Raw genomic sequence first — 144,179 nt, 5'->3', positions numbered from 1 at the left:
GGTTTGATATGTTTTTGGATTTGGTTTGCTGTGGAGAGCTTATGGTCCTGCTTCTAGAAATTTTGTAAGAGTTTGACATTAGGCCCAGACAAGGAGTAGGTTTCAGGCAGGTATATGATAATGGGCCAGCACAGAGATGCAATTTCAGGAAACAAAATGATTTGGGGTAGAACAAAGAAGTAGGATTCAGGTAAGAATAAGACTTTGGACTGGGATAGGGAAGAAGGCTGAGCTACCTTGGTCATCCTGTTAAGCCCTTAGATTCAGTGATAATGGGATTTTGTTTATTGCCTTGCTTATCCATTGACTATTGTGTTTATTGTTGTCCTGTTGTTCCTTAATCTAGAACTGACTTTTTATTTGCATGTAATTAAAAAGATATAAAAATAGAGTGGTAAAAATAAACTTGGCTCAGCATCAGAACTGACTGGAATTATGCTTCAGTGTTGTCTAATTATCTTGTTTTCTTTTTAAGCTGTGTTCTGGCCCTGAAGAACCTATTGACTCCCCAAGCTGGCTCAGTCATTTTGTATTGAGTATTTTTCATTGATAGTCATCTGGGAAATTGGTCTTTTTTTTTTTTTTTTTTGGTGTGGGGTGTGGGGGCAGGGGATGTAGTATCCTCGTGTGGTTTAGGTATCAGAGAAATTGTGGTTTCATGCAATGAATTATGCAGTATTTCTTCTCTTTCTATTTCATGTAATAGTTTGAGGAGTGTTGGTATTAGTTCCTCATTGAAGGTCTGGTAGAATTCTGCATGAAAGCCACCAGACCCTGGGCTGTTGTTGTTGTTGCTGTTGTTATTGCTGTTGTTGTTGTTGTTGTTATTAGGTTTTTAATGACTTCTATTACCTTAGGTTATATGAACGTGTTCAGATAATTCATCTATATTTGATTTAACTTTGTACATGGTGTCTGTCTAGAAATTCATCCATTTCACCTAGATTTTCCAGTTTTCTTGAGTATAATATTTTGTAGTAGGATCTGAAGATTTTTTTCTATTTCCTCAGTTTCTGTTGTTATGTCTCTCTTTTCATTTCTGATTTTGTTAATTTGGAAACTGTTCCTGGGCCCTGTAGATAGGTTGGATATAGGTTTATCTACCTTGTTGGTCTTCTCAAAGAACCAGCTTTTGGTTTTGTTGGTTCTTTGTGTCATTCTCTTCGTTTCTATTTGGTTGATTCCTTCCCTGTGTTTTTCTACTTCCTGCTGTCTAATTCTCTTTGGTGTTTTTGCTTCTTTTTGTTCTAGAGCTATCAGGTATACTGTTAATTCGCTAGAGTAGGGTCTCTCCAATTTTTCACCAGGACAGAATGGTATGAATTTTTCTCTTAGCTTTCATTGTGTCCATAAATTTGAATATGCTGTGTCATTATTTTCATTAAATTGCAGGAAGTCTGTAATTTCTTTGTTTATTTCTTCCCAGACAAATTAGCATTGAGTTGAAAGTAATTCACTTACCATGGGTATATGTATTTTCTGTTGTTTTTGTTGTTATTGAATTGAGCCTTAATCTGTCATGATCTGATGGAATTCATGGCATTATATCAATTTTCTTTTACCAGTTGAGGCTTGCTTTGTGACTGATTATACGGTCAATTTTGGAGAGCGTACCATGAGACCCTGAGAACAAGGTATAGTCTTTTGTTCTAGGGTGAAATATTTTGTAGATTTTTTTAAATCCATGTGGTTCATAACCTTTATTAGTTCCTGTTTCTTTGTTTATTTTCTTTTTCATTATGTCTGAAATAACCTTCTCTCTGCTTCCTTGAGAAATGGAAAAAAAAATTCTGCCATTACTTTGAAATGATTCCAAAGATAATCAAGTTAGGGGAGCTATTTCATCTTAAATAATGTAAATGTTTGATGAAAATAAAAGATCAAAAAGAGAAATCTATTGAGCATCTTACTGCCTATCTAAATAAATTAAACATTACCTATATCCTTCAACTATGTCAGACACTTATGCAAATTTACATGAAATAACATGTACTTGTTATACTTGAGAGCCTCAGAACTTGTATCATAGTGTGGTTTTTTTTGTTTTGTTTTGTTTTGTTTTGTTTATTTTTCAGTTGGGGATTTGATGTTACATTTTAAAACTGTGTTTTTACACTTTAAATTAGCCTATATCTAGTAACAGTGATATGCAGTTTGGTGAAGGCTATAGAAACTTTATGTCTATGAAACTTAAAATTCTGTTGTTTTTATTATTTTGCAGATAGAGGAGGAAAATATGACAAATGAGTGAAATAGTATCCTGGATTTTCTGCATCTTGCCCTTATAATGCTCGATATGAATTTGTTAGAACCTAGAGTCGAAAAATGTTGGGTGATAAAATGATAGATAACTCTTGAAGAAGCTTCCATTAGGTTTCCATTGAAGGTTGTGTGATACTTTGCAATATTACTGCCCTTTAATGGATATCAACACATATACGTATAAATAACCAACACATGTTATTTATTTTTAAGTAGAACTGGTTCATAATATTTCTAAAATATTAATACCAACAATCCCCATATGCTTCATTATTTGTACCTTTGGCTTGCTCATGGAGACGTTAATACAAAACCACCAACTTACTATAACAATGTACATAGCACAGGGCTTTGATGGCACTTTCTTAAATATTGCCCATTTATAATTTAACTGTTAGCATCTAAAATGCTTAAATCTCATTTCTGAATATAACCTGAACAACAGACCTTGTCTTAACCTTTGATAAAAAGAACATTGAACAAAGACTCATAGATAAGTTTCAGGTCTAAATGTATCCATTGATATTTCCACTGTGTACTGTGTTAATCAAATTTCACTAAAGATGGATTAACCTTTCCTGTGTCACAAGCAGTTTGCTGATCAAACAAACATAATGTTCTAAGTGTGGAAGGCAACTCATTGAAGGAAAATATTTATTCAAAGGATTTAGGTACCTGATGATCCATCTATATTACGCTTGGGCACCTACACTAAGGATTATTCTCCTTATATAATTGCTTAGCTATGTTCATTGATGGTCTTTACACAACTTCTTTAAAGTGCATAAAATATAGTTGTTCATCACCTACAGGATAGAAAATGAGAATGCATTACAATCCAAGGAATGTTGTCCAGTTGGTAATACAACAGAAATAATAAACCTTAAAGATTTATTGATGAAATAGAATACTAAGTGAGGAAACACAATGTAGGAAAACAGTTGTCACATATTTGCTTACATTATGTTAAAACTATTTTTAAATATTTAGATACCAATGCTTGATTTGGATATTCCATAAAAAACAATAAATTTATAAGATTGAATGGGTGGTCATAGTCTTAAATGTAGGGGACACAGAAAGGAATAAAAGATACAATAGCTAATATTCGATCATGTAATATTATGTGTGATGAATGTTGGAAGCATAATCATTAAAGTTCTTTTAAAAGTGTTGTGTGCAAGTATGCTACTGATAACTTCCTAAAATGTATACATATATACCTACAAATAATTTAAATTGAGTATCATATAATAAAAGACATTTCCTTTATAATACATATCAAGCTAAAAAGCAAAATCTCATTACCATAAGTAGGCTACAGTTTTTAAGCTATTTGACACAGCACTAATATATAACCCTAATTATTTCAAGTTATTGACATTGCTCTTAGTTAACCTCTAAAACTTGTGAGTAAGACCCTGTCACTCTAGGTACTATTTACTTGATATATCAAACAAAGAGCAATCGAGTTGATATAGATATAGAAACATATTCTCTCCTTGCTAATTTTCATAATGATAACAAAAACTAATGAAAGAGAAAAGTAATCAAGAACCTTACTTAATTTTTGTGTGGCAACTATTATATGTCATCAGCTCTAAGGCATTGTGATCATCAAGAAAGATGAATAGAATGGATATTAAAGTCAAAAATTCAGAATTAATATAGAGACAGATTTTCTGGAAACAGGGTAGCTTTTGTATACCTGTGGCCCAATCAGTGTGAGAGTATGCACAAGTCATCAGAATTTCAACACATAAAAAGTCCCAGTATAGTGAAGCAATATGGACAGAAATTCCCACAGTAGCTGAAGATCTATGGGTAGTAGACATCTATTTGGAAAAAGACTGTCACTTTTTCAGATGGGTGCAACCAAAGCATTTTTGGTCACAGTTCAGTGAATGACCCCATATCTAATGACCTCAAAGAATAGCAAATAAACTCATGGTTGTTTTTTTTTTTCAGTTACTTTTGTTTTTGTAGAGAATCTGAAATTATGAGTTAATTTTTTAAAGAAAATGATCTTATTTTAACATAGAATTGAAGAGTTAGCATATAAAATTTTTAACTCTTCCTTATATATTTCCTATACACTAACATTTCAGAATATGGGGAGCCCTAACTGGAACAGTAAAAGTTTCAAACTTTCATTTGCCTTTCAATGCAACATATGAAATAGGCTTTAAAATCAAGTTTATTGTAAAGCTTTCATGAATGTGTGAATAACTGGGTTTCCATCTGCACCCCAGAGTTGACCATGTGCCCTAGCCCTCTGTGGCTGAACCCTGCCTGGTAAAAGGTTGTATACCAGAATTGCTGACCCACCTAAGCTCACTGGTGAGAACTCCACTATGGCTTAAATCTGGTCCAAGTGAGACCCATCTGGGGCCTAGTGGATTCAGGAACCACAGAGCAATCAGGGACATGATCCATCCAGTTTCTGTTTGTGCACTGGGGCTAAACCTGTGTCACAGTTCTCCACATCCCAATCCCTCCTCAAAGGAATTAAAGCAATTTTAAAGAATTACTATCTGCTGAGATATGGTTTCTCCCTGTCTCTTGCCTTTGTTCCTACACTTGATATCAAAGGTTTGGATTTCTTTTTTCCTCTGTTTTATGGATATTTATTTTTAACACCTTTTAATGTGTTTATTACTTAAAAATATTAAAGCGTTTCTCAATGTTTCTCACTTCTGTCCTTAAAACAATGTCATTTTCATCTATTTTGCCCTTCTGTGGAGATTAATATCACTTTATTATTATCCAAGATCAAAAAGTTTTATTGCAACCTTGATATTGGATATCACAGCCTTAGTAGGTATGATTTCTAGTTTTGACTTATTCAGTAATCATTAGTTAAAGGGATTCATGCAACATAGTATGTAAATCAGTTAACAAAAATTTGCAAATAGCCTTAATAATGATCGACAAGAATAGTGATGGGCTATTTCATGATAGGCTTAATGCTTTAGAGGAAACAGTTTATGAAAAATCAATTTCAAAACATTAAGGTCAGGTTCTAAATGCAACTCCATTCACTGTTGAGTTTGGTTTGTTTAATCCCCTGGTAATATAATAGGTCTGATCATGACTAGTAAAATTCAGTATCATTTAGAAGGGAGTTGGAATAATTTCAATTTCGCTTTGGATACAGATTTCCAATATCATAAAATCATGCATAGTAGTAGTTATACAATGGACTCTACTTGAATTGAGGATGTGTCTGCAGCTTTTGTCTTCGCTGTTCATAAATTTACTTCTTTGTCTTCCTAGACAATTTTGAGGAGAAATTGCAGTTGGTTTGTTCTTACTGGTTTTGTTCTTCATTCAGTCTGCATTAACCACATCATTTGCATTCCTAAATTAAAAACAAAAAGGGAGATTTTGTGTTTAGCATGGCCTTCTTAGGAGTGGAATAACCTAGTTCTCACCAGTGGAAAAGGACCAGCAGTGGATAGTTCTCCTAAATTTTCAATGCTTGTTGTGGATATAAGGCTTGTTTGTATAGTTTTATATATACATATATATATATATATATATATGTATGTATGTATGTATGTTTGTATTCCTCCTTTAAGGAATGCCCTCCTTCTTAACATAAATGACTCCATGAAAATCAAGGCCAGCATGAGTCTGTACGTTGAAGCTTTGACTAATATCTCAGCAAAATTGTAAAAGCTGAGACTTTAAGGAGAGCCCTTAAAGCTGTGGAAAACAACTCTGAAAAGATGAGTTGAAAAATACACAATTTCTCAACTATGCAAAAAATAAGGATGTGATATAAATTATATTAGTGCCTTTACATATCTAAAAAACAACAGAAGCTATACTGTGAACCAACTTGTCAGAAAGGTTAAGAAAATAATAAATAGATTTAGTATGTAGTGATCACAAGGGAACCCACCCAGATAAGCTTTCTGTGTATACTTAAAAAGTCAGGTAAATTCTTGAGTTCAAGATAAGCCTGGGACAGACAGACTTTAGGTTAAGACCAAAGCATGGTAGTGTACTGTCAGGGAAATGACACACATTTTTGTTCTGCTCTTTTTAGTGATTCCCCCCAAAACCAGACAGGAACCAATTTGATGCAACTCACAGCAGGGAATATTTTATTTGAGCTAGCTTGAGTCCCTCCCCCAACACATCCCTGTTACACAGCACAGTTTTATTGGAGGGGGAGGCCCAGAATGTCTATCAGGATAAGGCTTTATAGTAAACATCAAACAGGGAGTACATTTGCAAGCATCTAATTGGAAAGCTATTGTGACCCTTAACATAATGCTGGGAGTCATATCATAAACTTAATTTCTGCTCCCGTCTACATTGGTAGTTGTTAGGCAAGGGATGGACTTGTGACCTGGGGATGCATGCTTGTTGGGGGGAATAACCTGGAGGTGATGATATTGTTGAGGGTGTAACCAGGAGAAAGTGATATTATTGTGGATTAGCCAAGAGATTAGAGCTAGATTCTTGTTTTGTTGGGGGGGGGGCAGGTTGGAAACTAATGCTAGGTGCCAGCCTATTAGTTTACCTGAGTTTAAACTTAGGTTAAGTTCTCTAAAATGGAGTCTGAACTTAAAAGATTTGGCCTCTCAAAAGAAATATTAATTTCAAGGCAGGACTCCTGCCCCTGTCCACCCAGCTAGCTCATGGTGTATCTTTAACAAAGACAGACAGATCTCTGAACTATGTTGCAATGTTAAAATATATTGTGCTTGATGTCTCCTATGGACCAAGGGTCTGGGGTCATGGGATGCTGATTCATCGGATAACCAAAATGGACCCTGAAATAAATAACTGGATTAATGTGTAAAATAAAAGACTGGATTTACGATCTGCAAGAGATGAGCTACCAGAGCCTTTTATAGAACAGCAAGAGAGAACTGCTTAGAAACTGTATAAAACAGGAACTGGAGAGAGAAGTGCCTGGAAATAATCCAAAGAAAGCAGAATAGAGACAAAGCAGTCTGGAAAGCTGTCCATAGTTGAACATATGCTGTCAATTTAGATCCACCAGTTGACTTCACCTTGTTTGTTTCACTGCTCTCAAACACTTTCTCTTAGAATCCCTCTCTAAGTTGAAGCTGATCCTTGCTAAAGAATTACCATAAAATATTTATACTACTTTCTAGTAAGTCTTTAAAAAATCTCAATGCAAGGGAAAGTTTGAACTGACAATAAATTATGAATGTCTTTTCTCAACAAATCTCTGCGACTAAATTATAGTGGTACAACACTTGGATTCATTTTGCATGCCAACTTCAGCTCATGAATCTCAAAAATAGTATTCAGATATCCTGAAGGCACATATTAGTTCATCTTTGAAGTCCATCGCAGCAGAGTTCTTAGAGAGCTCTTGAGAGGATAGTCCTGTGATCTTCAGGAGAACATATAACACCTATTGAAAAAGAAAACAAGTGAATTTGTTCCCTCTATCATGGACATTCTCTTGATCTCAGTGACAAAAGGGACCTATAATTTTAGTCAACAGTTTAACGATGTAAAGGTTCTCAAATCATTTAGTGGTGTGTGTGTGTGTGTGTGTGTGTGTGTGTGTGTGTGTGTGTGTGTGTGTGTAAACAATCTCAAAACTTTGTTAACTCAGCTTATGAAGTCCTGCATATAATGCCTCACTATGTCATCTTAAACCCAATTTCACATTTCTAGATATCTTCTCAAGTGGACATCAATCAGGAAAGTGTTCATCTTTCAACATGCAAGGCCTCTCATGTTCTTGATCCTAAATCGCTGCAATTTCTGTATCAAGCCTAAAGGTATATAAGCAGCTGGTGAGAAGTTTAATCTCCCACAATATATATAGTTGTTGCAGGGCCTTCTTCATAACGTTAGGTGATTCTATAGAAAAGCATGGACTTGATACACATCTACCAGGATTAATGGCCTACTAGAAACTTTCATTAGAAACTCTTTCTTGTTTTCTATCATATACAGTCACCCTATAACCTTGACACCTAGAATTTTCTTTTTGTCTGTGTTGCCATAATGTCTAATACAACTGGGCTAGTATGATTCTTAATAAGTATGATCTGTTTTCTATCTCCCTTGGTTTTCCATTCTAACAAGGTTTCTCTAACTTTCCATTATCGTTTCTCTTTTCACATTTATTTTTTTATGAGTCTGATGATTTGTTTGTTCCACATTTATTCATTTGTTCTGTGCCACCCCAGGAAATCACTGAAACTAACAGTCATTTATATGTATTTAAACTATGTATAATACTACTAATAATCAGACTTCATTTTTGCGTGTGGGGCTGTTCTTTTTTAAAACTGTCTTATTTGTTTACATTTTAAATGATATACCCTTCCCTGTTACCCATCCACTATCCCTCCACTGCTTCCCCCCTCTCTTCCCTCATCTTAGCCTCTAAGAGGGTACTTTCTCACCCATTCACCTCACTTGCATCACCCTCCAATGGGGTATCAAGTCTTCTTCCCCTCCCACTGATAATACATAATGGCATCTTCAGCTTCATATGTATCTGGAGTCCTGGCTCCCTCCATGTATACTCTTTGGTTGGGTGTTTAGTCCCTGGGAGTTCTGGGTGATCTAGTTAGTTAATATTGTTCTACTTATGGGTTTGCAATCCCCTTCAGCTCCTTTAGTGCTTCCCCTATATCTTTCACTGGGGTCCCCAGGCACAGTCCAATGGTTGGCTGTGAGTATCTACATCTGTGTTTGTCAGGTGATGATAGAACCTGTCAGGGAACAGCCATAACAGGCTCCGGTCAGCAAGTGCTTCTTGACATCCGCAATAGTGTGGGGGTTTGGTGTTGGCAGATGGGATGAATCCCTAGGTAAGGTGGTCTCAGGATGACCTTTCTTTCAGTTTCTGTTCCATTTTTTTGTCCTGGTCCCTCCTTTGGATAGGAACATTTCTTTGTTAAAATTTTGAGATGCATGGGTTCCATCTCTCAACAGGGAGCCATATCTATCTAATGGAGGTAGTGTCTACAGGTTATATCACCCCTTTGTTTAATCTTTCTGCTAAAGTCATCAACATTGGCTCCTAGGAGCTTCTCCCTTCCCTCAAGTAAGGTACATTTTAGTGGCTACTGCCTGTTCCCCAAACCCCACTGATACATGTTTCTATTCAATTTCCTGACCCTGTGTACATTTCTCATTTTCCCTTCCAATACCTGTTTCTGTCCCCTTTTTTTTCCTTCCCCATCCTCTCTCCCTCTAAACTGCATATGGTTTATGGTTATTCTGAGATTTTGAGCTAAAATCCACTTATCAGTGAGTATATACCATATATGTTCTTTGGATTATGGGTTACCTCACTCCAGATATTTTCTAGTTCTATTTATTTGCCTGTGAATTTCATGATGTCACTCTTTTTAATAGTAGTACTCCATTATGTGAATGTACCACAATTTCTGTATCAATTCTTCTGTTAAGGGATATCTGGATTGTTTCCAGATTCTGGCTATTATAAGTAAGGGTGCTATAAACAGAATGGAACATTTGTTCTTGTTATATATTGGAGCAGCTTTTGGGTATATGCCTAGGAGTAGTATAGCTGAGAATTCAGGTAGAACTATTTCCAGTTTTCTAAGAAACTGCAAGGTAGATTTCCAAAGTGTTTTTACCAGCCTGCAGTCCCACCAGCAATAGAAGACTCTTCTTTCTCCACATCCTCTCCAGCATCTGCTGTTCCCTGAGTTTGTGATCTTAGTCATTCTGATTGGTTTGAGGTAGAATCTCAGTGTAATTTTAATTTGCATTTCCCTGAGAAGAAGGAATGTTGAAGATTTCTTTTTTCTTTTTTTATTAATCATTCCATTCATTTACATCTCAAATGATATCCCACTTCCAGGTTACACCTCAATCAAGCCTCCATCCCACATCCTCCCTCCCCCTCCCATTTGCCAGGATGAGAGGGTTCCTCCACCCACTTATACTCTCTTACCTCACCGCACCAGCATGCCCCTACACTGGTCCTACCCTCCAGTTTCTATCTGGCAAGTCTGTCGTCTGCTGCATATATATCTGGAGCCATAGATCCCTCCAGCTGCACTCCTTGGTTAGTGCTGTAGACACTGAGATAACTGGGTGGTCAGGCAAGCCTACAGTATTCCTCCAATGGTGATCTTACCCTCTTCTCCCCACCCCCCCGTCCTTCTGCCAGATCCCCCATCAGGTTTCCTAGTTCGGTCTGATGATTGGCTCCAAACAACCACATCTGCATTAGTCAGTTGCTGGCTGGACTTCCTCAAAAAACTGCCACACTAGGTTCTTGTCAGCAAGTGCCTTTTGACCATGGCAACATTGTTGGGTTTGCCTTCTGCAGATATGATGAATCCCCAGGTTGGGCAGTCCCTGGTTCGCTCTTCCTTCAATATCTGTTCCTTTTTTGTTCCTGCTTTTTCTTTGGACAGAAACATTTCTGTGTTAAAAACCTTGAGATGCATGGGTGGCTCCATTTCTCAACCAGGGGCCATACCTCTCTACTGGAGGAGGTCTCTAAGGTTCTATCTCTCCTTTCTCTGCACATTTCAGCTAAAGTCATTTCCCTTGGTTCCTGGGAGCCTAACATTTCCCTGATGCCTGGAACCCTCCAGTGGCTATCTCCAGTACCTAATCTACTATGTTACATATTTTTGTTTGATTTCCTGACAAATTTTACCTCTCTACAACTCCTCCAATTCTTGATGCTGCCATCCTTATTTCCTTCCCCTCCTTATTGCTTTCCCTGTACCCTCTCCCTCCAAAATTGTCCTACCCCCCCCTTCAATGCAGGACTGAAGCGTCTGCACACTTGTCTTCCTTACTTCTATGCTCCATATGATCTGTGGGTTGTATTATAGGCATTATGAGCTTTTGGGATAATATCCACTTAGTGAGTGCGTACAATGTGTAATCTTTTATGTCTGAGTTATCTCATTCCAGATGATATTTTCTATTTCCATCCATTTGCCTGCAAATTTCATGAAGTCATTGTATTTAATCTCTGCATAGTACTCCATTGTGTATATGTATCATTCCATTGTTTATATGTACCACATTGTCCGTATCCATTCTTCTGTTGAGGGGCATTGGGTTTTTTCAGCTTCTGGCTTCTACAAATAAGGCTGCTATGAATATAGTGGAACATGTGTCCTTGTTATGAGTTGGAGCATCTTTTGGGTATATACCCGAAGTGGTATAGCTGGATCCTCGAGCAGAACTACTTCTAATTTTCTCCGGAACTGCCAGACTGAATTCCAAAGTGGTTTTACCACATCATTGTCCAACCAGTAATAGAGAAGTGTTCCTCTTTCTCCATATCTTCACCAACATTTGCTATGCCCTATGATTTAGATCATAGCCATCATGACTTGGGTGAGTTGGAATCTCAGGGTCATTCATATTTGTATTTCCCTGATGAATAAAGGGGCTGAATATTTCTTTAAGTTCTTCTATGCCATTCAAGAATCCTCTGTTGAGAATTCTATATTTAGTTCTGTACTCCAATTTTTAATAGGGTTATTTGGTTCTCTGGCATTTACCTTCTTTTTCTTTTATTTGCTTGCTTTTCTTTTCTTCTCTTTTCTTTCTTTGTTTCTTTGTTTCTTTCTTTGTTTCTTCATTTCTTTGTTCCTTCCTTTCTTTGTTCCTTTCTTTGTTTCTTTCTTTCTTTCCTTCTTTCTTTCTAAGCTCCAGATTTTATTATCCTCCTGTTCCACCTTCCAACTGTTCTACATCCCATAACTCCTCCCCACCCCACCTGTGTCTCAATGAAGATGACCCTACTCCACCCACTCCACAAGAACCTTAAACTCACTGGGGCCTCAGTCTCTAGGGGGTAGTTGCATATTCTCTCACTGAACCCAAACCAAGCAGTTCTCTATTTAAGTGTTGGGGGGGCCTCATATCAGCTGGTGTATGCTTCCTGGTTGCTGACCCAGTGCCTGAGGGATGTTGCAGGTGCAGGTCAATTGAAACTGCTGTTCTTCCTATAGGTTTGCCCTCCTCCTCACCTTTCTCCAGCTTTTCCTTAATTCAAGCACAGGGGTCAGCAGGTTCTGTTCATTGGTTGGGTACAAATATCTGCTTCTTGGGTCTTTTGGAGGGTAGTCATGATAGAAACCTTTTTATGAGTGCTCCATAGCCACAGTAATGGTGTCTGCCTTGAGGCCTCCCCTTAAGCTAGATCCCACTTTGGACCTGTTGCTGCAACTTCTTTTCTTCAGGCTCTTCTCCATTTCCATCCCTGTAGTTCTTTCAGACAGGAACAATTATGAGTCAGAGTTATGACTGTGGGATAGCAACCCCATTCCTCACTTGATGCCCTGTCTTACTGCTGGGGCTGGGCTCTATAAGTTCCCTTTCCCCACAGTAGGGCATTGTATCCATGGACACCCTGTTGACTCCTGAGAGTCTCTCACCTCCAAGGTCTCTGATATATTCTGGAGGATCGTGCCAAACTTCTACCTCCCAATGTCACCCATTTCATTCTTGCTGCTGGCCCTCAGGGCTTCAACCCTTTTCCCCTCCTAATACCAGATCATGCATATCCCACTCCAACTCCTTTGTTTCCCTCCCCTTTTGTGGTTGCATTCCTCTCCCTCCCAAGTGGGTGTGAGGCATCCTAAATTGGACCCCTCAGCTTGCTGAACTTTTTGAGTTCTATGAACTGTATCTTGGGTAGTCTCTACTTTTTTGGCTAATATCCACCTATTAGTGAGAACATATTATGCATGCCCTTTTGGGTCTGAGTTACCTTACTCAGGATATTTTCTAGTTACATCCAGTTGGTTACAAAACTCAGGATGTCCTCGTTCTTTTTTTTTTTTTTAAGATTTATTTATTTTTATGTATGTGAGTACACTGTTGCTTTCTTGAGACACAACAGAAGAGGGCATCAGATCTCATTATAAATGGTTGTGAGCTACCATGTGATTGCTTGGAATTGAACACAGGACCTCTGGAAGAGCAGCCAGTGCTCTTAACTGCTGAGCCAGCTCTCCAGCCCAAGCCAGCTCTCCAGTCCATCCTCGTTCCTAATAGCTGAGTAGTATTCCATTGTGTAAATGGACCCAGGATCATATGTAGCAGAGGATGGCCTTGCTGGGCAGTCTTGGGAAGAAAGAGCCTTTGTCTTGTCAAACCTTGATACTACAATGTAGGGGAGTGTATGGGCTGGAAGTCAGGAGAGAGTGGGTGAGTAGGTGAAGAAGCACCCTCATAAAAGCAGGAGAGGGTGATGGGATAGCAGGTTTCTAGAGGGGAAACCAGGAAAGGGAGGTAAACAATTGAAATGTAAATTTAAACAATCCAATAGAAGAGTCTGCCTTCTTGAGTTCTTTATATTTTGGATATTAGCCCTTTATGGTATGTAGAGTAGGTAAATATCTTTTCCCAATCTATCGGTTGTGGTTTCTTCCTATTGATGATTCCTTTCTCTTTAATTTTCTGAGGTCCCATTTGTCATGTGTTGCTTTTTAAATCATAAATCATTGGTGATCTCTTAATGAATTCTTCCCGTACCCAACTATTTGAGGCTCTTTCCCACTTTCTCTTCTATTGGATTCAGCATACCTGTTTTATGTAGAGGTCCTTGATAGACTTGAACTTGAGCTTTGTACAAGGAGATAAGAATGAATCAACTTGCATCCTTCTACATGCAGACTGCCAGTTGAATCAGCACTATTTGTTTAAAATGTGGACTTTTAGTCACTGGATGATTTTGGTGTCTTTTTCAAAGACCAAGTGGCCATAGGTGTGAGTGTTTATCACTGGTTCTTCAATTCTATGTTTTTAAACTACCTCCACATCTCTATACAAATACCATGCAGTTTTTAATCACTATTGCTCTGTCGTACAGCTTGAGGTCAGGGATGGCAATTCCTTCAGAAGTTCTTTTAGTATTGAGAATTTTTTGTTGTTGTTAGCCTGTTTTCTTTTTCATTTATATTCCAGATGTATTTGAGAATTGTCCTTTCTATTTCTATGAAGAATTGATTTGGAATTTTGATGGGGATTGCATTGAATCTGTAGATTGCTTTTCGTATGATGGCCACTTTTACTATGTTCCATGCTGATCCATGAGAATGGGAGATTTTTCCATCTTCTGAGGTCTTCTTCAATTACTTTCTTTAGAGACTTGATGTTCTTTTCATAACAGTTTTTTACCTACAGGTTTAGATTCACACCAGGATATTTTATATTATTTGTGACTATTGTAAATGGTTCACTTTAATAATTTCTTTCTCAGATAATTTATCCTTTGAATAGAGGAAGGCTATTGATTTGTTTATGTTAATTTTATATGCAGCAATTTTATGAAGTTGTTGATAAACTTTAGGAAGTCTATGGTCGATTCTTTGGAGTCACTTATGTATACTATCATATGATGTGCAAATAGTGATATCTTGATTTCCTTCTTTCCAATTTGTATCCGTTGGATCTCTTTTTATTGGCTAACTGTTCTGGCTAGAACTTCCAGTAATATATTAAATGAATATGCCGCATCTTGTCCCTGATTTTAGTGGGATTGCTTCAAGTTTCTCTCCATTTAGTTTGATGTTGGCTATTGGTTTGCTCTACATTAAGTTAATTATGAACTTTGAATTCGTGATACCTCCAACACTTTTACCACGAAGTAGTGTTGTATTTTGTCGAATGCTTTTTTAGTATCTAATGAGATGATCATATGTTGTGGGCTTCTTTTTCCTTTATTTTTTCTATATTTGATTATGTTGATGGATTTCTGTGTATTGGATCATTTCTGCATCTCTGGGATGAAGTCAACTTGATCACAGCGAATGATTGTTTTGATGTGTTCTTTGCAAGAATTTTTTTCAGTATTTTTGCATCAAAATTCACAACTGAAATTTGTTGGAAGTTCTCTTTCTTTTTTGGGTCTTTATGTGGTTTACTTATCAGTGTAACAGTATCTCCATAGAACATATTAGGTAATGGTCTTTCTGTCTTTAGTTTGTGAAATAGTTTTTTTTATTAATTTGAGTATTTCTTATTTACATTTCGAATGTTATTCCCTTTCCCGGTTTCCGGACAAAAATCCCCCTAATCCCTCCCCCTCCCATTTGAGAAGAATTGGTATTAGATCTGCTTTGAAAGTCTGATAGAATTATGCACTAAAACCATGGGACTGTTTAGATGGTTTATCTGATCCTGATTTAACTTTGATACCTGGTATCTGTCTCAAAAATCACCCCTTTTATCTAGGTTTTCCAGTTTTGTTGTGTATAGGGTTATGTAGTAGGATCGTTTGATTTTTCAATTTCTTCAGTTTCTGCTGTTATGTCTCCCTATTCATTTATAAGTTTGTTTATTTTGATTCTGTCCCTATGCCCTCTGGTTATTCTGGATAAGTGTTTATATCTATCTTGATGATTTTCTCAAAGAAGAGAAAAGAAAAGAAAAGAAAAGAAAAGAAAAAAGGAAGGAAGAAAGAAAGAAAGAAAGGAAGGAAGGAAGGAAGAAAGAAAGAAAGAAAGAAAAGAAAAGAAAAGAAAAGAAAAGAAAAAAGAAAAGAGAAGAGAAAAGACAAGACTCCAGGTTTGCTTGATCTTTTTGTATATTTCTCTTTTTTCTGTTTGGTTGATTCCAGCCCTGAGTTTAATTATTTACAGTTGTCTACTACTCTTGGATGCATCTTCTGCTTTTTGTTCTAGAAATTTCAGGTATATTTTAAGTTCAGTGTATGCTCTCTCCAATTTCTTTATGGAGGCACTCCGATCTATAAGTTTTTCTTAGCACTGCTTTCACTGAGTCCTATACTTTTCAGTATGTTATGCACTCATTTTCATTAAACTCTAAAATGTCTTTAATTTCCTTCTTTATTTCTTCCCTGACCAAGTTATCATTGAATAGAGAGTTGTTCAGTTTCTGTATTGTTTGGGGCCAACCAGCCTGCTTATGACTTTCTTTGCCTGAGCTTTATGTTTTCCACCTCATGGGCCCTTGTTTCCAAATAACATACATGGGGGTTCTTGTTCCTCTTGGCCCATCCATTCCCACGTACTTCTCCAGGGTCTCCGTTGATGTCCCATGGGCTCGGACACAGTATATGTGGGCTTTCTGGTTTGTTGTTGTTTTTTATATTGTCATTGTTATTGAACACCAGCCTTAATCTGTGGTGATCTGGCAGGATACAGAGAACTATTTCACTCTTCTTGTATTGGTTGAGGCTTGCTATGTCTGATTATATAGTCAATTTTGAGAAGGGATCATGAGATGCTGAGAAGTTATAATCTTTTGTTTAAGGGTGAAATGTTCTGCAGATGTCTGTTAAATCCATTTGGGTCATAAATTCTGTTAGTTTCACAGTGTCTGTTTAGTTTCTGCTTAAATGATTTATCTATAGGTGAGAGTGCGGTGTTGAACTCTCCCAATACTATTATGTGAGGTACAATGGGTGCTTTGAGCTTCACACTTCTACCAATGATTGACTATACATTCAGAAGTAGGATCTCTATTGAAAGGCCTTCTTTAGGGAATGTAAATATTCCAATGTTTTCTAGTGCTGGTAGAAACAACGTTCAGGAAAGACTTAATGAAAGTTTTGAAAGCCAATTCAAAGCATTTCATTTGACAACATTTAAGCAGTCATATTACATATCAGAAGAGGTTAAGATCCTATTTTTTCCCCTTGCTCTGCTGATGTATACTGTTTATTTTCTCTTTTTTTCATTTTCTTTACTAGACCTTTTAATTTACATTTCAAATATTATACTCTTTCCTGGTTTTCCATCCATAAACACCCTATTCCATCTGCCTTCCCCCTACTTCTATGAGGGTGTTCTGCAACCCAAACGCTCATGCCTTCCCAGATCCCCACCCTGACATTCCTCTACACTAGAGGGAGATGGGTTCAGCTTTGGTAGGACCAAGTGCTTCTCCTCCATTCGTGCCCAATAAGACCATTCTCTGCTACATATGCAGCTGGAGCCATGGGTCTGATCATGTGCACTCTTTGGATAGTGGTTTAGGCCTTAGGAGCTCTGGTTGGTTGGTATTATTGTTCTTATACGGTTGCAAAACCCTTCAGCTCCTTCAAACTTTTCTCTAACTCCTTCAAAGGAGATACCATTCTCAGTTGAATCATTGGCTGTGAGCATTTGCCTTTGTATTTTTCATGCTTTGTCAGAGCCTCTCAGGAGACAGCTATAAGAGGCTCCTCTCACCACAAAATTTTGCATCAGCAATAGTGTCTATGTTTGGTGGCTGTATGTATATGGGCTGGATCCCCAGGTGGGGCAGGCTCTGAATGGCCATTCCTTCAGTCTCTGTTCCAAACAACCTACATATTGCCTCCTATGAATATTTGTGTTGCCACTTCTATTTTTTCTCCATCCTTATTAAATTGAGTATTTTGTTTTTACATTTCAATTGTTATTCCCTTTCCCAGTTTCCAGGCCAACATCCCCCTAACCCGTCCCCCTCAAATACTATATGGCTGTTCCCCTCCCCATCCTCCCCCCATTACCACCCTCACCTACAATGGGGGTTAAGTCTTGGCAGGAGAAAGGGCTTCCCCTTCCACTGATGCCCTTACTAGGCTATTCATTGCTACCTATGCAGTTGGAGCCCAGGATCAGTCCATGTATACACTTTGGTTAGTGTCTTAGTCCCTGGAAGCTCTGGTTGGTTGGTATTGTGGTTCATATGGGGTCTCATGCCCCTTCAAGTTCTTTCAGGCCTTTCTCTGAGTCCTTCAAGGGGGGTCCCATTTTCAGTTCCGTGGTTTGCTGCTGGCATTCGCCTATGTGTTTGCTGCATTATGGCTGTGTCTCTCAGGAGAGATATACATCCAGTTCATATCAACCTGCACCTCTTAGCTTCATCAATCTTATGTAGTTTTGTGGCTGTATATGTATGGGCCACATGTGTGGCACACTCTGAATGGGCATTCCTTCAGTCTCTTTTCTAAACTTTGCCACCCTATCACCCTCAAAGGGTATTCTCATTCCCCTTTTAAAGAAGGAGTTAAGCATCCACATTGTGGTCATTCTTCTTGAGTTTCATGTGTTCTGTGCATTTAGGGTAATTCAAGGATTTGGGCTAATATCCACCTAATAATGAGTGCACACAATGTGTGTTTTACTGTGATTGAGTTGCCTCACTAAGGATGACATTTTCCAATTCCATCCATTAGCATATGAATTTAATAAAATCATTGCTTTTGATAGCTGAGTAATATTCCATTGTGTAGATTTACCACATTTTCTGTATCCATTCCTCTCTTGAAGGGCATCTGGGTTCTTTCCAGCTTCTGGCTATTATAAATAAGGCTGCTATGAATAAAGTGGAGGATGTGTCTTTGTTACATGTTGGGGCATCTTTTGCATATATGTCCAAGAGAGGTATATCTGGGTCCTCAGGTACTTCAATGTCCAATTTTCTGAGAAACCTCCAGACTGATTTCCAAAATGGTTGTACCAGTCTGCAATCCCACCAGGATTTGAGGTGTGTTCCTCTTTCTCCACATCCTCGCCAGCATCTGCTGTCGAAGGAGTTTTTTATCTTAACCATTCTGACTGGTGTGAGGTTGCATCTCAGGGTTGTTTTGATTTGCATTTCCCTTATAACCAAAGATGTTGAATATTTCTTTAGGTGCTTCTCAACCACTCGGGATTCCTCAGCTGTGAATTCCTTGTTTAGCTCTGAACCCAGTTTTTAATAGGGTTATTTGTCTCCCTGCAGTCTACCTTCAGGAGTTCTTTGTATATTTTGGATATAAGCCCTCTATTAATTGTAGGATTGGTAAAGATCTTTTCCCAATCTCTTTGTTGCCATTTTGTCCTAACAACAGTGCCCTTTGCCTTACAGAAGCTTTGTAGTTTTATTAGATCCCATTTCTTGATTCTTGATCTTAGAGCATAAGCCACTGGTGTTTTGTTCAGGAAATTTTCTCCAGTGTCCATGTGTTCCACTTATTCTTCTGTTAGTTTGAGTGTATCTGATTTGATGTGGAGGTCCTTGATCCACTTGGACTTAAGCTTTGTACAGGGAGATAAGAATGGATCAATCTGCATTCTTCTACATGTTGACCTCCAGTTGAACCAGCACTATTTGCTGAAAATGCTATCTTTTTTCCATTGGATGGTTTTGGCTCCTTTGTCAAAAATCAAGTGACTATAGGTGTGTGGGTTCATTTTTGAGACTTCTATTCCACTGGTCTATCTGCCTGTCAATGTACCAATACCATACAGTTTTTATCACTATTGCTCTGTAATACTGCTTGAGTTCAGGAATAGTGATTCCCCCAGAAGTCCTTTTATTGCTGAGGATAGTTTTAGCTATCCTGGCTTTTTTGTTATTCCAGATGAATTTGCAAATTGTTTTGTCTAACTCTAGGAAGAATTGGATTGGAATTTTGATGGGGATTGCATTAAATCTGTAGATTAGTTTTGGTAAAATGGCCATTTTTACTATATTCACCCTGCCAATCCATGAGCATGGGAGATCTTTCCATCTTCTGAGATCTTCTTCAATTTCTTTCTTCAGAGGCTTGAAGTTCTTATCATACAGATCTTTAACTTGGATGGTTGAAGTCACACTGAGGTATTTTACATTACTTGGGACTATTATGAAGGGTGTCATTCCCTAATTTCTTTTTTGGCTTGTTTCTATTTTGTATAGAGGAAGGGTACTGATTTGTTTGGCTTAATTTTATACCCAGCCACTTTGCTGAAGGTGTTTATCAGGTTTAGTAGTTCTCTAGTGGAACTTTTGGGATCACTTAAATATACTATCATATCATCTTCAAATAGTGATACTTTGACTTCTTCCTTTCCAATCTATAACCCTTTGATCTTTTTCTGTTGTCTGATTGCTCTGTCTAGGACTTCGAGAAATATATTTAATAAGTACTGAGAGAGTGGGCAGCCATGTCCAATCCCTGATTTTAGTGGGATTGCTTCAAGTTTCTTTCCATTTAATTTAATATTAGTTACTGGTTTGCTGTATATGGCTTTTACTATGTTTAGGTATTGGCCCTGAATTCCTGTTCTTTCCAGGACATTTATCATGAAGGAGTGATGAATTTTGTCAAATTCTTCCTCAGTACCTAGTGAAATGATCATGTGCTTCTTATCTTTAAGTTTGTTTATATAGTGGATTACATTGATGGTTTTCCATATATTAAACCATCCCTGCATCCCTGGAATGAAGCCTATTTGATCATGATGAATGATTGTTTTGATGTGCACTTGAATTCAGTCTGCAAGAATTTTATTGAGTATTTTTGCATTGATATTCATAAGGGAAATTGGTCTGAAGTTCTCTTTCTTTGTTTGGGTTTTGTGTGGTAATTGTGCCTTCATTAGAGGTATTCGGTAGTGCTCCATCTGTTTCAATTTTGTAGAATAGTTTGGAAAGTATTGGTATGAGGACTTATATTGACTATTCCTATTTCTGTAGGAGTTATGGACTTATTTGAATGGTTTATGTGTTCCTGATGTTACTTTGGTACCTGGTATCTGTCTAGGAAATTGCACATTTCCTCGAGATTTTCAAGTTTTGTTGAATATAGGCTTTGTAGTAGGATCTGATAATTTTTTGAATTTCCTCTGATTTGTTTTTATGTGTGCCTTTTCATTTCTGATTTTGTTAACTTGGACACACTCTCTGTGTCCTCTGGTTAGTCTGGGCTAAGGATTTATCTATTTTGTTGATTTTCTCAAAGAACCAGCTTTTGGGTTCTGTTGATTCTTTGTATGGTCCTTTTTGTTTCTACTTGGTTGATTTCGGCTCCGAGTTTGATTATTTCCTGCCTTCTACTCCTCCTGAGTGTATTTGCTTCTTTTTTTCTAGAGCTTTTAGGTGTGCTATCAAGCTGCTGATATATTCTCTCTCCTGTTTCATTCTGCAGGCACTCAGAGCTATGAGATTTCCTCTTAACATAGTTTTCATTGTGTCCCATAAGTTTCGGTATGTTGTGCCTTCATTTTCATTAAATTATAAGAAGTCTTTAATTTCTTTCTTTATATCTTCCTTGACAAAGTTATCGTTGAGTAGAGCATTGTTCAACTTCCATGTGAATGTGGGCATTCTTTCCTTATTGTTTGTGAAGAGCAGCTTTAGACCATGGTAGTCTTATAGGGCACATGAGATTATTTCTATGTTTCTGTATCTCTTGAGGCCTGTTCTTGACTGATTATATGGTCAATTTTGGAGAAAGTACCATGAGGTGGTGAGAAGAAGATATCCTTTTGTTTTAGAATAGAATGTTCTATAAATATCTGTTAATTACATTTAGTTCATGACTTCTCTTAGTCTGTCTATGTCTCTGTTTAATTTCTGTTTCCATGATCTGTCTATTGATGAGAGTGGGATGTTGAAATCTCCTACTATTATTGTGTGAGGTGCAATGTGTGTTTTGAGCTTTAGTAAGGTTTCCTTTATGTATGTAGGTACCCTTTTATTTGGAGCATAGATATTTAGGATTGAGAGTTTATCTTGGTGAATTTTTCCTTTGATGACTATGAAGTGTCCTTCCTTATCATTTTTGATAACTTTTGGTTGAAAATCAATTTTATTCGATATAGAATGTCTATTCCAGCTTGCTTCTTCAGACCATTTCCTTGGAAATTTGTTTTCCAGCCTTTTACTCTGAGGTAGTGTCTGTCTTTGTCTCTGAGGTGTGTTTCCTGTAGGCAGCAAAATGTTGGGTCTTCATTGCATATCCAGTTTGGTAATCTGTGTCTTTTTATTGGGAGATTGAATCCATTGATGTTGAGAGATATTAAGGAAGAGTAATTGTTGTTTCCTGTTTTATACTTAAGCATCCACACTTTGCTTGTCCTTCTTAAGCTTCATTTGGCCTGTGGATTGTGGCTTGGGTAATCTGAGATTTTGGGCTATTATTCACTTATCAGTTAGTGCATAACATATGTGCTTTTGTGATTGGGTTACCTCACACAGGATATTTTCTAGTTCCATCCATTTGCCTATGAATTTCATGAAGTTATTGTTTTTATAATTTTGTATTTGTTTTAATAGTACCATTGTGTAGATGTACCATATTTTCTGTATCCATTCTTCTGTTGAAGAATATCTGAGTTCATCCCAGCTTTTACCTATTATAAATAAGGCTGCTATGAACATGGTTCCTTTTATATACTGGACTATCTTTTGGGTATATGCCCAGTAGTGGTATAGCTTGGTCCTCAGGTAGTACTGTCCAATTTTCTGAGCAGTACCAGCTTGCAATGCCACCAACAATGGGGAAACTTTTTCTCTTTTTCCATATCCTTACCAGCATCTGTTGTCACCTGAGATTTCATCTTAGCCATTCTGTCTGATACAAGGTTGTATCTCAGGTTTGATTTGTATTTCCCTGATGACTAAGGATATTGAATATTTCTTTAGGTACTTGTCAGCCATTCAATATTTCTCAGCTGAGAATTCTTTGTTTAGCTTTGCATCCCATATTTTAATTGGATTATTTGATTCTCTGGAGTCTAATATCTTATGCTGTTTGTATATACTGGATATTAGCCCTCTATGGAATAAAAGACTGTTAATGATATTTTTCCAATTTGTTGGTTGCTGTTATGCCCTAATGACAGTGTCCTTTGCCTTACAGAAGCTTTGCAGTTTTATGAGGTCCCATTTCTCAATTCTTGATCTTAGAGCATAAGCCATTGGTGTTTTGTTCAGGAAATGTTCCTCAGTGCACATGTGATCGAGACTCTTCCCCAATTTTTCTTCTATTAGTTTGAGTGTATCTGGTTTGATGTGGAGGTCCTTGATCCACTTGGACTTAAGCTTTGTACAGGGTGATAAGAATGGATTGATTTGCGTTCTTCGACATGCTGATCTCCAGTTGAACCAGGACCATTTGGTGAAAATGCTGTCTTTTTTCCACTGGCTGGTTTTAGCTCCTTTGTCAAAGTCAAGTGATCAAAGGTGTATAGGTTCATTTGTGGATCTTGAAACCTATTCCATTGATCTACATGACTCTCTCTGTACCAAAACCATACAGTTTTGTTTTGTTTATTTTTTATCACTATTGCTCTGTAATTCAGCTTCAGTTCAGGGAAGGTGATTCCCACAGAAGTTCTTTTATTGTGAAGGGTAGTTTCTATATGCTGGGATTTTTTTGTTATTCCAAATTAATTTGCATATTGCTTTTTCTAATTATTTGAAAAAATGATTTGGAATTTTGATGGTGATTGCACTTAATCTATAGATTTTTTTGGCAGGATGTCCACTTTTTCAATAGTAATCCTGCTAATACTTAACATGGGAGAGCTTTCCATCTTCTGTGCTCTTCTTCAATTTCTTTCTTCAGTGACTTTAAGTTTTTGTCATACTTATCTTTCACTTGTTTGGTTAGAGACACACTGAAGTATTTTATATTATCTATAACTACTTTGTAAGGTGTTATTTACCTAATTTCTTTCTGAGCCTGTTTGTCCTTTGAGTAGAGGAAGGCTACTGATTTGTTTGACTTAACTTTATACCCAGCACTGGGCTGAAGCTGTTTATCAGGCTAAGTTGTTCTGTGGTGGAACTTTTGGGATCACTTAAGTATTCTATAATAGCATCTGCAAATATTGATATTTCAACTTCTTCCCTTCCAATTTGTATTCCTTTGACCTCCTTTTGTTGTCTAATTTCTCTGGCTAGGACTTGGAGTACTATATTGAATAAGTAGGTAGAGAGTGGGCAACATTCTGTAGTCACTGATTTTAGTGGGATTGCTTCCAGTTTCTCTCCATTTAGTTTGAGGTTAGCTATCGATTTGCTGTATATTATTTTACTATATTTAAGTATGGGCCTTGAATTCTTGATATTTCCAAGCCTTTTAATGTGAAGGGATGTTGAATATATCCAATGCTTTATGAGCATTTAATGTTATAATGATGTGTTTTTTTACTTTGAATTTGTTCTTATAGTGGAATACATTGATGGATTTTCATATATTAAAAAATCCATGCAACCCTGGGATGAAGCCTACTTCATCATGATGGATGATCATTTTGAGGTGTTCTTGGATTCGGTTTGTAAGAATTTTATTGAGTTTTTTTTTTTTTTGTGTTGATATTCATAAGGGAAATTGGTCTAAAGTTCTTGTTCTTTGTTCGGTCTTTGTGGGGTTACATATAAGCATAATTGTGACTCAATAGATGGAATTGGTTAGTGTTCTTTCTGTTTCTATTTTGTGTAATAGTTTGGACCATATTAGTATGAGGTCTTCTATTAAGTTCTGATAGATTTCTACAGTAAACCCTTCTGGTTCTGGGCATTTTTTTGGTTGGGAGACTTCTAATAACTGCTTCTACTCAATGATAACTTGGTCAAGGAAGAAATAAAGAAGAAATTAAAGACTTTTCAGAATTTAGTGACAATGAAAGCACAACATACCCAAACTTATGGAACTCAATAAAAGCAGTGCTAAGAGGAAAACTCATAGTTCTGAGTAATTCCAAAAAGAAATTGGCAAGAGCATACATTAGTGTCTTCACAGCATACCTAAAATCTCTAGAACAAAAAGAAGCAAATATATCCAAGAGGAGTAGACAGCAGGAAATAATCAAACTCATGGCTGAAATCAACTAAGTAGAAACAAAACAAACTATATAAAGAATCGATAAAACCAGAAGCTGGTTCTTCGAGAAAATCAACAAGATAGATAAATCTGTATCCAGACTAACCAGAGAGAACATAAAGAATATCCAAATTAACAAAATCAGAATTGAAAAAGGAGACATAACAACAGTATCTGAGAAAATTCAAAAAGTCATCAGATTCTACTACAAAAGCCTATATTCAACAAAAGTGGAAAATCTGAATGAAATAGACAATTTTCTAGACAGGTACCAGGTACCAAAGTTAAATCAGGATCACATAAACTATCTAAACACTTTCATAACTGTGGGATTGCAGGCAGTGAAAGGTACCATTATTCCTGGTCAAGACAAGTTGAATCCATGGGATACCCTAAAAGGGATGGCAGGTGCATTCCCTTTCAGCTCAGAGCCTCACTCACTGCAGCCCCCCACAAACTCCTATATAGAGGATTGAGACAGACCAGTCACATAGAGCAGTAACCTAAACCCCTCCCAAACAGGTGAGGCTATGACCACAGGTTACATAGGCTCAAAACAGATCAGTCATAGAGACAGGACCATGCCCCTGAATACGTAGATGTGGTCTTCCCTGGCTCTAAGGCCAAACCAATAGGAATTAACTGCTGTCAGACACTGACCCATTTGAAAAACGATTTAACTGTCATGTTCAGATTAAAGGTGTGCAAGAAATATTCCATTATCTCGGTACTTCTGTCTTAAGAGCTGTAACACCTCTACTTGGAGAAGAGATCTTCTCTCCCCAAAATCACTGCTAGAAGCTTCCCTTCACCCCTTGAAGGCTAGTCATTCTCCTGCTGGCTCAGCCGGGGCCAAGCAACTAAGGTGAAGTAGGACCAGCAGTGGAGGTGGTGGAAGCAGTCTCCTCTCCCCACCTAAGTTCTCTCCTCTTTTCCTGAACACACACAGCTAACTGGGTGAGAGATCTCCAGGCAAGATCACTCTGGCACCAGAGCACTATACATAACTACCAAATAGTTGATTCTTATGCAAGTATAGGAGAAAAGATTGTGGGACCAAAGGGGCTTGGAATTCAATATTAAGAACAACAGTGTTAACTCACGTGAACCCTTGAACCTCTCAGAATCTGAACTACCAATTAATGAACATGCACGTGCTGAACCTAGTCCTCCCAGTATATGTAGAGGATGTGAAGCATAGATTTCATGTAGGTCCCAAACAATTGGCACAGTGACTATTACAAAATATGTCTTTCTAGCTGGGCTTCTATATTTCTTTAGCCTCAATGGTAGAGAAAGCACCTAGCCTTGGAGAGACTAAATATCAGGGTGGGAGGACAAACATTTGTGTGCCAACCAGCTCAGAGGAGAAGGGGCAGTGGATGGGGAAAACATTATTGGAGGAGATGACCAGGAGTTGGACAGTGAATTGGTGGTATAGAGAATAAGTAAAATAATAATAAAATTAAATTTAAAAATAAGTCCATAATCATGAAAACTGTGGCACCTTGTAATATTAAATACTTTATTGATCATATTTACATATACGCTGATTCATGCTTTGAGGTAATTCCTAATCATGATCCCTAGTGTTAATGATTTTGACAGTTGAAAGAAAATGTATGTAACAATCACAATGTATATAAATTCACAATGAATCAATGAGTAACAAATTTTTCTAGTATGATAGGCCACTGTACCATCAACAACATTGTAATGAGATTTGATTCTCAGAAAACTCAAACCAGCTGGATGTTTTTGTTCATGAAATCATGATAACAAAGCAAGACATTCCTAGGGGGAAATCAGAATGTAATTAATCAGAATGTCAAAGGAGAATGTAATTAATTAATATAATATTCAAAATATTTCTACATAGAACAGGTCCTTATTGATGAACTCGCCACAGCTTAACTCCTGAACTTTCAGAAATACCAGTGGCGCATTAAGCATTTTTATATCACTGAAGACATATATTCATAAATATAAAATTCTAATACTAAGCATTACTTTCAGTGGGTTATGATACAAATTTGCTCTATCTGTAGATACTAATTCTCTGTACCTATATTATGGTAAACCTTAAATTACATAGAGCCTTCAAATCATTTCCTCAATTTCCAGATAATAATTCCTCATTACATTCATTGCCAAAAAGTTGATATAAATCAAAATCTATTAAAAGAACTTAAGTTTTCTACCTATATCTCCTAATAAAGTAATCTCACATTGCTGAAAAAATATTATTCTGGAAAATGATGATGAAAAATTTAAATCTAATTAAACATTTTTGAAAGTGCCACATAAGAATAATAGTCTAGTTTTATAAATAATACCAGTGACTTAAGGACCCAATTTCAGCAGAGGATTCTATTAATATTCTTTGTAAGTATCCCTTTTTACCAAGCACAGTTTCAAAATCCCCTGGACCAATGACATCATATTCAAAGCATTTTTGTATATACATGGTTTCACTTCTGGGATCCTCGTAAAGAACAATGCTGCTCCTAGTGGGAAATAAGAAGTCAATTAAAGGCAAGGGAGAAGGAAATGAAATGAAGTTATTATAAATGTATAATATATAATATATAAATACATAAATGTATGATATTTTATAAAATTAATTGAAGTAGTTTATATATAAATATATTTATAATAAACATGTGCATATATGTTATAAACCATGTAACATAACATTTTGTAAATATGGGTACCCCTCATTCAGCCCCTGTCAGGTCACCCTAATCTTCCTCAATAACCCAAGTCCTCATCCTTTCTTATTTCTCTCCTTATAAACCACTAATGTCTAAAAAATAAAATAAATCCTAATAGTAAAATAGAATGAGATAAAAACCCACAACCAGAAAAGAAAATATCAAAACAACCAGCAAAATGAAATATCCAAAGGAAAAGCTCTAAAAAAACATATAAACACAGTGACAAGCCTATTCTTACACAAAGAGATCCCTTAGAAACTCAAAAGAGTAAATCTCAAGAGATAAGCAAAATAAACTCTTGATAGATAAGCACATCTGTTAAGTAAGAAAAGACATACAGGCAAACATGAAACAATAATACTCCCAAACTGTCACTGAATTGGCTTTCTTTTGGCCTACTAATTCTGTGAAGAACTTGAATTTAAATGTGTTTTTATGAATCATGACTATTTTGGAGTAAACTAATTTTCCTTTTCTAAGCAGTTGTCAATAGAGGATATCTTCTTGTTTAGTGAAGAAATGGACATTGGTTTGTGTCTATTTCCTGTACTCAGCAAGCACAGTCTGAATACATACTCTCAGTATCTGTGAAAGCATACTTACAAAATATTTTCTAAGTCAGCATTGGGAGATTGATTGTACAATTCCTTGAAGAAATTTACCTGTAGGATATGAAATATATGTTTGAGAATATAGTTTCTAATAACCCTGCTAACTAAGGGTTTTATGTAGAAAATAATGCATCTCCATACAAGACACTGACATTTTAGATTCTATTTCATGAATAACTTTTTTTGTATGCCAAGTTTAATACAAGCAAAATGATTTGAAACAAAAGAATGTACTTCCTGCTTACTTTCTCTATAATTTCTCAAAAATAAAATTCAGAATGTCCCTTGCAACGCAAAAGTAAAAATATGACTAAAAGACATGATGAAATGGAAATTAGTCTTGGCAAGAGAAATCAGGATTATATTCCTGAGCCACTGCCACCATATTCATGACTACAATGTCTAGTTCTCCATAGAGATTCACTTCTGCTCTTTATATTCCCACACTTCCAATACCTATAGGTCCTTGTTGATCACAAATCCTAGAATAATCTTTGACCCTGCACAGATAAGACCTTAGTATGTAGTCCATTTTCACCCAGGAATTGTACAATACTCTGATGAAGACCTACATACACACAGAGTAAAATTATTACAAATGAATGTATTCTTTTCTTCCTGATCACATAAAATTTCAATCCCATGTATAGGTTTCTTGAGAAAAGTGAGATTACAAATTTATATCATGATAAAACTTTGAAATCATACTGACACCTTAAAAAGTGTTCCGTTTGGTTGAATGTCCGAGTGACATGGATCACACCTGAGACTCTGGGATTTAGTGCCAGCAAGGATCCTGCTGTTCAGACCATTGTCCCCTCTTCAAAATTTTTATTCACCAAATGCTCTCGACAAAATTCACAAATTTTCAATATGTTAAGTTACTTTGAAAAAATTCCTTTCAAAATATTTTGTGTCACTACCATATAAGTTTAATGAACATAATAATTCAAATTTTCTATATGATGAAATTTTTGATGAAGAAATTGCTGCATTCTTGGTCCTTGAACCACAACACATTTTCTTTTTCAAGCAGAAATATTTAAAAAAAGTTAGTTCTAATCTTTTGTTCTCAATGGCAAATATCACATAGCATAGAAACTCTCAGTGTCAAATCAGTAGAGCTGCTTAAAAGTATAAATATTTAGAGTATTTGATAAATATTGAGAACATTGATTCAACTTTCAGAGTTTCCAGCTAAAAGACATGGTGACCCTTAATCAACTGGAAATCCAATCCCGTAGGATCCTACATTTTTTTCTGTCCTCCTGGACTATTGCATGGAAACTATGGACATATATGCATGCAAATAAAACATATACAAATATTTTTGAAATTATATAATAATAGTGAAATGTTAATCCACTTTTACCTCAAGTTCTTTCTGTGGAAGTGAAAGTCTTAGCCAATGGTGATTGTACCACTACTGCCAGTTGCTGTTTCACCAATTTGTGAAACTGAGGTCACAAATTGTCTAGCTATCCTTTTTTACATGTTTGCCTTCTTACTTGAAAAATGTAAGATGATCTTTCAAGAGATTTATCATTAAGCTTAACATAAATTATATATTTAGACAAAATAAATATTAACACCTATGCCCCAGACCCTTGATATTCTGTGCCTTTTGTGCAATCTTCAGGATGGTTTATGATACAAACTGGATGTGAAGGGTGATTCTTATGAATTACTTTAATGCCATCTTTCTTTTCCTCAGTACTTACAAACCATAAAGCTACATCTTGCCCACAAAACAAAGTCAAATATTATAAGGAAAATCATTAATTCCAAAGTATAAGATTCAGACACTCCTGTTGATGTGGAATGAAGAACATTCCATGTGCATAATATCATATCAGAGATATAGGAAACTGTGCAGATTTCATCACTGTGTACGATCAGATATAGTACCATCCACAGTAGGTAAAATTCCGTGTACTCTGTGGTGTCTGACACAAGGAAAACATCAATAAATCCCATCAATTCCAGAACAACTTATTAGGGCCAAGTCTAGATTCTCGAGAGTTGTGTTAAAGAGATTGATAATCTCTGGGATTGATACAGAAATTTTTTCACTTATTAAAGTGATGAAATGTGAGCTCCTTCAACACAGTGTACTAATTTATACAATATATATATTTATTTATTTTGCAACCAGATATTTTACTAATATCCACTTCTAACCATGAATCTTGTTGTAAATAAGTTTACCAATACTCTGATGAAACACCATGATGAAAAACAACTTGTGAAAGAGATAATTTATTTGAGTGACATAACAGAAGTGCTAGGTTATGGAGGAAAGGAAAGGTACAACCTTGACAGAAAACTGAAGGCAGCATATTATGCAACAGGTCATGAAAAAGTACTTCTCACTGTCTTACTCCTATGGATTTATTTAGCCATATATATTATATAACTCAGGACAAGAAAAGGGCAGGTGGAACCAAGCTCAATATAGGGCTTTCCTTACAAAAACAAATTTACAAAAAAGAAATTCCATACATGCTAGCTTGGGTCAAACAGGCATAAACCAGTAATTACAGATCATGAATACTGTTCTGAATATTGATGCTATTAGAAACATTTGCTTGTACACATTCCTATTGTTATTTTCTCTTCAGACTTAATTGATTTACAATAATTGTATCAGTACCAAAGAGAGTCATATATCAGTTATAACTATTATTGCACAATTTATAGCATACTATCATGGAATCTTCCTTTTAATGCAAATTCTAAATTTTGTTACATTTACATGGTTAACAAAGGAAACTACTATATACCTAAGGATGACCGTGAATTTCAGACCATCTTCTCTCTCTTGCCTGAATGTTGGAATTATAGGTGGGTTTCACCACGCTCTGCTTCATCTGGTGCTAGGAATGAAACCCAGGCCCTTGTGCATACCAGACAAGCTTTTACTAACTGTGCTATGTAACTGCCCTGTTTGTTTTTTCTAATAAATCTCATTTAAACCACAAAATAATTGGCCAGTATAAACTGGACTGAATGGATTTAAAGAAACAGGGAGGATTGAAGGAAGGGAGAGGTGGGAGAAAGGGAGAAAAGGAGAAAGAAAATTCAAGGTCAGGTGAGTAGGAAGCAGGGTATAATCTGAAAGAGGGTGTGAATATGATCGAAAGACACTGTATGGAATATTGCATAGTAAAGTTTATAATTAAAAAGTCCTCTGTTGGAAGGCATCTGGAGTGGCTAGGCAGGGAGTGGTGTATGCATGGGATGGGGGGCACTCTCACAGAAGAAGGGGGAGGGGGCTGGTACAGTGGATTTATGGACAGGAAACTGGGAAAAAGGATAACATTTGAAATGTAAATAAATAAAAATCATCCAAAAATTAGTTTCCCAAAGGAAAAAAAAAAAACAAAGCAAACTCTAAGATATACTCTCCCCATTATGTCTTCATCTAGCATAGCAAATTTAAAGTAAAAGATAGAGCAAATACATTCCCTACTTTAATAATATCTAGATGAATTTTTCATGAAGACAGACAAGAAAATCCAAATAATTAAGTTCACAATCAAAAAAACTGTGGCACCTTATAACATTACAAGGCTTTATTGATTATAGATAAATACATCTCAAGATTTATTTGACTTGAATTTTGATTATGATTTCCAAAAATATTAATTTTTTTCTGTTGTGTAAAAATGTGTTTGAAAATCACAATTTTAAAGTTCAAACTCACTCAGTACCTAAGAAATTCTAATAATGTAGACATTAGACTGTCAAAGACAGTAAAACAAGACTTTTTTAGATAACTCAAGTTAGTTTGATGCTTACATTTTGGGGATTGTGGGAAAATGCAAGCTGCCCCTAGTAGAAAATCAGAAAGCAATTACAGGCAATGGAGAAAGATATTAATTGAGATACTATTCAAAAGTATTTCTGTAAGGTGGCCTTATAGAGGAAGTTGCCCCAGGTTGACTCTTGAAATTTAGGACAAACCAGTGCATCACCAAGACCCTTTTGTGTTATGCATTATGAATGAATGTATAATGATAATACTAAGCATTAATTTTGGTTTAGCAATATAGGTAATTGCTCCTGTTTAGATACTGATACACTGTAGCTAGATTATGGCAAAGCTCAGGCTAAATAGAATGCTCAAAAAGTTTTCTCATTTTTCAGAGAATTTTCCATCAGTTATTGCCACAACATGAATTTGAACCCGAATCTCTCCAAAGAAATTATTCTTTTCATCCTGTATATCAAAATGGAGAAAATCAATTTTCTCACTCTGTTGAAAATTGCTGTCCTTGAAATGATGAAATTGTGAAATTTAATTAAATTTCTTTTAAAATCCATTTAAGTAGAATACATGATTTTTAAGTATAATACCAGTGTATTAGAGATACAATTTCAGCAAAAGATTCCCTCACTAAGCTTTCTACAAATTCCTTTTTACCCCAAACATTATTCCAGATAACATGGGCCATGAATATCAGATTTAAAGTATATATCATCATACAATACAATATAACATAATGTTGTACAATATAACATACTTTGATAATCGGTCTTCTCCATTTGCACTAAAATACTTGCAATGTCCCACAACCCCACAAGTCCACTGCATATTTTATTTGTTATTATAAAATGATCAGGAGTCTAAAGAATAATGGATAATGGATAAAATAACATAAGACAAAATAAAAATACTTACAACCAGAATAAAAGATGAAAACTATGATAAAATATATCTAAACCAAAAGACAAGAAACATATTTAGGTAGAGTGACAAACATAGTCCTACACACAGAAATCCCATAGCAAACCAAAAATGGATATCATGATAAAAAGTGAACTATCTGTAAGGGAAGAAAAGGTATACAGAGAAAAATTTATGAGGCAAAATCTCTGCAACAATGGCACCAAGTTAGCTTGGATTTTGCTATCAATAGCTGTGTATGCCATTGCACTCACTGTGTTTTATATAAAGAGTGACGCTGTATTAGTGCAAACTAATTTTTTCTTTGTGAGCGGTTATCAATTGGAATAATATTATGTGTAATGAACAGGTATGTGTGCACTTATGGTATCAGGACTAGAAGAACAGGTGGCTCAGAGGAATGCATTCTAAGTAAATGTTGCATGGTATCTATGAATTCATACTTACAACAACTTTCATAACTAAATGTTGAAATTTTTTAACAGTATTTCCATCAGTTTTAAAAATTCACCTGCAAAATATAAAATGATTGTCTTAGAACATAGCTTTGAACAATCCTGCTATCTAAGGCTTTAACATAGAAAAACAAAACATCACAATATTAAAAGCTAACATTTTAATTTGCATTCCATATCTATGATTTGTCAATTTAACATGAGCAAACTGATTTGAATCAAATGCTAAGAAAAAGAGTCCTTCTTACTTTCTTTCCATATCACTTCTCATAAACAAAATTCAGAATACCCCCTCAATTAGAGAAATGAAAACAGGATTAAAAGACATAAGGAAGAGGAAGTTTGTCCTAGGACTACGTAAGAGGATTATATTCCTGAGCCATTACTGTTACTTTGAACACTACAGGATCTAGTCAGGCAGATAAATGAACTAAAGTTCTTTCCTTTGCCATACTTCCCACAATCCAAGGTTCTTGTTGATCACAAACACCAGAATAATCTTTGATACTTCAGAGGCAACACCTTAGTCATGCAATCCATTCCCTGAGTCTTGTACTTCAAGGTATTTTTTACTTTATCCCATGTTATTGTCAGACTTCAAACAAAAATTTAAACACCAATATTAGTTCTAATCTTTTGATCAATGGCAAATATAAAATGACATAGACACTGTCACTGTCAGAGAAATGGGTATTTAAAATTAAAAATTTAAATCTGGAGTAATGGATCAGTATTAAGAGCACTGATTCATCTTTCAGAATTCCCAGCTAACAGACATCATGGATGTTATCCACATGTAATTCCACACCCACAGGATCCAACATCTTTTTTCGTATGCAGTGGTTAACATAAACATATATGCATATAATACGCCCATAAACATGAAAAATTTATGAAAATACATAGCAATAATGTTAGATTAATCCATGTTATCTTAGTTGTCACAGTAGAACTTAAACTTGAGATACTGGCAGCTGCTTCACTGCTCCTATTCCTTCCTTCACTCTATTTGTGAAACTGGAGTCTTTAGATGGTCACCCATTTCTCTGAAATTTTCTTTTGGTCTTGTATCAAAGACTCTGGTGGTGCACAGTAGAGCCAAAAATCCCCATGGGAAAGTTATCTATAGACTATAGAGTTTATAAACCTTTTCCATATGAGGAGCTCTTCTTCTAATCAAAAGGAATTATTGATCAAATGTCTAAAAGCATTATTCAAAATCTGTGGCATGAAACTAACCAAAATGAAAGACCACTTCCTTTTGATAAAATGTCTTTGAGATAACCTCCTGGATCATGGCATATGACACTTATAACCTCAAAACACAGTTGCATATTGCTTAACTTGCCCACTACTAAGAAAACCGGGAAGATAATCCCCCTCAATGCATCCTGATTATCATAATGGCCATCTGTCAATGTGTGGACCACTGTAAAGAGGACACAGAGAAGGCATTTTCTTCCCTACTCTAATAAGTCTAATGATGACTGAAGACTGCTTTTTAGTAGACCTTGAAGTACTTTTGAAAAGGCTCTTCCCAGTAAAAAAAAAAGGAAAAATATTGATGACAAATGAAACTCAGCTCAACAATACCTGTCACCTCATTTCTTAAGGCCTGACAGCACAAAGCTATAACATGTGAATTTCAAGAATTATGGACAGGATTTTTGCATTGTGTGATAACACAGCTGATCTAAAACTAGTTTTTCTTTTCATTGATTTTCATTTTGTTATTTCACTCTATTTCTGGAAATAAGTCATAATCAACTGTCCCTTCATGGGAAACAAATTTGATGGAGCTAAATTTTTAGTTCAAAACTAAACACACTGAAGACTTAACACACTAAGTCATTGTCGTTTAAATTTCCAAAGGTATTAGTAATTCATTATAAAAATCATAGTTTACTGGCAGATTCAGACACAGATATCTTAAAATAATGTGTGATAAATAAAGTGAAATTTGACTACTTGGGGATAACAAATTGCTCCTAAAATAGAAAGAGAAAACCTTTGACATATATAGTATATAACATAGGTGTGCAGAAATTTACAGCTGAATTAAACCAGTCTATGTATCATCAATGTATGTTAACCTCAGAATTAAAGTGAAAAAATTGTGATGTTTTGGAAACAGAGTATGTTCTTTCATCAGTAAGTGAAAAGCTGTGGATTCCTACAACGTTAATGAAGTTTAGATTTAACCAGGGCAGATTTTCTGAAAATCTTAGCTGCTGACATGAAAAAAAGACTCTTTCTGACCTTAATCTTAAAACTAAAATGACCCTAAAATTAAAATGTCAACACCTCATCCTAAACTTCCTTTAAAATGTCATTCAGGTATAATTTCTGATTACAGGTTCATGTGCTAGAACCTCAAAGATAAACACTATAGATGGATTTTGGCCACTTTGGATATTGGGAACATATCCCATTGTGCTGCCTACATTTTGTAGGCCTTCACAGCCAAGATTAAATTAGAAGAGGCTTGCCTTGAATGTTTAAAACAGAGACACAGGAAAGGCAAGTACCCTTAGGGGACCAACTTCACCAGAATTGCCACCGCACCTAACAGTCTGTCCCTGATGCTGAAGGGGCTTCTGTTGGAAAACAGATAGTCATTAACTAGTCACTAACATTAAAGATGGAAAATGACTGCACTCTTTAAACTTAAAACAGGGCAAGCCCTATGCCTCAAAGTAAGAAGAAAAATGGTTCCAATAGAGGCTTTGTGGTTGTCTAGCATCTCAGAATTTTCTCAATGAAAGATAACAATTCATATAGGTAACAAACCACTTAAACAAACTTCACCATATGCACTCTTCCAGCAACCTATGGAATATTTTTGTGTTTTCTATTAAAAAAAGAGGTGTGTGTGTGTGTGTGTGTGTGTGTGTGTGTGTGTGTGTGTTTGTGTGTGTGTGTGTATTGCTACAAGACTTAGAGCAATTAATAAAACAATTCAAGTTTGAGTGTCTCTAAATGTACCCCTTTTCTCTGCCATTACTGCCAATGGGCCTCACTTTTGAATAGACATTAAGGCCTGCTTTGTCTCTATCTCTCACAACACCAAGGTATGCCAATGCTTCACATTCTCAATACCCCCAATTAACCACTCTGGGCAGACCTCACAATATCAATGGACAGTTCTTCCCTATGGGATGGCAAATAGTCCCACCACTTGCCAAGACGCTGTTGCCATAGCATTAAGGTTCTGCTTAAACAATGTTATCCAAAATTATCATTATATGGATAACATCTTGGTGTGGAGATGACCTTCTATCTCTACCTCCCGGTATTTAAAATATCACTCCTCACAAAGCTGATTCTCTTCATCACATTTTTGGGAACAGAAATTTCCCTCTCCTCATTATGCACACTTAACATACCTTTTCTTGACTCAAATCTTAACTATTACTTATTCTAAAGCTTTCTGGGAAACCTTAATTGGATTCTACCATAGATTTCCCTCCTCATGAGACCAAACATCTTCTCTTTGTTCTCATAAAATAATATAAAACTTCCTTTTTTTCCAGGAGTGCCATGTTCTGAGATAGTCGACGCGTTCACAATCAATGAACCTTTAAAAGAGATAGGACTTGCTATGTATGATCCCACAATGCCTGTACAGGTTTTTAATTTTAATTCATCCCATTCTTTCTTGAGAGTGCTTTAACAGCTCAAGGGGATAACTTGAATGGCTCCATACCCCAGTATTTGCTGCATCTAGAATTTGAATTGAGGCTGATAAAATCACTATAATTGTTAGAAATGACATGGTAGAGCTCTGAAACCTTGGGTAGATGGAAAGAACCATACATTTTTGTCTTCTTTTTCTGATATTAACCATTTAAATGCAATGGCTACTCAGAAATAACTCTTGCTTTGTTATGAGACTAATAGAATTTCTGGGACAAATTAATAATCTTTTCCCTAAGAAAGGTTGGGGTTTTGTCCTACTTTTGTTGTAGTGGCTGCCTACTCCCCATCCCTACTAGCAACTTGAAAAAGCCCATCACAAAGGTCACCTCACTACTTACTGATGGTGTAAAGAGAAGATCCTTAATTTTTAAGGATTCAAAATATTGACAATTATAACAATTTAAACTATTTAGTGTCATAAACAATCACCACTACAAAGAGATACAATGAGAATGGAAATTCTCATTTCCATTAGGAGAAATGTTGAAATTTAACTATCTCCTTGCAGTACTTTAGTTAAATTTAAGAGACAACAATATAATGTTTTTTCTTTCCTCTGTATCTATACAATTTAGTTGATTTCATTTGTGATATTCATAGTTACTGAGATTCAGGTGCGCATAGTTCCTGATTTCAAATGCATTTGAGAAAGGAAGAGAGTGGTATATAGCTGTCACTTTGACATATGCCTCCATCCAATACCAGTTACTCTCAAGAAAACATTTAAGGAACTAATCATGTCCCACAGTTCCCTGCTCCCAAATCTCATGGGGGAGAGAGCTAAACACCCAGAATTACGGGCCATCCTGAGACTGCAGAACAGACTGCCACTTTTACCCACATTTGCCCAAATCCCTGGGAAAAGAGGAAACTGCATAGTGCCTCTGGACACAGGAATATAGGAGCAGGCAGTGGCAGGTACCTGTGCTTCTGCTCTGTACCCAGAACTGAACTGAATCAAACAGCTGCCTACACCCAAATAGGGGAGAGGGATGGACCCTCAGAAGTGTGGACACTCCTGAGAAAACAGAGGAAACTAACCTCTGCACACATTACTGACCCAACAGGAAATCACCTAGTGCCATCTGTACCACCTGGGCACATGGACCTAGGAGCAGTTACGGGCAGGACACTTCTGATTCCTCCCTGTGCCAAGAGCTGAAAGACAGTCACCAGGAAAACCTACACAGCTGAGAGCAGAACACTCTGTTCCCAGAACCAGCTAAAAGAAAATAGGAAAACAGGTCTACAGGAGTGCTGACATAGAAGCTTACAGGAGGGTCAAGCTACTTTCAAAAACAGTAAGACAAGATAATGCCAGAGACAAACTGATGACAAGAGGGAAGCCCAGGAACCTAAGCAACAGAAACCAAGACTAAATGACATCATCAGAGTCCAGTTCGCCCACAAAAGCAAATACTGGATATCCAAACAAACCAGAAAAGCAAGACTTGGATTTAAAATCACAGCTCATGATGATGATACAAGACTTAAAGAAGAACATAAATAAACTCCCTTAAAGGAATACAGGACAACACAGGTAAACAAGTAGAAGCCCTTAAGGAGAAAACACAAAAATCCCTTCAAGAATTATAGGAAAACACAGCCAAACAGGTAAAGGAATTGAAGAAAACCATCCAGGATTTAAAAATGTAAACAGAATAAAGAAAGCACAAAGAGAGACAAACCTGGAGATTGAAAACCAAGGGAAGAGATCAGGGCTATAGATGCAAACATCATTAACATAATGCAAGAGATAGAAGAGAATATGTCAGGGCAGAAGATACCACAGAAAACATCAACACAAGATCAAGGGTAATGTAAAATGCAAAAAGCTCCTAGCCCAAAATATCCAGAAAATCCAGGACACAATGAGAAGATAAAACCTAAGGATAATAGGTACAGAAGAAAGTGCAGACTCCCAAATGAAAGGGTCAATAAATATCTTCAAAAAATTATAGAAGAAAGCTTCCCTAACCTAAAGAAAGAGGTGACCATAAACCTGTAAGAAGACTACAGGGTCTGGGTATACAAGGAAGTCAAACAAATTACTAGACTTCCTGTACTCAAAGGATAAACAGACTGATAAAGAAATTAAGGAAATGACAGCCTTCACTAAAGTCCAAAATAATATAAAATACCTCAGTGTGAATTTAACCAAGCAAGTGAAAGATAGGTATGTCAAGAACTTCAACTCTCTGAAGAAATAAATTGAAGAAGATCTCAGAAGATGGAAAGACCTGCCACGTTCATGGAGTGGTAGGATTAATATAGTAAAAGTGGGCATTTTCCCAAAAACAATCTACAGATTCAATGCAATCCGCATAAAAATTCCAATTCAATTCTTTATACAGTTAGAAAAAGAAATTTGCAAATTCATTTAGAATAACAAAAAACCCAGGATAATAAAAACTATACTCAACAATAAAAGAACATCTAGGGTAATCACCATCCCTGACCTCAAGAAGTATTACAGAGCAACAGTGATAAAAATTGTATGCTATTGCTACAGAGACAGGCAGGTAGATCAGTGGAACAGAATTGAAGAACAAGAAATGAACCCACACACCTATGGTCGCTTGATTTTTGACAAAGGAGCCAAAACCATCAAATGGAAAAAAAGATAGCATTTTCAGCAAATGGTGCTGGTTCAACTGGAGGTCAACATGTAGAAGAATGCAGATCGATCCATGCTCAGCACCCTGTACAAAGCTTAAGTCCAAGTGGATCAAGGAACTCCACATCAAACCAGATACACTCAAACTAATAGAAGAAAAAGTTGGGAAGAATCTCGAACACATGGGCACTGGAGAAAATTTCCTGAACAAAACAACAATGGCTTATGCTCTAAGATCAAGAATCGAAAAATGGGATCACATAAAACTGCAAAGCTTCTGTAAGGCAAAGGACACTGTGGTTAGGACAAAATGGCAACCAACAGATTGGGAAAAGATCTTTACAATCCTACAACAGATAGAGGGCTTCTATCCAAAATATACAAAGAACTCAAAAAGTTAGACCACAGGGAGACAAATAACCCTATTAAAAATGGGGTTCAGATGGGTTGGGGATTTAGCTCAGTGGCAGAGCGCTTGCCTAGCAAGCGCAAGGCCCTGGGTTCGGTCCCCAGCTCCAAAAAATAGAAAAGAAAAAAATGGGGTTCAGAGCTAAACAAAGAATTCACAGTTGAGGAATGCCATATGGCTGAGAAACACCTAAAGAAATGTTCAACATCTTTAGTCATAAGGGAAATGCAAATCAAAACAACCCTGAGATTCCACCTCACACCAGTGAGAATGGCTAGGATCAAAAACTCAGCCCTGATGTCTCTCGACAGAGGAATGGATACAGAAAATGTGGTACATTTACACAATGGTGTTCTATTCAGCTATTAAAAACAATGACTTCATGAAATTCACAGGCAAATGAATGGAACTAGAAAATATCATCCTGAATGATATAACCCAATCACAAAAAAAAAGACATATAGTATGTGCTCACTGATAAGTGGATATTGGCCCAAAAGCTCAGATTACCAAAGATACCGTCCACGGACCCCATGAAGCTCAAGAAGGACCAAATTGCTGATGCTTCAGTACTTCTTAGAATGGGAAACAAAAATATTTATAAGTGGAATCATGGAGACAAAGTTTGAAGCAGAGTCTGAAGTAAAGGCAATCAAGGGACTGCCCCATCTGGGGATCTAGCTCATATACACACAATCACCCAACCCAGGCAATATTGCTGATGCCAAGAAGTGAATGCTGACAAGATCCTGATAGAGCTGTCTCCTGAGTAGCTCTGCCAAAGCAAGATAAATACAAAGGTACACACTCACAGTCAACCATTGAACTGAGAGTGGGGTCCCCATTGGTGGAGTTGGAGAAAGGAATGAAGGAGCTGATGTGGTTTGCAACCCCATAAGAACAATATCAACCAACCCGAGCTCCCAGGGACTAAACCATGGGCACATCGACAGACCCATGTTTCAGGCAGCATATGCAGCAGAGGATGGCCTTGTTAGGCAACAATGGGAGGAGAAGCCTTTGGTCCTGCCAGGATTTGAACACCGCCACCCCCAGTGTAGCTGAATGTCAAGGCATTGAGGCAGAAAAGTTGTGTGGATGGGTGGGGAACAGCATCCTAGAAGAAGGGGGAGGGAGCTATCATAGGGAAGCTATGGAAGGCAAACCAGGAAAGCTAATAACAATTGAAATGTTAATAAAAATATCTCATAAAAAGAAATTAAAGATCTCAGAAATCTAAAATATAACCAATGCTAATGAACCCATGATTTTTATGATAAAACTGTCCATTCTATTAAAGCAGTCTTACAGATTCTATGCAAGCCTCTTCAAAGCAACAATACAATTACTCATAGATCCTGAAAAAAACAAGTTCTAACTCATGTGGATATATAAAAGTTCTGGGTCAATAAATTTTCGTGAATAATAAAATAACTGATGTCTAAATAACCTTCTCAGATATCAAATTGTACTAGAGAATCAGAATATTTCTTATAGTCCTTCACACTAACATGGACCTCATAAATCAAAAGCCTACAAAAGAAATATAATAAAAATCTAAAAATGTCATGGAAAACCTGTGTAAATAGGAAATTTCCATGGGAATTACCTCTAATCAAGTGTCCACATAAAATGTACCAACATGAAAGAAATAATATTCAAGGTTCAATGATAAAATTTATATTATAACACACACTATTGCAAAATGAGTTCAATATTCCTTTGGCTGTCACAACTCACTATGCTAGTCATGTGGAAGAAAAGTTTATAGCTCAATTACTAGAGAAAAAAAGGACTTGGCTATTAGTATGATAAAGCATACAACTCTGATACACTTTCAGAATACCTTGTAAATGCAGCTTAGTAAACAACAATTTTTTGCAATAGGCAGCAAAAGTCTTCAACAGGGGTATGGAGTAGTGATCCTCTCTTATACTGAGTAATCTTCATGCCAAATACTTATCTATCAATAGACTTGATTTTCATCACAATAAATTACCTGAATCTTCTATATTGGCATTTCAGACTACCATCTTTGGTTTGATTTGTTCTGATTTCTTCTTGCCTAGGAACTGTGAGTGGCCAATTTGAACATTTATGCTTTCAGATACCAGGCTTTGACAATTAATGCTAAGTAACAAATGTGGTTCTATGTAGCTCACTGCTGTAGAGGTACAAAAGAATGAAAATGAAAGAAGTAGCTAGGAATCTATTATTCTATTTCACACACTGAAGTTGTTTACATTTCTTTTTTTCCACCATGACTGACTATAAACTCTTACCAAATTCAGTTATAAGGCTGTACATCTTTTTGTTATTTTATTCAGAGACTGGAAAAGAGAAAATGGGCTTACTAAGCTGTGGTAAAATTAGAACCTTATAAAATTATTTTCCAACAATTTAACGCTTGAAATTATACAATTTAGAAAATGAAGAGGAAAAATCGGAAAATAGTTCAACTTTTCTTTTGTTATCTTATTGGTTATTTTATTTATTTACATCTCAAATGTTATCCCCCTTCTCAGTTTCCCTTCCATAAGTCTTCCTATTCCCTCTTCCTCCCCCTGCCTCTATTTGTACTTTTCCACGTTTTTTTTTTTGTGAACACATGAGGGAATTGTCTTTGTAATCATCACATAATCTCTATTCTCTTCAGATATTCTATTCTCCTTCCTTTCTTCTTAAGTATTTCATAGAAAAATATTATTATGCATCATTTTAAAATTAATCAAAATAAAATTTATTTTATTTGTATCCTATCCAAGGAGTATCATTTACCAAAAATAACAATGAATCTTTCTAGCAGGAAACAAGTAATAATAGGGATGATGTGTGCCTAGCCTTAGAGACAAGGTATTCTTTACAACTGGAGAAGATTCCTTAATCCCTACCAACCAAGGGTTTCTTTACATTCTAACTCTGGAAATAGAAAATGGTGAATAAACCTGATAATCCAGAAAGAACTGAGAAAAGCATTATTATAAATAATTTTCAGAAATATAATTTGAAAGCTTAAAAAAAGAATTACTTGCATACTAAATTCTTTCTTTTTTTGAAGCAAACTGTAATCTGTCTTAAAATTTTTAGGTGAATGACTTAATGAATTTACTCAAGACATAAACAACATATTAGTAAAACTAAGTCAAGAACCAAGAGTGAATTCAGGGAAAGTGCAGTTTGTCATCCACAGCCTTGTCACCTGAATAAGTTCAGAATCAAATTTTGTACAAAACATTACTTCATTTCTCATCCAAGAAAGTATATCTCTTTTTTTTCACCTTTATTAAATTGGGTATTTCTTCTTTACATTTCAATTGTTATTCCCTTTCCCAGGTTCCAGGCCAACATCCCTTAACCCCTCCCATTCACCTTCTCTATGGGTGTTCCCCTCCCCATCCTCCCCCCATTACCGACCTCCCTCCAACAATCACATTCACTGGGGATTCAGTCTGGGCAAGACCAAGACTTCCCCTTCCACTGGTGCCTTACTAGGCTATTCATTGCTACCTATGAGGTTGGAGCCCAGTCAGTCCATGTACAGTCTTTGGGTAGTGGCTTAGTCCCTGGAAGCTCTGGTTGGTTGGCATTGTTGTTCATTTGGGGTCTCAGTCCCTTCAAGCTCTTTCTGTCCTTTCACTGATTCCTTTAATGGGGCTCCCGTTCTCAGTTCAGTGGCTTGCTGCTGGCATTCGCCTATGTATTTGACATATTCTGGCAGTGTTGCTCAGGAGAGATCTACATCCAGTACCTGTTGCACTACTTTGCTTCATCCATCTTATCTAGCTTGGTGGCTGTGTATGTATGGGCCACATGTGGGACAGGCTGGGAATGGGTGTTCTTTCTGCCTCTGTTCTAAACTTTGCCTCCCTATTCCCTCCCACGGATATTCTTACTCCTATTTTAAAATAGGAGTGAAGCATTCACATTTTGGTCATCCTTCTTGAGTTTAATATGTTCTGTGCATCTAGGGTAATTCAAGCATTTGGGCTAATACCCACCTAACAATGAGTGCATACCATGTGCATTATTCTGTGATGGGCTTACCTCATGTAGGATATTTTCCAGTTCCATCCATTTGCCTATTAATTTCATAAAGTCATTGTTTTTGAGAGCGGAGTAGTATTCCTTTGTGTAGATGTACCACATTTGCTGTATCCATTCCTCTGTTGAAGGGCATCTGGGTTCTTTCCAGCTTCTGGACATTATAAATAATGCTGCTATGAACATAGTGGAGCATGTGTCTTTGTTGTATGGTGGGGCATCTTTTGGGTATATGCCCAAGAGAGGTATAGCTGGATCCTCAGGCAGTTCAATGTCCAGTTTTCTGAGAAACCTCCAGACTGATTTCCAGAATGGTTGAACCAGTCTGCAATCCCACCAACAATGGAGGAGTGTTCCTCTTTCTCCACATCCTCACCAGCATCTGGTGTTGCTGGAGTTTTTTATCTTAGCCATTGTGACTTGTGTGAGGTGGAGTCTCAGGGTTGTTTTGATTTGCATTTCCCTTATGACTAAAGATGTTGAACATTTCTTTAGGTGCTTCTCAGCCATTCAGCATTCCTCAGCTGTGAATTCTTTGTATAGATCTGAACCCCATTTTTAATAGGGTTATTTGTCTCCCTGCAGTCTAACTTCATGAGTTCTTTGTATATTTTGTATATAAGCCCGCTATAAGTTGGAGGATGGTAGAGATCTTTTCCCAATCTGTTGACTGCTGTTTTCTCCTCACAACAATGTCCTTTGACTTATAAAAGCTTTGTAGGTTTAGGAGATCCCATTTGTCGATTCTTAATCTTAGAGTGTAAGCCATTGGTGTTTCATTCAGGAAATTTTGTCCAGTGCCCATGTTTCGAGATTCTTCCCCAGTTTTTCTTCTATTACTTTGAAAATATCTGGTTTGATGCAGAGGGCCTTGATCCACTTGGACTTAAGATTTGTACAGGGTGATAACAATGGATCGATCTGCATTCTTCTACATGCTGATCTCCAGTTGAACCAGCACCATTTGCTGAAAATGCTATCTTTTTTCCATTGGATGGTTTTGGCTCCTTTGTCAACAATCAAGTGACCATAGTTGTGTGGGTTCATTTGGGGCCCTTCAATTCTATTCCACTGGTCTATCTGACTGTGTCTGTACCAATACCACATAGTTTTTATCACTTTTGCTCTGTAATAATGCTTGAGTTCAAGGATAGTGATTCCCCCAGAAGTCCTTTTATTGTTGAGGATAGTTTTAGCTATCCTGGGTTCTTTTCCAGATGAATTTGCAAATTGTTCTGTCCAACTCTTTGAACACTTGGATTGGTATTTTGATGGGGTTTGCATTGAATATGTAAATAGCTTTTGGTAAAATGGCCATTTTTACTATATTAATCCTGCCAATCCATGAGCATGGGAGATCTTTCACTCTTCTGATATACTCTTCAATTTCTTTCTTCAGAGGCTTGAACTTTTTATCATACAGATCTTTCACATGATTGTTTAAAGTCACACCGAGGTATTTTGTATTATTTGGGAGCATTATGAAAGGTGTTGTTTCCCTAATTTCTTTCTTGGCTTATTTCTCTTTTGGGTAGAGGAAGGTTACTGATTTATTTGAGTTAATTTTATACCGAGCCACTTTGCTGAAGTATTTATCAGGTTTAGTAGTTCTATGGTGGAACTTTTGGTATCACTTAAATATATCATATCATCTATAAACAGTGATATTTTGACTTCTTCCTTTCTAATCTGTACCTTTTGATCTCCTTTTGTTGTCTGATTGCTCCGGCTAGGACTTCAAGAACTATATTGAATAAGTAGGGAGAGAGTGGGCAGCCTTGTCTAGTCCCTGATTTTAGTGGGATTGCTTCAAGTCTCTCTCCATTTAGTTTAATATTAGCTACAGGTTTTCTGTATATGACTTTTACTATGTTTAGGTATGGGCCTTGAATTTCTGTTCCTTCCAGGACTTTTATCATGAAGGGGCGTTGAATTTTGTCAAATGCTTTGTCAGCATCTAATGAAATGATCATGTGTTTTTTATCTTCCAGTTTCTTCATATAGTGGATTACATTGATGGTTTTCCATATATTAAACCATCCCTGCATATTGGGGATGAAGCCTACTTGATCATAGTGGCTGATTGTTTTGATATGGTCTTAGATTCAGTTTGCAAGAATTTTATTGAGTATTTTTGCATCAACATTCATAAGGTAAATTGGTCTGAAGTTCTCTTTGCTGGGTCTTTGTGTGGTTTAGGTATAAAAGTAATTGTAGCTTCATAGAAGGAATTCTGAAGCGTTCCATCTATTTCAATTTTGTGAAATAATTTGGACAGTATTGGTATTATGTCTTCTATGACGGTCTGATAGAATTCTGCACTGAACCCATCTTGACCTGGGCTCTTTTTTGGTTGGGAGACTTTTAATGAAAGCTTCTATTCCTTTAGGAATTATGGGGTTGTTTAAATGGTTTATCTGTTCCTCATTTAACTTTGGTACCCAGTATCTGTCTAAGAAATTGTCCATTTCCTTCAGATTTTCAAGTTTTGTTGAATATAGGCTTTTGCAGTAGGATCTGATAATTGTTTGAATTTCCTCTGACTCTGTTGTTATGTCTCCGTTTTCATTTCTGATTTTGTTAATGTGGACACACTCTCTGTGTCCTCTTGTTAGTCTGGCTAAGGGTTTATCTATGTTATTTATTTTCTGAAAAAAAAACAGCTTTTGGTTATTTTGATTCTTTGTGTGGTCCTTTTTGTTTCTACTTGGTTGATTTCAGCTCTGAGTTTGATTATTTCCTGTCTTCTACTCCTTCTGGGTGTATTTGCTTCTTTTTGTTCTAGAGCTTTTAGGTGTGCTGTCAAGCTGGTGAAATATGCTCTCTCCAGTTTCTTTCTGCAAGCACTCAGAGCTATGCATTTTCCTCTTAGCACAGCTTGCATTTTGTCCCATAAGTTTGTGTATGTTGTACCTTTATTTTCATTAAATTCTAAGAAGCCTTTAATTTCTTTCTTTATTTCTTCCTTGACCAGGTTATCATTGAGTAGAGCATTGTTCAACTTCCATGTATATGTGGGCATTCTTCCCTTATTGTTATTGAAGACCAGCTTTAGCCTGTGGTAGTCTGATAGGACACATGGGATTATTTCTATCTTTATGTATCTATTGAGGCCTGTTTTATGACCAATTATATGGTCAATTTTGGAGAAAGTACCATGAGGTGGTAAGAAGAATGTATATCCTTTTGCTTTAGGATGGAATGTTCTAGAAATATGTGTTAAGTCCATTTGGTTCATGACTTCCCTTAGTCTGTCTATGTCTCTGTTTAATTTCTGTTTCCATGACCTCTCCATTGATGAGAGTGGGGTGTTGAAATCTCCTACTATTATTGTGTGAGGTGCAATGTGTGTTTTGAGCTTTAGTAAAGTTTCTTTTACGTATGTAGGTGCCCTTGTATTTGGAGCATAGATATTTAGGATTAAGAGTTAATCTTGGTGGATTTTTCATTGATGAATATGAAGTGTCCTTCCTTATGTTTTTTGATGACTTTTACTGGAAAACCGATTTTATTCGATATTAGAATGGCTACTCAAGCTTGCTTCTTCAGATCATTTGATTGGAAAGCTGTTGTCCAGCCTTTCACTCTGAGGTATTGTCTGTCTTTGTCTCTGAGGTGTGTTTCCTATAGGCAGCAAAATGCAGGGTCCTCATTGCATATCCTGTTTGTTAATCTATGTCTTTTTTTTGAGGAGTTGAGACCATTGATGTTGAGAGATACTAAGGAATAGTGATTATTGCTTCCTGTTATATTCATATTTGGATGTGAGGTTATGTTTGTGTGCTTTTCTTCTCTTTGTTTTGTTGCCAAGACGATTATTTTCTTGCTTTTTCTAGGGTGTACCTTGCCTCCTTATGTTGGGCTTTACCATTTATTATCCTTTGTAGCGCTGGATTTGTAGAAAGATATTGTGTAAATTTAGTTTTGTCATGGAATCTTGTTTTCTCCATCTAAGTTAATTGAGATTTTTGCAGGATACAGTAACCTGGGCTGGCATTTGTGTTCTCTTAGGGTCTGTATGACATCTGTCCAGGATCTTCTGGCTTTTATAGTCTCTGGTGAGAAGTCTGGTGTGATTTTGATATGTCTGCCTTTATATGTTACTTGACCTTTTTCCCATACTACTTTTAATATTCTTTCTTTATTTTGTGCATTTGGTGTTTTGACTATTACATGATGGGAGGAGTTTCTTTTCTGGTCCAATCTATTTGGAGTTCTGTAGGCTTCTAGTATGTTTATGGGCATGTCCTTCTTTAGGTTAGGCAAGTTTTCTTCTATAATTTTGTTGAAGATATTTACTGGTCCTTTCACCTGGGAATCTTCACTCTCTCATCCTTAGGTTTGATCTTCTCATTGAGTCCTGGATTTCCTGTATGTTTTGGACCAGTAGCTTTTTCCATTTTACATTATCTTTGACAGTTGTGCCAATGATTTCTATGGAATCTTCTGCTCCTGAGATTTTCTCTTCTATCTCTTGTATTCTGTTGGTGATGCTTGTATTTACGGCTCCTTGTCTCTTTGGTTTTCTACATCCAGGGTTGTTTCCCTGTGTTCTTTCTTCATTGCTTCTATTTCCATTTTTAATTCCTTCAACTGTTTGATTGTGTTTTCCTGGAATTCTTTCAGGAATTTTTGTGATTCCTCTCTATAGACTTCTACTTGTTTATTTATGTTTTCCTGCATTTCTCTAAGGGAGTTCTTCATGTCTTTCTTGAAGTCCTCCAGCATCATGGTCAAATGTGATTTTAAATCTAGATCTTGCTTTTCTGGTGTATTTGGATATTCAGTGTTTGCTTTGGTGGGAGAATTGGGCTCAGATGATGCCATGTAGTCTTGGTTTCTGTTGCTTGGGTTCCTGCACTTGCCTTTTACCATCAGATTGTCTCTGGTGTTACTTTGTTCTGCTATTTCTGGTGGCTAGACCGTCCTATAGGCCTGTGTGTCAGGAGTGCTGTAGACCTGTTTTCCTGTTTTCTTTCAGCCAGTTATGGGGACAGAGTGTTCTGCTTTTGAGCGTATGGTCTTTCCTGTGTACTGGTCTTCAGCTGTTCCTGTGGGTCTGTGTCCTGAGTCGACCAGGCAGGTAACTTGGAGCAGAAAAGTTGGTCTTACCTGTGGTCCTGTGGCTCAAGTTGCTTGTGGGGGACTGCTTTTGAGCTCTTCGTGAGGGCAGAAGGGCCTCTACTGCATTTTTGGGGAGCCCCTGTGCACTAGGGTCCCAAATGGTGTTAGGTGTTTTCCTCTGGAGTCAGAAATGTGGGCAGAGTGTAGTCTCTTCTGTCTTCCCAGGCGTGTCTGCCCCTCTAAAGGTTTAGCTCTCCCTCCCACAGGATTTGGATGCAGAGAACTGTTGATCAGGTCCCTTCAGGTCCGGGCAGTGTCTGGACTGCGGGGGGTCTGCAGCTCCCAAGGGATCTATTTTCTAAGCCCACATTGTTATTTCTTAAGTAAACATTTTCTTTGTTTCTGTGACAAAATTTACTCCCCTAACTTTTGACTGTTAGCATTTTTCTTTATAGGATTCTAATGGCAATTAAGTTAGCTTAGATATTTTCTAATAAATAGTTTAAATTGGTTTTGAAAGTAAAATGACAAAGTGTAGTAAGCTATTTACATGCTATCTAAAAAGAACTATCTACTATTTTGTCTCATATACACTAATGATTGCTATGCAACATTTTTTTTATTAACTTGAGTACTTCTTATTTACATTTTAAATATTATTCACTTTCCCGGTTTCTGGGCAAACGTCCCCCTAGCCCCTCCTCCTCTATATGGGTGTTCCCCTCCCCATCAGCCCCCCATTACCGCCCTCCCACCAACAATTACGTCCGCTCGGGGTTCAGTCTTGGCAGGACCAAGGGCTTCCCCTTCCACTGTTGCTCTTACTAGGCTATTCATTGCTAACTATGAGGTTGGAGCCCAGGGTCAGTATATGTATAGACTTTGGGTAGGGGCTTAGTCCCTGGAAGCTCTGGTTGGTTGGCATTGTTGTTCATATGGGGTCTCAAACCCCTTCAAGCTCTTTCAGTCCTTTCTCTGATTCCTTCAACTGGGGTCCCGTTCTCAGTTCAGTGGTTTGCTCCTGGCATTCGCCTATGTATTTGCCGTATTCTGGCTGTGTCTCTCAGGAGAGATTTACATCTGGTTCCTGTTGGCCTGCACTTCTTTGCTTCATCCATCTTGTCTAATTGGGTAGCTGTATATGTATGGGTCACATGTGGGGCAGGCTCTGAATGGGTGTTCCTTCTGCCTGTTTTAATGTTTGCCTCCCTATTTCCTGCCAAGGGTATTCTTGTTCCCCTTTTAAAGAAGGAGTGAAGCATTCACATTTTGATCATCCGTCTTGAGTTTCATTTGTTCTGTGCATCTAGGGCAATTCAAGCATTTGGGCTAATAGCCACTTATCAATGAGTGCATACCGTGTGTGTTTTTCTGTGATTGGGTTACCTCACTCTGGATGATATTTTCCAGTTCCAACCATTTGTCTATGAATTTCATAAAGTCATTGTTTTTGATAGCTGAGTAATATTCCATTGCATAGTTGTACCACATTTTCTGTATCCATTCCTCTGCTGAAGGGGATCTGGGTTCTTTCCAGCTTCTGGCTTTTATAAATAAGGCTGCTATGAACATAGTGGAGCATGTGTCTTTTTTATATGTTGGGGCATCTTTTGGGTATATGCCCAAGAAAGGTATAGCTGGATACTCAGGCAATTCAATGTCCAATTATCTGAGGAACCTCCAGACTGATTTCCAGAATGGTTGTACCAGTCTGCAATCCACCAACAATGGAGGAGTGTTCATCTTTCTCCACATCCTCGCCAGCATTTGCTGTCACCTGAATTTTTGATCTTAACCATTCTCACAAATGTGAGGTGAAATCTCAGGGTTGTTTTGATTTGCATTTCCCTTATGACTAAAGATGTTGAACATTTCTTTAGGTGTTTCTCAGCCATTCAACATTCCTCAGCTGTGAATTCTTTGTTTACCTCTGATCTCCATTTTTAATAGGGTTATTTGACCTCCTGCGGTCTAACTTCTTGAGTTCTTTGTATATTTTGGATATAAGCCCTCTATCTGTTGTAGGATTGGTAAAGATCTTTTCCCAATATGTTGGTTGCCATTTTCTCCTAACCACAGTGTCCTTTGCTTTACAGAAGCTTTGCAGTTTTATGAGATCCCATTTGTAGATCTGGATCTTAGAGCATAAACCATTGGTGTTTTGTACAGGAAATTTTCTCCAGTGCCCATGTGCTCAAGTTGCTTCCCCACTTTTTCTTCTATTAGTTTGAGTGTATCTGGTTTGATGTGGAGGTCCTTGATCCACTTAGACTTAAGATTTGTACAGGGTGATAAGCATGGATCGATCAGTATTCTTCTACATGTTGACCTCCAGTTGAACCAACACCAAGTGCTGAAAATGCTATCTTTTTTCCATTGGATGGTTTTGGTTCCTTTGTCAAAAATCAAGTGACCATAGTGTGTGAGTTCATTTCTGAGTCTTCAATTCTATTCCATTGTTCTATCTGTCTATCTCTGTACCAATACCATGCAGTTTTTATCACTATTGCTCTGTAATATAGCTTGAGTTCAGAGATAGTGATTTCCCCTGAAGTCCTTTTATTGTTGAGGATAGTTTTAACTATCCTGGGTTTTTTGTTATTCCAGATGAATTTGTAAATTGTTCTGTCTAACTCTTTGAAGAATTGGATTGGTATTTTGATGGGGATTGCATTGAATCTATAGATTGCTTTTGGTAAAATGGCCATTTTTTACTATATTAATCCTGCCAATCCATGAGCATGGGAGATCTTTCCATCTTCTGAGGTCTTCTTCAATTTCTTTCTTCAGAGGCTTGAAGTTCTTATTGTAGAGAACTTTTACTTGCTTGGTTAAAGTAACTCTGTGGTTCTTTATATGATTTCGGACTATTATGAAGGGTATCGTTTCCCTAATTTCTTTCTTGGCTTGTTTCTCTTTTGTGTAGAAGAAGGCTACTGATTTATTTGAGTTAATTTTATACCCAGCCACTTCCCTGAAGTTGTTTATCAGCTTTAGTAGTTTTCTGGTGGAACTTTTAGGATCCCTTAAATATACTATCATATCATCTGCAAATAGTGATATTTTGACTTCTTCTTTACCAATCTGTATCCCCTTGATTTCCTTTTGTTGTCTGATTGCTCTGGCTAGACCTTCAAAAACTATATTGAATAAGTAGGGAGAGAGTGAGCAGCCTTGTCTAGTCCCTGATTTTAGTGGGATTGCTTCAAGTTTCTCTCCATTTAGTTTAATGTTAGCAACTGGTTTGCTGTATATGGCTTTTACTATGTTTAGGAATGGGCCTTGAATTCCTATTCTTTCCAAGACTTTTATTATGAAGAGGTGTTGAATTTTTTCAAATGCTTTTTCAGCATCTAATGAAATGATCATTTAGTTTTGTTCTTTCAGTTTGTTTATATAATGGATCACGTTGATGGTTTTCCTTATATTAAACCATCCCTGCATGCCTGGGATGGAGCCTACTTGATCATGGTGGATGATTGTTTTGATGTGTTCTTGGATTCGGTTTGCCAGAATTTCATTGAGTATTTTTGCATCGATATTCATAAGGGAAATTGGTCTGAAGTTCTCTTTCTTTGTTGGGTGTTTGTGTGGTTTAGGTATAAGCGTAATTGTGGCTTCATAGAAGGAATTCGGTAGTGCTCCATCTGTTTCAATTTTGTGGAATATTTTGGATAGTATTGGCATGAGGTCTTCTATGAAGGTCTGATAGAATTCTGCACTAAAACCATCTGGACCTGGGCTCTTTTTGGTTGGGAGACCTTTAATGACTGCTTCTATTTCCTTAGGAGTTATGGGGTTGTTTAAATGGTTTATCTGTTCCTGATTTAGCTTCGGTACCGGGTATCTGTCTAGGAAATTGTCCATTTCCTCCAGATTTTCCAGTTTTGTTGAATATAGGTTTTTTAGTAGGATCTGATGATTTCTTGAATTTCCTCTGTGTCTGTAGTTATGTCTCCCTTTTCAATTCTGATTTTGTTAACTTGGACACACTCTCCGTGTCCTCTCGTTAGTCTGGCTAAGGGTTTATCTATCTTGTTGATTTTCTCAAAGAACCAACTTTTGGTTCTGTTGATTCTTTTTATGCTCCTTTTTGTTTCTTCTTGGTTGATTTCAGCTCTGAGTTTGATTATTTCCTGCATTCTACTCCTCCTGGATGTATTTGCTTCTTTTTGTTCTAGAGCTTTTAGGTGTGCTGTGAAGCTGTTGACATATGGTCTCTCCTGTTTCTTTCTGCAGGCAGTCAGACCTATGCGTTTTCCTCTTACCATAGCTTTCATTGTGTCACATAAGTTTGGTTATGTTGTACGTTTATTTTCATTAAATTCTAAGAAGTCTTTAATTTCTTTCCTTATTTCTTCCAGGTTATCGTTGAGTAGAGCATTGTTCAGCTTCCACGTATATGTGGGTGTTCTTCCCTTATTGTTATTGAAGACCAGCTTTAGGCCGTGGTGGTCTGATAGGACGCATGGGATTATTTCTATCTTTCTATATTTGTTGAGGCCTGTTTTTTGACCAATTATATGGTCAATTTTGGAGAAAGTACCATGAGGTGCTGAGAAGAATGTATATCCTTTTGCTTTAGGATAGAATGTTCTATAAATATCTGTTAAGTTCATTTGGTTCATGATTTCTCTTAGTCTGTCTATGTCTGTTTCATTTCTGTTTCCATGATCTGTCCTTAACTTTTTTGATGATGTTTGGTTGAAAATCAATTTTTTTCAATATTAGAATGGCTACTCCAGCTTGCCTCTTCAGACCATTTGATTGGAAAGTTGTTTTCCAGCCTTTTACTCTGAGGTAGTGTGTGTCTTTATCTCTGAGGTGTGTTTCCTGTAGTCAGCAAAATGCTGGGCCCTCATTACATGTCCAGTTTGTTGATCTGTGTCCTTTTATTGGGGAATTGAGTGCAATAATGTGGAGAGATTTTAAGGAATACTCATTGTTGCTTCTTGTTATATTTGTGTTTTGAGGTGAGATTATGTTTGTGTGCTTGTCTTCTCTTTGTTTTGTTGCAAAACAATTAGTTTCTGCTTTTTCTAAGGTGTAGCTTGCCTCCTTGTATTGGGCTTTACTATTTTTCATCCTTTTTAGGGCTAGATTTGTAGAAAGATAGTGTGCAAATTTGGTTTTGTCATGGAATATCTTGGTTTCTCCATCTATGTTAATTGAGAGTTTTGCAGGATACAGTAACCTGGGCTGGCATTTGTGTTCTCTTAGGGTCTGTATGACATCTTTCCAGGATCTTCTGGCTTTCATAGTCTCTGGCGAAAAGTCTGGTGTGATTCTGATAAGTCTGCCTTTATATGTTACTTGACCTTTTTCCCTTACTGCTTTTAATATTCTTTCTTTATTTTGTGCGTTTGGTGTTTTGAGTATTATGTGTCAGGAGGTGTTTCTTTTCTGGTCCAATCTATTTGGAGTTCTGTAGGCTTCTTGTATACCTATGGGTATCACTTTTTTTAGGTTAGGGAAGTTTTCTTCTATGATTTTGTTGAAGATATTGACTGGTCCTTTGAGCTGGGAGTCTTCACTCTCTTCTATACCTATTATCCTTAGGTTTGATCTTCTCAATGAGTCCTGGATTTCCTGTATGTTTTGGACCAGTAGCTTTTTCTGCTTTACATTATCTTTGACTGTTGAGTCGATGATTTCTATGGAATCTTCTGCTCCTGAGATTCTCTCTTCTATCTCTTGTATTCTGTTGGTGATGCTTCTATCTACGGCTCTTTTTCTCTTCCTTTGGTTTTCTATATCCAAGGCTGTTTCCATTTGTTCTTTCTTGATTGATTCTATTTCCATTTTTAATTCCTTCAATTGTTTGATTGTGTTTTCCTGGAATTCTTTCAGGGATTTTTGTGATTCCTCTCTATAAGTTTCTACTTGTTTATTTATGTTTTCCTGGAATTCTTTCAGGGATTTTTGTGATTCCTCTCTAAAGGCTTCTACTTGTTTATTTATGTTTTCCTGCATTTCTCTAAGGGAGTTCTTCATGTCTTTCTTGAAGTCCTCCAGCATCATGATCAAATATGATTTTGAAACTAGATCTTGCTTTTCTGGTGTGTTTGGATATTCCGTGTTTGCTTTGGTGGGAGAATTGGGCTCCGATGATGCCATGTAGTCTTGGTTTCTGTTGCTTGGGTTCCTGCGCTTGCCTCTTGCCATCAGATTATCTCTAGTGTTACTTTGTTCTGCTATTTCTGACAGTGGGTAGACTGTCCTATAAGCCTGTGTGTCAGGAGTGCTGTAGACCTGCTTTCCTGTTTTCTTTCAGCCAGTTATGGGGACAGAGTGTTCTGCTTTCTAGCCTGTAGTTTTTCCTATCTACAGGTCTTCAGCTGTTCCTGTGGGCCTGTGTCTTGAGTTCACCAGGCAGGTCACTTGGAGCTGGAAGGTTTGTCTTACCTGTGGTCCTGAGGCTCAAGTTTGCTCATGAGGTGTTGCTTATGAGCTCTCCAAGGCAGCAGCAACCAGGAAGATCTGCACCGCCCTTTCCGGGAGCTTCCATGCACCAGGGTTCCAGATGGTGTTTGGTGTTTTCCTCTGGAGTCAGAGATGTGGGCCGAGTGTATACTCTTCTGGTTTCCCAGGCGTGTCTGCCTCTCTGAAGGTTTAGCTCTCCTTCCCACAGGATTTGGGTGCAGAGAACTGTTTATCCGGTCGTTCCCTTCAGGTTCCAGCAGTGTCTCAGATGCAGCGGATTTCCTGCTCCTGTGCCCTTATCCAAGGGAACCCAGAGGCTGTATACAGTTTCCTCTTGGGCCAGGGATGTGGGCAGGGGTGGGCAGTGTTGGTGGTCTCTTCCGCTCTGCAGTCTCAGGAGTGCCCACCTGTCTCAGCGGTGAGCTCTCTCTCCCTCCTGTATTTCTTTAAGGAGATCTTTATGTCTTTCTTGAAGTCCTCCAGCATCATGGTCAAATGTGATTTTAAATCTAGATCTTGCTTTCCTGGTGTGTTTGGATATTCAGTGTTTGCTTTTGTCAGAGAATTGGGTCCAACGATGCCATGTAGTCTTGGTTTCTGTTGCTTAGGTTCCTACTCTTGCCTCTAGCCATCAAGTTGTCTCTAGTGTTACCTTGTTCTGCTATTTCTGACAGTGGCTAGACCATCCTATAGGCCTTGTGTGTCAGGAGTGCTGTACACCTGTTTTCCTGTTTTCTTTCACTCAGTTATGGGAACAGAGTGTTCTGCTTTCAGGCATGTAGTCATTCCTGTCTGATGGTTTTCAGTTGTTCCTATGGGCGTGTGTCCTGAGTCCACCAGGCAGGTCACTTGGAGCAGAAAAGTTGGTCTTACACCTGGTCTCGGGCCTGAAGTTATTCCTCAGGGCTGGGTTACATCTCTCTGTGAGGGCCTGCCCCACCTTCTTCCACGTCCCTGTGCACAGGGGGCCCAAATGGTGCAAAGCAGTTTCCTCTAGAGTCAGAAACGTGGACAGAAAGTAATCTCCTCTGGCTTCCCAGGTGTGTCTGCCCGTCTGGAATTCTAGCTCTCCCTCCCACAGTATTTGTGTGCAGGGAGCTGTTTGACCAGGTCCCTTCAGATCAGGGTGCAGTCTAGACCGTAGGGCTCCTGCAGCTTGAATTCCCCTATCCTCCTCTTCCCAGTGGCCCTATACAGTTTCCTCTTGGGCCAGTGATGTGAGCAAAGATGGGCAGAAATGGCAGTGTCTCCTGTCCTGCAGTCTCAGGGATACCCACACTTTTGGGCAATGAGCTCTCTCCCCCATGGGGTATGGGAGCAGGGAGCTGTATGCTGTTTTGTGCTGTAGACCTGTTTTCCTGTTTTCTTTCAGCCAGTTATGGGGACAGAGTGTTCTGCTTTCGGGCGTGTAGTTTTTCCTCTCTACAGGTCTTCAGCTGTTCCTGTGGGCCTGTGTCTTGAGTTCACCAGGCAGGTTTCTTGCAGGGGAAAAGTTGGTCCTACCTGTGGTTCCAAGGCTCAAGTTTGCTCGTGGGGTACTGCCTAAGTCCTCTCCGCGGCAGCAGTAACCGGGAAGATCTGCGCTGCTCTTTGTGGGAGCCTCCGTGCACCAGGGTTCCAGATGACATTTGGTGTTTTCCTCTGGCGTCTGGATGTGCACAGAGTGCAGTCTCTTCTGGATTCCCAGGCGTGTCCGCGTCTCTGAAGGTTTAGTTCTCCCTCCCACGGGATTTGGGTGCAGAGAACTGTTTATCCGGTCTGTTTCCTTCAGGTTCTGGCGGTGTCTCAGGCGCAGGGGTCCTGCCGCTCCCGGGCCCTCCCCTACGGGAACCCAGAGGCCTTATACAGTTGCCTCTTGGGCCAGGGATGTGGGCAGGGGTGGGCAGTGTTGGTGGTCTCCTCCGTTCTGCAGCCTCAGGAGTGCCCACCTGATCAGGTGGTGAGGTCTCTCTCCCACCGGGTTTGGGAGCAGAGAGCTGCTGCCTAGTTGTCTTATTTCTATTCTGAAACAATATATCATTTTAATTTTATATTTGCTGTAGTATTGTATTGTAATCGAAAAATTTCAGTCTATGCTGATGAATGTTATGTTTTGAAATTATGCGTTATTGGCAGTCTCTCCTGCCCTGCAGTCTCAGGAGTGCCCACACATCTAGGTGATGACCTCTCTTTCCCACGGGGTTTTGGGACAGGCAGTTTTGGGCTGGGGTCAATGAGGTTCAGGCTCCAGCTAGAAACCAAAAGTGTCCAGTCCCAGAGGAATTTTGCCTTTGTGTGTCCTGAGTCCACCAGGCAGGTCACTTGGAAAACTAAGAAAAGTTGGTATTACCTCTGGTCTTGGGCCTGTAGTCGCTTCTTGGGGCTGGGTTTCAGCTTTCTGTGAGGGCAGCAACCAGAAGGGCCTGCCCCACCTTCTCCTGGGTCCCTGAGCACAGGGTTCCCAGATGGCGCTAGGCATTTTCCTTGAGAGTCAGAAATGTGGGCAGAGAGTAGTTTCCTCTGGCTTCCCATGTTTGTCTGCCCCTCTGAAGGTCTAGCTTTCCCTCTCACGTAATTTGTTTGACTGGGTCCCTTCAGATCCAGGCACAGTCTGGATGGCAGGGCTCCTGCAATTTGAGTGCCCCCACAGATGCCTTTCAACAGAGGAATGGATACAGAAAATGTAGTATATCAACACAATGGAATACTTCACAGGTATCAGAAACAATAACTTCATGAAATTCATAAGCAAATGGATTGAACTAGAAAATATCATCCTGAGTGAGGTAACCCAGTCACAAAAAACACACATGGTATATACTCACTGATAAGTGGATATTAGCCCAAAAGCTCAAATTACCCAAGATATAATCCACAGACCACATGAAGCTCAAAAAGAAGAATGATAAAAGTTTGGATCCTTCAGTCCTTTTAAAGAGAGAACAAAAGTATTCAGGAGGAGATATGGAGACAAAGTTTGGATCAGAGACTTAAGGAATGGCCATTCAGAGCCTCCCCCACCTGGGGATCCTTTTCAAACTGATGCTAAGAAGTGCAACCTGACAAGGAGCCTGATATAGCTGTCTCCTGAGAGACTTAGCCAGATTGTGAGAAAAACAGAGGTGAATGCTAGCAGCATTTAACCATTGAACTGAGAATGGTGTCCCCGTTGGAAGAGTTAGAGAAAGGATTGAAGGAGTTGAAGGGGCTTGCAACTCCATAAGAATAACAATACCAAAAAAACAGAGCTCCCAGGGGTGAAACCACTATGAAAAGTGTACACATGGATAGACCCATGGCTCTAGCTGCATATGTAGAGGAGGATGGCCTTGTTGGGCACCAATGGGAAGAGAAGCTCTTGGTCCTGCATAGGCTGGACCCCCTATTGTAGGGGAATGTCAAGATGGTGAGTCAGAAAGGGAAGGGTTGGAGAGGGAGAACAAAAAAATTAAGAAAAAAAGATTTCATTTTCATGAAGGGTAGGAGTAAAGACAGTGAAAGGTTTTTTCATACTCATCAGAGGATAAATCTTCAGAGGTAAAATCTCAATTCTGAACATCTATTTCCCAAACACAGGAGCATCTTCATTTGTAAAATAAACATTGCTAAAGTTTATATTGTGCATCTATCCTCACATTAATATTGGGAGACTGCAACGCCCATTCTTAACTATTGATAGGACTTCCAGAAAATAGTAAGCAGAGAATAATGAAAGTATAAGATCTAATGAGTCATATGGACCTAATAGACATCTATAAAATATTTCACTCAAACACAAAAGAATACATCTTCTCAGCACCATATGGATCCTTTTCAAAAATTGACTATGTATTCAGTCACAAAACAAGCCTCAACAGATACAAGAAAATTGATATAATGCCTTCTACCGTACCTGACCACCATGGATTAAAGCTGGATGTCAACAAAAATAGAAACACTGGAAACCATACAAACTCATAGAAATTGATCAATATTCTATTGAATAATCTCTTTTTCAGTAAAGAAAAAAGAAAGAAATAAAGAAATTAAGCACTCTAGAATTCAATGAAAATGAAAGCACAATATACCAAAACTTAAGGAACAACGTGAAAAGTATTTTAAGAGGAGACTTCATACCACTAAGTGTCACCATAAAGGAATTAGTACTTTCTCTTTCCTTCAATTTAAAATCTATCTGAAAGTTCTAGTGAAAATAAAGAAGAAAACACACCAAAGAAAAGTAGAAGAAAGGACATAATCAAAATCAAGGCAGATGTAAATCAATTAGACACAAAGAAAACAATACATAGAATCAACAAAACCTAAAACTGGTTCTTTGAGGAAATCAACAATAAAAAAAAAAAAACTTAGACATACTGAATGTGAATGAAGATTGAGAAACAGTATCCAAATCTAAACTTCCAGAAATGAAAAGTAAGATGCAACTATAGACAACAAAGAAATTCAAAGAATCAATAAGTTTTACTTCAAAATATGTTACTCCTCAAAATTGAAATGTATTGCTAAAATGAATTTCTTTTTTTTTTTTTTGGTTCTTTTTTTCGGAGCTGGGGACCGAACCCAGGGCCTTGCGCTTCCTAGGTAAGCGCTCTACCACTGAGCTAAATCCCCAGCCCTAAAATGAATTTCTTATACATATATCACTGACAAAGGTTAAATAAAGATCAAGTAGTCCATTTAAACAACCATATAACCCCTAAATTGATATAGGTAGTTATCAAAATTCTTCCAACCAAAAAGTGTCCAGGGACAGAATGTTTTAGCACAGAATTCTACCTGATGTCCAAAAAAGGGTTAATATCTATACTCCTTAAACTATTTGACAAAATAGAAACAGAAGGAACACTACCAAATAAATTATATGAATACACAGTCTCATTGATACCAAAACATCACAAAAAACAACAAAGAATGAGAATTTTGGACCAATTTCTCTTAGGATCATTTATTAAAAAAAAGTAAAATAATCACAAGCTGAATGCAGAAACACATCAATACATCATCTATCTTATTCCAGTAGATTTCATTCAAGACATGAAGGGATGATTCAATATGTGGAAATCCATTGTTATAATTCAGTATATAAAAACTGAAAAAAGTCACATGATTATATCATTAGATGCTGAAAAATATCGGGAAAATGCCATCATTTCTTAATGTTAAAAGTCTTAGATCAAGAATGGTCACTTGATTTTTGACAAAGGAGCCAAAACCATCCAATGGAAAAAAGATAGCATTTTCAGCAAATGGTGCTGGTTCAACTGGAGGTCAACATGTAGAAGAATGCAGATCGATCCATGCTTATCACCCTGTACAAAGCTTAAGTCCAAGTGGATCAAGGACCTCCACATCAAAGCAGACACACTCAAACTAATAGAAGAAAAACTAGGGAAGCATCTGGAACACATGGGCACTGGAAAAAATTTCCTGAACAAAACAACAATGGCTTACGCTCTAAGATCAAGAATCGACAAATGGGATCTCATAAAACTGCAAAGCTTCTGTAAGGCAAAGGACACTGTGGTTAGGACAAAACGGCAACCAACAGATTGGGAAAAGATCTTTACCAATCCTACAACAGATAGAGGCCTTATATCCAAAATATACAAAGAACTCAAGAAGTTAGACCGCAGGGAAACAAATAACCCTATTAAAAAATGGGGCTCAGAGCTAAACAAAGAATTCACAGCTGAGGAATGCCGAATGGCGGAGAAACACCTAAAGAAATGTTCAACATCTTTAGTCATAAGGGAAATGCAAATCAAAACAACCCTGAGATTTCACCTCACACCAGTGAGAATGGCTAAGATCAAAAACTCAGGGGACAACAGATGCTGGCGAGGATGTGGAGAAAGAGGAACACTCCTCCATTGTTGGTGGGATTGCGAACTGGTACAACCATTCTGGAAATCAGTCTGGAGGATCCTCAGAAAATTGGACATTGAACTGCCTGAGGATCCAGCTATACCTCTCTTGGGCATATACCCAAAAGATGCCCCAACATAAAAAAGACACGTGCTCCACTATGTTCATTGCAGCCTTATTTATAATAGCCAGAAGCTGGAAAGAACCCAGATGCCTTTCAACAGAGGAATGGATACAGAAAATATGGTACATCTACACAATGGAATATTACTCAGCTATCAAAAACAACGACTTTATGAAATTCGTAGGCAAATGGTTGGAACTGGAAAATATCATCCTGAGTGAGCTAACCCAAACACAGAAAGACATACATGGTATGCACTCACTGATAAGTGGCTATTAGCCCAAATGCTTGAATTACCCTAGATCCCTAGAACAAATGAAACTCAAGACAGATGATCAAAATGTGAATGCTTCACTCCTTCTTTAAAAGGGGAACAAGAATACCCTTGGCAGGGAATAGAGAGGCAAAGATTAAAACAGACACAGAAGGAACACCATTCAGAGCCTGCCCCACATGTGGCCCATACATATACAGCCATCCAATTAGACAAGATGAATGCAGCAAAGAAGTGCAGGCCGACAGGAGCCGGATGTAGATCGCTCCTGAGAGACACAGCCAGAATACAGCAAATACAGGGGCGAATGCCAGCAGCAAACGACTGAACTGAGAACGGGACCCCTGTTGAAGGAATCAGAGAAAGAACTCGAAGAGCTTGAAGGAGCTCGATACCCCTTATGAACAACAATGCCAATCAACCAGAGCTTCCAGGGACTAAGCCACTACCTAAAGACTATACATGGACTGACCCTGGACTCTGACCTCATAGGTAGCAATGAATATTCTAGTAAGATCACCAGTGGAAGGGGAAGCCCTTGGTCCTGCTAAGACTGAACCCCCAGTGAACGTGATTGTTGGGGGGAGGGCAGTAATCGCGGGAGGGTGGGGAGGGGAACACCCATAAAGAAGGGGAGGGGGAGGGATTAGGGGGATGTTTGCCTGGAAACCGGGAAAGGGAATAACATTCGAAATGTAAATAAGAAACACTCAAGTTAATAAAAAAAAACAAAAAAAAACAAAAAAAAGAAGTACAAATTTCATATATAAATATAATAAAAATATATACAGCATGCCAATAGCCAACATCAATTTAATTGAACAAGATAATGCTGTCCACTCTCTCACTATCTGTTCAGTATAACATGTGAGGTTCTAGCTACAGCAGTAAGACTACCAAAGGATATCAAGTGGATAAAAAATGGGAGACTAAGAAGTCAAAGTATTGCTATTTGTGAATGATATGATACTACACATAAATGATCCCAAAATTCTGACAAGAGCTGATGAATCTGTTTAGGAAAGTGGCTGAATACAAAATTAACTAAAAACTCATTAGTCCTCCTGTACAAAAATGATAAATTGACCAAAATAATTTGGAAAAAGCATTGATTACAGTAGCCACAGATAATATAAAGTATCTCAGTACAAGTATAATCAAGAAATTGAAATATCAATTTGACAAGAACTTGAAGTGGATGAAGAAAAATTGAGGAAGATATCACATGATGGAAACATCTCCTATACTGAATCAGTACTATGAACAAAGTGGAAATGGTCATCTTACCAAAGGATATCTCTAGATTCAATGCAATTCTGATGAAATTTGCAACACAATTATTTACATACCTTGAAAGATAAATTCTCAAAATTATATGGAATATCAAAATAACTAGAATAGGATAAACAATTCTGAACAATTTAAACCCGTCTAGAGAAATCACCATGACTGGCCTCAAGCTTTACTATAAAGTAAGAGTAATAAAAAACTGCATGATATTGGCATAGAAACAGAGTGGTTGATCAAAGGAATTGATTTGAAGCTTCCAAAATAAACCTACACACCTACAGACACTTGATTTTGACAAAGAAGGAAAAACAATAAAATGGAAAAACGAAAGCATTTTGAACAAGTGTTGATGGTCAAACTAGATGTCAGCATGAAGAAGAACACAAAGAAATACATATATATATATATATACATATATATATATATGTATATATATATATACATATATATATATATGTATATATATATCACCTTGCATAAAACTCAAAAATCCAAGTGGATCAAAAATCTCAACAGAAAATCAGATACACTAAATCTAATAAAACAGATAATGGAGGATATTCTTAAACGTGTTGCTATAGGGGAAAACATCCTGAACATAACACCAATAGGTCAGACAGTAAGATCAACAATTGATGAATGAGAACTCATGATACTGGAAAATTTCTGTAAGACAAAGGACATTATCCATAGAAAAAGACATTGTAAAGATTGAGAAAATTATTCTCACACCTTACATCTTGACAGTGGACTACTATCCAAAATACCTCATGAAACTGAAAAGTTTCTGTAAGTCAAAGAACACTGTCAATAAGAAGTAACAGAAGCCTACAGATTGAAAAAGTTTCTGCACCAACCATACATCTAATAGAGAACTAACATAAAAAGTTATAAAGCCCTCAAGAAGTTAGACACTAGCAATCCAAACAACACAAAAAACGAGGTACAAGGCTAAACACAAAGTTCTCAAGTGAGAAATCTCAAATGACTGAGAAGCATTTAAAGAAGTGTTTCTATGTCCTTTGTCATCATGGCAGTGCAAATCCAGAACAGCCCTAAGATTTATCTCATATCTGTCCAGATGGCAAAGATCAAAAACTCAAGTGATGCCACATGCTTGCAAGAATATGGAAAAGGAGGAACACTCCTCTATTGCTGGTGAGATTGCAAACTGGAGTCACCCCTCTAGAGATCATTTTGGTGGCTTATCAGAAATCTGAATAGTTTTACTCAAGAACCATATAGAATCACTCTTTTGTGTATTCCAAAAGTTTTTCACCATAGCTCATAGACATTTGCTCAAATATGTTCACGTCAGACTATTTTTAAAACCCAGAATCACAAAAAAATTCTATATGTCCTTCAACTAAAGAATCTACAAAGAAAATGGGTTACATCTACACAATGTACTGCTATTCAGCTATTATATAAGGGACTTTATGAATTTTTCATGAAAGCTGTTCAGATTTGAGAATATCATTCTTAATGGTATAACCCAGACCTGGAAAAATTGTATAGTATGTGCTTATGCATAAGCGCATGTTAACCGTAAAGGACAGGACAACGTTGCCCTGACACAGACCCAAAGAAACTGTGTAAAATGAAAATGCATAGAAGATGCATTAATTTCATTCAGAAAGGAGGAACTAAATATTCATGAGAGGTAGATGGACTGAGGAAAATGAGTAGGAAAGGAGATAAATGGGGTACAGGGGTGGTAATCATGTGAAGGGAGAATGCTCAGAGTGAGAATGGAAATCTGCAAGTGGGGAATCTTGCTCTTTGCCTGAGTCAGGAGAGAAAAACAGGAACATATGTGGTGACAATAGCCTAGATAGTCTGACAGAGCAGAATATGGAGACTAAAATGACTATCACCTATAACCAGGTAGGAATTCCAGAGGAGGGAAGGGATATCAATCTACCCACAAATACTACCACCACAAAATTTGCCTTGCTTACAAATTATGTAGGGATGAAGGTGGAGCACAGACTGAGGGAACAGCCTTACAATGACTGCCCCTATTTGAGATACACCTCATGAAAGAGAGCCAACCCCTGAGACTATTAATAATACTTTGATGTGTTTGCAGACATGAATCTAGCACAACTGTCTGCTGAGAGGCTTCATCCTGCAGTGAATGGAGACAATTACAGAAACCACTAGATAAGTATCAGGTGGAACAGGTGAAGTCTTGTGGAAGTGTAGATGATAGAAGTGGAAATAGAGGAAATCAGGATGTAAATTGAATGAAATAAAATAAAATAGTAATGTTTCCGGTTTCTGCCTGTGCCCTGAGCTGACCTGTTCCCATGCCTCTCTGTTCCCAAATTACGGGGGTAGAGAGCTGGACTCTCAGAAGTGTGGCCAATCCTGAAAGCTCAGGGAAGACCATCACTTCTGCTCTCTCAGAAGTATGGACAAACCTGACAGCTCAGGGAAGACCACTACTTCTGCTCACTTGCTGGCCCAAGAGGAACTTGCCTGGAGCCTTCAGAACACATAAACCCAGGAGCAGTCTGGGACAGAACCCTTCCAGTTTCTATCAGCACCTGAATTTGACCCATTCCCACACCTCTTCATACCCAAATCTCATGGAGGAGAGAGCTGAACTCTCAGAAGTGTGGAAAATCCTGAGAGTTCGGGTAAACTATCACTTCTGCTCACATTCCTGACCCCAGAGGACACAGGAATATAAGAGAACTCTGGGGCAGGACTCTTGCGGTTTCTGCCTGTTCTCAGAGTTGGCCCTGTCCCACAGCTCTCTGTACCCAGATCCCACTGGGATAAAGCCAGTCTCCAGGAGTGCTGACAAAGGCTTACAAGAGGGTCAAGCCGCTGTCATAGAAAGCAAGAACAGCTAATACCATAGTCAACCAGATGGCAAAACGCAAGCACAGGAACCTAAGCAATAGAAACAAAGACTAATTAGCATCATCAGAGCCCAGTTCTCCCACTAAAGCAAATACTGGATATCCCAACACACTGGAAAAGTAAGATTTGGATTTAAAATTACATATCACAATGATGTTAGAGGACTTTAAGAAGAATATATATCTTTAAGAAATACAGGACACCAAAGGTAAAAAGTAGAAGCCTTTGAAGAGGAAAGACAAAAGTCCCTTAAAGAATTACATTAAAACCACAACCAAACAGGCGAAGGAATGAAAAAAAAATATCCAGGATCTAAAAAATGGAAATAGCAACAATAAAGAAATCACAAAGGGAGATAACCCTGGGAATAAAATACCTAAGAAAGAGATCAGGAATCAAGCATCGCCAACAGAATAAAAGAGATAGTAGAGATAACCTCAGGGGCAGAAGATACCATAGAAAATTGACACAATCATCAAAGAAAATGTAAAACGCAAAAATCTTAGACAATTTCACCGAAAAAGAAAATAAAGATTAGGGCTAGTGTTCTGTCTGTAGCGTATGAAAATGATTACCTGTACTGTCCTCATAAAATTTACCACAGCAACGGGAGTCCCAGCCAATTTTACAAGATGTATAACTGTACAAGCTGGATTTACCTTAACAGGCTAATCCTCCAAATTATCAGATTCTCCTGCATCCCAAATTATCAACATGAAGCTGATTTTTCTCTAATCAATTGTACTATTCTCTATCATTTCAAAACCTAAATAACTAAATGAAATATTTTTTGTATCACATATATACTTGGTTCAATGATTAGTGATTTCACTTCAATGTTGTTCTATGGGGAGTTTTATGTAAATTAATACCTAATATTTGTGTATAAATCATTTGGGTTCCTGAAATATGTTTTATGTCCCCTGCAACTTGCACTTCATATTCTGGAGGTGAAATCAATGTGGAAAGAAAAAATGGGAAAAAATCAATCCCACTCAAATTAAGATAAAAATGTTATAATGTATGGGATACAGGGAAACCTCAGGAACTCAGCTGTCATGCATCTGGTAATAATCCTGGAATGAGGCTCATCATACACAGATTCCACATCACAAATTGCAGGTCCTTATATATCATTGAAATCAATTGAACCCTGAACTAGGTAGGACAAGGCTCATATAATGTATCAGAGTCTCAGTACCTTCAATACCATAATGTTTAGATGTTAAATGCAGTAATTTCCCCTTACTATTTAGTAACTCCAAAAGGCAATTGGTTTGCTTACGCCTTAGGACTCTCTATATTGGTCCCTTTATCCTCACATTAACTTCTGACTTTTGCTTTTTGTACGTCTATTATTGCCTTAGGTATACTATTATTTTGGATAATGAGGCTGGATACACCTGGGATTTTTACACCAATCCCAAATAGCCAGAGCAGCTTCAATACTAATGTCCTTCCTAATGGGCAAGGTCTGCCAAAATAAGAGCAGCAACATTTATTAAAGGAGTTCGATGTTTCAATTTTTTTAAGCCAACAAACTGCTAATAATCTCTGATATAAAAGCTTGTTAAATTAGTCCTCTGGCCTCAGAAAACTATTGAGTCAATGATTTATCTCACTTAATCAACTCAAAAGGCATAATTTTGAGTCCCCCTGCATGCACTATGTTGTCCCATCTTTGTAGGCTATTCCATATTGTTGCTGTAATATGCCTGTCAGTCATTGACACAGAAAAATAACTCGTCTTAGAGTAGGATTATGCTGGCAACATCCCCTGTTACTTTTTTTAATGTTCTGAGGTTTATTATTCTTACAAAATCCCACGAAGTTTTATGTAGGACCTATCAAATTAAAGGTTAATATGAACTGTTGTGTTTAAAATGGCTTGAGTCAGAGCTGACAACTGGCAGCCACATCCTGTGTATGAGCTCATTGTGGTTGTTGTGTTTTTCATTCTATAAGTGGACAGAAAAAATATTTAATGCTTCAGCTTGGAAATTTTTGAGCTGTGATGCTGATTTGATCAGTATTAGAGTGTGTGTTCAATTAACTATCTCTGTTTGACCAAAATCAGTGTCCTTGTGATTTATGGAGCAACCCTCAGATCACAACCGTTTCTAATGTCTTTTGCTTTCTTTTAATTTTAGAGTATTAATCAAAAAATTCATTCACCACATTTTTGTTGTCAGTTTCGTTTCTATGTCAGTGGGAAAAATGGGAATAACTTGATGTTGGGATTGAGTTCACCTGAAAAAGGCGAAACTGGAGCTACATTATATTACATAATATATGGTACAAGTCAGGTGACTGACATTAAAATTAATAAAAAATAATGCAAATTTTTGATCTTCTTATATAGTTACTGGTAGTAAATGACTATGCACAGATATTTTTAATCTAAATAGTTATTGAACAAATTGTTTGTATGAAAAATTTTCTTCATGATAGAATATCATTGTGGTATACATATAGCAAATAATGAGAATTTGGAATATTAAATTTGGTAGAATAATATGTAACAGAGTACTGACTGAACAAGCAACCTCCCCTCTGCTGAAACTGGATCTTTGGCTTTGTATATCCTACCCTTTCTTCTAACATTGATCTATCAAATGAATTTAAATATCTTTCAATTTTTCATAATAAAATATTTTTATATGTGAATGCTTCACTCCTTCTTTAAATGAGGAAAAAGAATACCCTTGGCAGGGAAGGGAGAGGCAAAGATTAAAACAGAGACTGAAGGAACACCCATTCAGAGCCTGCCCCACATGTGGCCCATACATATACAGCCACCCAATTAGACAAGATGGATGAAGCAAAGAAGTGCAGACCGACAGGAGCCGGATGTAGATCGCTCCTGAGAGACACAGCCAGAATACAGCAAATATAGAGGCGAATGCCAGCAGCAAACCACTGAACTGAGAATAGGTCCCCTATTGAAGGAATCAGAAAAAGAACTGGAAGAGCTTGAAGGGGCTCGAGACCCCAAAAGTACAACAATGCCAAGCAACCAGAGCTTCCAGGGACTAAGCCACTACCTAAAGACTATACATGGACTGACCCTGGACTCTGACCCCATAGGTAGCAATGAATATCCTAGTAAGAGCACCAGTGGAAGGGGAAGCCCTGGGTCCTGCTAAGACTGAACCCACAGTGAACTAGTCTATGGGGGGAGGGCGGCAATGGGGGGAGGGTTGGGAGGGGAACACCCATAAGGAAGGGGAGGGGGAGGGGGATGTTTGCCCGGAAACCGGGAAAGGGAATAACACTCGAAATGTATATAAGAAATACTCAAGTTAATAAAAAAAATAAATAAAATATTTTTATACATTATGACCATTTGGAAATAGCTATTTTCTACAATTTGTAAAAGATAAATTTAAAAAAAATAAAATTTTTGGAGACATTGTCAAGTCAGTTTTATGGCAATTAACGTAAAGGAGTGGAATTTAATGCATTATTGAAATAGGGTCTGAGGTTAAAGGTAGTCCAAGACTACTCATACTCCTCCATACTGATCATCCATGAACTCATAAGTAATGAACAATGTTTACAGTGAGAATTAAAATTGATATAACACAATTATGTCCATCACAGGGGTGTTCAAGCAGAACGAAATAGGCTTGGCCAATTTATTAGTTTCTCTAAAGATTTAGTCATAAATCTCTGCTTTCTTATCAATAAGCACCTGGGAGTGCTAAGAGACTGTGCCATGAGATCTTAACAATTTTTAACTTACCTAATTTTCAATAACTTTTAATTATACAATAGTTTGTTATATTTTATTTACAGTAACAGAGGGAGCTGCATGTGGAGCTGTATGGATTCTTTTGGAACTTACCTGTGATATAAAAAATGCTGTATTTAGACATGAGAGATTAAGCATTGAGTGGCACTTATGATCAAAATGTTAAGATGAATAAATACTTTTGAGCCCTTCCACCTGACCCTTTCTGCTGGGACGAACCACTAATTAGTATGCTCTCTGGAAGAGGCTATATCCTGAGGCATACCAGAGGACTCACTCCACTCAGAACATTTGGTAAGTGCCCACCCAAAGTCCCACAGCTGCCACTGGGAGCCCAGTGGACTCAGGGACCCACCAGCCCCCAACCCCTGCCCCATCCTCCAAATACTACACCCCTTCCACCTGGTCATTTCTGCTGGGACAGACTGCTCCCTAGTCTGCTCCCTGAAAGAGGCCCACTGGAGGATCCACTACACTCAGGGCATTTGACAACAAGCTATTATGCTTCTCAGAAGATACCATATCCCCAGGCATATCAAAATTGGGTAGACCCAGAGCATTTGATAGCATATCCTGAGGCATTCCAGGAGATCTGCTGCATGCAGGGCATCTGACACCACAGCTAGAGACATCCCAGGAGATCTAGTGCACCCAGGACTCCACAGCTTGAAGACATCCCTGGAGAACCTCTGTACACAGGGCAACTGGGCAATCTACACCACAGTCTGAAGAAAACCCAGGGAATCTGTGATATGCAGGGAAACTGACCCAAAAGACTGAAAACCACATCAGAGTTCTGCTGCAAACAGGCAAACAGAAACCACAGTCCATAACACCCTCCCACCCCCCAGAGAACAGCTTCCCACAGGACAACAGTTTGACTGCTCATCTGAAGACCCAATGGTCTAAAGTCCTCTCAGGAGATCTACTGCAGCTAGGGCAACAAATTAGAAGCTTTTCTGACCCTCTGAACACCCTCCAGTAGGAAGGCCATACAGGAGATCGACTATAGCCAGATCAGCAGGCCCACAGTTAGACCTATAGCAACCCAAGGACAAAAGAGGCAGATTTCAGATGCAATCACCCAGACCAGCAAAAAACAGAGGTAACCAGATGGCAAGAGGCAACTTCAAGGCCATAAGCAACAGCAGCCAATATATGTGGGTAGACAAATAAACAGGTGAAGGGATTTCATAAAGCTGTCCAAGACGTAAAAGTGAAAGTAGAAACAATAAAGAAAAAGCAAATGAAGGCAAACCTAGAAATGGAAAAATCTAGGAGAGAGGTAAGGAATTGCAGATGTAAGTATCACCAACAGAACACAAGAGACAGAAGAGGGAATCTTGGATGCAGAAGATATCATAGAAGAGATTGACATAACTATCAAAGAAATTCAAAACATAAAAATTTCCTAATCCAAAACATCTAAGAACTAAAGGACACAATGAAAGACCAAATCTAAGAATAAAAGGAGTAGAGGAGAATGAACATTCCCAGTTCAAAGGACCAGAAACCATCTTCAACATAATCATAGATGAAAATTTTCTAAAGAAAGAGATGGCCGGGGTTGGGGATTTAGCTCAGTGATAGAGTGCTTGCCTAGGAAGCGCAAGGCCCTGGGTTCGGTCCCCAGCTCCGAAAAAAAAAAAAAAGAACCAAAAAGAAAAAAAAGAAAAAAAGAAAGAGATGGCCATAAAACTACAAGAATCCTATAGAACATGCAATAAATTAGACCAGAAAAATTCTTGCATCACATAATAATCAAAACACTAAACCCACAGAACAACAACAACAAAAAATATATTAAAAGCTGCAAGGGAAAGGGGCCAAGTAGTATACAAAGGTGTACCTATTAGACACTAGACTTCTCAACAGATGCTAAGAAAGCCAGAAGAGACTTGTCAGAGTTCATGCAGACTCAAAAAGAACACAAATTCCAGCCCAGTCTACTACACCCAACAAAAATCTCAATAAAGATAGATGGAGAAACAAAAATATTCCAGAACAAAAGCAAATTCAAACATTATCTATCTACCAATCCAGCCTCATAGAGGATCCTAAAAGGAAAATGCTAACACAAGGAACATACCTACACCAAAGAAAAGACAAGATATTAAATATCTCACAAAGAAGCCAAAAGGAGAGAGGCACAAGCACATAGAGCCACCTACAAAAACAAATATCGCAAGAGCCAACATTCATCTATCTTTAATACCTCTCAATATTAATGGACACAACTCACCTATAAAAAATAAAAGCTAACAGATTGGATACATGAAGTTGATCCAGCATTTTGCTATGTACAAGATACACACTTCAATAAGAAAGACAGAAATTGCCTCAGAGGAAAAGGATGGAAAATTATCTTCCAGGCAAATGATCTCAAGAAATAAGCTGAAGGTACAATCCTAATATACAAAAAAATAGACATTCAAACGCAAGTTATCAAGCACGATGTGGAAGGACACTTAATATTCATTAAAGGGAAAAGTCTACCAAGAAAAAGTCTCAATACTGAACATCTATGTCTCAAATGCAAGGGCACTGACATTCATAAAAGAAACTTTACTAAAGCTCAAAACATATATTGAACCACACAGAGATAGTGGAAGACTTCAACACCTCACTCACCAGTATACAGGTCTTTGAAACAAAATCTAGATAGAGACACTGTGAAACTAATAGAAGTTATGAACCAAATGGATTTAACAGATATCTACAAAATATTTCACCCTAAAACAAAAGAATATACCTTCTTTTCAGCACCTCATGGTACTTTCTCCAAAACTGACCATATAATTGTTCATAAAACAACACTCAACCAATACAAGAAGATTTAAATAATCCCATGCATCCTATCAGACCACCATGATCTAAAGTTGGTCTACAATAACAGCAAAAGCAACAGAAACCGCACATACATGTGGGAACTGAACAACTCTCTACTCAGTGATAATTTTGTCAGGGATGAAATAAAGAAAGAAATTAAATACTTCCTGGAATTTAATGAAAGTGTTGACACATCATACCCTGACTAATGGGACAAAATGAAGGCAATACTAAGTGGAAAATTCATAGCACTAAATGCACTGATAAGAAAACTGGAAGAAACTAACACTGGGAACTTAGCAGCACACCTGAGAGCTCTAGAACAACAACAACAAAAGAGGGAAAGTCACCCAAGAAGAGTAGACAGCAAGAAATAGTCAAATTCAGGACTGAAATCAACCAAATAGAAACAAAGAGACCGATAGGAAGAATCAGCAAAATCAAAATTGCTTCTGTGAAAGAATCAACAAAATAGATAAACCCCTAGAGAAACTATCTAAAGGGTCAAAGGCAGTATCCAAATTATCAAAATCAAAAATGAAAAAGGAGACATAACAATGGAAATGGAGGAAAATTGTTTAAAAAGCATCAGATCCTACTACAAAATCCTATAATCAACAAAACTGGAAAATCTAGATGAAATGAGTGGTTTTCTAGAAAGGAACAACATACCAAAGTTAAATCAAGACTAGGTGAACTTTCTAAACAGGCCCATATCCCATAATGAAACAGAAGTCATTAAAAACATCCCAACTTAGGATGATATTTTCCAGTTCCGACCATCAGAGCTTCCAGGGACTAAGCCACTACCTAAAGACTATACATGGACTGACCGTGGACTCTGACCCCATAAGTAACAATGAATATCCTAGTAAGAGCACCAGTGGAAGGGGAAGCCCTGGGTCCTGCTAAGACTGAACCCCCAGTGAACTAGATTGTTGGGGGGAGGGCGGCAATGGGGGGAGGATGGGGAGGGGAACACCCATAAGGAAGGGGAGGGGGAGAGATTAGGGGGATGTTTGCCCGGATACTGGGAAAGGGAATAACACTCGAAATGTATATAAGAAATACTCAAGTTAATAAAAAAAAAAAGAAAAGAAAAGAAAACATCCCAACTAAAACAAGACCAGGACCAGATGGACTTAGTTCAGAATTCTACCAGAACTTCAAGGAAGACCTGAAACCAATATTCCTCAAACTATTCCTCAAAATATTAGGAACACAACCTAATTTATTCTATGAAGCCACAATCATTCTGATACCTAAAAGAGATTGGTTCAATGGATGATTTTCTAGACAGATACATGTACCAAAATTAAATCAAGAGTAAATTAATCTTCTAAGCAAGCCATTATCCCATGAGGAAAGAGAAAATAGAGAACACCTAAGATACAGTCCATAGAATTTGTAAAGGTCACAAGCTGATGGGCCCAAGTGAGGATGCCTCAGTACCACTTGGGAGGGAGAAAAATAAAATTGACTTTCAATCAAAAATTATTTAAAAAGACAAAGAAGGACACTTCATATTCATTAAAGGAAAAATCCACCAAGATCAACTATCAATCCTGAATACCTATTCTTCAAATGTGTGAGTACCTACATTCATAAAAAAAAAAAAAACTTTTATTTATCCTCAAGTCATACATTGCAGCACACATAATAATAGTAGGAGACTTCAACAACCACTCTCATCAATGGACAAATTATGGAGAAAGAAACAAAACAGAGACACGAAGAAACTAACAAAAGTTATGAAGCAAAAGGATTTAACAGGTATCAATAGAATATTTCATCCTAAAACAAAAGAATACACCTTTTTCTCAGCATCTCATGGCACCGTCTCAAAACTGACCATATAATTGGACATAAAACACACCTCAAAAGATAAAGGAAAACAGAAATAATCCCATGCATCCTATGAGATTACCATGGACTAAGGCTGTTCTTCAATAGCAACAAAAACAACAGAAAGCACATATACACATGGAAGTTGAACAACTCTCTACTCAATGGTAACTTGGTCAAGGAAGAAAGAAAGAAAGAAATTAAAGACATTTTAGAACTAATGAAAATTAAGGCACAACATACCCAAACTTATAGTATACAGTGAAAGAAGTGTTCAGAGGAAAGCTCATAGCTTCCAAAAAGAAACTATAGAGAGCATGCATTAGCAGGTTGACAGCACAACTAAAAGGTCTAGAACAAAAAGAAGCAAACACACAAAAAAGAGGAGTAGAAGGCAAGAAATAATCAAATTCAGGGCTGAAATCAACCAAGTTGAAGCAAAAAGAACTACAGAAAGAAGCAACAAAAACAGGAGCTGGTGCTTTGAGAAAACCAAAAAATAGATAAATCCTTAGCCAGACTAACCAGGGGCAAAGAGAGTGCATCAAAATTAACAAAATGAGAAATGAAAAGAGAGACATAACAAAAGAAACCTAGGAAACACAAAAAAATGATCAGATCCTACTGCAATAGACTATACTCAAAAAACATTGAAAGTTTGGGTGAAATGGACAATTTTATAGACATATACCAGGTACCAAAGTTAAATCAGAATCACATGAACCATCTAAAAAATCCCATAACTCCTAAAGAAATTAATAGCCATTAAAAGTCTCCCACCATAAATATCCCAGGACCTGAATGGTTTAGTGCAGAATTCTATGCTATGTTCATAGGAGATCCTACACCAATAATGTTCAAACTATTCTGAAAAATAAAAATAGAAGTAACAATACACAATTCCTTCTATGAAGCCACAATTACACTAATCCCTAAACCAAACAAAGGCTCAACAAAGTAAGAAAAGTTCAGACAAATTTCCCTTATGAATACTGATGTAAAATACTCAATAAAATTCTCACAAAACAAATCCAAGTATACATCAAAATGATCATACATCATGAACAAGTAGACTTCATTTTAGAAATGCAAAAATGGTACAATATACAGAAACCCATCAATAAATTCACTATGTAAAAAAAAACTAAAAGGAAGCACACACACACACACACACACACACACACACACACACACACAATCATCCCAGTAGATGCTGAAAAAGTGTTTGACAAAATACAACACACCTTCATGTTAAAAGTCTTGGAAAGATCAGGAATTCAAGACCAATACTATATAGTATACCAGTAGTCAACATCAAACTAAATGGAAAGAAATTGAAGCAATCCCACTAAATTTGGAGATTAGACAAGGCTGCCTACTTTCTCTATACTTATTCAATATAATACTTGAATTCATAGTCAAAGAAATAAGACAACAAAAGGAGCAAAAATTGATACCACATGGAATGGAAGAAGGCAAAATATCACTATTTGCAGATGATATGGTAGTACACTTAAGTAACCCCAAAAGTTTCACCAGAGAAATACTGGATGGATATAAAATTAAATCATAAATCGGTAGCCTTCCTCTATTCAAAGGAAAAATAAGCTGAAAAAGAAATTAGAGCATTGACACCATTAACTATAGTCACAAATAATAGAAAAAACCTCAGCGTGACTCTAACAAAGCATGTGAAAGAATTTTATGACAAGAAATTCAAGTCTCTGAACAAAAAATTTGAAGATCTCAGAAAATGGAAAGATTCCCCATGCTTATGGATTGGCAGGATTAATATTGTATTTGCCAAAAGCCAAATACAGATTCAATGCAATGACCATCAAAATTCCAGCTCAAATCTTCATAGAGTTAGAAAGAGTGATTTGCAAATTCATTTGGAAAGGCAAAAATCACAGGACAGCAAAAACTATTCTCAATAATAAAATATCTTCTGGGTGAATCACCATCCCTGACATAGCAATATTATAGAGGAATAGTGATCAAAACTCTATAGTATTGGTAGAGAGATAGACAGGTAGATCAGTGGAATAGAATTGAAAATCCCAAAATGAAGCCCTACACCTATGGTCACTTGATCTTAGTCAAAGAACCTGAAATAATACAGTGGAAAAATGGGTAGCATTTTCAACAAATGGTACTGGTTCATTTGGAGTTCAGCATGTAGAAGAATGCATATCAACACATACTTATTGCCCTGTACAAAGCTTAAGTCCAAGTGGATCAATGACCTCCACATAAAACTAGATACTCTTAAACTAATAGAAGAAAAAGTGGGGAAGAGCCTTGAACAAATGGGCACTGGGGAAATTTTCCTGAGCAGAACACCAATGGCTTATGGTCTAAGGCCAAAAATCAACAAATGGGACCTCATAAAATTGCTAACATTCTTTAATGCAAAGGAAATTGTCATTAGGACAAAATGGCAACAAACATATTGGGGAAAGGCCTATACCAATCCTTCATCTGATAAAGGGCCAATATCCAATATATGCAAAGAACTCAAAAAGTTAGATTACAGAGAATGATATAACCCTTTTAAAAGTGGGGTATAAAGTGACAAGGAGATTTTTTTTTAACTGAGGAATATCGAATTGCTGAGAAGAACCCAAACAAACATACACTATCCTTAGTTATCAGGGAAACACAACTGAAAACAACCTGAGGTTCCACCTCACACCAGTCAGAATGGCTTAGATAAAAAAAAAACTCCATAAAAGATATGGAAAAGGCAAAAAGCTCCTAACCCAAAACATCAAGGAAATTCAGAACTCAATGAGAAGATCAAACCTAAGGATAATAGATATAAAAGAGAGTGAAGACTCCCACCTGTAAAGAGACAGTAAATATCAGCAACAAATTTAAGAAGAAACTTCCCTAACCTAAAGAAAGTGATACCCATACACATAAAAAAAGCCTACAGACCTCCAAATAGATTGGACCAGAAAATGATAGTCAAAAACCAAAGGCACAAAACAAAGAAACAATATTAAAAGTAGTAAGGGGAAAAGGTCAAGTAACATATAAAAGCAGAACTATCAGAGTTAAACTGGACTTTTTACCTGAGACTATGAAATACAGAAGATCCTGGGCAAATGTTATACAGATTGTAAGAGAACACAAATGACCGCCTAGGCTACTATATACAGCAAAATTCTCAATTAACATACATGGAGAAATAAAATTATTCCATGACAAAACCAAATTTACGTAATATCTTGTACAAATCCAGTGTGACAAAGGATAACAGATGAAAAACGCAACACAAGGAAGGAAACAACACCATAGAAAAACAACAAAGTAATCTCCTCACCAAAAATAAAAATAGAAACAAAAACAGAGAACCACACAAACATAATTAACCCCTAAGAACAAAAATAACAGAAAACAACAATCATTATTCCTTAATATCTCTTAACATCAATGGTCTCAATTCCCCAATAAAAAGACATAAACTAACATACTCGATACATAAAGAGGACCCAGAATTTTGCTGTATACAGAGAACACACCTCAGTAACAAAGACAGACACTATCTCAGAGTCAAAGGCTGGAAATCACTTTTCAAAGCAAATGGTGTCAAGCAAAAAGGTAGAGTAGCCATTCAAATATTAAATAAAATCCACTTTCAACCAAAAGTTACCAGAAAAAGGTAAAGAAATACACTTCATATTCATCAAAGGAAAAATCCCCAAAGATGAACTCTCAATCATGAATATCTATGCTCCAAATGCAAGAGTATCTACATTCATAAAGAAACTTTACTAAAGCTGAAAGCACACATCACACCTCATATAATAATAGTAGTAGATTTCAAAACACACTCTATTCAATGGAAGATCTTGGAAACAGAAAATAAACAGAGACATAGAGAAACCAACAGAAGTTATGAAGCAAAAGTATTTAACAGATGTTGGTGGAAGAGTTCATTCTAAAACAAAAGAATGTACCTTGTTCTTAGCACCTCATGGTACCTTCTCCAAAACTGACCATATAATTGCCCACAAAACATGCCTCAATTGATACAAGAAGAATGAAATTATCCCATGCATCCTATCAGATCACCATGGAATAAGACCGGTCTTCAGTAACAACAAAAACAACAGAAAGTGCACATACACATGGAATTTGAACAATGGTCTACTCAATGATAATATGCTCAAGGAAGAAATAAAGAAGTTAAAGACTTCTTTAATTTTAACAAAAATGAAGGCACTGCATAAAGAAACTTATGGGACACAAAAGCAGTGCTAAGAGGAAAACTCATAGATCTGTTCGCCTCCAAAAAGAAACTGGGGAGACCACATATTAACAGATTTGCAGCACACTTCATAAAAGACCTCATACAGAGGACGAAACTATTCTGCAAAATAGAAACAGAAGGAGTGCTACCCAATTCCTTCCATGAATCTACAATTATGCTCATACCTAAACCACATGAAGACCCAACAAAGAAATAGAATGTCAGACCAAATTCCCTTATGAATATCAACGCAAATATACTCAGTATAATTCTGACAAACTGAATCCAAGAACATATCAAAATGATAATACATCATGATCATGTAAGCTTCATCCCAGGGATGCAAGGATGGTTCAAATATGAAAATCCATCAATGTAATCCAGTATGTAAAAAAACTCAAAGAAAAAAAAACACACATGATCATCTCATTAGATGCTGAGAAAGCATTTGTCAAAATTCAAGACCCCTTCATGTTAAAAGTCTTGGAAAGATCATGAATTCATGGCCCATATCTAAAAATAGTAATAGGAATATACAGCAAATGAGTGGCCAATATCAAATTAAATGGAGAAGCAATCCCATTAAAATTGGGGACTAGACAAGGCTGCCCACTTCCTATTTATTCAATATAGTACTCAAAGTCCTAGCCAGAGCAATCAGACAACAAAAGTAGGTCAAAGGGATACAAATTTGAAATAAAGAAATCAAAATACCACTATTTCCAGATGATAAGATAGTATATTTAAGTGACCCCAAAAATTCCACCAGAAAATGTCTAAACCTGATAAACAACTTCAACAAAGTGGCTCAATAAAAAATTACCTCAAACACATCGGTAGCCATCCACTCCTCAAAGGATAAACAGGATGAGAAAGAAATTAGGAAATGACACCCTTCAAAATAGTCACAAATAATACAAAATACCTTGGTTTGACTCTAACCAAGCAAGTGAAAGATCTATATGACAAGAATTTTAAGTCTCAGAAGAAAGAAATTGAAAAAGATCTCAGAAGATGGAAAGACCTCCCATGCTCCTGGTTTGGAAGGATTAATATAGTAAAAATGGCCATTGTGCCAAAAGCAATCTACACATTAAATTTAATCTCCATCAAAATTCTAATCAATTCTTCATAGAGTTAGAAGGGGGAACAAACTTATTTGGATTAACAGAAAAAACAGAATATCAAAAATTATCCTCAAAAATAAAAGAACTTCTAGGGAAATCAACATTCCTGACCTCAAGCATTATTACAAAGCAATAGTGATAAAAACTGTATGGTATTGGTATAGAGACAGGCATGTAGATCAGTGGAATAGAATTGAAGACCCAGAAATGAACCACCACACCTATGGTCACTTGATCTTGATCAAAGGAGCTAAAACAATACAGTGGAAAAGTGGGTATCATTTTCAACAAATGGTGTTGGTTCAATTGGAGTTCAGCATGTAGAAGAATGCATACCAACGCATACTTATTGCCCTGTACAAAGCTTAAGTACAAGTGAATCAATGGCCTTCACATAAAACCAGATACACTTAAACTAATAGAAGAAAAAGTGGGGAAGAGCCTTGAACACCTGGGCACTGGGGAAAATTTCCAGATCAAAACAGTAATGGCATATGCTCTAAGATCAAGAGTCAACAAATGGGACCTCATAAAACTGCAAAGTTTCTGTAAGGCAAAGGACAATGTCATTAGGACAAAACAGCAACCAACATATTTGAAAAAAATCTTTGCCAATCCTACATCTGATAGAAGGCTAATATCCAAAATATATAAGGAACTCAAGAAGTTAGACTCCAGAGAGCCAAATAACCCTAATAAAAATGAGGTACAGAGCTAAACAAAGAATTCTCAGCTGAGGAATATCCAATGGCTGAGAAGTAGCTAAAGAAATTTTCAATATTCATAGTCATCATGGAAATGTGAATCAAAACAACCCTGAAATTTCACCTCACATGAGTCAGAATGCCTAAGATCAAAAACTCATGTGACAACAGATGCTGGTGAGGATGTGGAGAAAGAAGATCACTCCTCCATTGTTGGTAGGATGGCAAGCTGGTACAACCACTCTGGAAATCAGTCTGGAGGTTCCTCAGAAAAGTGGATATTGCACTACCTGAGGACTGAGTTATACAGTCCTGGGAACACACACACACACACACACACACACACACACACACACACACACACATATATCCATCAAAACTAGACAATGTTGATGAAGGCAAGAAGTGCATGCTGACAGGAGCCTGATATAGCTGTCTCCTGAGTTGCTCAGCCAGAATATGTCAAATACACAGGCAAATGCTAGCAGCACACTATTGAACTGAGAATGGGTTCCCCATTGGAGGAGTTAGAGATAGGATAGAAGGAGCTGACGGGGTTTGCAACCCCACAAGAACAGCAATACTGACCAAGAGCTCTCAGGGACTAAACCACTAACCAAAGACTAAACATGGACAGACTCATGGTTCCAGCTACATATGTAGCAGAGGATGGCCTTGTTTGTCACCAATGGGAAAAGAAGCCCTCGGTCCTACCAAGACTGAACCCCACCCTCCAGTGTAGGAGAATTTTAGGGCAGGGAGCCTGGAAGAGGGAGTGGTTGGGGAGGGGTAACACCTTTATAGAAGACAGTAGAGGGGGATTAGTTAAAGGGCTTATGGACAGGAAACCAGAAAAGGGAATAATATTTGAAATGTAAATAAAAATGTGAAAAAACTCTTTGAGAAGTAAAAAAAAAATAAAATAAAAACTCAGATGACAATACATGTTGGTGAGGATGTGAGGAAAGGGGAACACTCCTCCATTGGTGGGATTGCAAGTGGGTACAACCACTCTGGAAATCAGTCTGGTTGTTCCTCAGAAAATTGGACATAATGTTACCTGAGGACACAGCTATACCACTCCTGGGCATATACCAAAATGATAACCTATAACATGCTTCACTATGTTCATAGCAGCATTATTTATAATAGTCAGAACCTGGAAAGAACCTCGATGCCCTTCAACAGAGAAATGGATACAGAAAATGTTGTACATTTAAACAATGGAGTACTACTTAACTATTAAAAACGATGGTTTCACTAAATTCTTAAGCAAATGGATGGAACTAGAAAATATTATCTTCAGTGAGGTAACCCATTCACAAAGAAAACGCACATTGTGTGCACACACTGATAAGTGGATAATAGCCTAAAAGCTCCAACTACCCAATATACAATCCACAGACTACACGAATCTCAAGAAGAACAATCAAAGTTTCAAAGAGAGCTGAGAAAACATTCCCTATTACAGGAAGTAGAGAAAGGATTGAAGGGGCTGAAGGGACTAGTAACCCCATAAGAACAACAATACCAACCAACCAGAGTACCCAGGGACTAAATCACCATCCAAAGAGTACACAGGGACAGATATATGTCTCTAGCTGCATATGTAGCAGAGGATGGCTTTTTTGGCACCAGAGGAAGGAGAAGCCCTTGCTCCTGCCAAGGCTGGAGGCCCAGTGTAAAGGAATGTCAGGGCAGGGAGATTGGAAAGGATGGGTTGTTGGGAGGAGTAAAGGGGATAACATTTTAAATGTAAGTTAAAAATATCCCCCAAAATATACCTGATAAAGAAAAGAAATATGATTCTAACTTTTCAATGCAGCTGTCTATTGTTCATAGTTCTTTAGCTACTGCTGGAACTTTGTGTCCATGACATTTTGATATACTGAGTATTTTTGTGATTTGAGCTTGCGAAAACTTGTACATGATTTCACACTGATGAAAGCTGAGATGTACAGACGTCTTCAAGAAATTTCTGTTTTCTATATTCATGCTGAGGCTCTGGCTGTTCTTCTTAATGATCATAAAGACTTAGGGGTAATGGCATAGGTTCTATTAAATTTATACCACACTAAAATTAAGTAAGTTAATTGGTTTCTTTTCTCTTTCATTAATGAGCATTACACCCTCTATCATTATGAAAAAGTCAGTATTGATCAAGTTTTCATATCAATTCCAACCAAAATTTTCCACATTCTATGCCCCATTATCTTGAGCAGCAGGGTCTAACACAAGTTCTAGAGGTTAACTAAAGGGATTAGCAATAAGTTGTAAACTTTTAATGTCTATATTGCCAAGTGACCAATATATTAAAAAAAATGGTGCTCCATTTCTAGTAATGAGGCTTTTGCTTGTTAGTCTGATATGTCTATTAATGACATTGTCTCCTTGTCATTGACTATTCGATTTAAAATATTTTCATATATGTTTGTGTATATTGTTTAGGAAATTTCACTGTTGTATGTTCATATGCATATTTTCCAAAGATATTTAATGATACTTATGCTTTCCACTAATCTTTCTACCATACAATCTTCTCTTCATCCAATCTTACATGATGCAATATTCACTGTTGCATTTTTTTTACTACTTTCTATCTCCCTTCCATTGAAGATCACCATCACCCATACCCCTTATCACATTTACAGAATTCTATTGGTTATACAAATCAAACTCTCATAACAAAACTTTCAAAGCTATTATTCACATTTGTAAAGCTATATGTAAGAATTGTCCACCTCACTTTGTGTTTCCTCACTTTCAATGACTGTTTCACACTTTTTCTATTTATATGTAAGTCTTATTATTTCTGTTTTATTAATAATTAGATAATATTCCTACTGTCATTGTACGTTTTCATTTTTTTCTTTTTTCTGGTGATAGAAATTTTTCATCTGCATTTTGAGGGAAGTAGAAATGAAAGCCAATGAACGTTAATGAGCAAGTATCTCTACAAGATGTAGATTTCTTTATGTAAGCATCCCAAAAAGTTCTATATATGGATTATGCGATAAGTAACATTAGAAAAAGTAGTTCCTGGAATAAGGGATCCTACCAGAGGACCTGCTGGAAGGATCCTGCACCATGGCAAGTGACACTCCAAAAGATACTAGAAACTTGTCCCCTTGAGGGAAGAGGAGGTGCACATCCAGACTCCACAAGATGGCAAGAAATGTAAACAGTTTCTTTCTCAGTACTGATATGTCAGATCTATTCCTGTTTGTGGGTATGTGAGAAAACCACTGTAATGCATACAGCACTTCAGTGAGGAAGAGGATCTTCTTCTCACACGCAACCACCTCACTTCAGCAGGATTCAAAGTCCCCAGGGTGCACCATCAATGTGTGAAGAACCATGAGCCTTGCTCCCAAAGAATCATGCTCCCAGATATGAATGAGGTCCTGAACAAGTTTCTTAGCCCAATAATAACATGGATTAAAGTTTTCCAAGACTCCATAGGAAATGAAATTTGGAGTTTAGTTAAAAACACAACAGATACATTTAATAGAGAAATAAAATTCTTATGAGTATCACCTTAGAGACCCAAGAATCCCCAAGCATTGGAGACATCTGGCTTATTCCTGAGATAGAAACTATCACAGAAGGTTGCACCCTGAACTATTTACATTGTGTAACAGAAACCAGAAAGTTGGTCTGAAGGTGTTTGTTTTTTCTTTTTCCCAAAGTCTTTACAAAAGAGTCTTTCCATGGTTCAAAAGTAAAACAAACTGTTTTCATTCCCAGCCAATAGGGACCTGAAATCTACTAAGAGGACTTAGGTCAGGCACCCAATACAACTAGAAACTCCAAGGACAACCTGGCTGCCTTACTGTCTTCCTTTAGGAGGATGGATGCATGAGGCTGACTGTTGGAAGTCTCTCTCCTGAGAACTCTGCATGGACCCAGAGTACCAAGAGTGTGAGAGAAGAGGAAGAGCAAGAGAGAGAGGAAAGGAAAGGGAAGGAGAGGAAAGGAGAGGAAAGTAGAGGAAAGGAAAGGAAAGGAGTGGAAAGGAAAGGAAAGGAAAGGAAAGGAAAGGAAAGGGAAGGAAAGGAAAGGAAAGGAAAGGAAAGGAAAGGAAGAGTTTTCCTCAATAGCTCATGGTAAGGCAGATGGGTCCAGTTTCATAAAACCCCCATTCTACAGTCCAGACACAGCCCACAAAACACCAGCGAACACACTCAACAGGAACTATGGGAGACAAAAAAAAAAAGAGTGACAGCAGAGAACTTGCCTACAAACATTTAGTTTAAAAAAAAGAAAACCTTCCCAATACTGGAACTCCTAACCTAGGAGTTGTGACTGGAGAGCAGGACAGTGGGAAACCCAACAGGAGGAGGCAAGGACAATGAGGACTACATAGGCTCATGTCAATGCCTGTGACGCACTTAAGAAAACCTGGGCAGTAATCCTTAAGGGAACTTGAAGAACCTTCAAGGACTCTGATCTCCCAGTTGTCCAATTTAAGAATCTTTTTGCTTTCTGCTATATCCTTCTCTGCCACTCCTGCAGAATCAGCTATGTGGAATGGGGTTTCAGAGGCTGCCAGCACTTTCCTGGGCCTCCCCTTTACTCCTCTGGTGTGCTGTCTCCTCTTTGTCACTATCCTCTTTGTCACTATCAGCAATGTCATCCTAATGATTTGATTACCAGTTTGTTTCATTCACAAGTAAGTGTTTGGAATTACAAATAAAAAAATAACTTCTCACCAACAGTTGATGTAACAGGGTTAACATGCTTGGAATATCATGTTTTCTCAATACAAGTAGTACAGATCACAGTGGAAAGGAAAATGGATGCAGTTAGAATTGGAGAAAAATTAAATCAATTTGTTTTTATTACATATTAAAATATGATCAGATGTCTTGATTATATTTATAAAACAGATTTAAGCATTTTGTGTGCCAACAAATAAATTCTAAATGTGAAATAATTAAAGAAGAAGACATGGTAGCCTTGTGCTATGTACAATATGATGGAAACTGAGTGTTATTGTATTAGTGTCTCCATAAAATGTTCAAAGTGATTAACTGTCACCACAAACAGTGTTCTATGACACTAAAATAAGAGAAACATAAAGAAAATTTTCTTAAAATTCTTCAGTAATGAAAACCCATGAAAATAGCATAGAAACTGCACAAGCATACCTCTTCCAATTTATACTGAAATTATCTTCTATTTTAATTTCTTAAAATAAAACTTTGAGCATGGTAATGGAAGAGGCTGAAAGTTCTAGAACATTGGTTCACTCATGTATCACCTTCTATTAGTCTATCAACCAAATAAGGGTTATGAGGAAATTGTATCAAATGTACGATTGGTAATGATCCTTTCCCAATCTGATGGTTGCCGTTTAGTCCTAATGTCAGTGTCCTTTGCCTTACAGAAGCTTTGCAGTTTTATGAGGTCCCATTTGTCGTTTCTTGATCTTAGAGCATAAGCCATTGGTGTTTTATTCAGGAAATTTTACCCAGTGCTCATGTGTTGGAGGCTATTCACCACTTTTTCTTCTATTAGTTTGACTGTATGTGGTTTTATTTGAAGGTTCTTGATTGTCTTGATCTTAAGCTTTGTACAGAGTGATAAGAATGGTTCAATTTGCATTCTTCTACATGCTGACCTCCAGTTGAATCAGCACCATTTGTTGAAAATGCTATCTGTCTTCCATTGGATGCTTTTAGCTCCTTTGTCAAAGATCAAGAGACCATAGGTGTGTGAATTCATTTCTGGGTCTTCAATTCTGTTCCACATATCTATCTGCCTGTCTCTGAAGCAATAAAATACAGTTTTTATGACTATTGTTCTGTAATACTGCTTGAAGTCAGGGATGGTTATTCCACCAGAAGTTCTTTTATTGTTGAATATAGCTTTTGCTATCCTGGGTTTTTTGTTATTCCAAATGAATTTGCAAATTGCTCTTCTATATCGATAAAGAATTAAGTAGGAATTTTGATAGGGATTGCACTGAATCTGTAGATTGCTTTTGGCCAAATGACCATCTTTACTATATTAATCCTGCCAATTCATGAGCATGGAAGATCTTTCTATCAGAACTCAAGAAATTAGAACCCAGAGAGCCAAATAACCCTATTAAATATGGGGTATAGAGCTAAACAAAATATTCTCAGCTAAGGATAATGGAATGCCCAAAAAGCACCTAAAGAAATGTTCAACATCCCTAGTCATCAGGGAAATGCAAGTGAAAATCCTGAAATTTCACCTCACACCAGTCACAGAGGCTAAGATATAAAACTCACGTGACAGCAGATGCTGGCAAGGATGTGCTTGGTGGGATTGCAAACTGGTACAACCACCCTGTAAATCAGTCTGGAGGTTCCTCAGAAAATCACACATTCCACTACCTGAGGATCCAGCTATATCTCTCTTGGGCCTATATCCAAAAGATGCTCCAACATACAGCAAAGAAATATGGTACACTATGTTCATAGCAGCCTTATTCATAATAGCCAGAAGCTGGAAAGAACCCAAATGCCCTTCAACAGAGGAATGGATGTAAAAAAAATGGTACATCTACACAATGGAGTACTACTTAGCTATCAAAAACAATGACTTCATGAAATTCATAGGCAAATGGAATGAACTAGAAAATGTCATCCTGAGTGAGGTTACTCATTCACAGAAAAAACACACTTGGTATGCACTCATTGATAAGTGGATATTAGCCAAAAAGCTTGAATTACCCAAGATACAATCCACAGACCACAGGAAGCTCAAGACGGATGACCAAAATGCAGATGTTCTCACTCCTTAAGAGTGGAAAAAATATCCATAGGAGGGGATATGGAAGCCACGTTTAGAGCAGCCACTCAAGTAATGGCCATTTACAGCCTGACCTATATGTGTCCCGTATATATACAGCTACCAAAACTAGGTAAGGTTGATGAAGCTAAAAAAATGCATGCTGAAAGGGACCGGATATAGATCTCTCCTGAGAGACACATCCAGAGCATGTCCAATACAGAGGTCAATGCTAGCAGCAAATCATTGAACTGAGAACAGGAACCCCATTTAGGGGAATTAGAGGAAGGATTGAAAGAGCTATAGGGGCTTGCAACCCCCTAAGGACACCAATGCCAACCAACCAGAGCTTCCAGTGACTAAACCACTACCGAAAGACTATACATGGACAGACCCAGGGCTCCAACTGCATATGTAACCGAGAATACCCTTGTTGGGACACCAGTGGAAGGGGAAGCACTTGGTCCTGCCACGGTTGGACTCCCAGTGCAGGAGAATATGAGGGGAGGGTAATAAGGGGGATGTATATGGGGAATACCCATATGAGGGAGTGGGATGGGAGGGAATGGGAGTTTATGGTCAGGAAACCAGGAAGGGGAATAATATTCAAAATGTAAGTAAAGAAATATATCTAATAAAAAATTTTAAAAAATGATGTTATTTCACTGATTTTAAGAACAAAAAAATACTTTTGTAAAAAGAAAATAATGAAATTGCAGTTTTCATAGACCTGGTGCTTTCATAATCTTCACTGACTACCATGCCTCAGCTACCAGATAAAGGAAGTTCTAAAACCAAAAATTATACATATGGTAGTCATCAAATCCTTACCAGAATAAGTCACATTGTAATATAAGTCCTGAGGCTGCCATATGAGGTAGGTATAATGTGTGGTGTAAAAAGTATCATACTAGGCTATATTGTCTGGCTGAGTAGCTGGAGGCTTGTTAGAAGAAAGAGTAGTAAGATTATTTTGGATAGTAAGTAAGAATTTACTATATGTTTTGTCATTTAACGTTCAAAAACTATTTACACTATTTAGGAGAAAGGATCTAACCCAACTTTATTGCTATTAGATTCATATTAAAAAACTGATAATCAAAATTGAGGGAAGTAATTTTTCAAAGAAAAAAATAGATAGCTTATAAAGAAATAAAGATGTTCTTAGAGACAAAATATTTGTTTAGGTGAAGTCTCAGAAAAAGATTGAAAACCTAACATGAAATGGGAATTTTACTTTAAAAATGTCTTCCTTCCCTTTTGTCTTTAAACATGATTTAAATATTTATGGAGAAATCTCTTTCATAAGAATAACAGTTCACATCACCAAATGTCTTACATTTTATCTATTACAAGGATTATTTAAAATCAAAGTGATAACTGATGAATTTTACATTTATGGAATTATGCTGCATTAAAGGATGTGAGTTATGTTTCAGTCAAATACTAACATTACTTAAATATGATATGTTTTTTATGAAAAGAAGTAAGCATTTGTATTGATTATAGTAACTGAAATATTTTAGCTAAAATCGATTTGAGATTAATGTCCAGTGTCCTGGAGGACATTAATCATAACAAAATTTTATATAAACAAAGGGAAAATTACATTGATTATCATGGTGTGGAGTTATGGTATGATGATGTTGATAATATTGACTTATTATACATGTACTCAATACACGGCAATGATAAAAGAAAGAAGATAGACTCACAAACAAAACTCCACCTCTAACAACACAAATAAAAGGAAACAACAATCACTATTCCTTAATATCTCTTCACATCAATGGACACAATTTCCCAATTTTTAAAAAATAATAGACTAACAGACAGGATACTTAAACATGATGCAGTATTGTACTACAAAAATGAAACGCTCCTCAATGACAAAGAAAAACACTACCTCAGAGTAAAAGGCTGGAAGAAAAGTTTCCAAGCAAATGGTTCCAGGGAACAAGCTAGATTAGCTATTCTAATATTGAATAAAATCAACTTTCAACCAAAATTTATCAAGAAAGATAAGAAGGACACTTCATACTCATCAAAGAAACAATCTAACAAGATGAACTATCAATTCTGCACATCTACACTCCAAATGCAAGGACAACCACATTCATAAAGGAAACTTTACTAAATGTCAAAGCATATATTGCACCACACACAGTAATAGTAGGAGACTTCAACATCCCACTCTCATCTATGGACAGACCAGGGAAACAGAAGCTAAACAAAGAAAGAGTGAAACTAATGGAAGTTATGAACCAAATAGATTTAACAGATATCTATAGAACATTTAATCCTAAAACAAAAGAATATACCTACTTCTCAGTACCTCATGCTACCTTCTCTAAAACTGACCATATAGTTGGTAAAAAAAATAGGCCTCAACTGATACAAGATAATAGATAATCCCATACATCATATTAGATCACCACCAATTAAGGGTAGTCTTCAATAACAACAAAAACAACAGAAAGCACACATACACAGGGAAACTGAACAATGCTCTACTTAATGACAACTTGGTAAAGGAATAAATCAAGAAATTAAAGACTTTTTAGAATTTAATGAAAATGAAGGCACAACATACCCAAACTTGTGGGGAACAGGGAAAGCAGTGCTAAGAATAAAACTCATAGCTCAGAGTGCCTACAAAAAGAAATTGGAGAGATCAAAAAGTAGCAGGTTGACAGTACACCTGAAAGCTCAAGAACAAAAAGAAGCAAATATACACAAGAAAAGTGGATGCCAGGAAATAATTAAATTCAGAGCCGAAATCAACCAAATAAGAAACAAAAAGTAGTATACTATGAATCAACAAAGCCAGTAGTTGATTCGTTGAGAAAATAAACAAGATATATAACCCTTATCCAGATTGACAGGAGGACACAGAGACAGTATTCAAATTAACAAAACCAGAAATGAAAAGGGAGGTATAACAACAGAAACAGAGGAAATTCGAAAAATTATCAGATACTATTACAAAAACCTATACTCAACAAAACTAGAAAATGTGGATGAAATAGACAATTTTCTAAACAGAATAAATGTACCAAAGTTAAATCAGGATCAGATAATCTAAACAGTCCCATAATACCTAAAGAATTAGAAGCAGTCAATCTCCTTGCAAGGAAACCAAAAGAAGAGAGATACAAACATAATTGCAAAGATAATAGAAAGCAACAATCACTATTCCTTAATATCAATGGACTCAGTTCCCCAATAAAAATACATAAATAAGCAGACTGGGTATGTAAAGAGAACCCAGCATTTTGGTGCATACAGAAAACACTCCTCAGACATAAAGACAGACACTACCTCAGAGTCAAATGCTGAAAAACAACTTGGTCCAAGCAAATGGTCGGAAGAAACAAGTTGGAGTAGCCATTCTAATAGCAAATAAAATTGACTTTCAAGCAAAAGTCATCAAAAAAGATAAGGAAGGACAGTTCATATACGTCAAAGAAAAAAAATCCACCAAGATGAACTCTCAGTCCTAAATATCTATGCTCTAAATGCAAGGACACCTACATTCATAAAAGAAATATTAATAAAGCTCAGAGCACACATTGTACCTCACACAATAATAGTAGGAGACTTCAACACCCTACTCAGTGGACATGATCAGTGGACAGATCATGGAAACAGAAGCTAAACAGAGACATAGAGAAACTAACAGAAGTTATGAACAAAATGGATTTAACAGATATTTATAGAACATTTCATCTTAAAACAAAAGAATTTACCTTTTCACAGCACCTTATTGTACCTTCTACAAAATGGATCATATAATCGGTCATAAAATTGGTCTCAACTGATACAAGACGATTGAAATAATTCCATGCATCCTATCAAATCACCACAGAATAAGGTTGTTCTTCAGTATAAAAAAACAACAAAAAACAAAAACAAACAAACAAAAAACACAGAAACCCCACAGATACATGGAAGTTGAACAGCACTCTACTCAATGATAACTTGGTCAAGGAAGAAATAAAGACAGAAATTAAAGACATTTTAGCATTTAATGAAAATGAAGGCACAGCCTACCAAAAACTTATCAGAAACAATGCACAAAGTACTAAGAGAAAAATTCATAGCTCTGAGTGCCTCCAAAATAAAACTGGAGAGGTCATACAATAGCAGCTTGACAGCACACCTAAAGTTCTAGAAACAAAAGAAGCAGATATACCCAACAGGAGTGTAAGGCAAGAAATAATCAAACTAAGGGCTAAAATCAACCAAGTTGAAACAAAAAGAAACACAAGAAACAACAAAACTAGAAGCTGATTCTTTGAAATAATAAACAACATAGATAAACCGTAAGTCAGATTAACAAGAGGGCACAGAAAGAGTATCCAAATAAACAAAATCAGAATAAAAATGGAGGTATTACAACAGAATCTGAGGAAATACAAAAAATTATTTGAATCTACTAAAAAAGCCTATGTTAAACAAAACTGGAAAATCTGGAGGAAATGGAAAATTTTCTAAACAAATACCAGGTATGAAAGTTAAATCAGGATCAGATACATAATCTAAACATCCCATAACTCCTAAAGAAATAGAAGCAGTTATTAAAAGTCTCCCCCACCAAAAAGAGCTTAGGACCAAATGGGTTTAGTACAGAATTCTATCAGACTTTCATAGAAGGCCTCATACCAATACTGTCCAAACTGTTGCATAAAATAGAAACAGAAGGAGCACTACCCAATTCTTTCTATGAAGCCACAATTACACTTATACATAAACCACACAAAGACCCAACAAAGAAAGAGTATGTCAGACCATTTTTCCCTTATGAATATCACTGTAAAAGTACTCAATAAAATACTTGCAAACTGAATCCAAGAACACACAAAAAATGACCTGATCATTTCATTCGATGCTGAGAAACCATTTGACAACATTCAACACCCATTATACTAAAAGACTTGAAAAGGCCAGGAATTCGAGGCCCATACATAAACACAGCAAGAGAAATGTACAGCAAAAAACCAGGAGCCAACATCAAACTAAATGGAGAGAAATTTGAGGCAATCCCACTAAAATCAGGGACTAGAAAAGGCTGCCCTCTCTCCCTACTTATTCAATATAGTACTCGAAGTCCTAGTCAGAACAATCTGACAATGAAAGGTGCTCAAATGGATATAAATTGGAAGGGAAGAATTCAAAATAGCACTATTTTCACATGACAAGATAATATATTTAAGTGACTCCATATTTGCCCAGTGAACTTCTAAGCTAGATAAACAACTTCAGCAAATTGGCTGGGTATAAAATTACCATAAACAAATTAGTAGCCTTCTGATAGTCAAAGAATAAACCGACTGAAAAAGAAATTAGAAAAATGACACCCTTCACAATAGTAAAAAAAAAAAAAAAAAAAAAAAAACATCAGATACCTTGGTGTGACTCTAACCAAGCACTGAACAATTTGTATGACAAGAATTTCAAACCTGTGAAGAAAGAAATTGAAGAAGACCTCAGAAGATGTAAAGAACTCCCATGCTCATGAATTGGCAGGATTACTATAGTAAAAATGCCAAGAGCATTTTACAGATTAAATTAAATCATGTCGAAATTCCAGTCAATTCTTCATAGAGTTAGAAAGAGCAATTTGCAAATTCATTTTGAATACCATAAAATCCAGGATTGCAACAACTATCCTAAACAATAAAAGTGCTTCTGGGGGAATCACCATTCCTGACCTCAACCAGTATCGCAGAGCAATAGTGAAAACCTGTATGGTTTTTGTACAGAGAATGGCACATAGATGAGGGCAATAAAATTAAAATACCAGAAATGGACCCACACACCTATGGTCACTTGGTCTTTGACAAAGGAGCTAAAGCCACCCAATGGAAAAAAGATAGCATTTTCAACAAATGATGCTGGTTAAACTAGAGGATAGCATGTAGAAGAATGCAAATTGAACCATTCTTATCACGCTGTACAAAGCTTAAGATCAAGACAATGAAGAACCTTCAAATAAAACCACATACACTCAAACTAATAGAAGAAAAAGTGGTGAAAAGCCTCGAACACATGAGCACTGGGTAAAATTTCCTGAATACAACACCAATGGCTTATGCTCTAAGATCAAGAAACGACAAATGGGACCTCATAAAACTGCAAAGATTTATGTAAGGCAAAGGACACTGTCATTAGGACAAAATGGCAACCAAGAAATTGAGAAAAGATATTTACCAATCCTGCATCTGACAGAGGGCTAATATCCAAAATATACAAAGAACTCAAGAAGTTAGACTCCAGAGAGCCAAATAGCCTACTAAAAATGGGATACAGACCTAAATAAAGAATTCTCAGATAAGGAATACCAAATGGCTGAGAAATACCTAAAGAAATATCCAACATCCTTAGTCATCAGGGAAATGAAATTAAAACAACCCAGTGATTCCATCTGACACCAGTCAGAATGGCTAAGATCAAAAACTCAGGTGACAACAGATGCTGGCAATGATGTGGAGAAAGAGGAACTCTCCTCCATTGTTGGTGGGATTGCAAACTTGTACTACCAATCTGGAAATCATTCTGGAGGTTCCTGAGAAAATAAGACATTGCACTAACCAAGGACCCAGCTATACGTCTTCTGCACAAGCACCCAAAAGATGCTCCAACATACAATAAAGACACATAGTCCACTATGTTCATAGCAGCCATATTTATAATAGCCAGAAGCTGGAAAGAATTCAGATGCCCTTCGAGAGAGGAATGGATTCATAAAATCTGGTACATCTACACAATGGAGAACTACTCAGCTATCAAAAGCACTAACTTCATGAAATTCATAGGCAAATGGAATGAACTAGAAAATATCATCCTGAGTGAGGTAACTCAATCACAGTAAAACACACATGGTATGCACTCAATGATAAGTGGATATTAGATCAAAAGCTCAAATTACCCATGATGCAATCCATAGACCACATGAAGCTCAAGAAGAAGGATGACCAAAGTACAGATGCTTCTTCAAAAGGGAAAAAATATTCATAGGAGGGGATATGGAGGCAAAGTTTGGAGCAGGGACTGAAGTAATGGCCATTCAGAGACTGCCCCACATGAATATACAGCCCATATGTATACAGCCCCCAAAATTAGATAATATTGATGAAGCTAACAAGTGAATTCTGACAGGATCCCTGATATAGATGTCTCCTGAGAGACACAGCCAGAGCATGTCAAATACAGATGAGAATTCTAGCAGCAAACCATTTAACTGAGAATGGGGTCCCTGTTAGAGGAATTAGAGAAAGGATTGAAGAAGCTTGCAATTCCATAAGAACAACAAAAACAACCAATCAGAGCTCCAAGGGACTAAACTACTACACAAGGACTATAAACGTATAGACCTATGGCTCCAGCTGCATATATAGCAGATGATGCCCTTGTTTGGCACCAATGGAAGGAGAAGCCCTTGGTCCTGACAAAGCTGGAACCCCCAGTGTAGGGCTAAGTTGGAGGGAGTGAGAAGGAGGTTATTGGGGAGGGGGAACACCCTTATAGAAGAAGTTGTAGGGGTATGGGATATCGGGCTTATGTTCAGAAAACCGGGAAAAGGAATAATATTTGAAATGTAAATAAAAATATCCAAAACATAATACAAAAAAAACAAAAAATATAAAGCAAAAGAAAATATTCATTATACTTCCTGGGACATAAAGTAAACCACAAGCCTCTCTTTTACTCGCCAACAATTATTTCTTAAATGAAAACTTTGTGTTCTTTATGTTAGTAGTTTCATCTCTGTTTCTTCATGACATAAAAATAAAAATATAAGACTTCTTCTATCTCACATAGGGAACATCAGGAAACACAAGAGCCATAGATTCTTCAGAAGACCATATATAATATCAATTTGTTAGCTGAAATACTTAATTAATATTACCACAACAAGGAGGTTATTAGTATTTTCTTCAGTCAGATAATAATATAAATAAAATACGTATATTTAAGAGAAAAATTCTCCTAAACAATCAAAGCCCAGGACCAGACAGGTTTATTGCTGACTTCTATCAGACCTGCAAAGAAGAATTAATAGCAATACTCTACAAACAATTCAACAAATTAGAAACAGAAGGAACAATACCCAGTTCCTTCCATGAAGACATAATCACACTTATAACTAAACCACACACAGAACCAACAACGAAAGAGAACTTCAGACCAGTTTCCCTTATGAATATCAATTCAAAAATAATAAATTCTTGCAAAATTAATCCAAGTTCACATGAAAATGATCATCCATCATGATCAAGAAGGCTTCATACCAAGGATGCAGGGATGATTCAATACACGAAAATCCATCAACATAATCCACTATGTAAACAAACTCAAAGAGAAAAAACATATAATCCTCTCATTGGATGCTGAGAAAGCATTTGACAAAATTCTACACCCCTTCATGATAAAAGTATTGTAAAGATCAGGAATTCAAGACCCATACCTAAACATAGTAAAACCAATATACAACAAACCAGTAGACCACATTAAACTAAACGAAAAGAAACTTGAAAGAATCCCATTAAGACCAGGGACTGCACAAGTCTGTTCTCTCTCTCTCTCTCTCTCTCTCTCTCTCTCTCTCTCTCTCTCTCTCTCTCTCTCTCTTTAATATAATAGTCAAAGTTCTAACCAGAGCAATCAGACAACAAAAGGAGGTCAAAGGGACACAAATTGGAAAGGAAGAAGTCAAAATATCACTATTTGTTGATGATATGATAGTATACTTAAGTATACTATCCAAAAATTCTCCCAAAAATTCCACCAGACAAGTTCTAAACCTGATAAACAACTTCAGTAATGCGGCTGAATATAAAATTACTTCAAACAAATCAGTAACCTTCCTCTACTCAAAGGATAAACAGGATGAGAAAGAAATTAGGGAAATGACACCCTTCACAACTGTTGGGCCCAAACCCTACCCCTGTGGTATGAGTGGCTCTGCTAGCTTGTTGCTCAAGGCTGTAGCACACAATTTAGCAGCTGTGGTTTAAATGGAAAAACAACAAAGTCCCGAGTTATTTCCCTGTTCTTGTTTTTTTTTTTTTTTTTTTTTTTTTTTTTTTTTTTTTTTTATCCTGAGAATGTAAACTTGTTTTCCCACTGTGCTTCCAGGGTTTTTCACAATAGTCACAAATAATAATAAAAAAAATTTTGGCATAACTCTAACCAAGCTAGTGAAAGATCTATATGACAAGAACTTCAAGTCTCTGAAGAAATAAATTGAAGATCTCCCATGCTCATGAATTATCAGGTTTAATATTGTAAAAATGGCCATCATGCCAAAATCGATCTACAGATTCAATGTAATCCCCAACAAAATTCCAATTCAATTCTGCGTAGAGTTAGAAAGAGAAATTTGCAAATTTATTTGGATTAACAATAAATGCAGTTTAGCAAAAACAAGTCTAAACAATAAAAAGCTTCTGGGGGAATCACCACCCTGACCTCAAGCTGTATTACAGACTAATCGTGATAAAAACAGCATCCTATTAGTACAGAGTCAGGCAGGTAAATCAGTGGAATAAAATTGAAGACCCAAAATGAACCCATGAACCTACATATCTATGGTCACTTCACCTTTGACAAAGGAGCTAAAACTATCCAGCTGAAATAACACAGCATTTTCAACAAATGGTGCTGGCTCAAATGGAAGTCAGCATGTAGAAGAATGCAAATCAATCATTTCTTATCTCCTGTATAAAGCTCAAGTTCAAAGCCTCCACATGAAGCCAGATACACTGAAACGAATAGAAGATAAAATGAGTAAGAACCTTGAACACATGGGCACAGGGGAAATTTTCCTGAACAGAACACCAATAGGACCTCATAAAATTTTAAAACTTCTGTAAGGCAAAGGACACTGTCAATAGGACAAAACGTCAACAAACCAATTGGGGAAAGATCTTTACCAATCAACATCTAATACATGGCTAATATCCAATATATATAAAGAACTCAAAAAGTTATACTCCAGAGAATCGATTAACCCAGCTAAAAGTGGGGTACGGAGGTAAACAAAGAATTCTCAATTAAAGAATGTCTAATGGCCATGAAACTTCTAAAAAAATGTCCAGCATCCTTAGTCATAGGGAAATGCATATCAAAAAAAAAAAAAAAAAAACCCTGAGATTCCACCTCACATAATTCAGAATGGCTAAGATCAATAGCTCAGGTAACAGCAGGTGCTGGCAAGGATGTGAAGAAAGAGGAATACTCTTCCATTGTTGGTGGAATTGCAAGCTGATACATAACCACTCTGGAAATTAGTCTGGCTGTTCCTCAGAAAATTGGACATAGTACTACAGAGGACCTAGTTATACCACTTCTGGGCATATGCTCAAATAATGCTCCAACATATAACAAGTATACATACTCTGCTATGTTCATAGCAGACTTGTTTACAATAGCCAGACTCTGGAAAGAACCCAGTTATCCTCCAACAAAGGAATGGATACAGAAAATGAGGTACATTTGTACATTCTGCTATTAAAAACAATGCCTGCAGGAAAGTGTTTGACAAATGGATGGAACTAGGAAGTATCATCCTAGTAACATAATCATAAAAAGAAACATAATCACAAAAGAAAACAAATGGTGTGCAGTTGCTGTTACATGGATATTAGCCCAAATGTTCAGAATACCCAAGATGCAATTTACAGACCACATGAAGCTCAAAACGGAAGACCAAAGTGTAGATGCTTCAGTGCTTCTTAAAATGGAGAACAAAATACTCACAGGAGGAAATACAGAGACAAAAACTGGAGCAGAGACTGTAATAAAGATCATATAGAGACTGCCCCACCTGGGGATCCATCCCATATGCAGCCACCAAATCCAGTGACTATAGATGATGCCAAGAAGTACTTGCTGACAGCATCCTGATATGGTTGTCTCCTGAGAGGCTCTACCAGAGCCTTAATGATACAGATTAGGATGTTTGTACCTAACTATGAGAATGAGCACAGGGACCACAATGGAGGAGTTAAAGAAAGGACTGAAGAAGCAGAAGACTGCAACCCCATAAGAACAACAATATCAACCAACCAGAACCCCGCCAGAGCTCCCATGTACTGAACCACCAAACAAAGAGTACACATGCACAGACCCATAATTTCAACCACATATGTAGCAGAAGGTGGCATTGTCTGGTATCGGTAGGAAAATAAGTCCATGGTCTTATGAAGGTTCATTTCCCCAATGTAGGGGAAATGTAGGTGGTGAGGTGGGAGTGGGTGTGTGAGAGAAGGGAGGGAAATGGGAGATCAGGAAGTGAAAAAAGAGATAACATTTGAAACGTAAATACATAAAAAATCCAATACAATGAAAATAAAATAAAATAAAGTTGTCATTGAAAAATTAAAAGTAAGGGGGTCTTGGAATTTCTTCTTGAGTAGCACAGTCAGGGTAATTAAACAGTTTGGATATTTGTTGTTCTTCAATGAATTCATAGTTTATTGCTTTGTTTTCTTTAAAGATTGATTCATATTAGTTTTATATGTATTGGTAGACTCCATGCTTGTATGTCTGTATATTCCATTCATTCACCAAAAATGGACGCCAGAAACGGTATCAGATACCCTAGGACTGGAAGTACAAGCACTTGTTAGAAGCTACGTGGAACCAAATGCTGTAATCAGGAGGATGAACAAACAGATTTTTTTGAACGCTGAAATACCTCCATTCTAAATTAGAAGTTTTAAACTATATTTTTTTGAATTGCAATAAATACATTCCTGTCCATCACATTCTCTTTTAGAATTGATAATGTTGATAATGAGACATGCTCTTTTTGTCTTCTTCATTAACAAAAGAGAAATAGCACTATGAATTGATGGTCGAAAAACTTGTATTTTCGAGTTTAGTGAACTATTTATGTAAATTTGATTTGGATTACAAAACTGTATCTTCAGATGGTAAAATAGAATATTGGAGAAAGTGAAAATTGTGTTTTTATTTAGAAATGGTTATTTTGAAGTTGCTTGGATGATTAAAGCATTCTACATGAAATGTGTTGGGAGGGAGTTTGATATTACATTCCAAACAGAGAGATTGCCACAAAAAGTTTGTCAGTCTATGCAAAAATACTCAATAAAATTCTGGCAAACCGAATCCAAGAGCACATCAAATCAATCATCCACCATGATCAAGTAGGCTTCATCCCAGGCATGCAGGGATGGTTTAATATACAGAAAACCATCAACGTGATCCATTATATAAACAAAATGAAAGAACAAAACCACATGATCATTTCATTAGATGCTCAGAAAGCATTTGACAAAATTCAACACCGCTTCATGATAAAAGCCTTGGAAAGAATAGGAATTCAAGGCCCATACCTAAACATAGTAAAAGCCATATACAGCAAACCAGTTGCTAACATTAAACTAAATGGAGAGAAACTTGAAGCAATCCCATTAAAATCAGGAACTAGACAAGGCTGCCCACTCTCTCCCTACTTATTCAATACAGTTCTTGAAGTTCTAGCCAGAGCAATCAGACAACAAAAGGAGGTCAAGGGGACACAGATCGGAAAAGAAGTCAAAATATCACTATTTGCAGATGATATGATAGTATATTTTAGTGATCTCAAAAGTTCCACCAGAGAACTACTAAAGCTGATAAACAACTTGAGCAAAGTGGCTGGGTATAAAATTAACTCAAATGAATCAGTACCCTTCCTCTACACAAAAGAGAAACAAGCCGAGAAAGAAATTAGGGAAACGACACCCTTCATAATAGACCCAAATAATATAAAGTACCTTGGTGTGACTTTAACCAAGCAAGTAAAAGATCTGTACAATAAGAACTTCAAGACTCTGAAGAAAGAAATTGAAGAAGACCTCAGAAGATGGAAAGGTCTCCCATGCTCAGGGATTGGCAGGATTAATATAGTAAAAATTGCCATTTGACCAAAAGCGATCTACAGATTCAATGCAATCCCCATCAAAATACCAATCCAATTCTTCAAAGAGTTAGACAGAACAATTTGCAAATTCATCTGGAATAACAAAAAACCCAGGATAGCTAAAACTATCCTCAACAATAAAAGGACTTCAGAGGGAATCACTATCCCTGAACTCAAGCAGTATTACAGAGCAATAGTGATAAAAACTGCATGGTATTGGTACAGAGACAGACAGAAAGACCAATGGAACAGAATTGAAGACCCAGAAATGAACCCACACACCTATGGGCACTTGATTTTTGACAAAGGAGCCAAAACCATCCAATGGAAAAAAGATAGCATTTTCAGCACTTGGTGCTGGTTCAACTGGAGGTCAACATGTAGAAGAATGCCGATCGATCCATGCTTATCACCCTGTACAAAGCTTAAGTCCAAGTGGATCAAGGACCTCCACATCAAACCAGATACACTCAAAGTAATAGAAGAAAAACTAGGGAAGCATCTGGAACACATGGGCACTGGAAAAAATTTCCTGAACAAAACAACAATGGCTTATTCTAAGATCAAGAATCGACAAATGGGATCTCATAAAACTGCAAAGCTTCTGTAAGGCAAAGGACACTGTGGTTAGGACAAAACGGCAACTGACAGATTGGGAAAAGATCTTTACCAATCCTACAACAGATAGAGTGCTTATATCCAAAATATACAAAGAACTCAAGAAGTTAGACCGCAGGGAGACAAATAACCCTATTAAAAAATGGGGTTCAGAGCTAAACAAAGAATTCACAGCTGAGGAATGCCGAATAGCTGAGAAACACCTAAAGAAATGCTCAACACCTTTAGTCATAAGGGAAATGCAAATCAAAACAACCCTGAGATTTCACCTCACACCAGTGAGAATGGCTAAAATCAAAAACTCAGGTGACAGCAGATGCTGGCAAGGATGTGGAGAAAGAGGAACACTCCTCCATTGTTGGTGGGATTGCAGACTGGTATAACCATTCTGGAAATCAGCCTGGAGGTTTCTCAGAAAATTGGACATTGAACTGCCTGAGGATCCAGCTATACCTCTCTTGGGCATATACCCAAAAGATGCCCCAACATATAAAAAAGACACGTGCTCCACTATGTTCATAGCAGCCTTATTTATAATAGCCAGAAGCTGGAAAGAACCCAGATGCCCTTCAACTGAGGAATGGATACAGAAAATGTAGTACATCTACACAATGGAATATTACTCAGCTATCAAAAACAATGACTATATGAAATTCGTAGGCAAATGGTTGAAACTGGAAAATATCATCCTGAGTGAGGTAACCCAATCACAGAAAAACACACATGGTATGCACTCATTGATAAGTGGCTATTAGCCCAAATGCTTGAATTACCCTAGATGCCTAGAACAAATGAAACATAAGACGGATGATCAAAATGTGAATGCTTCACTCCTTCTTTAAAAGGGGAACAAGAATACCCTTGGCAGGGAATAGAGAGGCAAAGATTAAAACAGACACAGAAGGAACACCCATTCAGAGCCTGCCCCACAGGTGGCCCATACATATACAGCCATCCAATTAGACAAGGTGGATGAAGCAAAGAGGTGTAGGCCGACAGGAGCCGGATGTAGATCACTCCTGAGAGACACAGCCAGAATACAGCAAATACAGAGGCGAATGCCAGCAGCAAACCACTGAACTGAGAATAGGACCCTTGTTGAAGGAATCAGAGAAAGAACTGGAAGAGCTTGAAGGGGCTCGAGACCCCATATGTACAAAAATGCCAAGCAACCAGAGCTTCCAGGGACTAAGCCACCACCTAAAGACTATACATGGACTGACCCTGGATTCTGACCTCATAGGTAGCAATGAATATCCTAGTAAGAGCACCAGTGGAAGGGGAAGCCCTGGGTCCTGCTAAGACTGAAGCCCCAGTGAACTAGATTGTTGGGGGAGGGCGGCAATGGGGTGAGGATGGGGAGGGGAACATCCATAAAGAAGGGGAGGGGTGATTAGGGGGATGTTTGCCCGGAAACCGGGAAAGGGAATAACACTCGAAATGTAAATAAGAAATACTCAAGTTAATAAAAAAAAAGTTTGTCAGTCTAATTACATGTAAAAGAATATAGAACAAGGTTGTAAATGAAGCAATGCTTTAGAAGCATTATTTAACTAATTATGGACTTTTTAGACAAAGGGATTATGGCATTTTGATGGAAGCCTGGGACAGAAATTGGACAATTGCCAATAATCTATTGGTGACAGCATGATTTTCACCACTATCATATTGACTGTGAAGTTGAGAAAGTACCTATATACAGACAAAGATAGGAAAGAATAGAGAAGAGAGTAAGGATATGGGTGATAAATCAACGTAAGTGAGATGTATTATCTCAGACATATACCTGATTAACTGCTCTAGGCTTTATATTGGAAAGTATGTCAGTTATTGTGGGATGTTTTGGAAGTGAGAATTTGTAAAACAAAACAGTAGCCTATACATAGAAATCACCATCATGAACCAAAGTTATCCAATTAAGAAATATTCTCCACCAATGTTTGATGGTGAATTTCTTCTGTGTTTAACCTGTACAAGAGTTGAAATTTTCCATCTTGCTGAAGATACTATTCTCTTTATATTTTCTTCTCATGAAATCTTAACAAGTTAAATGATCCCAAGAGTGACTGTAATTGGAACACTGGTGAAGACATGAATAGGACTTGATGATATGTTTTTAGTGGTCTTTTGTCCTGCAGAAGCTTTGAGAATAGATATCATACAACATTACATCAACGAAATGATTTAAATTGGACAGACCAGACTATAACATGCACTTCTCTGGTTGCTAGTACAAGCTTGAATTGAGAGCTATAATGCTGTAACTTATAAACAATCTCTGTTAATAATGAAATTCAAAATTGTGACATTAAACAATTGTAGATAGTACTACACTTTAACATACAGTCACTTCTTTTACACTGACACAATAAAATGTAATTTTTGTGGAGTCTAAGCCTAACTCCCAATGACCTTTGGTACTTCATCTAGTTTTGGCAATTCACGAGAAAGATAATATTGTAATAGCTATTACCTACCATAATATTGAGATGGTCACCTTTTTCCTGCTCAAAAAACAACCCAGACAAATGTCAGAGAAGCTTAGATCATGTGATCTTTCTGATTGTTGTGAATATACCCATGCCAGTTTATGGAGGTGCAGACTATGTTTTCTGTGAAATTCATGGTGCTACATATTTCTCTTGAATGAATTGTATTTTATTTAAATGTTTATACCAATTATAGTTTTGTAAAGATTTTATAACATGGATGGCGTGGTCATGTGGTAACTTCCATTACAAGTAACAGTGAGCATTTAGAAATATAAAATCCTCGGTGATTGAGAATAAATTATTGAATAGCACAAGAGGGCACTAATCAAGTTTCAGTACTGCAAACCCTAGCTTTATAGCCACACCTATTTCGCAAAAACAATGATACTAGATTTAATATTTCATAAACAAATAGCTAGGTCAAAATCTGATTTTTTTCTGTGACTAGCTTATAACTAAATTATCCCATTTAATCTATTCTAAACCCTGCCACCAGGTAGGTTACCGCTCTTTAATTTCATGAGACTTTCTATATAGTATTTGTTTGTTAATCTTCCACTCCTGACTCAGATGTCTTCTCTTTCTCCTTGTTGGATGTCCTACTTTCTAATATAACCTCAACTCATTTGCCATTTGCTTTCTTATCTATCTATCTATCTATTTATTTATTTTTATCCCAAACAATGCCTCTCTTCCCATACACCCTTACACAGTCCCTCCCCCATCCAACTCCTTCTTCTCTGAGGAAAGGCCCCTGGGATTCTCCCAAACCTAGGACATCAAGTCTATGCAGAATTCTGTCACCAGAGAAGGCAGCCCTCTTGGGGAACAGATCCACAGTCAGGGTATAGCTTTAAGGATAGCCAGCACTCCAATTGTTAGGGAACCTATGTTCTTGGTTCAGTCCAAGTATTCTTTTTCATTGGTGGCTCATCCTCTGATGGTCCTAAGGGTCTAGGTTAATTGAATATGTTGGTCTTCCTGTAGAGTTCTCATTTCCAGGCCTTCAATTCATTCCCCATGACTTTTGTAAGAATACCTGATGTCTAACACTGCAGATACGGACCTTATTCCAATAACCATGCAGTATCTCTAGTGAAGGTATGAGGATAACACCCCACCCACCAAGCTTTCAACCCAAAATCTGTTGTCTCTAAAAGAAATATAGGGACAAAGATAGAGCAAATACTGAGGTAGTGGTCAAGCAATAACTAACTTAATGTGAGACCCATAGGCAAGCACCAATTCTTGGCACTGATAATAATACTCTGCTATGATTGCAGATAGAAGCTAGCATAAATGTCCTCTATGAGGATCTATACAGAAACTGATTGAAAGAGATGCATATATCCATAACTTTTTAAAAATTATCGTAAACTCTGTTATTTTTTTATTATTTTTAATTTTTTTACAGTCCAGATCTCCTCCTGGTCTATCCTCCCACAGTTCCTCATTCCATTCCCCCTTTTCCCTGTCTCAAAGAGGATGTCCTCCCAGCCCCCACCCTTAAACTCACTGCCAGGCCTAGCTACTCCCTGGTGTTAATGTTATCCCTGGTGGCTTCTGGAATCCCCTTGTTTCCCTGGTTTCTGGGACATTCTACTGGCTACTAACAATTGTCCACCCCAAACTGCTACATATTTCTATTCATTGTCCTGACCCTCTGTACTTCTCTCCTGTTATTTTTCATCCCTGATCCTGCCCTCACCTTTTTCCTTCCATGCCCTCTCTTGCTCCCTGGTCCATCCATCCCTTTACCTACTATGATTATTTTGTTCCCCCTTTTACGTAGGATTGAAGCATCCACACTGTAGACTTCCTTCTTCTTAAGCTTAATATGGTCTGTGTATTGTATCACGGGTATTCTGAGATTTGTGGCCAATATCTATTTGTGAGTGATTACATACTATGTGTGTTACTTGGTGCCTGGATTACCTCATTCATCATGATATTCTCTAGTTTCATCCATTTGCCTGAAAATTTTATGGAGTCATTTCTAATAGGTGAGTAGTACTCCATTCTGGAAATGTACCACATTGTCTGTATAAATTTTTCCACTGAAGGATATTTGAGTTGTTTCCAGCTTCTGGCTATTATAAATAAGGCTGCTATGAACATAGTGGAGCAGGTGATTTTTGTATATGTTGGAGCATCTTTTGGGAGTATGCACAGGAGTGGTCTTCAAGTAGAACTATTTCCAATTTCCTGAGGAACTGCCACATTGTTTTCCAAAGTGGTTTTACCAGCTTGCAATTCCACCTGCAATGATGGATTGTCCTCTTTCTCCACATCATTGAGGGAATCTGTGGTTACCTAAGTTTTTCAGCTTAGCTATCCTGATTGGTGTGAGATGGAATATCAATGTTATTCTGATTTGTATATCCCTGATGACTAAGGATGTTGAACATTTGTTTAGGTGTTTCATGGCCATTTGATATCTTTCAGTTGAGAATTCTGCATTTAGTTCTGTACCGCAATTTTTGTCATTTTTATATTGGATATCTTTTATTTATTTACATTTCAAATATTATCCCCTTTCCCAGATTCTCATCCTTAAGATTCCTATCCCATCCTCCTTCCCTCTTCTTCTATGAGGGTATTCCCCCACCCATCCACCCACACATTCCCACCTCCTGGACCTGACAGTTCCCTTCACTGAAGTGTTGAGCAGGACCAAAGGCTTCTCCTCCCATTGGTGCCCAACAAGGCCATCCTCTGCTACATACACAGCTGGAGCCAAGGGTCTGTCCATGTGTACTCTTTGGATGGTGATTTAGTCCCTGGGAGCTCTTGTTGGTTAGTATTCTTTTTCTTGTGGGGTTTCAAACCTCTTCAGATCCTTCAATCTTTTCTCTAACTCCTCAAATAAGGATCCCATTTGAAGTTTAATGGTTGGCTGGCCTCTGTATTTGAGATGCGTTGGCAGAGACTCTCAGGAGACAGCTATATCAGGCTGCACTTCTTGGTATTAGCAATATTATCTGTATTTGGTGGCTGTATGTGTATGGACTGGATCCCCAGGTGTGGTAGTCTCTAAATGGCCATTCCTTCAGTCTCTGCTCCAAACTCTGTATCCATATCACCTCCCATGAATATTTTGTTCCTGCTTCTAAGAAGGACTGATGCGTTCACATTTTGGTCTTTCTTCTTCTTGAGCTTCATGTGGTCTGTGGATTGTATCTTGGGTAATTCGAGCTTTTGGACTAATATCCACTTATCAGTGAATGCATGGTTTTTTGTGATAGGGTTACCTCACTCGGGATGATATTTTCTAGTTTCATCTATTTGCCTATGAATTTCATGAAGTCATGTTTTTAATTGCTGAGTAGTACTCCATTGTAAAGCTGTTCCACATTTTCTGTATCCATATCTCTGTTGAGCGACATCTGAGGTCTTCTGAGCTTCTGTGTATTATAAATAAGGCTGCTATGAACACAGTGGAGCATGTATCCTTGTTATAGGTTGGAGCATCTTTTGGATCTATGCACAGGAGAGATATAGCTGGGCCCATTTTCTGAGGATGCTCCAGACTGATTTCCAGAGTGGTTGTACCAGCTTGCAGTCCCACCAACAATGAAGGCGTGTTCCTCTTTCTCCGTTTCCTCACCAGCATCTGTTGTCACCTACGTTTTTTATCTTAGACCTTCTGAGTGGTGTGAGATGGAACCTCAGGGATGTTTTGATTTACATTTCCTGATGACTAAGGATGTTGAACTTTTCTTTAGGTGCTTATTAGCCATTCAATATTCCTCAGTTGGGAATTACTTTTAGGTCTTTATCCCATTTTTAATAGGGTTATTTGATTCTCTGGAGTCTAACTTCTTGAGTTCTTTGTATATTTTGGATATTAGCCCTCTCTTGCATGTAATATTGGTAAAGATCTTTTCCCAATCTGTAGGTTGCTATTCTATCCTAATGACAGTGTACTTTGCATTACAAAAGCTTTTTGAATTTTATTCTCATGTGCATATACTTGTACTTGTGTGTCTGGAAGGAATGGATTGGTTTTGGAAGTATTCCTTGTTTATGCTATACCTTATTCCCTCACACTAGTCTTTGTCCATTCTTGGCTAGCTTTTACTAGTTTCCACTGTGACTGTTTCATGTATGCTGGGATATCAGGTGGATGCCACACATTCATGCAATCCATTAAGTCTAAAATCAGTATTTATTCTTCATTTATCTGGAAGATTCTACTCTTCCAGTACTCTTGAGTCTGAGTACCACAAGTACAAATAACAGAACCTTCATTAAAAGCATTAACTCCAAAAGAAAGAAATGCTTAAACCATTTTATCTTTGAAATTATGCACTCTGTGTAATAATGTTGGATGGGTCTTTGATAATAAAGATATTGATTATCTTTCTCCCTCTTCACTACTCATAAACCAACATGTTCCTTTATTCTATAATCTAACAGAAAAATTTCAACACATGTATATCACCTAAATGATGTTTTCTATGCAATTTACTCCTGGCAGTAAACATTTTCAAAAAGTCAGGGAATGTTTTCTTTGGACCTTGTGTGACTTCAAAAAGTGTTTCAAATCTTTTTCCAGTTTCGTTAACACTAAATGATTCAGAACTGGTTACAAAGTGCAAATGGAATGGAAGTTGATACTCTTCTTTTTTTTCTGCCAGATTTTCTGATTTTTCTAGGACCAACAAGTAATCTCATTAACTTTTAACTATTTATATGGTTTCATGAAAGCAACTTGTATTGGTGGAAGCAAATATCAAATTGACAGCTGTCTATCAGTCCTTTCATTTCTTAAATTCACTTGAAAGCATGAAAGCTTTCTTTCTCCCTCTTCATTACTCATAAACCAACAAGTCTTTCCTTTTATAACCTTACAAAAAAATTTCAACACATGTATATCCCGTAAATAAAGTTTTCTATGTAATTTTACTCCTGGCACTAAACGGTTGCAAAAAGTCAGGGAATGTTTCCTTTGGGCCTTGCATAACTTCAAAAACTGGTTCAAGTCTTTTCCCAGTTTCTGAGACTTGTTCCAAGTATTTATGGCTGCCAAGCAACACAAGGTTAAGGTTTCTCCTCATCCACAGCATGCACTTTTACCTCAGTAAAAACCTCTTCACCAAGGAACTCATCTTTAGAAATATCTCTACCTCTGGCTCTATTATGTCATCCTATCTCCTTCTACTCTTCCCCCCACCATTAGAGCCATTGTAAATGTGATGCAGGTTCTAATATTGTTTTTGCCACATCCTTCCAATATTGGGGGATTATTCTATCTTTAATAGCCCGAGAAGTCAGGATTTGTTTTCTAATCTCCAAATCCATTCCAAAATTAGTGAAACTTTTCTTAATTTTCCTCTGTGCTACAACATCCACAGGTTGTCATTCAAATTCCTGATAACCTTGTGGATGATCATTGTCCGGTGGGCTTTGTTATATAATACCAGATAAAGTTTGCCTTTGAACAAGCTTTGGTTTGTTTTCTCTAATTTTATCTTCTGTCTCTACATAAGTATTTTCCCCAGTTGATACTTTAACTTCCTTCATTAAGATCTGTGCCCAACTTTCATATTTCTCTTTTTATTGTTCCTCCTGTTGCATAAGTTCATGTATTCTCTCTCTAGGCCCTGTTTCCATAATTTTAATTTCTCTTTAAGTTGTAATTCTGATATTGTAGTATCTACCTTATTTTGATTTACTAACTTTAATAAATTTCCTCTACACTCTGCTTTTAAATTTTGCTATCACTTTGCTATTCAGGCCAATCTGTGATTTTCTGCATCTTTTGTTCTAGCATCCTTTCCAGCTCCTGTCTCCAACCTTCGTTTTCTTTTCTCTATCATTTATTTTGACCTGTGAATCTGGTTTCTTTAGTTCCAGTGTTCTTTCTAATTCCCTTTTTCAGGCTTATAATTTTTTTATATAGGGCCCTGTATTTTGAGAAGACAAAATAAACCAAGATAGCTAAATATTGTAATAATGATAACTGGCAACATGTCTATTTTCTTAAAATCCACCCCTGTAAAACTGTTCAAAATATAATCCCATAAAGCCCAAAATATATTGTGTTTCTTATATGTAAGTATCTTGAAACACAAATATATATATATATATATATATATATATATGTATGTGTGTATATATATATATGTATGTGTGTATATATATATATATACAGTCATTTTATAATTTCTACTACATGATCTGGAGCTTCTTGTACCTTTGTCTCTCTCTGCTGTTTTACTCGGTACACTGCATTCTGGCTTTGTTTGGCTCACAGCTGCTGATCTCAGATGGTGGCAGTTCAGCACGGCAAAGACTCTCTCAGTCATAGATGTTCAGATCAGCCCACAGTGCCCGAGAGACTCACCTGGCAAGCCTAGAAGCTATCGGGTTTATTTCTGTCCCCTCTCCACTCCATCTTGAAGTCCACATATGAATGTCTGATAATATTTATGCACTGCCTTGTCCCTGGAGGCTTGCTGCCGCCTTGAACAACCAGAGGCCTGAAGCCATCAGAGACCATAACCTCTGCCTGCAGCCCTGGAAGCCAGTTGCCAGCAAGGACAACCAGCTCTATAATCACAGAGTTCTGCTGCTTTCAGAGATCACCACGCCATCCAATATCAGGAGCTATCATATGGCTAAAAGCCAGCAGAAGCACACAATCAACAAAAGCCAGGGCAACATCACACCACCAGAAGTCCTTATCAGGAATTGCCTTTAGCAGTTTTGGTCACTGTTGCCATGCCAATGGTCATACATTCCCAGAAGACCTTTTGGCTCAATTTGCAGCTCCACCTGTGAACCTTTACTTCACATTCCAAATAAAAGGCAAAGTCTCTGCCCCCTAGCTCTCTTTTTCTCTTCTTTCTCTCACCCCTTCCCTTTGTCTCCTTTCCCATTAAAATCTCACCACGTGGAACCGTGTTGGTGTTGGTTTGGTGTGCTCTTTCCCCATAGATGCGGCCTATATTCTGATATTATTAACAACTGATATCTGATATTAATATCTGAGATTTAAATAACGACATTGGTGGACCCAGTACTCGGCTTCTGATTCCCCGCGACTAAGACCCCTTTCCTCCTTTCCCCCAAATCCCCCATCCCAGCCCGCTCCGGCAACCCCAAGCCAGCCGTGGCAGACACAGACCGCAGCACCGCGGTTCAGTTCCTGCTGCACCGCCACAGCACCGTTGAGCCGCAGCTCAATTGCAATCGCTCGGTCTTCTAAGCCTCCACCGCCACCTTCTGGCTGCTGCGGGACTCAAGACTTCAACCGAGTGAGTTCCAAACAGATTTCTGTTTAAACTGCAGCTCCCTTCTGTGACTGATTTGCTCGCTCCCACCTCCTAAACCCCATGGTTCCACACTCCAGCTACCAGAATGCAGACCCAAATTACGCACATACACCAGTCTATTAGTGGGTTGTTTTTTTTGTTTGTTTGTTTGTTTGTTTGTTTGTTTGTTTGTTTTTAAATCCGGTTAGCAGTGGAAAACTTGCTTTCCAGAGGAAAACCTGGCCAGTCTTTTTTTTTTGCCCCCTGGGATTGCGGATTTCCTTAGCTAACATAACGCTTGATAAAACTTCGATCATTGGGCGGAGTTTCCCTCGAAAGGGATCTCTCCTCATCTCCCCGCCCCCGCCTATTTTTTTTTTCCAGTTCTGGGCTCTCTCAGCCAGTCAGAAAACCAAGGCCTGGGTGGGATTGCTTTCCCTTGGTAGCCTGTAGGTCTTTGAGTGACGATTCAGAAAACCTGGCCTTGGCTGATTTCTTCCTTTGCCATTATGTTTCCCTGGGACGCCGATGGGAATAAAATTGACAACTTCCCCCAATGGGAAATTCGAGGTCATCGACTGTGCCTACACATTCAACGTTAGGGTATCTTTTGGAAAATTTCAAAACTTTAAAATTAACCCCTCACCTACAGACATCAAAACTAATACACCTATGCAATAACGTCTGGACCCAGTGTTCATTAGGTAATGGTTCAAAACAGCCGCATAACGAGACTCTGAATCCCTCAATTTTATGGGATCTTCACAGTTACTGCCAGCACTCTGGTAAATGGAATGAGATTCCTTATGTCCAAGCCTTCATGTTTCTCCACTCTATCCCCTCTTTGTGTTCCTCTTGCAACCCTACCCAACTCCTCTTAGCTATGAAACAAGTACAGGAGGACAGACAGTACAACTATTGACCCAGCTAAACAACCACCTCCTCTTCGCTGCAGGCCTGCCTCCACACTTCCAAAAACCCAGGCCAATGCCTCAGTTCCACCTTCTCGCCAGGTCACTCCAGAGACTTCTCAGGACCCTCCAGAACCCTTTCCTCCTGTGCCAGCTACGGGAGGCTCCAATCTCCCTGCACTACAGCGAGCTTCACGTCTCCCCTTAACCTCTCCAAGAACTTAGCCAAACCCCCAAACCCCTGACTACCAGAGACGCCTGACCCAGCACTGGTCCTTCCACTGAGAGAGGTGGCTGGTGTAGATGGGCTGGTCAGGGTACATGTCCCTTTTTCACTGAATGACCTTTCTCAAATAGAAAGCAGACTGGGTTCCTATACTTCTAACTCATCCACCTTTATTAAAGAGTTCCAGTACATTACCCAATCTTGTAGCTTGACCTTTCATGATGTGCATATGATTCTTACTAATAATTTATTTCCAGAGGAATGCCAGCAGGTTTGGGAGCAAGCAAAAATACATGCAGATGAAATACATCAAACGGATGGGACATACCCTATTGGATCTGAGGCAGTACCTGACCAGGATCTCCAATGGAATTATAATTCCACAGGTGGTATTTTAGCCATAGATAGATTCATAACCTGTCTCCCAGCTGGTCTTCACAGGGCAGCCTTAAAACTGGTAAATTCTGAAAAACTACAAGCGGTCATCTAGGACAAACAAGAGAAACCATCCCAATTTTTACAATGCCTTACAAAGGCTTTATTACAATACACTAATCTAGACCCTGAAAATCCAGGAGGTAAACAACTTCTGATGACCTATTTCTTTTCCCAGAGCTACCCTGACATAAAGGACAAACTTAAAAAGCTAGAGAGGGGGTGCATAACTCCACAGGCAGAAGTCTTGGTGCTGGCCTTCAAAGTGTCCCATGGAAGAGATGAGAAGGTTCACAAACAAAAATACCATATGCTGGCAAAGACTGTCCGACCAGCCCCAGCTACTACCCCGGACTCCTGGCCTTCTCAGGCTAAGGAACCACCAGGGCCCTGCTATAAATGTGGCCAAAAGGGTCACTGGATGAGGGTTTGCCTTAATCCCTGCAAACCAAGGAGGCCATGCCCTAGATGCACAGGTCAGGGGGACATCATGTCCAGGCAACTGTCCAGATGTTTTCCTAGGCTTTGCTATGGACGAATGAAGGGGTCCAGGCTCCCTAGCTCCAACCATGGCCATTACCAGCAAGGAGCCTCGGGTAACTATCATGGTATGTGGGTGGTCTATCTCTTTCCTTTTGGACACTAGGGCTACTTACTCGGTCCTAACAGAATTTTGAGGACCCACATCTCTCTCATGTTTCCCTAGGTTGGGGTAGCGGGACAACCTTACCTTCCTCACCAGACCCCACCACTTAGTTGCACTTTTAGGGGTGTACCTCTCACCCATTCCTTTTGGTAGTGCCAACATGCCTGGTCACCTTGTTGGGAAGGAATCTTCTAGCTAAATTGGGAACCTCCATTTCCTTTGCTCCACCTATTCGCCTGAACCCAAGCTCTGCAGGAGCTCCTCTGCTTCTTCTCCTAGCTAGCCAACCTAGTAACACAGACATGTTGTTTCCTTTACCAGCTTCTCAGGTGGACCCCGGAGTCTGGGACATCCCTCTGTTGCTAAACACCATTCTCCTGTTGTCACCCAATTACTGGACTCTTCTAGGTACATAACCCAAGGTCAATACCCTCTCCATCTCCAGAGCCTTAGGGAACTTAAACCTATCATTTCCAACCTTTTAAGGGAAAAACTCCTTCATCCTACCTCTTCCCCTTTTAACACTCCTATGCTAGCAGTTAAGAAGCCTAATGGAACCTACTGCCTGGTTCAGGACCTCAGAGGCATCAATTCTGCAGTGGTTCCTATCCATCCCATCATGGCTAACCCCTACACACTTCTGTCCACCATACCCTCAGGGACTTCCTATTTCTCAATCCCGGATATCAAGGATGCAATTTTTTAAACTTTTTATTGCTTTTTTTTATTAGATATATTTCTTTACTTACATTTCCAATGTTATTCTCTTTCCCAACTTCCTGTCCATAAGCCCTCCATCCCCTCTCCCACCCCCATACAGGTATTCCTCCCATCCATCCCCCTTACTGCCCCCCCCCATATTCCCCTGAACTGGGGTTTCAATCTTGGCAAGACCAAGGGCTTCCCCTTCTGCTGGTGCCCCAACAAGGCTATTCTCTTCTACATATGCAGTTGGAGCCCTGGGTCAGTCCATGCATAGTCTTTCGGTAGTGGTTTTGTCCCTGGAAGCTCTGGTTAGTTGGCATTGTTGTTCTTATGGGGTTGCAAGCTCCTTCAACTCTTTCAATACTTCCTCTAATTCCCCCAAAAGGGGGTCCTGTTCTCAGTTCAGTGGTTTGCTGCTAGCATTCACCTCTGTATTGGGCATGATCTGGATGTGTCTCTCAGGAGAGATCTATATCCAGTCCCTTTCAGAATGCATCTTTTAGCTTCATCAATCTATATGCCACATGTGGGGCAGGCTTTGAATGGCCATTCCTTCAGTCAGTCACTGCTCTAAATTTTGCTTCCATATCCCCTCCTATGGATATTTTTCCCCTTTTAAAAAGGAATGGGAGCATCCGCTTTTTGGTCATCCTTCTTCTTGAGCTTCCTGTGGTCTGTGGATTGTATCTTGGGTAATTCGAGCTTTAGTGCTAATATCCACTTATCAATGACTGCATTCTCCATCCCTCTAGATACTCGTTCACAGGGCATATTTGCCTTTATCTGGACAGATCCTGACACCCACTTCTCTACCCAACTCACTTGGACTGTTCTACCCCAGGGATTCTGGGACAGTCCACACCTGTTTGGCCAGGCCCTAGACATTTCCACATTCCTTACCACCCTCAATCATCAAGAAAGGTAGAAAGAACTAACCGCTCTTTAAAAACTACTCTTGCCACTTGATGAGAGTAGAAATCTGTGGGCTAGTTCCTTTGAGAAGGAAACAGGAATCAGTTTGTCTATTCACAGTAAAACAATTCACTATATAGCCTTAAAAATCAAAAAAGCCTGTGCTCAGCTGACACTGAAGTAAAGAACAAGTGCAAAAAAAAAAAAAAAAAAAAAAAAACTACTCTTGTCAAGCTGTCACAGGAACTCCATCTAGATTGGGTAAAACTCTCACCTCTGACTTTCTTCAGACTACAAGCTCTCCCTAGGTGACCTCTTCAAGTCTCACCTTTTGAACTCATATATGGACGTCCAGTCCTAACTCCTGGTCTTTCACCTCAATGCTCTCCCCTCCCAGATCATCTACTCTCCCCATTGCTTTGCCACCTTCGTTCTCTCCTATGGAACTTTGCTGACCACCATCTACCTCGGCCACACACTGTCCCTTGCTCACTGCCTATCAACATTGGAGACCAAGTTCTGCTATCCCCCCAGACCATCGGCCCTCAACCCTCTCCCCTAAATGGCAGGGACCTTTTAAGATGATTTTTGTGACACCTACAGCTGCCAAATTGGAGTGACTCCCTCATTGGATTCACCTTTCCCACCTTAAACCTTTCACCCCTTCTCCTAAACATTCTTCATACACATTGACTCTAACAGGACCGTGCTCCATTGAGCTCCAAAAGACATCAAGACCACCCACCTTGTGCCCAGCTTCAGAAAATGAGACTCCAGTGATTCATCAGCTGCATTCAACACCACTGAACTAGACATGGGCTTCTCATTCCTCCCCTTGCTGCTTGTCTCTATTCAGGGTAGCCTGTATATCTGGAAATTCGAGGTTCAAGAAACTCCCACAGATAACAAACAATCTTTCTAAATAGGTTCCAGGAACTGCTCCATCATCGTATGCAACAAATCAATCCACATTGCTGTCATCCCCGTATTGGTTACCCCATCTAAATATTATGATCTCTTTACTTGCTTTCTCTTCGCCCAGACAAAAGATGATTGTAAAAAATGGCCAGACACATATGGGGGCTGCCTCTATTGGTCTTGTCAAATACAAATGCTAGGATCATGAACCAATCACTTCTTCTATCAATGATGAAAGACGCTCTTCTTCTACATAGGAGATCCATGGAATCCCAGGTGAAGACAGGAGTTGTTGGTAAGCTCTACCAGAAAAATCAATCAGGGGCTCCAAAAAGCACTATCCACATTCAGAGAAAATATGTCTCAACTGCCCCAGCCCTAGATATCAGGAAGGTAGGAGAGGTAATCAAACACTCCTCCAAGGTCCTTTCCTCTCTAACACCTCCTTACATAAATGACACCAACCTATCATTCTGCCATTGCTCCAGACTTGACCTCAGCATACCAATTCCTTAATATCACCCAACCTGGTCACTTCAAAGATTGCTGGCTATGTGTTCCCCTGGGAACTAACTCAGAGCTGCCACTTACAGCTTCTCCAGTGATACAACCTGATAACCTTACCTCACCCTTTGTCAACTGCCCTGACTCTGATGTAGCTATGACTCCATACCTTCCTCTATTCCTTTGTGTGTGTGTGTGTGTGTGTGTGTGTGTGTGTGTGTGTGGCAAACTGTTTTGAAACCTCTGGCACTTATTCTGTAGGAACACTAGGCTCTCTAGACTGTAATAGAACCACCGTCCTTGATACCCCCATCTCTGCCACATTGCCCTGCAATCCAAAACACGTCAATCCTCTGTGGCACCCAGGTATACCATCATTTGCCTGCCAGGTGTTCAGGAGCTTGTACCTTGGTGCTCCTTTTCCTTGAACTAGGGGTAATCCAGGGAAATGAGCCCTTGCCAATCCCAGCTGTAGATAATGATAGCTGCCCAGTGTAAGAGGGCAGTTCAGATCATGCCGCTTTTGGTCGCTGCAGGGGTAGCCATAGGTGCTGGCACTGGGGTTGCAGGATTAGCTACTTCCATGACCCGATATAATAAAGTCACTTACAAGCTTGAAAACGGTTTTCAAAAAATGTCTGAAACCATGCTTACCAGAAACACATTGATTCTTTAGCAGCTGTGGTGCTTCAGAACCAATGGGGGTTAGATATGCTGACAGCTAAAGAAGGTGGTCTTTGTCTGTTCCTCCAAGAAGGAAGAACCAATCCAGGATAGTGAAAAATGAATTCCAGGAGCTTCAGTCGTATATGCAGAATTTCAAGGACCTTGAGGCCTCCAGTTCCTTGACTTTCAAAAACACTATATGGAAGTGGATACTCCCTTTCATAATACCTCTCCTAGTCATTTTCCTGGTTTTACTATTAGCTCCCTGCCTCATTAATCTTGTCTCTACATTCATTCAATGACAGATACAAAAAATTTCTAATCAAAGTATTAATCAGTTCCTGTTACAGGATTACCAACCGCTGTCCACTGAGGAGGTGGATGCAAACGTTTAACAAGTGGAGCCTGATGGTGAAAGTCAGCTGTACCCCAACATTGACGATGCCCCAAGTCAGCAGGAAGTAGCGTAAGAGACATGTTGCCCCTATCCCCCTTTCACCATCAGCTTCCCGCTCCTTTTTTTTCCTTCTTTTTATGATAAGAAATAGAGGGGGGTATGTTAGTACCAGGAATTGCCTTTAGAGGCGAGACCTTTTGGTCACTGTTGCCATGCCAATGGCCATACATTCCCAGAAGACCTTTTGGCTCAATTCAAACCTTCACCTGGGAATCTCTCTGACACATTCCAAATAAAAGGCAAATCCCCTACCCCCTAGTTCTCTTTTTCTCTTCTTTCTCTCACCCCTTCCAGTTGTCTCCTTCCCCCCATTAAAACCTCACCACGTGGAAATGTGTTGGTGTTGGTTTTGTGTGCTCTTTCCCCACAGGTGTGGCCAATATTCTGATATTATTAACAATTGATATCTGATATTAATATCTGAGATTTAAATAACAACACCGGAACACAGATATCCTACTACATCAAGCCCTGAATATACTAACACACCTAAATCACAAATGGCTTTAAGCCTAATCATATTAAAATGATAGAGGATTAAAGTATAAATGAATAAGTCTCTTAAAGAAAAACAAATGAAAGTATAATACAATAAAAAGGTAGACTTCATTAAAGAAGTTAATAAATACAAAGTGATATACAAAATACAATTATATTGGTGAAAGAGATGAATAAAAGTATCCAAGATCTGAAAATGGAAATAAATGTAATAAGGAAAACACAAAAAGAGGCTATCCTGGAGATGGAAAAGTTAGAAAGGATCACAGAATCTACACATGAAAGTATCATAAATAAAATACAAGAGATGGGAGAGGAAATCTAAGGCATAGAAGACAAGATACAAAAAAATCTGCATTGCTCAAGGAAAATGCCAAATTAAAAAAAAAATCTCTAAGAAAACGTTTCACCTTTGGGACACCATGAAAAGTCCAAACACAAGAATAACAGTAGCAGAATAAGAAGATTCCCACCTTAAAGGCCCAGAAATATTTCCTAACCCAAAGAACAAGATGAATATATAAACATACATGGTTACTGCAAACCAAACATGTTGGACAAGAAGAGAAAGCCTACTAAATAATAAAATGCTAAATGTGCAGGACAAGGAAAGAATATTACAGGCTGCAAGTAGACAAATGCAAGTACCACATACAGCCATCATGTGAGAATTATACCCAAGTTCCCATACAGAGTTTAAAAGACTGAATCTCTAACCAATGCCTTCCAACTTTAAGAGACTACAGTTAGCAGTCCAAACTACTATACCTAGTAAAACTTTTCATCACCAGTGATATAGAAAACAACATATGCCATGACAATCCCAAATTGGAACAACATGTTTCCACTAATCCAGCCTTCAAAGGAGCACTAGAAGAAGAGCACTATTGCAAGGAAAGTAACTACATCCCCAGAAAACACAGGAAGTGACATCATATAAATAAAGCCAAAAGAAGATAAATTCACCCCACACACACAAAAATATCACCAATATCAAAATAACAGTTCACAATATTTGGAAATTAATATCCCTTAATATTATTAAATTCAACTGCCTGATAAAAAAAACATAAGCTACCAAAGTGGATTTATAAACAGGACCATCATTCTGCTGTAAAAAGAAATAAATCTTGCCCTATATCCACATCTCATGGGGGAGAGAGCTAGACTCTCAGAAGTGCAGAAAATCCTGATAGCTTAGGGGAGACTGCCATTTCTACTCATATTCCTGGCCCAAGAGGAACCTGCCTAGTGCCCTCTATGCCCTCTGAATACAGGAACCTAAGAGCAGTCAGGGGCAGAACCCTTCCAGTTTCTGCCAGCAAGCAGAGCAGCTGAAAGCCAGTAACCAAGAGCACCCTTGAGAGCAAAGGTAAGATCAACTCATCTGCTCCAAACAAACCACCTGAAGGTTTCAGGACACAAAAACCCAGGAGCAGCTCTCTGTTCCCAGATCCAGCTGAAGGAAAGCACATCTACAGGAATTCTGACACACAGGCTTACAGGAGGGTTAAAACACTGTCAGAGACAGCAAGACAAGCTAATGCCAGAGAAAACCTTATGGCAAGCACAGGAACCTAAGCAACAGAAAGCAAGACTACTTAGCACCATCAGAGCCCAGTTCTCCCACCAAAGCAAATACTGGATATCCAACCAAACCAGAAAAGCAAGGTTTGGATTTAAAATCACAGCTCGTGATGATGATACAGGACTTTAAGAAGGACATAAATAACTCCCTTAAATAAATACAGGACAACACAGGTAAACAAGTAGAAGCCCTTAAAGAGGAAACACAAAAATCACTTCAAGAATTACAGGGAAACACAGCCAAAAGGTGAAGGAATTGAACAAAACCATCCAGGATTTAAAAATGTAAATAGAAAGAATAAAAAGGCACAAAGGGAGACAACCCTGGAGATAGAAAACCTAGGAAAGAAATCAGGAGTCATAGATGCAAATATCACTAACAGAATACAAAATATAGAAGAGAGAATCAGGGACAGAAGATAACATAGAAACAACCATCAAAGATAATGTAAAACACCAATAGGTCCTAACCCAAACATCCAGAAAATCCAGGACACAATGAGAAGTACAAAGCTAAGGATAAATATATAGAAGAGAGCAAAGATTCCGAAATTAAAGGGCCAGTAAATACCTTCAACAAAATTATAGAAGAAAATTTACCAAACCTAAAGAAAGAGATGCCCATAAACATACAAGAAGCCTACAGAACTCCAAATATATTAGGTCAGAAGAGAAATTCCTCATGTCAAACAATAGTCAAAACGTCAAACACACAAAAAAGGAAGAATATTAAAAGCAGTAAGGGAAAAAGGTCAAGTAACATGAAAAGGCAGACCTATCAGAATTACACCACACTTCTCACCAGAGACTAAGAAAGTCATAAGACTCTAGTCAGATGTCATACAGACCCTAAGAGAACACAAATGCCAGTCCAGACTCCTATATCTAGCAAAATTCTCAATTAACATAGATGGAGAAACCAAGATATTTCATGAACAAACCAAATTTACACAATACCTTTCCACAAATCCAGCTCTACAAAGGATAATAGATGGAAAACTCCAATGGAAAGAGGGAAACTACACTCTTGAAAAAGCAAGAAAATAATCTTCTTGGAACTAAACCAAAGGAAGAGAGTCACACAAACATAATTTTACTTCTAACAGCAAAATAACAAGAAACAACAATCATTATTCCTTAATGCCTCTTGACATCGATGGACTCAATTCCCAATAAAAAGAGGTAGACTAATAAAATGGATAAATAAAAATGACCCAGCATTTTGCTGCATACAGGAAAAACATCTCAGTGACAAAGACCTCAAGTGGCCTCAGAGTAAATCGCTGGAATATGATTTTCCAAGAAAATGGTCTTAAGAAATAAGCTGGTGTAACAATTCTAATATTGAATAAAATCAACTTTAAACCAAAAGTTTTCAAAAAGATAAGGAAGGACACTTTATATTCATCAAAGGAAAAATCCACCAAAATGAATTCTCAATCCTGAATATCTATGCTCCAAATGCCAGGGCACCTACATTCATAAAAGAAACTTTAATAAAGCTCAAAGCACACATTGTACCTCACACAATAATAGTGCGAGACTTCAACACCACAATCTCATCAATGGACAGATCGTGGGAACAGAAAGTAAACAGAGACATAGAGAAACTAACAGAAGTTATGGACCAAAGGGATTTAACAGATAATTACAAAACATTTCATCCTACAACAACAACAACAAAAAATATACCTTCTTCTCAGGACCTCAAAGTGCCTTCTCCAAAACTGACCATATAATTAGTCACAAAACAGGCCTCAACAGATACAATAAAACAGAAATAATCCTATCAGATCATCCTGGACTAAGGCTGGTCTTCAAAAACAACAAAAACAACAGAAAGCCAACATACACATGGAAATTGAACAATGCTCTACTCAATGAGAACTTGGTCAAGAAGGAAATAAAGAAAGAAATTAAAGACTTTTTAGAATTAAATGAAAATGAAGACACAAGATAGGCAAATTTGTGGGACACAACGAAAGCAGTGCTAAGAAGAAAACTCATAGTTCTCTCTGATTGTCTCCAAAAGAAACTGGAAAAAGCACACATTAGCAGCTTGACAGCACACCTCAAAGCTCTAGAACAAAAAGAAGCAAATACACCCAAGAGGAGTAGAAGGCAGGAAATAATCAAAGTCAAGGTTGAAATCAGCCAAGGAGAAGCGAACAGAACTGTACAAAGAATCAACAAAACCAGGAGCCGGTTATTTGAGAAAATCAAGAGGATAGATAAACCCTTAGCCAGACTAACCTTAAAGTGCAGAAAGTGTATCCAAATTAACAAACCATTCCCATCTGAGAGACTGATGATTATGACGATATCATCACTTTATAAAATGAAGAAGGTACATTATATGTCCTGGAAGCCATGGAGACATAGGGGGCAGACCTGAGGTAAGAGAAGGGTAGTGGAATTTCAAAACCTTGAACATCTCATCCAGAAATTGCCAGAAACGGATTGGTTCTCTCTCCTCTGCCCTGGTCTGTGTGTCCCAGTCCACATACACCTGTGATCCCAACATTACACTCCTACAGCAGATAATGTAGCCCTGCAGCCAGGTTAAACTTTCTGTCCCCTTATTCCATCATACCTTGTAATATCTGGGATTCCCCTTATGGAAATGGACCATCCCCAGTGTGCTAGCCACACTCAAAGATGTACTCTCACCCATAAAAACCATACCCACCACAATAAAAATCAGAGTAGCCTTCTTTCCCTCAGTAAATGAGATCGTTCAGTGACATTGCCTCCAGAGAGACTCTTCTAGCAGCTTTCACTTCTGTCTGAATTCTCTTTAACTCAAAGTTATCCAGCATGGATTCTTCTCTTTTAAGAATGCTCAGGTTATGATTGATGACTGATCAAACTGGAACCTGAATCACCAAAATGAGTATAATCCCATAGGCCACAGACACTTGATACTACATGTCTTTCATGCAATCTACACCCTGGTTTAATATGGTAATCTGGCAAGAAACAGGAAGTTCAAGATTTACCTTTTTACCAGCTTTCTTTACTTCACCATTTACAAACTATAAACCTACTATTGCCCTCAAAACAAAATCAAATGTTGCTGGAAGAAATAATGAATATAAAATGTAAAATTCAAACAGTCCAATTGATTTGGAATGAAGGATATTGCATCTGCATAATATAAAACATAAAGAAAATGCTGCTGGTCTCATTATTTTGTATTATCAGATACAGTACCTTCTATACTAGGCAAAGATCATGGTATACTGTCCTGTTTGACATTAGGAACACTGTCAATTAATTTTGGAACAATTTTATCATTTCCAAGTCTGGATTCTCCAGAGCTGTGTCAAAGAGGTGTGTTAATGAAATTATGATGTTTTCCAAGGTTGAGGTAAATCTAGGAAATGGCTCACATATCAATTTGATTTCATTTTCAGAGTATGAAATGAATGTCACAAGATATTAAGCATACGGCATGATTCACAAAACTTTACGCATAAATAATAGACAATGTTTCTGAGACCACTGGCATTTGTCCTTCACCACCACACTTAGCTCTGTGGAGTACTGTACTAGCAGTTCCACTTACAAGAATGCTATACAACCAGACATCCATTGCCAAATGCAGGTCCTTCCTCCCTACTGCAAACTCTAAACAAAAATTCCTATTTAATGGACAATTTAAAGAATATAGAAATTTGCTTTGCATGGCATATATTTTAAGTATTTTACATATTTATTCCAATATAAATATTAAATGTAAACAAGTGTGAAACAAAATTATCGTGAGCAAATGTTTTAATGAATCCTGCTCTCTTTGCTCTCTTTAATCTTTAAATTATGAAACACATTTGCCTAACTTTGTCTTCTTTTCATAAAAACTAGTTTAAGTGAAAAAATAAAAATATTTGCAGTATACTATCATGTCAGTACAAACAAGAAAGTTTTCTGTTCTTCAAAACACACTTAGAACCAAGATAATATAATGATTTTTATAAAGCCCAAATGAGAGACTGAGAATCTAAACAAAATTCTTTATGTGCCAAGCTCTTTCAATATGAGACATTTGGAATATTTACCCTGTTGCTCTCTGCACTCAGTAAGAGAGATACTTTAAAAATTTAACTCTGATTACAAGTTTTCTCACCTATTCATCTCTACTTTATACTAATTATAATGTTTTAACACAGAATTCAGAATAATATTGAAATAATAGCTATAGCTAATGAGCTGAATCTAATGTAAACTTTTGGAGAACAAAATCTAGAACAAGATCATTTCAGAGGTAATCCTGAATGGCACAGCAGGTTAGCAGAAAAGACTGGGATTGGAATTTTGTGGTCATTCCTGAGATGCAGACACCTTCATTTCAGTGTAGGGGGTATTTAAGTTACTCCTCTCTACTGACAATAGCCTGAGTCCTTCAGAAATGGAGCATAGAGAGTATAAGACATTCCTAGAAATTCATCTTTATGTTGTTACAATATTTAATGTCTTAAACTCAAATTGAATATGCTATTCAAAGAAAAATTTAGTGCTTCTCACCTGATATTATCATAAATTTTTCAATCCTAGTATTGTTTTATAAGACCACTGACTTACATTCAACACATATACAGTTTCAAAGGAAATACATAAATTCTTATCTTCCTTTATTTACAACCCAAGAAAATCAGATGTTCTGTCCACTGGATATTCACAGAGTAATTAAAACAAATACAGTTCGTCTTTTGAACTACAAAGCAATATAAGATTTCTTAGCCATTATTGTCCTGCCCACAACCAAAATATTTAACAGTGTATACAGACTACTCTTGTCTCCACATCTACTAACTTTAAGCCATTAATAGTTGGTGAACCAGTGATTAACTCCTTATTGTTCAGAGGTAACACGTGATTCACCTGGTTAAATTTGTAAGGGTTCAAAAATATTGACAATCATAATACTTTAAACTATTTAGTGTCATAAACCATCACAACTACAGAAAAAGCCCATACTGTTCTCATGTTCAATAACAAAAATGTTGAAAATTAGCTATTTCCTTAGGATGTATAAAATAAAATTCAAATTTAAGAGACAACATTTTGAAGATTTTTCTTTCAGATATGTGTACTCAGTTGAGTTGAATTCATTAGTGATATGCATCACACCTGAGAACTCTGCATCCAGCACTAACAGGTCATTTTTAATGCATTCAAAATGTCACTTAATACCCCATATGAAATTACACATATCCATGGTATTCGTGTATCTCACATTATTCACCCATGAAATTATTAAGTTGGTAAAAAAGCATAGAGACATTAGAATAAAAAAAATCCTTGTGGAGATATAAAATATTTTCACGTGCACCCATATCTTAATTAGCAAGGACTTTCTCTTTCATTTGAACGTGCACTACTTTCAAAAGACAATTTAAACTAGAAATTTTAAGATCACCTTTAGCTCTCATTGTGCTTTGTAAATGGGCAATGATTACTGCCTCAGAGTTTTTGCTAACACAGTAATAATATGTCTTACAGCTTTAAATCAACATATATCATAAAGCCTCCTCTGTGTTAGAAGACAACGTGACTCCCCAGCACCTGCTTCACCACTCCTAGATCCTTCTTTACCATTTCTGTTACATATAAAGCTCATTTGTCTAGCATACCTCTAATCACCCTGCTTGATCTGGTCAAATCATCTGCAGAAGGTTAAATGATTGTTACCTGAAGACAACTCAATAACCTTAAATGCAAACTGTTTGCTCAGAAATATCAAATCTTTAAAAATATGATCCTTGATCCAGTATCTATAGCATGGTTTACTAAGGCTGTTGTTACCAAACTGATTGGAGAAAAAGGCCATAATAAAGTTTCACTTCAAATTCCTATCCTCACCCATTTCCAATAGAGAACTTCAAAATGAAATCAAATGTTATTCAATAAAAAAGTAGGCTAAAGTAAAAAAAAAAAAAAAAAAAAAAAAAAAACCCTATCTTTCCTATTCAGTAACAAGTGTGATTTCTTCATAAAGTAGTAGATATTAAGTGTATTTAAGTGTATTCATCTTCTCAGTAACAGGAATCACGTACAGTACCTCTCTGGGCATCAACGTTGGCATCATGTTTGTTCTTGCTATTTGGATTTAAGATTTGAGACAAACTTTTCATGCTACTTTTCTGAATTCCAGGTCTCTCATTTGCAGAAGCATACAGATCCTGTCTTACTTTTCCATTCTTGCTATCAACAAATTCATTCTGATTTTTCACACTTAGTTCACCTGCAAAATACAAAACTCATGTTACAGGGAACACTGGGTATATTCAAGAAACCAAAATCATTTACACACAAATAATAAGTCAATTTTCATTGGGAAAAAATCTTCACCAATCCTGCATCTGATAGAAGGCTAATATCCAAAATATACACAGAACACAGGAAGTTAGATGCTAGAGAGCCAAATAACCCTACTTAAAAATAGAGTACATAGCTAAACAAAACATTCTCAGCTGAGCCATCAAGTCTCAGCCCTCACAAGCCACATACTAGCTGTTTGTACTGAGAGCTGGGACCTAGAGGGACACTCAGATCTTCAAAAAGCTACCTAGACTTGCACATCAGAGACCTGACTGGGATGTTGCTCAATTGAAGAGTGTGCTTTAGAAACAAGAATTTCATGTTTCCCCTGGGTTCCATCAAGATAGATCCCCTAATGGTAGGTGTGGGGGTAGACTTGATTTCTAATGCAAATGATGTAACATTGCATATGTTAATACTCCTAACACTTCTTGGGACTGTGCCCCAGGATCACAATCTGTATAAGTTTAGAAGTTCTAAAAGACAGTCGTGACTTTTGTGTGTAGGTTCAGATAGTGTCCAGATTGGAACCCTGATACTGAAGAGTTTAGGTACTGCAAGGACAGCTATAAAGACATCTGCTATTGCCCTGCAACACAAGGCTTATGGAGAATTCAGAACTGCCGTTGACTTAGGTATAAAAAGAACAGAAAGAAAGATTTTAACTGACCTCCAAGAATCCCTAAACTCCCTCTCAGAGGTACTCCTTTAGAATAAGAAAAGATTAGACCTGATATTCCTTAAAGAAGGAGGTTTGTGTGCTACACTAAAGGAATAATGTTGCTTCTATGTAGACCATTCAGGAATAATTAAAAACTCCATGAGTAAACTTAGAGAAAGGTTAGACAAAAGACAGACAGAGAAGCGCATCAGGGATGGTTCGAGAGCTGGTTTAGCAGATCTTCTTGGAAGACTACTCCGATATCTTCTCTTATGGGACCCTTCTTAGTTTTGCTTCTGCTTCTGATTATAGGTCCATGTATGTTAAATAAACTAGTTACCTTCATTAGAGAAAGAGTGAGTGCTGTTCAGATTTTGATGTTATGTCAGCAATATGATGTTTTACAAGGTCAAAAAATCAATATTATGAAGCTACTGAAATTTAGTTCTATGATTGGAACTAGCTACTAGAAGTGGTGAATGGAAGGTAGAAGTTTTAAGGTTGCCACCCTAGGCAAAAGTTTAGAGCAGAAGAAAGAAACTGGTCAGGCCCTGGAACTGCAATTATACCAGCCGGTTCAGCAACTCTCTCCCAGGAACTAACTGACCATAATGTTAGATTAAAATTTTAAAGAACAATCTTGAGAAGCAGGAAGCTTCTTCTAGGAACTGGCAGACCATAAAGTTAAACAATCTTCCTGTTTTGTGCTGGCGAGCAGTCTTTCCATCACCTATCCAGTTCCAGGTGGTGCCACCTCTCTTATTTGTCTCAACACATTCTTAAACCATTCAGCTATTGTAAAAGTAAGGATTAGATTTTGTCTCTTTACCTTAATAGAGGTGTCCCCCTGGAAGATTCTGGTTTGTCTTATTGGCTTCACCATGATCATGCATGGAATCCTATAGTGCATCCCTCTGCTGACATTGCTTTGCTTACTATAATGGGCATGGCATTCTTTCAGGATACATTGCCTCTCAGTGTTGTACAGAGTGCAGCATTTCAGCAAAGTCACTGTAGCCTTTTCTTTAGCCTCCTTCTGACTGATGTTGAGGTTGTTTTAATATCACACGAACTATAATGTGATGAAAAGTTCCTGGGTACTGACCATGAGTCACTGTCTTCTTCTGATACTTCCAAGGTCTTCTATGAGGGAAGCAGGGTAGTTTTAGTGAGAGGCCTATGATGAGTCAACATGGAGCTTGCTGGAGGCTTTTCTTCTGTCTTGGGAATTTGGTGATGTGTTGTTTAGGTTATCTGTGCAGAGTTTGTAACTTACCTGTAGGACCAGCAAGTATCTTTATAGCAAGATTTTCTGAAGTGGAAATAAGAACAGGCCAGGGCAGCACAGCCTGCTTGACTGTAAGAGACTTGTACATAACATAGTTCCCACTAATTCTTCATTCAACAGGAAACCTGCTGGATAAAAGCTATGTTTTCCTTAGTGTGTGTGTGTGTGTGTGTGTGTGTGTGTGTGTGTGTGTGTGTGTGTGTATTTGTGTTTTTATTTGTGCAGAAATATAGCTGTGTTTGCCTATTTCCAAATTTACTGAGAAAACCACTATGAGAGTTCACTTTGCGTCATGAAACATCAAATACAGCAGCCCAATCATTTCAGCCTCTCCACCTAGCTCTGTACAGCAAAAGGACACAAAGACACTTGTAAAGTTCTATTTTAAAGGTATTAGGGGCAAAACTACCAATCTGCATTGAAATCCTTTGGAGCACATTAAAGGAATGGAGTACATGGAGGTAAGGGGGAGGCTTCTCTATAAAATCCATGAGTTTATATTCCTTGTTTGTCCTTTGTGAATTGTGAAAGCCCACTGGAAGGTTATGTCACTCACTGTATCTTCTCCAAGCTTGTTTTCCACATTGCCTGCTCCCATTTCTTTCCAGCTACCTTGGCACAGTACAACTTCACCTTAGAGTCTGGCTTGGATTATATTCACTGAGAAATTGAGTTGTATGGAGTTGTATTGGCATCCAGCAGAAGTCCCATAGCTGTGCTGTGGTGCAAGAACAGGGCAGGTTCAGGAGCAGCTTTAGATGCACAAATAACCTAAAGCATCCCCTGTGTTATCTGTGTAGCATTCTGCAAGGGCTGTTAATCTACATCATTTTCTCTGAGTTAAAGTCAGCCTCAGTGGGGGATAGGAGGAATGAGGATCTTAAGACAGGTCTGGTAGTGGAAGAACAGGTAGGCCTATGAGAAGCCATGTACAGAAATTGGAACAGAAGTTTTAGTTGACCCAAAGATTACAGAACAAGGAGTAGGTGTCGACAGAGCAACTAGGGCTCAGCAGTGCTGTAGTGGTACCCGAGCAGCCCTGAAGGAGAATCTGTCCAGACATCTATCAGCCAAGGGAGTGAAAATGTACTATACGGTGGGGCCATTCCATGGATTATGACTCAGTGTAAGATAATCTATGCAAGCATTTACTTACTTACTCAAAATATCTGTGACACAATCACATTATGGGGAGAAAAACTGTTCATTTGTATTCTGGGTATGGAGATTTCCTATGATTCTGTTCTAATAGCCTTGGGCACGAAGTCATTCAAGTTAAGGTAAAGAGAGCTGCTATTAGAAGAAGCTGCACACTTTGAGGCAAGTCTGAAACAGTGAACAAGAACAAGAGTCTAATCCACCACCAACATACAATCCTTTCTGGGAAACAAGCCTGCTCTACACAGCCTTGGGAACGAGCTAAGCCAGATTGGGGAATAAGGCAAGAACCATGATTCTATGTTGGTTTATGGGAGGACAGCACAACACTGACTGAGTTGTTTATAGGCTATGCCTGCTATGTACATATCCCACTCAACATTTGTTTTTATGCCTTCAGAGAATCCTGGGGGGATCTTTATGTTAAGGATTACCTCGGAAAGTAAACACGTTGTGGAGAGCCGCAATAACATTCACCACTGGCTTCCACTGCACCCCACGTGGAAAGTCGGGATAGCATTCACCATTACAGGATGGTGCTGGCCTCCGCCGCGCCAGCCGGCTTCCTTTCAGGAAGTTAACTGTGTGCGCATGTGCAAGAGTGCCTTTGTGCCAGGTCTTTGCCCACCCTGGGGCGTGCCTATGAGATCATGGGTAAGCGACCAATCAGGTGTGGATGCACCCTGCTAGGGTGTATATAAGCCGCGCCCTCTCTTTAAGATACAATAAACGTTTTAGCTGCAGAAGGATTCGTGTGTCCCCACGTGTTCTTGCTGGTGAGATAGCGCGGGGCATCTGGTGCCGAAACCCGGGATAGAAACGCCACACCATCGCCAGGCACCGAGAGAGGGGTCCTCCGTCCGCGGAGGGAATCCAGAACTGCAGTGTTTTAAGGTAAGCTCTGAAAGATATGTTTGGTCTTAATCTGTTCCACTTCTCTCCCCCACTAGAAGATGCGGCGGAAGTTTTTGTTATCGTTTTAGCAGCCTTCGTGCTTTCTCTTTTGGTTTTTGATTTTGTGGCTGCTGCTAGACACCGTCAGAGGTCATGCCTAGAAGATGGGAAATGCCGCCCAACTGTGGTAGCAGGACAGAGAGTGCTAGGGAAGTTACAAGGCAGTATGTCAGAAACAGATCGGGATAAAAAATTAAAGAGCTCAAAGAGAAAAGATAAATATAAGCAAAAAGACCCTTCCAAAGACTTCAGATCTGAGGGAGCGAGAGGTTGGGGAAAGAACGTCCCGGGAGAGAAACAGAGAAAGGAGAAAAAAGTTTTGAAAAGGAGAAGCCTTTATCCGGTAAAGGGGTTAGAGGCTTTAGAGCTTGATAGCTCAGAAACAGACGAGCTTGGATCCTCTGAGGAAGAGGATTTAGAAGATGAGGCAGCTCGCTATGAAGAAGAAAGATATGGGCCTAGGTGGAGAGCCACTGTGAAGAAACCGAAAGTTATGGATTCCTTGTAGACAAGGCTCGTAATTTTGTTTAAACTTCACAGAGTCATACTGATCAGATTTGATAGAGGTAGACCGCCTGAAAAATTTACTCAGGGGAATCAAACAAAAGGACATCTCAACGCCCATGCACAGCTTGATGGAGTTAATGTAATTGGGTTATGAGTGGAAATATTCAGGACTGTGTTTCACTTCCATACCATTTGTGAATGTCAGTTGTGCTGCTCCAATATCCCGTAATATATCTCAGTATCTTACAGGAATTTGGTTTCAACACGTTGATGGACTAGTCCAGGAATTGAGACAATCCATCGTCCATATCAACTCCACTCGAGTGGATGGTCACCGTGGAAGTGGTGGGAAAGGGGAAATCCTACCTCTCTGCTGACTCCTATTGGAATCTGGGTTCCTTTCGTGGAACACCATCTAGTCTTTCCCCTTTGTCTATTGTCTGTCCTTGGTGCACCAAGCTGTCCATGTATGTCAGTTTATGTCTGTGGTTTTTGTTTCTTGTTGCTTAAATGTTTTATGTTTCATGTTCAAAAGAAAAAATGGTAAAAACTTTATCTGCCGGTCGTTCACATCTTGATTTGGTTTTAACTCGTTTCAAAAAGGAACAAATGAATAAAAAACAGTTTTAATTGGCCTTTAGAGCCCTATACCTAAGCTGCCCGGGGGGCTGAGCGTCTGCACGAACTGATCTTAAAGGCACCAGCAGCTCCTCAGCTTCTATGGTAATAAAACTGATGGCTGTTTCCCTTAGAAAATCTTTGACTGTGATTATTAGACTCAACAGGTGACAAGGTGCTTCTCTTAAAATCATAGCTAAAAAGGTAAAAATGGTGCTTGGTCTAAATATTAAAGACATGTGTAGCCACTTCAATTTTGTTTCTCATTGGTTCTAAATGTATAAATATGCTCTACATGCCTTGGTCATGGATTGATTATCGGCTTTTAAGTTATTAGATATGGTTAAAAAGGTATAATATTGGTAACAAAAAGTTGACATAAAACTGGTAATTTGGATAGAGTCATTCTAGACAACATGCACCATGAGCCAACCTAGGGAAACAGGTCTAAATTGAGATAATATTTTTATGGAATTCTTACTCTAGAAACCAGGCTTCTAAAAGAATTTAGGACAGCATCTCTTTGTTGAGGTACTGGAGACTACACCATCGTGCGTTCATATGTAGAAATTGGCAGTCAAACTTTGTAACATGAAGGATAGACTCGGTGTCTTGGAGACTGGATTTTAGAGACTAGATTGTTGGAGGTTGAGTTTTGCTTTCCAAAGTTGTGGTTTGCCCTGAAGTTATCTGTATTTTGATGCTAATTCCACTGCCCCAAGAACAGCTGCCTAGTCACATACTCAGGACTCAGGTGACTTTCCAAAGTTGTGGTTGTGCTCTGGTGTTACAAGGAGAACTTAAGGATTTGATTAAGGATTGCCAGTGTTACATTGACTAACTCAAACTTATTTGTAATTAAGAAAAAATCAAACAGGTAGAGATTGTTACAGGATTTACAAAGGATTGATGAGGTTTTGGAACTTGTGAGAGCATTACAGCTTGTTTGCTTACTCCAACTGCCATTTCAAGATAGATTTAGAGGATTGATTGTGAGTTTTCATTTCGTGAGCTTGCTTATAATTTTAGAGAGCCCATAAAGTGATATCATTAGGAATGGCTAACAGCCTTGTATTATGTAATTTTGTCGCTTCTTCAATGTAAGAAGTTAGAACTTTAAATCCTTCAGTGTATATAGAAATTTTTACTACAAACTTTTGCTCTCAAAATGAGCTTTAATATTTGGGGAGTAGCTGTTGCACTACTCCAAAAAAGAATATTTGAAACTAATTTTAAGCTACTAAGGATATGTTAATTGCCAAAATACCTCACCTTACCAGAGGACTTAAGCCTTTGTTATCCTCATTGGAGATAAAGCTTCAGTTGTGTTAATACAAAATTGTAGGCTTGAGTCATGGAAGTATTTTAAAAAGAAACCTGGTAAAACATCTTATTCCAAACAACAGTTAAATTGGTTATTACAAAATACTGATATTTGGCCTATTACATATACAAATTTTTCAGGCAAAATTGATAATTTTACTCTTTACATGCTTTTGTATTTACTATAAATTTGGACATGCAACCCATAGGAAATGCGCTTACTTTATTTATAGGTGGTTCATCTAATGAAAAGGCTACATGTATGATTGGATCACTTGTTTATTCTCTTGAGTTTCTGCTGCTTCAGCACAGATTATTAAATTCTGTGCTTTAGCCACTGTTTTTAAATCAAGCTTTCAATTCACATACTGATAGCCAATGTGTTGCTTGTGGTTTACAATTGATTTCAATTTCTTAATGCCTCACTAGAGACAAGTTTTCTACATGAAATCAGTGAGTGATGAATTCAGTGTGAATTGTCTGACAACTCACTGTCCTTTCAGTGCTCTGGCTCAGACAACTAAACAAAACCATAGACCATGCTCTTTAAAATGGAGTTTTTTAATGGAGTTGATATGAAAAGAGGAAGACTCCATTTGCTTACTTTCAATTCCCAGCCTCACCCTGCCAGCTCAGAGATTTCTAGTAAGACTGAAATTGGACAATATTTATAGGTTTTGACATTTCTAATTAATGCTTATGTTTAGGTAAATAAAGTTTGTGAGGTGCTAGAGAAATGGCTTAGTGGTTAAGAACACTAAATACTGTTACTTTATAGTACATTAAGAACTCAAACTGGATTGACTAGACTCCTTAACAAGGGAGGCAATGATAACAGACAGATTATAGGCCTTACATAAGAACAATTAGTCAAAAAATCTCATTCTTTATATATCCAAAACAATAATGCTGGAGACAATAATTTGGTATACAAGTCAATTTATAAATACAAGTGCTCAGTGTCCTCAATTTAATCCTCGAGGACTTACCTTAATAAATAATATCTTTACTATATCTTAATAAATAAAAAGGGGGAGTTATTCCTGTATGCTAAATAATGCTCCTTTTATTTCAATTTAAAATTTGGGTGCCAAGGAACACTCTGAGTGTTTATGACGCTCCACAACTAGGCATACTTCTGACTAGGTGAAATAGAAAGATCCACGTATTGACATGATCCTGTTCAGATATTTTATATGGGGAAGAGGGAATGTTTGTGTTTTTTCTACAGGATGCTACGAGAGTGTGCCAGCTGCCTGAGTGGTTGCTGAGACTTGCTGATCCTGGTTGCATGAAGATTCAGCTCTCCTGGTTTGGGTCCCTGGAGTCATTCCTCTGCCCAGAGAGGAAGATGAAAGATTCCCCCTCATCTTTTGTCATCACAGAGATTTTGACATTGCTGCAGTCAGTGTTACCGCTGCGTGTGTCCCGTCCCACTGTGGCCTGCTCTCTGACCCTCTGTGTACTGTTGCCTGCTGGAGAAGAGTGGACTCCAGCTGTTATCCCTGCCCCCTCATTCCCCTGGTGACTCTTGCTGCCTTAAATTGTGTTGTCATTTTGCAGTCTATAGCTTCACAGGAATGCCACCTGCATAAAGCTGCTGTGGACTAGGGAACTCTGCCCTGGTTGTGCAGATCTCAGACATGGTTCCATTGCCTGCTGGTTGTTCCAGAGAAGAATGACCGAACCTAAACTGTCCTGGGAAAGACCTTGTTACTTTCACTGCTATTGTAGCAGCCATTACTGCTACAGCCATTGTGTCTACAGTGTCTGGAGTTACCCTCCCCCCAATCTATTGTTAGGCAAGCACAGTGGGTGAACTTTCTGGAGTAGTTGCTAGAACCAGATGAGGTGCCCACTACTTATTGGGAGTGGCTCTGTTTGGTGCAGCCCTATGCTGTGGATTAGTGTTCATGCTATGGTTGGTTTGCAAACTCAGATCTCAACAGAAACATGACAAGGTCATTATCACTCAAGCACTTGTGGCCATTGAACAAGGGGCCTCCCCTGAAATTTGGTTATCTATGCTCAGGAATTAGTCGGTATCTCAGTTCTCTGCTCTTGCACCCCATGGATCTGTGGATCCATTACACTGGGATGAGAGAGACTCAATGATTCTTTGGTCAGCCCTTCTACATCGCTGAGGTTTCCTCATTGCACGCGATAGGGTGATCATGATTTCTCCACTAACTCATTTTCTGGTTGGCCTCTTTTATAGAGTTCGCCCTAGGTCATTTAACAGTTACTGTCACACAGCACTGTGGTATCCAGAGACGGGCAACTTTCCTCATGCACAGACCAATCTATGACATGGGGCCCGGTGGCGATAGGGTTACCCTTCGACAGATAAGGCTGTGACATAGAAGAACGACCTAAGACAGGAGCCACAGCAGATGGACGTAACTGCAGGGACCTAGACCAGCCTCATATTAGTAAAACAATAAGGGGGAGATGTGGAGAGCCGCAATAACATTCGCCACCACAAGATGGCGCTGGCTTCCACTGCACCCCACGTGGAAAGCTGGGATAGCTTTCGCCATTACAGGATGGCACTGGCCTCCGCCGTGCCAGCTGACTTTTTTTCAGGAAGTTAACTGTGTGCGCATGTGCAAGAGTGCCTTCGTGCCAGGTCTTTGCCCACCCCGGGGCGTGCCTATGAGATCATGGGTAATCGACCAATCAGGTGTGGATGCGCCGCGCTAGGGTGTATATAAGCTGCGCCATGCTGGCGCCCTGTGGCCCTCTCTTTAAGATACAATAAACGTTTTAGCTGCAGAAGGATTCGTGTGTCCCCGCGTGTTCTTGCTGTTGAGATAGCGCGGGGCAACACGTGACTGCAATGTACTATGCTTATATTGTGTGAACAAACATGTGTTGTGGGTTTGGGAGTGTGTATTAGTGTTTCTGTGTGTCTGTGTGTGTTTGTATGTGCACACAGGCACACATGCCTCCATTGACAGTACACTCATCTAATGACCAGAATAAGGAAGGATTAGAGGAAACAATGCAGACACTCTGAAGCAGAGAGAACTGATCACCCAGGAAAGTGACTTGGGAGAAACAATGTAGAATTCTGACATCTTTGAGATCAGGTAGGAACATAGGCTGGCAGAAGCCAGTTGGATTTCGTGTCCCTATATAACTATTCTTTGTGGGTGACTGACCACCTACATGGTTTCAGCCTCAGTCAGCTAAAGAACTACTCAGAGTATTATTCTAGTACAGATTACATGAATTTTGTCCATGATGCATGACATCATCTTAAGAAAGCATTTTATCTGCTAGAAAGAATGTTCAGAGGTTAAGAGCACTGACTGCTCTTCCAGAGGTCCTCAGTTCAATTCCCAGCAACCACATGGTGGCTCACAACCATCTGTAAAGGGATTCGATGTTCTCTCCTGGTGTGTCTGAAGACATTGATGGAGTACTTATATACATAAAATAAATCTTTAAAAATAAAGATGATGTCAATTTGTCTTTTAATTCCAGTGCTGGGGAGGCAGAGGCAGGCAAATGAACAAAACCACATAAAACTCCATATACTTATTTTTATATAGAGTTGTCCCCCAATTTCCCCTTGATTCTTTTGGAGACAGAGTCTCTCTGTGTAGCCCTGGCTGTTCAGGAACTCATTTGGAACAAGCTGGCCTCCCTTCAGTGCTGGGACTAAAAGCATACACCACCATGCTCAAATCCCTTTTGGTAGTTCAAATTTGTTTAAGACAGGGTATTTCTATATAGCCTTGTGATACGTAAACTCACTTTGTAGATGAGGTTGGCCTCGAACTCAACAGAGATCTGCCTGCTTCTGCCTCCCAAGTGCTGTACCACCACCACCTGGGATACATTCTCTTTGTCTTTATAGACACACTCAGGAATGGATTTTTCTCAGCCTTCAGAATAGGAAAAAATTCCTCTAAAAGCTATTTAGTTTCTGGTACTTTTGTTACATCAGCTCAAAAAGACTTATACTATACTACAAATATTAAAAATGAAAACAGCTTTCACTTACAATGTTTGTATTCTATTGTCCCCTGTAGCTGGTATTACAGGCAGTTGTGAGTTGTCATGGCTACTTGGAACCAAACTTCTGTCTTCTGAGAGAGCAGCAAATGCTCTTAACCAGGGAGCCACCTCTTCAGCTCCATTAAGCATATTTTCAAAGAAAATCTGGAACTCTGTAGATCTGGCTGGCATGCCTTGAACTCAGAGATCCTGCCTCCCAAGTGCTAGGGTTGAAGATGTGTACCACCACTGCCTGGCTTAAAGATACATGGCAAGTTTTGATAGCAAGCTTGTCCTGTTGGAGTAAGTGCTGCAACAAATTAAAAATTAATGTAAGGGAAGCTATGGGGACAGTGAGATGGTTCAGCATGTGAGTGTAATGGCCTCCTAATCTGACAGCCTGGGATTGGTTCCCCAAACTGCCTTCTAATTCCGAAGTGTACTGACACTTATTCTCCCATGTGCACACACACACTGTGTGTGAGTGTGTGTGTGTGTGTGTGTGTGTGTGTGTAAGTGTGTGTAAAAGAAATTTTCTTTAGAGTAAAGGAGAATGCCTTATTTCAATAGTTGGAAGGAAAGATCTATGGTGTAGAGAATTTGATCAAACACAAAAGAATAATATTTTTGACACATGAACATTATATGAAATTTAAATTTCAGTGTCCATAAAAATTTTGCTAGAGCTTTGCATTTATTAATTCTCCAATGGCAAAGTTGAGTGGTTTCCACAGCAGACATATGGTGGTCTCTTCATGCTGCCATATGGTATATTACAAATCCCAGTAATGGAGTCAGCTGTGCTGGATCACACCTGTCACTCAACACCCCAGAGGCAGAGGCAGAGGCAGAGGCAGAGGCAGAGGCAGAGGCAGAGGCAGAGGCAGAGGCAGAGGCAGGGGCAGAGGCAGAGGCAGGAGGGTGACCACAGTTGAGGACAACTTGGTCTTTGTAATGAGTTCTAGTCCCACCTTGGCTTTGCAATGAGAACCCTGTCCAAAAAAAAAAAGGAAAAACGGTATTGATGTAGTGGTAGTTGTGTTGCTGGTATTGACGGGCATGTATATTTGTTGTATTTGGCATTTTAAACTTTCGTTTTAATCATTTCTTAACCCATTGGTGGCTCATGCTCATAATCTTAACACTCAGGAAGTTGGAGCAGAAGAATTGCCACAGGGTGAGGCTATACCAGCTAGAGTCAGATCCTCTCTCAAACCAAAAAGAGAGAAAAATGAAAAGACAAAAGTTGATTTCAAATGGCAGATTCCAGGCACAAAGGAGGATGTTGTCATCAAATTAAGTGGCAAAGCATTGTTTCTGTTACACCATCACAGTGTAATTATGTGAGAGGAATAGACATTATCAGATTACATTCCTCATAAAAGTCTCGACTCACAGGGAAGTAGTTTTTTAAAATAACCTAGAAAATTGAGATCAAATTCTCATAAAAAATTTCTTTATGAAATTAAAAGTGAGGGGGGCTTGAGAGATGGCTCAAAGGCTAAGAGCACTGTCTGCTCTTCTAGAGGTCCTCAGTTCAATTCCCAGCAACCACATGGTGGCTCACAACCATGAGATCCGGTGCCCAGTTCTGGCTTGCAGGCATGCATGCAGGCAGAATGCTGTATACATAATAAATACATTTTTAAAAAATTAAAAATGAAAATGAAGGGCTGAAGAGATGGTCCAGCAGTTAAGAGCACTGGCTGTTCTTCCTGACAATCCGGGTTCAGTCCCCAGCAACCTATGTCTAACTCCAGTTCCAGGGGATCTGGCACCCTCACACAGACACACATGAAGGCAAAACACCAATACCATAAAGAAATAAAACTGAAACTGCAAGTAGTTGGACAGCCATTGACCAGTAGTGAAGTGTGATTAGTGCTGAATCTGACACTGGGAAGGTAAGCATGTTTAGGATGATTAGCTTTCCATAAGGACAGCCGCTAAGCAAGCTGAGGATGGCGACAGCAGCATCAGTCAATTAAGAAACACAGGTGATTGTTTTCTCTGGCTGTAGATGGACGGAAGATTTATTTAGTTTGTGTAGGGGCTACAGATGTAGCTCAGTTGGTTAGACCGTTTGTCTGCCATGCACAAAGGCCTGTCTTTGATCCCTAGCACTGAATGAAATAACCAGACATGGGGACATGCATGCTATAATCCCCATACTCCTAGGTAGAGGCAAGGAGGATCAGAAGTTCAAGGCCAGCCTGAACTGCATGAGGCTAGATCTCAAAACTGAAACCAAAATAAAAAGAACTAATTTGTGTGAATGCTTGTTTTGGAAGAACTCTGGTCAAGAATTCAGAAGAGAGAGAGAGAGAGAGAGAGAGAGAGAGAGAGAGAGAGAGAGAGAGAGAGAGAGAGAGAGAGAGAGAGAAGAAGAAGAAGAAGAAGAAGAAGAAGAAGAAGAAGAAGAAGAAGAAGAAGAAGAAGAAGAAGAAGAAAAAGAAGAAGAAGAAAAAGAAGATGAAGAAGAAGATGAAGAAGAAGAAGAAGAAGATGAAGAATTCAGTAGAACACCCAAGTGGAATCTGCTAAGACCCATTATACCTGATGATGGTAAAAATGCATATGGAACAGAAAAAGGCAAATTAACAAAATGGTGAGCCCAGGAAATGTAGTAAATGTTCAAGCTTATGAATATTTATTGTATTATTCACTAGCAGATACTTTAAGAGTTGGACTGATTTTGTATAACAAGCCAGTAGTCATCAGGGGGATTTCATTCACTTTTGCATATTCCCAGAGAATGTCCCAAGGTCCCTGCATGTGGCAGTTGAGTGGGAAGACAGTAGCTGATGCCATAGTTCAGGCTAGTAACTCAGTGCATAGTCCAGATAGATTCATGTGACTCTTGACGTAAGTGCCCACTTGCTTGATTACAGGTATGAACTACTGTACCTAGTTATTGTGATTTTTATTCTTAAAGCCCAGTGCCGAAACAGTTTTCTCAAGGAGAATTATACAACCTAAATGGCATTGGAAATTAACTTTTGCTGAGACTTTTTAAAAAGTATTTTGTGTGAGAGCCTCAGCTGTGCATGCTTAACAGGTGGTTGTAAACTTGCACTGGGGTATGTGTCACAGTTTGTATATGCACCTCCCAGGGAGTGGCACTATTAGAGGGTGTGGCCCTGTTGGAGTAGGGGTGTCACTGTGGGAGTGGGCTTTAAGATGCTATCTGCCTGGAAGCAGTATTCTGTTAGCAGCCCAGATAAAGATGTAGAACCCTCAGCTCCTTCTGAACCAAGCCTGCCTGGGTGCTGCCATGCTCCTGCCTTGGTGATAATGGACTAAACCTAAATGTTGTTCTTTATAAGGCTTGCCTTGGTCATGGTGTCTGTTTACAGCAGTAAAACCCTAACCAAGACAGTAGGCATTTAGAGGGAGAGGACACATTTCGATGGTTGCTGCCTTCTGCCTTCTGCCTTGTCAGGGTTTCCTGTTTTTGCTGCTGTTGTTTATATAGCTAGCCATAGCACCTGTGGCAGCCTTAGGACAATCGTGGGTATTGTTCCAGTTGCTGTCCACTTGTTTTATTTATTTTTATTAGATATAGGAGGGAAAGAATGGGTTGGTTCTCAGAATCCAACACAGAATTATCTTTTAAGAAATAAGGTCTGTTAGGAGAAAGGGCCTCAAGGGGAAAGCATTAGAAAGAAGAGGCATATGGGCCTGGCATTACAAGCCTTTAACCCTAGAAGAAGCAGGTGGTCAAGGCCAGCCTGGTCTATATGATGAGTTCCAGGACAGCCAGAGCTACATGATAAACCATGTCAGAAAGATGAGGTATAAAAGGTATAGTGTTAATGTTATAATTGACATAATTCCAAAAAGGGAAGGAGAAACGTTTTTTAAAGATTTATTTATTTTATGTACAGGAGTACACCATAGCTGTCTTCAGACACACCAGAAGAGCACATCAGATCCCATTACAGATGGTTGTGAGCCACCATGTGGTTGCTGGAAATTGAACTCAGTACCTCTAGAAGAAAAGTCTGTGCTCATAACCACTGAGCCATCTCTCCAGCCCAAGATGCTTTTCTTTCAAACTTGTGTCTAGTGACATACCTCCTCCTGCCCCCTTTAAGACACGGTTCTCTGTCTATCCCTGGATGTCCTGGAATTCACTTTGTACACGAGGCTGTCCTAAAAATCACAAGGATCCACCTTCTTCTCTTTCTAGTTAGTGATGAACATTTAATGCTAGCACTTGAGAGGCAGAGGCAGGCAGATCTCTTGAGTTTGAGGCCAGCCTGGTGTACTGAGTGAATTCCAGGGCAGTCAAGAATATAGAGAGAAACTCTGTCTTGAAAAACCAAAAAAAAAAAAAACTAAGTAAACAAAACCTCCCTGTAAGAAAATTGTCTTATTTAATATAGAACAACAAAGATACAACTCTTGTTCGTTGTGAGACTAGCATTTCCCTGCCCTGCGATGGAATGGGCAGAACATTTGTTATCTGAGTTGCATTTTATATAGAGAGGAGAGAAAACTTTATATAAATAATATAAAGACAGTTACTTAAATATGATCCTATATGAGTTCCTAAAGCTTTGTATTTATTTTCTTTATAATAAGGTTTTGGTGATAAGCCAGGCTTATTTTAGGAATTAAATGAGTTAACATATGTAATATATTATAGAAGTGTCCAGCACATAGGAAATGCCCAGTGGATGTCAGTTTCTTATTTTGATTAATACATGCATTATTGTGTGTGGTGTAGGTCTGCATGTGTCTCTGGGTATGCTGTCTTGTGCATGCTTGTGTAGAGGCCAGAGGCTGGAGTTGGGTGTTTTCCATTGCTCTCTACGTTGCTTTGGAGACAGGGTCTTTCCCTGAAACTTGAGTTGGCCATTTCATTCAGCCTGGCTGGTTAGCTGGAAGGACCCCAGAATCAACCTGGATTTGGCTTATCTACCAGCAGTACAGAGGTTCAGCTTGTGTGGCTGCTGGGGACCCTAATGCAGGTCCTCATGCTTGCACAGCAGGCACTGTACCCACTGAGCCATCTTCCCATCCTACAACTTGGACAGCAATTTGGTGAGATTTAACTACCATAATTCTATAAAGAGGGGTAAGGAGTAGAACTCAGGTTTGAAGGACGTTTCAGAGACTTTCCCAGGGTTACACAGAGTAGCTTACATTCCTGGTTCTGTAGCTTATTAAGTTTGTGTGCCTTAAGTACATTTTGCCCTACTCAAAGCACATACTCAGATGTTCAGCTGTGTTTGTCTGTTAGATGTTTGTGTGGAAAGAGGTCCATAGAGATCCTCGGTTTGGGAGAAAGAATAGAGCCTCCAGGAAGTACTTCCTATTCATGACGGACAGAAGCTGAGAACACTTTACAACATTTGGGGGCAGGTGGACAGTGCCAGGTTTTAGGTTGAAGGCCTTGTGTATGGTAGCCAAGTTCACTTCCCACTGACCTAGCTACTCTTTGCTCAGCATATTTCCAGAAGAAAAGTCAGAGGTGGAGTGCAGTCTAGTACATGTGATTGAGGAATGAGGTCACAAACTAGTAAATAGGCTGCTCAGCATCTCACCAAAGTTGAGGGTCTGGACTATTAAAATGAAGTGAGAATCATCAGAACTGTCTGTCAGAATTAGGAGCATGCTAGTGTAGGTGTGGCTTAAAGTGTCAGTAGGGCAAAGAGAAGTGCTACAAAGTGTCATTGGCTGCTCCAGTTTCCCTCCTATGTAACCATTTATCTGGAGATGAAGCCAGCCACCTTGATAACCCCTGAGCTCCTGGACTCCAGCTCAGATACCCTTTGTAATACTAAGTGTCACTATGTCCTGGTGGCTGGTAGCTGATGGCTTAACTGACCTGCTTGTCTGGATTCTTTAATTCTGGTTTTATTTTAACCTCTTAAACCCTGTCAGTCCAGATTGCTCTTTGCCTTCCCATCAGCGCACCAGCTGACCAGGAGCAACATCTTCAGTTCCTTCAGAATGCAGAGTCTTTGACCTCCTCATAAAGCCACACCTCAAGGGGATGCTGGCCCTGGCTTCAGTCAAGGTTCAGTATTTAAAATCTTTTTTAAAAAAATTGTTGTTTCTAGCATTGAGATCCTGATCTTACTTTTCAGTTCACAGTTCCCTCACTCCATTTCTGAGATACTAGAGAAAGAACCAAGAGTCTGAAGCCAGAGATGTCTTGAGCTGTATCTCAGGCCACATGTTATGGTTCATTATGACCTTGGCTATTTTAGGCTTCTGTTTGCTGGTCCCCGTTCACCCATTTCTTTTTCTTCTGCTAATTCGGGCAACAATACTAATATATTATATTCTTTATTAGGCACTTTAATTCTTAAAGAACTAAACACTTAAGCAGGGCCATGGTAGTGCATGCCTTTAATCTCAGCACTTGGGAGGCAGAGGCAGGTTGGATCTCTGTGAGTTTGAGACCAGGGCTAAACAGAAACACCCTGTCTCAAAGAAACCACATGTGCACATGCCCTCTGACTAGGGTACCTTTGAACATAATTTTAGGCAGTAATTTTCAGCAAAAGCAACGAGGAGAACTGTTTACATGATGGCCCTGCTTCAAATTGGATAAATAGACATCTCTCAGAAAGTAGAGGTTTTTAGAAAACTTGTAGAAGGGGCAGATAAATGACAGTTCTCAAGGGTTCGGTGTGGGTGTCATGTGGTTTGAACATATATTGTAAGATATTTATCATATCAAAAGAGCAAGGAATAACCTAAATATACCAAGGTAAGAAAACGACTTTTTGAAAGAAAGAATTCCTGTGTGTGGGTGAATACCCATAATCCTAGTTAGTACATGATGGACAGGAGGACTGCACACTGGAGGCTAGCCTTGGCTACATAGATAGCTATAGCCTGGTTCCAAAAAGGTTTCATCTCTGTGTGTATAATCAGGTTACGTTAACATTGATAACCACACTCAGAACATTGCTCTATTTGTAATAAGATATGGACTGCATCATAAACTGGGTATCTTTTTGGAAAGGGGCCACATTAATCTATGCACAGTTCCAGTTTTATTAAGTAATCACTGCCCAAACAAGGGCTTACTTTTCTGTAGAGTCTAAAGCAGCACCAGGCTGGCTTCAACTCACTGTGCCAAATGCTCAAGTTACAGATGTGTCCCACCTGGGCTAGCTTTTTGTGGTTTTGAGACAATCTTTTTTTTGCACCCCCTTTCTGTTTTGAGACAATCTTAAGTACCCCAGGCTGGCCCAGCATAAGAATATTTTATAATTAAAAAATGTTTATGATGTGATACAGGCAAAGGCAATATAGAATTTCATATGTCTACATGCTAAAATTTCCTTTTGCGTCATCTTTTGTTAACATAAATGCACACATTGTGGTACATACATTGTTATACCTTGTTGGTTTTTGCCTCTCTATTACCCACATTTCAAAATTTTCTTTTTGTCAGTTCTTCAAATTGAACTTAGGGCTAGGGAGTGAATGCTAGGGAAGTGTTCATTACTGAGCTGCATTCAGAGCCTGTTTAAAGAAAGTGTTAAGAGTAGCCAGCTACTCAGCCGGCTCATGGTTAAAAGCACTCGTTGCTCCTGCAGAAGACCTAGGCTTGGTTCCCAGTTCCCATGAGGTGGCTCACAGCCATTCATAACTCCAGTTCCAGGGCCTACTCTCCCTCTCTGACCTCCGCACCTACCAGGCTCACATGGTACCTGTACACACAAACATCCAGTACATAGATAACACATGTACATGTAAGTTTTAAAACCTTTATTTAGTGCTGGGAGATGCGTATGAGCTGGAACTATGAGCTTTGGGAGGTAAACTGGAGTCTTGAGGCTCGGTGGGGGAGGGGAAGTGTGTAATGAAAACCCCTGGCAGGAAAGGATGTCCAAAGGGGGCAGCAGCATTGTTTCTGATTGGGGGATAATGTTTTCATGATGGCAATAAAAAGAAAATGTATTGATTCTGTAATCTTTACTAGAAAACCGTATCAGTTGTTTTGTCTGGCATAAGAACAGTAGCCAGAGGATGAGGACGGGTGTGGCTGCAGAGTGCACGTTTGTATGCCGTGGTCTGGGTCCCTCCTTGCCTGGCAGCAGCAGCCTCAGCACTGGGCACAGCCTACCTTTCATTCTTCTGGGTTGGGGAATTTAATATCAGTATTTGATGAGATGCTAAAAGAACATGCTAATAACTATGACATACTTTATTCTTATTAGAAAGGAAGTTTGTTTATTTGGGATATAAAAGAATGAATTATTAGGCAAATGAATAATGCTTTGTTTATTAGCATATCGTCTTTCTCTTTCAGGCACATATTAAATTTCCTATTGACTACCCATATTCACCACCTACCTTCAGATTCTTGACCAAAATGTGACACCCCAACATCTATGATGTAA

At 38.1% G+C, this 144,179-nt stretch overlaps 1 long non-coding RNA gene across 1 annotated transcript; it reads right to left on the bottom strand.

The window, feature by feature from the left end:
- Nucleotides 1–26,297: 26,297 nt before the first annotated feature.
- LOC148004553 (uncharacterized) lies at nt 26,298–109,811 on the bottom strand. The gene is made up of 4 exons (XR_015626104.1): nt 109,598–109,811; nt 33,259–33,322; nt 28,114–28,172; nt 26,298–27,300 (listed from the first exon to the last, which is right to left on the bottom strand). It is a non-coding gene; the product is annotated as an uncharacterized LOC148004553 (long non-coding RNA).
- Between the last annotated feature and the right edge of the window lie 34,368 nt (nt 109,812–144,179).

Source organism: Rattus norvegicus, chromosome 7 (genome assembly GCF_021556685.1).
Source record: "Rattus norvegicus strain SHRSP/BbbUtx chromosome 7, alternate assembly SHRSP_T2T, whole genome shotgun sequence".
In the NCBI taxonomy this organism is placed as follows: Eukaryota; Metazoa; Chordata; class Mammalia; order Rodentia; family Muridae; genus Rattus; species Rattus norvegicus.
The sequence above is the reverse complement of the archived record's forward strand: the minus strand, read 5'-3'. Positions and strand labels throughout refer to the sequence as shown.